At 47.0% G+C, this 112,489-nt stretch overlaps 16 protein-coding genes across 16 annotated transcripts; 9 read left to right on the top strand and 7 right to left on the bottom strand.

The window, feature by feature from the left end:
* Positions 1-2,514: 2,514 nt before the first annotated feature.
* On the bottom strand, positions 2,515-4,394 carry PtA15_2A181 (uncharacterized protein; the record flags this gene model as incomplete). The annotated part of the gene is made up of 6 exons (XM_053166175.1): positions 2,515-2,870; positions 2,933-2,986; positions 3,058-3,289; positions 3,347-3,756; positions 3,816-3,898; positions 3,970-4,394. The coding sequence occupies 6 exons, from the start codon at positions 4,392-4,394 to the stop codon at positions 2,515-2,517; spliced, it is 1,560 nt and encodes a 519-aa protein (XP_053017423.1).
* Positions 4,395-5,510: 1,116 nt separating this feature from the next.
* PtA15_2A180 (uncharacterized protein) lies at positions 5,511-6,744 on the top strand (the record flags this gene model as incomplete). The annotated part of the gene is made up of 3 exons (XM_053166174.1): positions 5,511-5,607; positions 6,169-6,666; positions 6,728-6,744. The coding sequence occupies 3 exons, from the start codon at positions 5,511-5,513 to the stop codon at positions 6,742-6,744; spliced, it is 612 nt and encodes a 203-aa protein (XP_053017422.1).
* A 24,363-nt stretch (positions 6,745-31,107) lies between these two features.
* On the bottom strand, positions 31,108-36,109 carry PtA15_2A179 (uncharacterized protein; the record flags this gene model as incomplete). Its single annotated transcript, XM_053166172.1, has 20 exons — positions 31,108-31,399; positions 31,480-31,644; positions 31,734-31,854; positions 31,942-31,976; positions 32,051-32,179; positions 32,263-32,537; positions 32,603-32,813; positions 32,911-33,388; positions 33,464-33,603; positions 33,671-34,066; positions 34,150-34,178; positions 34,255-34,470; positions 34,555-34,623; positions 34,725-34,807; positions 34,882-34,914; positions 34,976-35,090; positions 35,174-35,382; positions 35,447-35,572; positions 35,729-35,960; positions 36,056-36,109. The coding sequence occupies 20 exons, from the start codon at positions 36,107-36,109 to the stop codon at positions 31,108-31,110; spliced, it is 3,408 nt and encodes a 1,135-aa protein (XP_053017421.1).
* A 236-nt stretch (positions 36,110-36,345) lies between these two features.
* On the top strand, positions 36,346-37,702 carry PtA15_2A178 (uncharacterized protein; the record flags this gene model as incomplete). Its single annotated transcript, XM_053166171.1, has 7 exons — positions 36,346-36,363; positions 36,464-36,475; positions 36,570-36,656; positions 36,758-36,837; positions 36,981-37,014; positions 37,191-37,475; positions 37,568-37,702. 7 exons carry the CDS (start codon positions 36,346-36,348, stop codon positions 37,700-37,702), a joined length of 651 nt encoding a protein of 216 aa, XP_053017420.1.
* A 255-nt stretch (positions 37,703-37,957) lies between these two features.
* On the bottom strand, positions 37,958-38,245 carry PtA15_2A177 (uncharacterized protein; the record flags this gene model as incomplete). Its single annotated transcript, XM_053166170.1, has 2 exons — positions 37,958-38,011; positions 38,096-38,245. 2 exons carry the CDS (start codon positions 38,243-38,245, stop codon positions 37,958-37,960), a joined length of 204 nt encoding a protein of 67 aa, XP_053017419.1.
* A 103-nt stretch (positions 38,246-38,348) lies between these two features.
* PtA15_2A176 (uncharacterized protein) lies at positions 38,349-38,759 on the top strand (the record flags this gene model as incomplete). The annotated part of the gene is made up of 4 exons (XM_053166169.1): positions 38,349-38,351; positions 38,428-38,486; positions 38,567-38,607; positions 38,707-38,759. The coding sequence occupies 4 exons, from the start codon at positions 38,349-38,351 to the stop codon at positions 38,757-38,759; spliced, it is 156 nt and encodes a 51-aa protein (XP_053017418.1).
* A 2,984-nt stretch (positions 38,760-41,743) lies between these two features.
* PtA15_2A175 (uncharacterized protein) lies at positions 41,744-42,732 on the top strand (the record flags this gene model as incomplete). Its single annotated transcript, XM_053166168.1, has 5 exons — positions 41,744-41,746; positions 41,835-41,928; positions 42,104-42,150; positions 42,283-42,333; positions 42,487-42,732. 5 exons carry the CDS (start codon positions 41,744-41,746, stop codon positions 42,730-42,732), a joined length of 441 nt encoding a protein of 146 aa, XP_053017417.1.
* Positions 42,733-43,908: 1,176 nt separating this feature from the next.
* Positions 43,909-44,681, bottom strand: PtA15_2A174 (uncharacterized protein; the record flags this gene model as incomplete). The annotated part of the gene is made up of 6 exons (XM_053166167.1): positions 43,909-43,949; positions 44,020-44,071; positions 44,167-44,278; positions 44,356-44,381; positions 44,468-44,562; positions 44,669-44,681. The coding sequence occupies 6 exons, from the start codon at positions 44,679-44,681 to the stop codon at positions 43,909-43,911; spliced, it is 339 nt and encodes a 112-aa protein (XP_053017416.1).
* Positions 44,682-45,094: 413 nt separating this feature from the next.
* Positions 45,095-45,837, top strand: PtA15_2A173 (uncharacterized protein; the record flags this gene model as incomplete). The annotated part of the gene is made up of 5 exons (XM_053166166.1): positions 45,095-45,134; positions 45,240-45,250; positions 45,360-45,414; positions 45,515-45,628; positions 45,755-45,837. 5 exons carry the CDS (start codon positions 45,095-45,097, stop codon positions 45,835-45,837), a joined length of 303 nt encoding a protein of 100 aa, XP_053017415.1.
* Positions 45,838-52,493: 6,656 nt separating this feature from the next.
* On the bottom strand, positions 52,494-53,336 carry PtA15_2A172 (uncharacterized protein; the record flags this gene model as incomplete). The annotated part of the gene is made up of 1 exon (XM_053166165.1): positions 52,494-53,336. The coding sequence occupies one exon, from the start codon at positions 53,334-53,336 to the stop codon at positions 52,494-52,496; it is 843 nt and encodes a 280-aa protein (XP_053017414.1).
* A 4,522-nt stretch (positions 53,337-57,858) lies between these two features.
* PtA15_2A171 (uncharacterized protein) lies at positions 57,859-59,046 on the bottom strand (the record flags this gene model as incomplete). The annotated part of the gene is made up of 1 exon (XM_053166164.1): positions 57,859-59,046. One exon carries the CDS (start codon positions 59,044-59,046, stop codon positions 57,859-57,861), a length of 1,188 nt encoding a protein of 395 aa, XP_053017413.1.
* A 1,308-nt stretch (positions 59,047-60,354) lies between these two features.
* Positions 60,355-61,983, top strand: PtA15_2A170 (uncharacterized protein; the record flags this gene model as incomplete). The annotated part of the gene is made up of 9 exons (XM_053166163.1): positions 60,355-60,413; positions 60,482-60,575; positions 60,635-60,706; positions 60,776-61,043; positions 61,117-61,323; positions 61,391-61,458; positions 61,537-61,588; positions 61,672-61,823; positions 61,930-61,983. 9 exons carry the CDS (start codon positions 60,355-60,357, stop codon positions 61,981-61,983), a joined length of 1,026 nt encoding a protein of 341 aa, XP_053017412.1.
* Positions 61,984-68,694: 6,711 nt separating this feature from the next.
* On the bottom strand, positions 68,695-72,104 carry PtA15_2A169 (uncharacterized protein; the record flags this gene model as incomplete). Its single annotated transcript, XM_053166161.1, has 5 exons — positions 68,695-68,698; positions 70,824-71,102; positions 71,178-71,608; positions 71,672-71,860; positions 71,973-72,104. The coding sequence occupies 5 exons, from the start codon at positions 72,102-72,104 to the stop codon at positions 68,695-68,697; spliced, it is 1,035 nt and encodes a 344-aa protein (XP_053017411.1).
* A 4,990-nt stretch (positions 72,105-77,094) lies between these two features.
* PtA15_2A168 (uncharacterized protein) lies at positions 77,095-78,026 on the top strand (the record flags this gene model as incomplete). The annotated part of the gene is made up of 4 exons (XM_053166160.1): positions 77,095-77,199; positions 77,299-77,354; positions 77,425-77,476; positions 77,865-78,026. 4 exons carry the CDS (start codon positions 77,095-77,097, stop codon positions 78,024-78,026), a joined length of 375 nt encoding a protein of 124 aa, XP_053017410.1.
* Positions 78,027-78,100: 74 nt separating this feature from the next.
* On the top strand, positions 78,101-80,327 carry PtA15_2A167 (uncharacterized protein; the record flags this gene model as incomplete). Its single annotated transcript, XM_053166159.1, has 7 exons — positions 78,101-78,302; positions 78,386-78,882; positions 78,972-79,202; positions 79,279-79,543; positions 79,621-79,695; positions 79,763-79,852; positions 80,212-80,327. 7 exons carry the CDS (start codon positions 78,101-78,103, stop codon positions 80,325-80,327), a joined length of 1,476 nt encoding a protein of 491 aa, XP_053017409.1.
* A 2,057-nt stretch (positions 80,328-82,384) lies between these two features.
* Positions 82,385-82,803, top strand: PtA15_2A166 (uncharacterized protein; the record flags this gene model as incomplete). The annotated part of the gene is made up of 3 exons (XM_053166158.1): positions 82,385-82,390; positions 82,461-82,600; positions 82,671-82,803. The coding sequence occupies 3 exons, from the start codon at positions 82,385-82,387 to the stop codon at positions 82,801-82,803; spliced, it is 279 nt and encodes a 92-aa protein (XP_053017408.1).
* Between the last annotated feature and the right edge of the window lie 29,686 nt (positions 82,804-112,489).

The following is a 112,489-nucleotide window of genomic DNA, read 5'->3' as shown; positions in this document are numbered from 1 at the left end:
AACGATGGGGTTTTCACCAATCAGAACGAACCATGGGCAGTTGATCCAAATACTCAAAAGGGAATCAGGCTGCTGGCATCGCTCAATCGTGGTCTGGAGGAGCAGCGTCGTATTGGCTGGGAGGTACGACGAGCAATGAAATGGGCCATCCGGGAGCATGATGACTTGAAGAGTCTAATTTCTGAGTACTCCGGCCCAATCCAGCAAAATAACCGATTTGCTGTCCTAATCGAGCATCCTATCCTGCAGTCGCTGACACTGGAAAGGCGAATACTAGCTTGTAAGGCACTGGTCCATTCAAAATTTATCCGGATTTGTCGCCTACAGAGGTTGTGGAATGAACATTACCTTCAAGTTCTTGCTGATACCGCCAACCAACGAGATGACGATACTATCCGTAGCCAATGGTCAACACAAATGGCAACTGTTGCCATAGATGTTTCACAGATACCTGGCGACAATGAAAACTTACTGGCCGCTTTAGAGAGACGTCTTCCTGAACCAGTTCCTGAAGAGTTGCAGGGTGAGGATGATGATGATGATGATGACAATGAAGATGAAGCAAACAATGAAAACACATACCTCAATGATCTTGAAGAGATGGCAAATGAGACCATGATAGAAGAATTAGCCACACTAGATGATGTTTAAATAACTATTTATAATTATTTTTCTATTAATGTTCCTTTAACATTTATATGTTGTGTTTGTGTGATGTGACCTTGCCCACCAAATTAAACTCTCAAATCTTGGAAATCTATTTGAACAATATGAGACCAAAAAAGATAATTTCAACAAAATTTTCAATTGATATACATGCACAACAAAAATGTCTGTTCAGACAAATTCAAGTGCATTTTATTAAGGTACCATTTGGATGCACCGGTTATATGTGATAAATGGGCAAATTTATCACACACAAAGCAAAGATTGCCCCATCTCCAACAAAATTTCATAACCCCCGGGGGTCACATGTGATAAATATTTCCATTTATCATGTATAACAGAGCATCTTAATGGGGCCTAAATTATTTTGTGTGTTGGTTGAATGCAAGTTTGCTGTCATGTTATGATATACTAAATCCTAAGATATTAAGTTGTCAAACAAAACCGTTTATTATCAAACTTCTGTTAAATAAACATTTGATTCCTCAAGTTCAATTATTATCAACCTCAAGTTTAATAAACAACCATCATGTCAAAAAGTGAAATTTATTGTCAGCTTCACAAGTTTAGAACAAGTTAGCATTTAGTTCATTTCTATCTTGAGTTTTCCTTGAATATTTTTCCAACTTCAAAGTCAACAGTGTAGTTGTTAAACAGTCTTGACAGCCCAAAATTAGTTGGACTTCACTCAAAATTATTTCTTGATATTTTTTTGACTTCATTCCAAAGAATTATACAATTAATGGAAGTTGAGCATACATGGCTGAACTCAAACTGTTTCCAAGTTTTCAAAAGGGCAAGTCACCCCTATACTGACAAACATTTTTCATTTTCATCAATTCATTTTTATTAAACACATGATCAACCTGCAATAATCCAGTTCAACCACATATAAACATATGATTAAAGAAATAACAAAATAATGCAACAGTTTTCAATTTGACAGTCCCATTCAAAATCAATCCTCATGTTAACAAACAATTTCAAATTGTACATAAATTTGCTTTAAGTCATATTCAAATCACATGTTTTTAGGGCCATTTTGACTGACTACACATCAAATCTCAAGAAAAATAATACCAAGATCATTAAGACTCAAGCAAAATATTACCAAGATCAAGATTCCAAGAATCAGGAAAGTTTTCTTTCAATAGCCTGACTTTGTTGCAAATTTCTATCACCTCAGTGATTGTCCTAGTCTTGAATTTCTTGAAAATTTCTTGTCATTCTATGACTTCATTGAATATGGCTCTTGCATCTCCATCTCTGCATTGATTCAAGGTCATCAACCAGGAGCGGAAAAAATAAACCTTAATCAGAGTATAGGTGAGGAAACTCCATGGATCCAGTAAGAGAAAAATAGCATCAGTTGAGATTTCAATGGTGTTAAACACCAGAAAAAAAAGATGTCTTGTCTACAAGTGACATGAAAAAGTACAAAGGCCGCTTAGTACTTTGCTATGTCACTTGCAGATTTTTCCTGTTGAAAGTAGCAAAGCAAAATTTCTATCTTAGCTTGCTACTGAATAAAAAAGCGTAGCAGAATAATGCTAAATGATAGTACAATTATTATCATCAATTTTTTCCCCCTAAAAATTATGAGCAATACCAATCCTCAGCACACTTTTTGCACCACTTCTTGCTTGCTCTTCATCCCGATGTTGGTTAACTTCCAGACTCAATTCAATTTCTCAGGCATTTTGTGATCAAACTACTTCGGTAACAAAAAAAAACATGAGGCTCATATGGTATGAATTTATTGATTACAAGAACAACCAAAAAGTAGAGGTAGTAATAAAGAAGCAGGGGAACAGGAAGCGGTGGGAAAAAAGAAATGTAGGCTGGAAATCAGGCTGTAGTAGGATTGCTGTCCTCCCGAGCACTTGCAGTTTCACCTGCAGGGGGGTCAGATGGAGAAATATTTTTTGACAAATGACCACACGTTGGACATTTTTTGGTAGGGCCAGGACCCCAGCAAGGTTCTTCCTCGTCACCCGCCCTAGCAACCAGCCGAATCCTTTTCTCGCGAATTTCTCGCAAGAAAATGCGGACCTCAACAAGCTTTCGTCCACGTGTAGGGGTCTTGAGCCACTCTTCTCGGAAAGCAGGTCCAGCCGAGATTTGAAGCCGATACCCAGCTATCCATAGGTTGTGCTCTGTTTCAGTCCAGGGCCAATCAGTCAAGATACCACCTGTCTCGTGTTCTACACAGAATTTGACTTTGGTCAGTTTATCTGGCTAGCTTTCCCATAGCGAACTGACGTACCAGCAAATTTTGACATGGCACTGGTGAGCTGCGAGAGCAAGGACTTGAGAGAGTCTGCGGTGAGAACAGGCATTCAGTTCAACTGGACTCCAGGGGCGTCATGATTAAGGGGGAAGGCAGCTTACTCGGGTTCGACGATACCCTCCGAGCCGCAGCAACTTGGCTGATATTGACACCAGTTATGTAGGCTTGAAGCCTGGCTGGATAACGGTTTATACCATCATTGTCAGTGATGACTTTGTGTTCAGCGGCGGCACCAGGGGTAGTTCGAAAAAGCTGGAAACTGTGAGAACCCAAATGGTTGGACACAGCAAAGAACACCACCTTGCAGGAGCAGCTCTTTGCAACATTCAGGGCCTGAAAGAAGAAGTGTCAGAATGTTAGAGCCATGTCGATGGGATAAAGAAGTCTGACCTCCTTCAGCCACTTGTCCATTGCCTTGCCTGCTTGCTCCCACCAAATTCTGGGGCTAACTGTCCCTCGGGTGATGGCCAAATCGACAGGACGCTTCACGGTGGGCACAGAAGCCGGTTCAGTTTGGACAGGATCATCATCGTCGTCGCTAGAGTCATCCATTGCCAATTCTTCGGCAGTGAGGCCAGCTTCTCCTTGACGGACAGGTCGGCAGCGAGTTGACTCCTGAGGGCGTTGATCGCCCTGCGGTTGGACCAAAGGGTTGACCAAATCCTTGTCTAGGGTGTTACTGGCAGGCGAATCGGTCGGAACTGGTTCGGCCACAAGTGCTGCTTTTTCCTCGGGGGAAAGTTTATGATAGGCCTCGGAGAGTGCTTTCATGACAGTTTTGTCACTTACTCCGAGGCCACCTATTAAGATGGTTGGGCTCAATATAAACCTTCCGATTGATTTCCAAGCAAAAACGTACTCTGCTGAAATATTAACCGAGCCTGGTCAGTTTGGAGGAAACGGTTCCAACGATTGGCTTCCCTAAATGCCACACGTCTGCCCCTGTAGCTTCCACATAAAATATCAATGAGCATCAACATCAGCTCGAAAAAAGCATCAGAAAGTAAACTTACAAGGTGGAGTGCACCATTGATATTGACACCCCACGCTCAATTGCTTTGATTGCTAGCTGTATTTCTTGCTCAGCATAGAAATCAAGGAAGAACTGCTCGTCGGCGGCAGACATAGAATGCTTGGAATTTTCATGAGCCACTTTCCTTAGCTGGAAAATGGTCATCTTCAACAAATCCTCAAGCGGCTGGGGATAGCGAGGATTATCATCGTCTTCAGGCTTGGTGCGCATGCGCTTTCGGCTCTTTCTGGAAGAGGTTTCAGTGACAATAGCGAGGGGGCGGGAGCCCGAAACGGTAGACAAACGGTTGGGAGGAGGCATGTTGTTTGATTCGGACATTTGTTGAGAGTTTTGAGTGAAGGCTGCAGCAGAGAGTTCGAGGGCAGCCAAGTTGATGGTAGGGGCAAAGCCACTCTGTTGAACCATGGTTAGAGGACAACGAAATCACAAAAAGGACGAAGCGGGTGGAACAATTTGGTGAGGAATCAAGCAACAAGTCTAAGACAATGAAAACAAGACGAAGTTTGTTAGTAAAAATCAAAATTAGCTTGATACATAAAAACTCACAAGAACGCGAATGAGGAAAAAACCTAGCCCAAGAATGTGTCAATAAATTAAGCGAGCTATCTGGGGGCTTAGACGTTCTAGAGCAAAAACTCAGAGAGAAGTTGTTAGTGGTGACAAACACGAAAACTCAGCTAGATGAAAAAGGAGTGAGCATGTTAGAATGCTTAGGTAGTCATGAACCCTTGAAACACCAGCTGTAGAAGATGTTAACTCCAGCATAATGTCCCATCCAAGTTCTTATGTAGAACGGGATCACAATACTGAGGAAAAACATCTTCAAGACGCTGGTGGATCAAGGGTTTGAGAAAACTTGTGACGGGCCAATGGAGAATGATTTACTGACGAAGTGAAAACTTACAGTGAGGAGTGGAGAGCTGAATCGTTGGTGGAGTGCGCGATGAAAAAATTGAAATAATTATTCAATTGCGGAATGAAGAGTTTGATCTTCAATGAGTACGTGAGTTGTGGTCTTGATGGAGGCTGGTACCGGTCGTCCGTGGAGGTTGAGAGCGGCCAGGGGAAGATTGTGGTGACTAGTGAGGAAGTGGGATCGGTGCCGGTTTGGTTTTGGTCAGGCTGCCGGTTAGGGTTTTCCAAGTTGGATTTTACCGGGACATCGGGGGATCCGAGCCCCTCGAGTTGATCAGCGGGTGCTTAGATGAGCAGGTCTGAGGCCCCGCGCGAACTTGAGGTATGTACATGTGTAAGTCCCCCAGTTGTGTAGCATGGTCGCGGGAGGCTGAGCGAGGTCGAATTATGACTCTCGGGTCACCCATGTATTTGCAGTATGGAGGTGTCGGGGTAGCCAGATGCATATGCCATGTGGTGTACACAAAGGTCCTGTGCAACGGACCCTCACAAAGGACCACCACCTCACAACGCTTAAATACTGACCACCTCTGGCCCTCCCAGCCTCCAATCCTCCCTCCTTCCTTCAGGCGCTGCCTTCCCTCCTTCCAGGCCAACCACACCAACATGGAACCTGCCACTGCCTCCGACCCTACCAACCACACCGCCACACATTCCAACACCGAGAGCGACCCCAACTCCCGAGGTTCAACTCCACCTCCCAGTATGTCAAGTCTTACTGTCCCCAATCCTTATCTGTATCAATGCTGAATTCCTGCAACAGCCGAACAGGACCTCATACAAAACGTTCCCGGTCACCCATTTGCTGTACCTTCCTTTCAAGAGTTTGCGCTTCAGAGTGCTCCCTTGGCGCCCCCGGCCTCCTTGGATCCGCGAGAGGCCATTTTGCAAACCGAACTCCAGGAAATCACCGCAGAAGAGTTTGGCCGCAGCATCGAAGAGGCTCAACGATCCGCTCAAGCAATTCTTGCGCTCAAGCTACCCCGCAGCTGTAGACGAAAAGCTCAAGACCTAGTGTCTTCCATTACACAGAGCAAACGCAGTGAGTCACACCACTCCCTGCCTTTAACTTCTTTGCAACTCAGGGACTTACCCCTCAGCTCCGTCTCTACAGAGTGGAAGGAAACTGGCATTGTAGCGGATGATGAAGACATCAAAATTGCCCGACCGAGCAGCCCCTCACCAACCACATTGTCATGTGGGAAGCCGGCAAGGAAATGGACAACCCGTAGACCACAAACTAAAGCCAGCACGGTTAAGGCAGTCGATCTCCTCTCGAGTGCTCCAGCATCCTCCACCGCTGCTCCTGCACAGGGAAAAAGTGCTTCACCCACCAACCATGATAGACTCTCAGCGACTGGATCCCCGAAAGAACCAATTAACCCTTGGGAGGATGGGCCACAGGAGTTGACCGGCAAGAACTCCTCCGGCGGAGCAGCCAGCATGCACATTCCCCAAACCGACACCACCAGCCTGACCACACCCCTCGGAAACACAGACAAAACAGCGGGCCTTGATCTTCCAGCTCCAGGTGAGAGTCTTACAGACCCCACTATTGCTCCTGGCTCTACCACTGTGAAAATGACAAAGGACGCGGAACTAGCCCCTACAGGCCGTGATGTTGCCTCCAACTATTCACCTGATCCCGCTCACGAAAAAGACAAAGTCCCCGCAGAGCCCCTCACCTCTGGCAAACATCAAACCGAGCCGCAGATCAATTGTGATTCTCTCCCCTCGGCTCAAGCTAGCGGGGCGGCCAGTGGTCCACCCAATCCTTCAACCTTAAACACCAATCAGCAGCACACCCCCACATCTCATGCAAGTCCAGACACTCCGCTGAGTAAGCTTACGATCATCAAATCTGACTCGATCCGCATGAAAGTGATAGCTATCAGTCAAGCTTTTGCTGTCTCAAAGCCCACATGGTCAAAGTACGTGGCAACATGGGAGGCACTTGCTCCCTTGCTGCAAAACTGTGCCCGTGCTTGCTTGAATCCACCCCCTTCCCCCTCCTTGTTACGTTTACAACGTACCTCGTGCACCTACGCCTCATGGATCCAGACAATCAACTTGCTTGGTGAGTCCCTTGCCTGCCCCCTTCTGAAAGACCAATTACATCTACTAACAACCTAACACCCCTACAGCCAACGAATTCCTTAAACCGTCTGAGAACGAGCAATGGTATTTCCCAGACGTGGTTGACCTGCCGTTATTGACGAGTTTTGGTCAGAAGGACCCCAGCCTCCGACCCACCTCCTTCATACCCAAGACAACCAAAAGTGATCATCCAGAGTCCGCCATCGTTCGATGCCTTTACCGCTTGCATCACCCTCCCCAACACATTACTTCTGACTGGGCCAGGATTGTTGCCGCCTCCGTGGAACTAATGGCTGATAACCTCTTCAACCCACCAGCAGTCAGCTCCAATCCAATGGATGACCACTTCACCAGAGGTGTTCAAGCCCTGGTCTATCTCAAAGCCTTGAAGAACTCCTCATCCACCTTTGATCCTCCTTCCGACCAGAACGATCCTGCAGCCAAGCCAACCCAGCGCCTGCACTCAGTGGACGTCCTCCATGAATTCCGCAACGTGATTATAGATGTCTTCATGGGTTACATCATACTCCAAACCCATGCCCTCAGCGAGGCCCCGTTGACGGCAGCAACAAAAAAAAAAAACACCCGCGCAAATCGACCCCCTTCCAACGATCCAATCTCCACCGAGTCCAATATCCGGCAAGATCCTTTGACTGTCAGTAAATTGGCGGCGGACGCAACCGAAAGCCTGCAAAAGTATCAAAAAAAACAAAACTTTCAGCCACTCGTATACTTCATTCTTGGTGGAGTTCGTGGGCTCTTCATTACATCGAGGGACTACCGGGTTGCTGGCGTCACGACGTGCATGTCGTTCATTCAAGCAATCTCAATCATCAAGCAGCATTCCACAACACCACATACCTGCGAAGAGCCAACTTGGAGAAATCTTTTGGCACGCCTAGTCAAGATGTTCGCCCCCGTCTTCCAGTTGCCAGATGAGATCTGCTCTACGACCCTTGTCCAAGTCCCCACTCGCCTTGAGCTCGCCGAAGCGATCACAAATGACTTCCTTAGCCGATGGAATACTTTGAATCCCACTTCACCCTTCCTCATGCCACAGATCCCTCAGCAGATAACTGGTAATCAACCAGCTCCAGTTATGAACAGATAATAGGCATGTGTTACGATACAAAATTACGTTGCTGACGTTTTCAAATGGCCGAATGCTCAACCCGCTTGTAGTCTGCTCTTGTTTTTCTCGTTCAGCTTCAAGTAATGTTCAGACTCTTGATGACTGTTGTCACAGACGCCTACGTTTGTTGTACTCTGCTCCGTTCACCAAACTTCAAAGGTGATGTTGCCCAACATGCACACGTCCAGACGTTGATTGCACTTTCTCTCTCAACACTATTATCACACAGATTCACGTGGTGGCCGCGAGTAATGACTTGTGGCCACTAGCTCATGACAATTGGTTTATTATCTTGGGACATGAAAAACAAGCAGCGGTCAGATGAGTCGGAGCACGGGTGTACCCAGCCTGGCCGCGGATTTGAGTAGATCTCTTGTGTGATAGTTCCACATCCAAACAACACAAGTGGTGCAAGCTGCCAAAGTGGGGAGAACATAAAGCTACATTTAATTGCGGCTAACCTTCTTCTTTCTATGTTGTCTGGTTTGCGAAGATTGCTTCCAATCATTGACATGAAGGTCAAATCGCTTCCTTGGGTTTTCCCTCAATTGGTAGGTCGTCTTCTGCAATCTGTCAACCTTTTGAGCGCATTCGAGCTACAACAGAGGCATACAGAGTAAGACTTGGAAGACTGTTGAAACACTAAGTAAATAGACGTACACCCACGGCAAGAAATCCGTTTCCGCCACCTGAAGTCGCTTTGGCAACACCGCAAAACTTGATGGTATCCCCTCGACGAAGAGCTTGAAAACAATCGTGTGCTCCGAACCCTGCAGCAGAAAACTCGATGCGCCCAAGCTTAGCCTGGCCATCCCCAAATCAGTGAGCTGCCGTTACACATAAACACCCCACCGCGGAGCTTCAATACGACTGATTATCGTCCAGCAGTTCATGCAAAACACTGACCGTATTCATATCGGGATCAACAACTTCAACAGACCCCACACAGCCTATGATGGGGTTGGTGTGGACCTTGACAACATAAGCCGTCCCGAATGCGCGCGTATCTTTGAATTCCCGAGCAAGTGCCAATTGTCCCCGGTGAACCTGCCACTTGAACCGTTCGACAAGGATTGTCGGTGGACTTGAATCATGATGAACAATAAGTTGGCCGGTAAATACGACTTGGGTGCAGAAGTCGTATAATATGGCCGGGACGGGAGCGAAGGTGGACTTAAGCACAATGTCATACTCTTGGAAGGCTGATATCAAGACATGCGGAGTAATCTGATAAGACACTACACAAGACTTTATGTGGATTTCATCATTGATACCGTGGATATTTTCCGGACTGGTGTTAGACATATGGATGTTTCCAATAACCTCAATCATGATTCAGATTCAGACTTATCGCCGTTAAAGATTCCTACCAGTAGGGCAGATGAGGAGAACAAACACACAAGCCAAGTTTTGGGTTGATCAATACCCAGCTAGGCAGATACCTTGCTAGGTGTTTGCCCTACTGCTGCACCACGACAAAGGGAAGACCTTTGGCCCTCACCGGATGATGAAGTACGTCACTTCAGTTGGGCTCCCTTTATGGCTTTCAATCACTCCAGTCGGTCTTTAATTCCTTTTCACTCACAGCTGACGCCGGGCCCCACCTTACATGAAATGGTGTTGTTTGTGTTTGCATGAATTTGTTCAATATTTGTATTGACTGGCAGCCGTGTTGGACCCGCATTCTCTTCATCATAAAACAGTGATAGTAATCCTGCATGCATCTCGGCCCAAGACCTGCAAATCAGTAAATATACCTGTGTCCGCTGGACCATACCGCTGTTCTTCAGGGTGGTGGACATCTGTGCCTTCCCCCAGTTCGGACTGCCATGTTCTCACCACCTTGGGGATTTTTGCTCCTTGCAACTGAAGGGAAATAACACTCAACCAAACTGCACGAACACACTTGCCTCACATTTCACCCACAGGCAGCTGCAAGACCTGCCCCAGTGGGGAATAGGTCGGTACAATTCTGATTTCATTGGCTCATAAAAGGGGGCATAGACCACCAGCAGGAACTGTGGTAGCACATCATCTTGTTCTGTGCTGCCACTGCAAAGCTCCAGAGCCATGCCTAGGTCAACAATCCTATGGCAAGTATCAGTGGCCTTTTCTGGAAGAAAATCCCAGATTACTTTACCTTCTTTTTCCAAATAGTGACAACCTTTTCATAGGTCTCCCTCCACGCGCACACCCAGCTGTCAATGAGCTCCAAGAGATGTCCTCAGAACTGTTGCGACTGCACTTCACAAAGTTGCTCCAATCGTTGTCAATAACCAGCAACCAAGGTTTCACCGGTGGCCCATTTTCTGTGCGCCGCAGGTGAATCAGGGGAGCTTTCAGGGGCGGGATGGCCCACACGTGCACATTTTGATCATTGTTGATGCGGAATGTCTGACAACAAACCAGCCCCGCCAGATAAGACCGCATCTCTGGGCTAGTTGATGACATGCCGTCCCACCCTGATCAAATCAATCATGATCGCCACTTGTCAGATCAGTTTAAATCTCTCGCTGACAGCTTCTCTTGATCAATTCGGCCTTACTTTAAATGGTGTGCATCAATCTTGCAGAGTACCGGTTGAAGGCAAGTCTGGGTATTATATGGAAAATGACCATTTCTTGTGGAGATGTGATGTGTAATAGGATAGAAAAAACATGGATTCAGTGAGTGGAATTCATGCAGATATCTGCCAAAGCATATAAAATGACCCAGAGACAGAGGTATTAACCGCATTCCTTGTCATTGATGAGCTGTAGGCCATACATCTACAGAGTGACTTCCCTTCACAGCGGAAGAAATTCTAGACCATCACAACAAAACCATTGCCTCAAAGTTTTTGGCCCTCTGGGCTACTATGTCATAAGGGGACACAGTCTGGTGCGGCTATTTTTGTTTTCATCATGCGGGAAAAGAGCCCCCGAGGTGTAGGAGTCCCTCTGCTGTACCGCTGCATATGTTGGTGAAAGTACCTCAGAGACCACATGGGTCAGTCAGAGCCAAGCAATGGCACTGGCAGGAGGGGTGGATGTCAAGTTGTGTCTCCCTCAGGACTGCCCATAATTGTTTTGTTCCACTAGTATCTGAACTATGCTCTGTTAATTGGGAAAAAAGTAGTTGGATTGAGAAAGATCAAGCCTCAAATATAGGGGGAAAACTGAAATTGATATCCTGGGTGATACCAGCTAACCAGAGGTGCAGAGGAGATAAAATCATAGGGTTAGTGTAGTGTATTGCTGGTTTCATGAGGGGGCCTGCTTCATCTGTTCCAGTGCAACATGATATGCGGGATGATCATCGAGGGCACTGTGAGGTCATTACTCTGCTCCCCAGCTGGATGATACATACGCAGGGTTTCAATGTTGCATGAACCAGCAGACTTGACTAGAATCTCTCAAAACTTGATGAATTCAATCTTCCACATCGCAATGAAGAAATTAGGACCAGTTAACAAAGATGAAACTGCAAACATGTTTTCTCATTGTGAGACAAGATTTGAAGAGTTTGGTTTTGACAAGCAGAAATAGGACCACATTGAAACCTTGAGTGGCTTTCACATAGGATGAGAATCAGCGAGCAAGGCAGATCAAGTCGTTCATGTGTATATCCACAGGCCAACAACATCACTGATGGGCATTTTGTATTCACTGGGGAATTCCCTGGCTCTCCACTGGGCAATTGATGAATATCAATCATGATGCATCATTTCCTCATTTCAATTGGCATTCATGGCAACCTCTGCAAACAGACACTTAAGCAAACAGAAAAGCACAAGATGCCTTCTGGAATACTCCTGTCTTGGACTTCCTCAGCCATTTAGGGTCTACTGCCTTCGATGGGATCTGGATGTTGCAATGAAAACCAAGGATGGATGAAACACTTCAAACCATCCAGATGTTGGTCATCTTGTGCAATGGGTTGTAGTATCTTGGCTACATGGACCTCCATCCACTATGACTTTTGATGAGCTGAGCATTTGTACTCACACTAGGTGTACTTACCTAGAGTGAGTGAGTTTTGTCTGGTAAATGAAGCTAAAAACAATTGGGCATGATGTTATCCCAAGTTTGCCCAACAAGGGACCTCATTAATAGATAAATTGGGTAGCATCATGACCAAATTCCGCAATGGCTAGGACCCTCTTGCTCAACAACCTCTTTCTGGAATATGTAGTATGTGTGGGTCCTTCTCCTGAAGCAATGGTACATGAGCAGCAGGTACAATCACCCGACACAGATGCCCCAAAGGATAAGTTTTGATAGTGGTTGAAAGATGTACTTAACCCTGTCAGTGGCTGTTCTTAACCCACCAAATCAAACCAAAGTTATAGATAAGTTTTGTCTGACTTCAGAATGACTATATGTTGGGGTAAAGTTGAGTTAAACATGGGGAAGAGCCCCGTTATGGCAGACTTCCCAAAACAAGTTACCTTCTGGCACTCTCTGGAGAGTGCCACAGATTCCCCCCTGGTGATCTCAGGCGTAATGTTTGAAGGTTTCAATAGCTGGCCAAATGTCATCTTCTCTTCTTTGGCGGGCGCCAGGTCTGGGCGTCTGGACAGCGCGTCCGGTTTAGTTTCCTGCCGGCCCGGCAAGAAAATTATTTCAAAATTGAAGTTCCCCAGTGTCTCCGCCCACCTTGCTTGCCTCCTGGTGAGGCTCTTGCTGGTCATAAAGCTCTCTAAGTTTCTGTGGTTGGTGTACACAATGGCCTTCAAGCGGTTTGGGTTGCCCTTGAGGTAATGGCGCCACTCTTTAAACGCCGCAACTATTGCCAAAAGTTCTTTATCAAACATTTTGTAGTTTTGTTTGGCTTGGATCAGTGATCTTGATAGGTACACCACTGGGTGGAGCTCATTATCCTTTGCGCATAATTGGGAAAGGACCGCGCCTGATGCAAAATCTGAGCAGTCACACTCTAAGAGGAACGGGCGGTATGGGTTGGCTATTTTCAGGACAGGTGCTGAGGTGAACAATGACTTCAGGGCTTCAAATGCTTTGTTGCATTGCTTGTCCCAAACAAAACAAGTGTTGGATTTGGTCAGGTTGTGGAGTGGCCTAGTTGTGCGCAAGAAGTGGCTAATAAACCGCCTATAGAAATTAGAAAATCCGATGAATCACTGTGATTCAGTCACATTGGTTGGAGCTGGCCAATCCGCCACCGCTTCAACCTTTGCCGGGTCCATCCGCACTCAGTTGCACAAGATCATTAGCCCAAGGTATTTGAATTCAGCTTTTGAGAACTTGCATTTCTCCGGCTTAAGCCAAAGCTGGTGTTTGCTTAGTATTTCTAGGATTTCATACACTGCCTCTTTGTGGTCTGTAACGTGTTGCGTGTAGATCATAATGTTGTCTAGATACGCCGCGGCATCCTTACCAATCCTTCCCAGTAATATATCCTGTATAAAGAATTGGAAGACTCCTGGGGCCCCCGTTGGACCAAAGTCAGGGGTGCGAATTTCCCCGCCCAGCATACAAATGCCAATTTCTCTTTGTCACCCTCCGCCACTCTGAGATTGCCGTACGCGTTTTGTAAATCCAGTTTGGTGAACGTGTTGGCGTCAAGCAAGCTGTCCACGAGATCCATTGTGAGCGGGAGCGGATATTTGTTCTTCACCGTGACCGCATTTAGCCTCCAGTAGTCAAAGCAGGGCTGTAAATTGCCATCCTTCTTCCCTGTGAAGAGGACAGGGGCCGCCCACAGAGAGGTGGTCCTGCGTATCGTCCCATGCTCCAGCCCTTCTTTGATCAATGTATCCAGGGCTTCATTTTCTGCCGGAGATAGTGGGATTATCCGGCTCGCGTGGGGAATTGCGCCGGGTAACAGATTGACAGGCGTTGCGCCTCTGTTTTCCTGAACATTCCAAGGTGGTGATGGTATTGTAGCGGTACTAGCTTTTCAACCAACTTCTTTGGCTCGTCTTGCTTTGCCTGTGCTGCCAGTTGGGCCGACGTGCTCCACGACGCCTTTGCCGCATCAATGGTTGTGGCCTTTCAAGTTCCAAAGGGTGTGCCCGCTTTCCAGTTGCTCTTATGGACACTTGGTGAATGGGGGGGATTCCGGACTCACATTGCGGGGGTGTTAACGCACCTCCTCGTCATTTAACCTTTCTTGCCTCCCTACGGGCTCCTCCCCGTCGGTGGAGGTTTTTTTTGGTATAGACAAAGCCACACAAGCGGCTGCAACGATTTCCTTCAATACGTCCCTGGCGCGTGGTATGCTCGGGTCCTGTGGAATGTGTTCTGAGGGACATGTCCCTAGCCAACTCGGATAAGAATGGGTGGTGGACTCACATCGCGGGGGTGTTATCCCGCCTAGGGCGGGCACCCCCTCATCACTTTGCCTCGCATGCCTCCCTACGGGCTCCTCCCCGTCGCTGGAGGTTTTTTTCGGATTGGACGAAGCCGTCTGAGCGGCCGCGATGGTACCCTGTTGGGTGCTCTCGACGTCCTCTTGAGTCTCGGAGGCCTGATTCTTCGTTGCTGGTCCCGGGGGTTGTTCTAGAAAATGAATCCGCTTGCCAGTTTCTCTTAACTGGGTTGCTGGTTGGAGATTATCAATGGACTCACATCGCGGGGGTGTTATTCCGCACCAAGTGGGCACCCCATCGTCAATTCTCCTCGCTTACCTCGCTCCGGGCTCCTCCCCGTCCTGCAAGGTTGTTGGCGGAGGTGACGACGCTGCTTCGACAGCGGCGATTCTCGTCTGGTACGGTATCAGCTGCCGTTTGCGCCAATCTATGCGGTGGCCGTGTTTCTTGATCCAGGGCATACCCAGGATCCCGTCGTATGCATCCTTGAGTCGTGTGATGAAGAATGTGGTCGGGTTTGTGTCTGTGTCGAGTATTAGCTGGACCTCTTTCAAAGATTGGCTCTTGAAGCCATCGAAACCGGAGATAGTCCGCCCGACCAATGAATGAATCAGGCACAGGTCCATTTTGGTGGCGAAATGCTCACTCAGCACATCGTGAGTGGCTCCTGAGTCTATCAGGAATTTGGCAATCAGGGGGGTTGTGGCTTGGGGTTTCTGTAATGTAGAAAAGGACAGGCTAGCAAACAGCCTCGGATCCATTGCATTGGTGTTGACAATAATACAAGATCCAACTTTAGTAACTACAGTATCCCTACTGCTTGGGGGAGGCACAACCTTCACTCCCGAGCAGCGCCATTTTTTGACTCCTCCGCTCTTCCCGCGCCACCACTCGTCCCTGTGCTTGTGGTCAACCGGCGAACCTCCTCCTCCAACTCTGCGATTTGTGTCGCCGCCTTCCCTTTCTTCGGACATCCCCGCGCAATGTGGCCCTTCTCACCGCAAAAGAAGCATAATCCGGCCCACATCATGTCAGCCTTCTCCGTGGTCAAGAGCGTCCCTCGCATTGCTGAAAGATCCATGGTGTTTGGATCCACCGTAGGCGTGGAATCGGTGGAGCACGGGTTGGCGCCGTTAATTTTGTTGTCGATCTTCAGTGCGAGGTTGCACAGGTCCGTGAGTGCGGTGAATTTTACTCTTGCGAGCACTAAGGCCAAACGGATGTCTCTCTTGAGCCCTTGGTGGTACTGGCTCATTAGGGTCGTCGCTTCCCATCCCGTATTGGTGGCATGTTGGTTGAACTGGAATGTGTAATGTGCCACTGATTTTGTTTGTTTCAGCTGTTGGATTGCCTTCTCACCTCTAGATTTGCGTTTGGTGTTGTAGTACATCATTTGGAATGCCGTCAAGAATTTGAGATACATCACCAGCTGTCCGGCAAATAGCTTAGCCGTGTAAGGTTGGGCTCATTCGCTAGCTTGTCCTGTCAGGTAGGAGATGGAGAAGATGACCTTGCTTTGGTCGTCGGGGAACATCCTGGGGTTGGATAGCACGTACAGCCCAATCTGCGTAACATAGACCTCTGCCTTTGCGCCCCGGGTGCCGTCGTACTTATCCGGGAGTCCGATTTTGGGGCCTTTTACGGTGGCGTCTGCTAGTAGTTGGTCTGGTACAATGGGCACAACAGCGGGTAAAATGGGCACAACAGAGGATGCGACCATACCCACACGGGCTGCTGCTAGGTCAGCTTTGGCTCTTTGAAGGTGTCCTTGTTCTTCTTGCACGGCGGCTAGGAGTTTGTCCACCCTCGCGCGTAATGATGTTGCATTGTCAGCCATCTGGTGTTGGTTGTTTCAGGTTGTTTTTTGGGCAGTTGATGTGCAGTCTGGTTTCTGGAGGTTCTAGTTGGGTTCTGCTTGTTCGGTTGATTCTGTGTTCTGGGTTGGTTTCTTTTTCTTCTTGAGCCTTGTTCCCCGTGTTGAGATCTAGCAATATGTTAGAGTTGGTCTGTCGGGGTAAGGAGGCAATCTGGAACCTCTGGTCTGGATCTTCAAGCTATGAGATAGAGTGCTAGATGGGGAAAGATAACACCAGGGGATATTTTGACGCACTCTCCAGTGGCAGAGAGTGCCATACTGTACCCTTTTTCCGTAACTGTGCTGGATGCCTTTGATGAAAGTAGTGTAAGAATTAATGAACAATTCTGGAACTAATCCACAAATGATCTGAAACTGATCCTGGATTCATGCATAAACCATCCAGAAGTCATGCAGAAGTCAACTGGAACACAACTGGAATGCAGTTGAAACCACTACAACGCAATGGCCACAATCAAAGAATAATTCAATTTGAAGTGTTTGGTAATTAAGATGAATTATTGGGTTTCAATTCATATTATTTATATGCGCATGAAGGTGGTAATTGTTTTCACTTTGCTAATTTAACTGTCATGTGCACGTGTGCAAGTTTGTTACAAATTGCAGGTTGGGCCTCCCGCAGATCAACAACATGTACATCCCTGTTAGAATGATGTGAAAGGCCCATCTGAATTTGCATATTTCCCTAAAGAAGGCCGGTATCATCTAGAATTGAGCCAAAAAAGGATGGAAGTAGGGTGAAAATATGAGTCAAGTCAAGCTTGGAGGTGTGTGGTCCCAGATTTCAGATAGACATCCTGGATTCTTAAAATATACAAGCTTGTGAGTTGTTTTCCAATGTCTCCATGCACATGCATGTGAGTTTTTTTCCACTTTGCCAATGTCACCTTCGTGTACGCGCGTACATTAGAGTGACAGATCACTGGAGGCGCCTTTCACAGCTTCATTACAAGTAAAAACTGGTCAGAAAGCCATGAAAGCCCCCACAGGTCACATTTACGTTGTTTGGAACCCCTTTGACATAGAGAAATTGATCAACAGAAATTCACCATAAATGAGTAATAATTGGGCATTGATTAACTATGATTTAATGAAAGATTTTAATTAAATTATACTTAGAAAATTAAATGGTTCCATACAACATTGCACAAGGTCCTGTGATAATTCCACATCACTTCTGACACACTTCCCACTGACTTCTGAAAAATTTTCAATCATTTCCTAATCCACATCTGACTCAGATCAGACCCAGAACAACATAAAATTAGACTCTGGCACTCTCTGGAGAGTGCGTCAAAGTCTCCCCTGGTGTAAGTGATCTTTCCCCAGCTCTCCCTTGTGGTTTGGGATGCGTGACATGTATGTACAACTGAGAGACATGTCTGTGGGGAGCAACACAGCGCGCAAGCGCAGCTCATAACAGAAGAATCCTAGATCTCCAGCCTCTCAAACCATGAGTGTGCAGTGAAAAACTCCAAATAACTAAGAGTGTTTATTTTAATCAGACTGTGTAACTAGAAGTATGTACAATATTCTATGAAATAAACTAAAACTGAGAAATAAAGAAATATACCCGTGTTATAAAGCTAAGCGCAAACCAAAGGCGGCAGCTGATGAAACTATGTCTTGACGCAGATAACGTTGCTCAACTGACACCAAGTGAGGGATAACTCAGGTCAAAAGACCATACCAAGTAAGAACAAAACCTTAGAGAGAAACTAAAGAGAGGAATCAAACTGGGAGAAAGTGATAACATCACAATCTCACCCTCTGTCTCGCAGATCCGAAATTGGATTGTTTTCTTTTCTTACAATCTATCTTAACCAGTAGAGAGCGGCTCTATTCCTGCTCTTAACACACTTACCAATATGTTTTCCAACTCTTTGGGAGGTATTGGTGTGGACAGTCTGGTCATCTTTGACTATTTTGTCTAGGAACAAAAACGATAGTGCGTTAGCTTCTATCTTTCTTACTTCATCTTAGAGACTCAGCCGCCTACCTTGGGCGCTGGCTGAGATTCTTTTGACTAGCGGTTTTTGGCCGGGATTTTCCACGTGCCTGATCTTGCTGGCGGATGTTGGATCTGCTTACATCAATAAGATGATTTTAGTTTCACAACATCACTTTGCAGACTTTGGACTGCAGAAATGGTTTGCATTTGCTTACCAAGTTCCGCAGCTGGGGTAGCTCCCAACTTCTCACTCAATTTATGAGTTCGACGTCGCTTGCCTAGACTGGAATTCTCACAGCCTTCCGTGCTTTGAGTCGCAAGATGCGAAGCAGCCTCCAAGACTTGGATGACCGCCAGTTTGAAGAGAGATTTCTTGATGGTTGTCCTCCCAGTGGGTTTTGTCAGAAAGTCCGCTGAGTTTTCAGTGGTTTTCACATATAGGACTTTGTTTAGATTGACCGCAATCAACTCCCGGACAAAATGCAACCTGAATGACATATGTTTTGTGCGGAACCCGTTTTGTGACACTTTACTTTTGGCAAGATCCAGGGCACCTCGTTGTCTATATAAACTTTGATGTTCTTGAGGTCAGGAAAGATAAGAGTTTTGTTGGCTAGGTTTGCTATCCACGCTAGGTCACAACCAAGATCGGAGAAAGCCTTATATTCCGCCTCCGTTGTTGACAGAGAGACGGTTGTTTGCTTTGTGGATTTTCAGTTGATCAGGTGACTACTGGATTGAACAACATATCCAGTAGTTGATCTTCTGGTGTCGGGACAGTTTGCCCAGTTGGAGTCAACGAATGCTTGAACGGTTGCATTTTCTTGTTTTAAATTTGTCAAGCCTATTTCCTTGGTGCCCTTCAGATATTGGAAGACTTGTACCGCCGCATGGTAGTGCTTCATTCCAGGTGATTCAAGGTATTGCAACAGTGTGCTTACAGCATACGCAATATCCGGTTGAGTCAGAATACTGAGATAGTTTAGTGATCCAACCAGTGCTCAATAGTTCACTCCTGTCTCCTGAAACGCCTTCATCTCTGCTTGTGTTGCTTTCTTCAGATATTCACGAGGGTTTAGAGGACAAGATGCAACATGCAGGCCTTCCAGATCAAATTCCTTTAGTTTTTGGTCAATGTACTGTGTTTGGTTTATCTGAAGCCCGTTGTCAAATCTGTCTAAGTTCATACCAAGCAAGAATTCGGCTTGGCCCATGTATTTTACCTCAAATTCGCGCTCCATTTCCATTCAAAAGACTTCAGGTTTCTCACTTATTATCACAAGATCGTCCACATGAGCAAATATCCAAGTGGCAGGCCTGTTGCAAGCTTTGGTTCGCCAGAACCCGCACGGGTCGGAAATCGCTGCTTGAAAACCAAGAGTGAATAGGTAAGAAGAGAGCTGCTTATACCAGAAAAGCGGTGCCTGTTTAAGTCCATAGATGGCTTTCTTCAATTCCAGTACCAAACTTTCCGGACACTCCAGCCCTGGCGGAGGTAACAGTGTTACCTTGTCCTCAAGAGGACAGGTCAGAAAAGTGCTTCTCACATCAAGCTGATGTATTTTAAAACCGTGATTGACCGCAAAGGAGAGTATAAAGAACCCAAGGGAGGCGGGTTTGCCCGTTGGAGCGTATTTTGCTTCAAAGTTGAGACCATGGGTCTGCTTGAATCCTTGGGCACAGATCCGTGCTTTAAACTCGATAACCTGATTTTCAGAGCCAAGTTTCTTGCGGTAAGCCCAAGTCAACAGTATTGGGTAGCTGGTTGCAATGCGCATTTGCACTATCCATACTTGGTGCTTGTTCATGTTGTTTATTTCCTTCAACTCCGCCTCCTTCCAGGTTGAGTTTTCGGCACACAACATTGCCTGTTTGTGATTTTTGGGTTCAATGGAGACGGAGACTGTGAATGCTTGTTTTTGTTCCCGTTTTCCTTCAACTATGTTTTGCTGATTGATTGCGCCAATGATTGCTTTTGCTGGTGTCGCCAAATCCGAGTTGTCTTCTGACTCGCCTTCATCATCCGGCTTGGTGGTGTGTTTTGCTGCTTGCAGGTTGGTCAGCACGGCTTCAAGCTCAGCACCTTCTTGAATCTTGAGATCATCCACTGTGAGAATGAAAGCTGGTTAGTTGGTGAAGAAAGTCCGCTAACCGCCTCCTTCAAGAATATTGATGTCCGGGCTGTGTGATTGTCGGTAACTCGGCTCCGCGCTGCTACTTTCCGCTAGCCTTCAGCGCTCCTCTACTGAGCCTGATCTATAGCGTAATAATCCGCAAGTGAATGAAGCCCCGCACTTTGTAAGCACAAAATCCGCAAGTAACTCTTGAATAAGGATAAGAACACAGATTATCTTCTTAATAACTCTAGTACGTCCGTAGTTGTAAGTACAATGATGAGTCAATCCGTCAGATGATCCCTCCCGGATAATATGGGAAGAAGAAGAAGAAAGTCCCCCCTCCCCCGTCCTTCCCTCCACGCACATTGCCGTTCCCACCCAATCCCGCACGTCTGACACTTTCCCGCACTAGTCCGCCCGCTATCCCGCTCGTCACTTTCCCAGACTCCGCTCCTCTCCGACGCTTGCCCTCCCACCGTCCTCTGTCTAGCCCCTGTCAGTTGTTCTCTCGCCACCGCCTTCACCCCGGTTCCACCCGCTCGGGCTGTCATGGCTCACCCGCTAACGCGCCGCTGCTACCAGTCCACGTGTGTAGTCCCGCCGCAGTCCAGCCCTGTCTTTTTCCGCTCCAATCCAAATATCCAATCCAAAATCTGCAATCCGCAATCCGTGCATTCCGGTCCGCGCGTGACTTTTCCGTAAGCTTTCTTAGTGTGCTTTCCTGACCTCATCCTCAGTGCTTATGTCACCGGAATGCACTCTGCCTGAGCGGCTTTGTACATTCCCCGCCCGCGCTATCCCCCGTGGACATTCTACCGCGCTTGCCTATATAAATCACCACACTGCGCTGACATTCTTGTCGATCTCCTCCTCAGTTTGATAGGGCATGTCAGCATCAGAGTTGAACAACGGCAGTCTTTCTCCATCTGAAAAGTTGACGCTCCTTCTCAGTGCTGCACACTCCGGAAATGTTTGCTCATCAAAATGTGCATGTTTGACTGTCAATATTTGCTTGTCCTCGAGTCAACAGACTTTGTACAACAAGTAATTGTTTTCATACCCAATCAAGATGCCTTCCCAGGAGATTGGCCCGAATTTCTCCGTCTGGTGTTGCTTTGGTTTCACAATCCACACTCAACAACCAAACGGCCTGAAGAAATTCATGTTTGGAGAGATCTTGAAGAGCAGTTACACTGGTGACTTCTTGCTTTTCAACAGGGATGGTAAGCAGTTGGTGGTTGCTGTTGCTGTCTTAACCGCTTCTGCCCACCACTCCGGGGCCAGGTTTGACTGTAGGATCATGCACCTTGTCATCTCAATTATAGTCCTGTTTGCCCTTTCCGCCTATCCATTGTTTTGCGGTGTGTACGGCGGCAAGACATTGTGTTGAATTCCAGCCTTTCTCAGCAGTTCGCTCAGGAGATTGTTGCAGACTTCACCTCTGCCATCTGTAATTAGCTTCTTCATCGTCGCGCCGGTTTGCTTCTCGAACAGGGTCCTAAAGTTCTTGACTGCGTCCGCCGCTTGGCTCTTCTCTTTCAAGATGGTAGTATGAATGTACCTGGTAAATTGATCTACCAGCGTCAAGAAGTAACGCGCGCCGCCATTTGTTGAAGGCGAGATTGGTCCCACAAGTTCCCCATGTACAACTTCCAAAGGTCCAGATATCAAATTGAAGTGACTCTTGCAGGGCTGTCTTGTGATTTTTCCTAACATGCAGGCGTCACATGCGTGCGTCTTTGTAAGGTTAAGATTTTTCGGAACCGCCACCAATATTCTTGCCGCGCTGGCATGTCCAAGTTGGTTATGCCATTTGACAAAGTCCGATGTGGCCTGCGCTGTAGTTGTAATCAAGCTTGTTGCAAGATTGCAAGGATTTAGTACTCCCTTAATTTCAAGTAGGTCGTTACTAGTATCCACCCCAAATGCTTGTCCATCATCAATTTTCACCGCAAAGCCTTCCGTCCCTAGTTGAATAAGCACTTTTGACTTCATAAGCTGCACTAAAGAGACCAGGTTTCTTGTTAGGTGTGGTACGTAGAGTGCATTGCGCAACGTTAGACAACCACCGTTTCCCAGCGGGAGCGTTGTGTCTCCTCAAGCTGCAGAAACCAGTTCGCCAGAGCCGCTACCTGTTACGATGTTGATTGAGACTCGACTGGTTTGCTTGAAGTAGCCAAGTGATGTGAGCATGTGATTACTTGCCCCGGAGTCAAGAATAGTGGTTTGAGATCCCGATCCATTCACAGATGAAAGATAACTGAACAAAGGGCGTATGTTTTCAGAGGATGTGGACTCGGTAGGTTTTTCCACGGTTGTGTGATGAAACAATCCCTTCCTCTTTACTTGCTCCTTGCCCTCTTTTTGCTTTTCAAGATGTTCTTGGTACTTCTCGGGATGCAACGTCCAGCAATTCTCTTTGGTGTGATTCGCCTCCAGATTATGCTTCTTGCCAGGACAAGTGATGGGTGTATAGAGGCGACTTTTCTTCAGACCAACGTCAGCAATCAGAGCTGTAGAAGTTGCGCTTGCTAATGGTGCTTCTGTTGCTTTCCTTTTGTTGGTTTGTTCAAAACGGCCAACCTCTTGCAGGCAATTGATTACGTGCTTTGGCTTACCCAGCATGAGCAAGTTCAGATCCCCAAAAAGACTTTGCATCAAAAAGGGCCATTTCTTTGTGATCCTACTGATTATGCTGCAGCATATCACAAAATCGGGAACTATCATGCCAAGGGAGTCAAACTTTGCCAGGCACTCTTCAATGCCGCCAATATACGCCGCCATGTCTTTGTTAAACTGGGTGTCTTCCCATCTTGCCCATACTTCATAGCTTGCGGGGATTGAGTCAGACGCATAGACGGATTTGAACATTTGCCACAACTTGTAAGGATTTTTTGAGTTGTCCTTCTTGACTATTGTGTTAAAAACTCTGTCCGTAAGATTTGCGCACAGAAGGTTGGCGGCTTTCTGGGCTTTTTCTCTGGATCTTTGAGACATGTCCGGCAGCGGTGGGTTATTGATGAAGTTCTCCAGATCAAATTCAGCTAGAACCATTCTGATCTTTTTCTCCCAGATTTCAAAGTTCTCTCGGGTGAACTTTGGAACTTTCATTGTGGGCTTTCCACCGATTGAAAAATAGCTAGAGTCACTCTCATAGTTGGCCATGATGTATTCCTGCTCCTGTTCTTTGTGTTCTAAGGTTGTGTTCAAAGCTTGAGACTGTAAATCTGAAAAACTCCAAAGAACTAAGAGTGTTTATTTTAATCAGACTGTGTAACTAGAACTTGAGTATGTACAATATTCTATGAAATAAACTAAAAATGAGAAATAAAGAAATATAACTAAGAGCAGGAATAGAGCCGCTCTCTACTGGTTAAGATAGATTGTAAGAAAAGAAAACAATCCAATTTTGGATCTGCAAGACAGAGGGTGAGATCGTGATGTTAGCATTTTCTCCCAGTTTGATTCCTCTCTTTAGTTTCTCTCTAAGTTTTTGTTCTTACTTGGTATGGTCTTTTGACCTGAGTTATCCCTCACTTGGCATCGGCAAAACGGCAAAGCAGTTGAGAAACGTTATCTGCGTCAAGACATAGTTTCATCAGCTGCCGCCCCTCCCTACAGCTCAAAAATTATCCTCCCTTTCATGCCCAAGCCGCTTGTCTTCTTTCATCAATGAGAAATCAAAATTAAAAAGAAATTCATCCTATTTTGGCTCTGCATTCTGTCCCCAGGTAGCATCAAAAAACACCATGGGAAAAATCTTACCCTCTCACTTTATTCTCTGCATCCACCAATGCCTGGCCACTGCCTCTGGAAATTTTGTGTTGAACTTGGCAAATAGGTTTCCGCAGTTCTTCAGGTTCACCTCTGGTTCCCATGAGTTCTCTGCCAGTCCAAATCTGTTCCAACTTAAAAGGTGTCAAAGGTTCCACCCTCTTTGAAAACAATCCAGAATGACATCCACTTTCCCCTTGTCTCTGCTTTCTACTGTGACCTGATCTGGGGTCGGCTGGTGCTACTCTGTGATTTCATATGTGTTTTCAAAGTACCAAGACATGGAAAAATGGGTGTAATCCCTGCATGGAGAGCAGAAGGGTCACTTTGTAAGTGGATGTGGAAATTATGCTAGCTATTGCAAATGGTCCTATCCACTGGTGTTCCAGCTTGCGGTGGGGCAGGATGTTAAAATATTGTGTCTTTCCATCCAAAATTTGTTACCAATGTTCCATTCCAGTGTGTACCTCATTTTCCTGTTGAATTGGCTTTTCATTGCCTCCTTCGCCGCTTCAAGATGGTGTTTGAGCTCCACCTGTACCTCTTCAAGCTGTTGGAGTTTCTCCACAACTGCTGATACACACTGCTTCATCAAAGGAATTTTGCTATACAACATTTAACCAGTAATTTGTCTTGAATGGGGATACTCTGGTTCAAGGGTGGTTGTTTTTGTTGTATGCAAACTCCGCCTTTGCAAGAATTGGTTACCAATTTTCCTGTTGGTAGGACACAAATTGGCAGAGGTACTTCTACTCTGCGTTGTTTGAAACTTCTGACTTTCCATTGTTTCTGGAGTGGTACAATGTTGAGGGGTGGAGTCATATTCCTAAGCAGTTGTCCAATTTGTTGGTGATGTGGGAAATTAACATGCTTCCACAGTCAGAGACAATAGTCTTGGGGTGCCAATAAGTTTCCAAGCATGTGCTGCCATCAATTCCGCCAGTTGCTCTGCATTCATGGACTTCCTGCAGGGGATTAAATGTTCCATCTTTTTCAGGCAGTCAAAAGATGTCAACAGGGAGATCAGTGATCAAATCATAGCTGATTTCTTTCCATGGTCCCATTGGAATCAGCAAAGGCTCCAGGTTTCCTAATTTTCTTTGCATGGATGATTTGACCCGCTGGAAAGAGTTACATCCTTCCAACACCGCAACAGCTACGCTAAGCTACAAAAAGCGTCATTATAGCGTAGCATAGCAATGCCCCGCTATTCCCATAGACGGATAGCAAAAGTGTAGAGGTGTTGTCTCTACTATTAGTGGTAGCGTAGCGACATTCACGCTATGATAAATTGAAACTCCATGTAGCGGAGCAATTTTTTTGTGCTATTGCTACGAAATAGAAAATCTTTAGCGCAGTAGCACACCAATGCGCTATTCTCCGCTGTTAGTGGGGAAATTCCGCTATACCACTATCAGCGTCTGAAAAGCGCATCATGGGTGTGCGGCGCAGTCTCACCAATCTATGCGTGATTGTGCATAAGTTGCACAAACCTTTATTGGTGCCCAGAATGGGCCCTGACCTCTTTGTAGCTCCAGCTTCTAGAATCATACTTTTCCATAGAATCCATAAAATGGCAGCCACAAACTGTGATTCAACTCCAGACAACATTCCAGTCATCTCAAACCCTGATATCATCCCTCGCAAGGGACTAACTTGCTTGTGCAAGTAGCTCTGCTTGTGTCAAGCAAACTTTCTTGGCAGCCTTGGACATCTGCATGTCAGCCAGGAGCTCTCTTGCCCATTGAACAATTGAAAGGTGCATCAGTTTGCACCTCTGGATCTGTAATGGTGTCAATGCTGCAGGTGACTTTCAAGATTTCCAAGCATTTTTGGATGCGGCTGCTGAAAATCCTAAGTTCAAATCTGAACAAAAGAAATGAGAATTAGTACATACTCCTTCCCCTGCAACATACACAATATGAATACATGAGTTGTTGATCCCACTGCAGCCAACAATTTTATAGCAAAAAGCGCACTAGCGCTATGGTTTTGCTTTTCAGCGGCACAAAGCCGCTAAATAGCCGTTGAAAGCGTGCAGCGTATTTTCCGCTAAAAATAGTGCGCTATTATCATCTGGGTTACCTCCCCCCATTCCTGAACAGAAAAGTGAAGCGGGATGGCCGCTTCTTGCAGCGTAGCAAAGCTGACCTGATATTTGCTACGCTGACGCTTCGCGTAGCGTAGCTGTTGCGGTGTTGATCCTTCTACATACTGATTGACAAATTCTTTCTGTCTTTCCCACAAAAAGCTTTGCTGGACAAGGGTGTTAGAATTCCTCCATGCCCAGTAGAGGTCTTATTTCTGTTGTTTTTCTTTTCCTTTCCAGAGAGTTCCATAGCTAACCAGGCCCCTTGCCATAGCTGTATTTCTTCTTCTCCCTCATGAAAAACACCCTTACTCAGTTCCAGGCCTAGATCAGACAGACCTGCTCTTTGAGACTTCTGATCTTTTGTTCTGATTCCCTGCGCATCTTGTGCTCTTGACTTCTTCAGACCTTCTCTTGCCTCATCCTTGACATTGAGTCACCTTTTCTTTCAAAGGGCAAGTGCGTGGGATTGGACTGGTTGGCTGCAATGGTGAAACATTACAATACGGGACTGGTATTGGCCAATACTACGTATAGTATTGGTTTTTTGATACATCATAATTCAATACCATGTATTGTATTGAAAAAAAGACATGATACGGTGGTATTGTGTCTAAAAAAACAACACCTTTTCTGGGCAATTGGCGCTCAATCCAATGGCCCCTCCCAGCAATACGCTTGTATTGTATCAGAATGTATTGGCAATGAGATACCATGGATTGTATTGGTTTGGTGACTTGATCCAATACCAATACAGTGTATTGGACCCAAAGAAAAACCAATACTAATAAATACCAATACATGTACTGTACCGTTTCACCGTTTCTGGCTGGCTGTTTTGGTGTCATGTTGGCTTTTTATAACTTACTTCCCCAAGGCTGTGTATGCTGACACCAAACAAGGGTGGGAAGTTATGTTTTCAATTTATCCATTAATTTTATCTGTAAGTTATATTTTGGTGGCCTATATCTTTGTTTATTGGCAATTCAAATAAAACAAAGCTTTATGTGTTTATAATGAATCATTTTTTCAACTTTGGAGACATAGGCTTTACCTCTGTAAAAAATTATCCCTGAAAGAAACCTGAAATTAGTTATCCAAGCAAATAGTTACGGATAACTGAAGTTTTGGCCTAGATTTAATGGTGAAGAATTGACATGAGCTGCACACATGCCACACCTAGGCCAAGCAGGGGACATGTTGTAGTTAGCGCATGTCACAGCTCTCCCTCTTAAGGAGAAGCAGAGGAGAGATCCACAAACTCTCCTCATCTAGCAATAAACATACTTTGCCAGAAGAACCGCCAAACAGACCTTCCTCCCCTACTGAGACCATAACAAAAAGTAGCCGGTGAGCCAATATGTGAATAAAATGAATATATGTTAGGAGGACTATCAAGAAACACAAAGATACAACTCTAAAGCTTTTTACAGTCAGTTGCAGACAGATTTTCATCTGGATAACTGCACACCCTTATAATCTGTCCCTTGCTGTACAAGATTCTGTCCACCTCTTTGTATCTGCTAAGGATGCCAATTGGGCCAGGTGTCCAGGAGGCCACCCAAACCCGGGCAGGTTTGGGCCAGACACAGACACCACTTTTGTAGATTATTTTAATATTGGCCTGGCCCATTAAAGTCAGTAAACAGTGTGGGTGGCCATGAGATGCCCAGTGGGCACCTGCAGGCCTTGGCTATCCTATCCAGGGGTAAGCAGATGGGTCAGCCTAAATGCACCCCAAACATTTACTTCATGTACACCAAAAAGGGGTACTGCTGAAATGTACCTCAAACCACTTGGGGTGTACTTTTGCGCACCCCTGTGAAGATGGGGTACAGCACCTCATACCCAATGTAATTTGGGGTGAGCCACAGGGTACCCCAAAGCCGGTGAAATCTATGGTGTACACAGCCACAACACTCCATCATACTGGGGTGCAAACCCCCAGTACTCCAATATGTCACCCTGTGAAAGGGGTGAGCAACTCAACACCCCAGAACCCACCCGCCTGACTACACATCAGTCATTGAGGGGAGTGGCAAACCTCAATGATCATCACACAATGACCAACACCGGTCATCAAGGGTGCTACTCCCCTTGATTACCAGCACAATTGTTCATTGAGGGGAGTAGCACCTCCCCTCAATGGCCATCACAGACCAGTCATTGAGGGCGGTTCTACTCTCCTTGATGACCGGCACAGATTGGTCCTTGAGAGGAATAGCACTTCCCATCAATGACCGGCACAGATTGGTCATCAAGGGGAGTAGCACCTCCCCACGATGGCCGGCACAGATTGGTCATCGAGGGGAGGAATTGATGACCAATCTGTGCCGGTCATTGATGTGAGGTGCTATTCCTCTGGATGACCAACACAATTGGTCATTGACGGGAGTAGCACCTCCCCTCAATGACCAACACAGACCAGTAATCAAGGGGGGTGCTACACTCCCTCCCCTCGATGGCTGGCACAGATTGGTCATTGATTCCTCCCCTCAATGACCAATCTGTGCCGGCCATTGAGGGGAGGTGCTACTCCCCTCGATGAACGATTGTGCCGGTCATTGAGGGGAGTAGCACCCTTGATGACCGGTCTGTATTGGTCATTGAGGGGAGGTGCTACTCCCCTCAATGAACAATTGTGCCGGTCATTGATGGGAGTAGCACCCTTGATGACCGGTCTGTGTTGGTCATTGAGGGGTGCTACTCCCCTTGATGACAGCTGTGTGCAGGTCTAACAAGCCAGGCGGGTGGGTGGGGGAGTAACTTGCCTTGATGGGGTGCGCTACTTATGTACACCATTTCATTTGGTGTACAATAGATTTCACCCCAAAAATTGAAGCAGTCTGGGGGTTTTAACACCTGCACCCCAATGTTTTTGGGGTAAGCAGGTCTGCGCACCAATAAATTGTGGTACTCCAGAAGTGCACAACAGTAATATTGGGGTGCACATGTGGGTACACCAAAATGTTGGTGTACATGAAGTAAATTTTTGGGGTGCATTTAGACTGACCCTAAGCAGATACCAGATAGTACAAATGTGGATGACAACAAGCTAGATATTGACAATTCAAGAAGGCAAACACTCTTTTCCACTGTCCAAAAATGAGTCCTAGATGTTTGCTAAAGCCCAGAAATTCAAAGATCTTGCCTATTTTCACTTCATTGACCTTGGCCCATGGGCCATCTTGGGTGGCCTGTACATGGGCTAACCGACTAGCCTGGCCGGGCGCCACTGAGAAGCCCGTGTCTGCAATGAGGCAGACACAGGTTTGGGTTGGACACCAAATTCAGGTTATTTTGCCTGGCCTGGCCTGTCTGATTATGGCATCCTTAGTATCCGCCGTTTTTTCCTGCCAGTGTATTCAAAAAACAAAGCCATTTGGTCAGTTAAGGGTCAAGCAGAGTCATTTACTTGATCTTGGAAATGATTTCCACATCCAAAATGGCCAAACCCTCCTCCTCCTCCTCCGCCTCTTCCACTCAAATCCCAAGCTCATCAACCTCAAACCAGTACTCCGCTTGTTCCAAATCAATTGAATTGTCTTCAAACCAGGTTTTGAACTACCCCACTTCTGCAAATGTCTGTTCCGTGTTGCTGCTCCGTTTTAAAAGTTTTAATGTTAGCTTTTCACCAAGTATGTGGGTAAGGTCCATCCTGTGGGATAGTGCATCAGGTTTGGTGGCCTAGGGCCAAAGGCCGGAATTCTATATAAAAGAATGATATTTCAGTATGTGTTGTTATAAGCAGGGAAAAGGGGAAGCTTACACTAAAAGAAAAACTCTAGAAACTGCCAGCAGTTGACAGGCAGCATACTCCAGTGTCACTGCCATTTTAACTCCACATAATTACATCATGCCCTTTCATGCACAGTTACTGTGCAGTGTGCAGTGACTGTGCATTTGACCTTGGTTGAAATAACCTTTGAGAAAGGCTTGAGTATCACATCAAGCTTCCTTTGAGCTTCTGCATCTCAACTGCTAGCATTTTCTAGAGTTTTTCTTGCAGCGTCAAACTGTAGCCCAGCTTTGGGAAGAAAGGAAACGATATGAGTAAACTCTACTATGTATAAACATGAGTACATCTGTTTCTAGTGCATTCAGTTTGGGTAAGGGTGAAAGCCTGGTGAAAACCTTACACTGACAGTTGGGTTAATTTAGGATTTAGAGAGGCATCTGGAGCTCTCTAAATCCCCATAGGAAGTCCTCCACTTATGTTGATAGTTTTTTGAAAAAAAAGATAGGCAAGAACCTGAAGGTAAACTCCTTTCAGATGTTGAGGGTGCTTCATGATGTTGAAGTAAAAAAGCAACAAAATATCAAGAAAACCTCAATCTTCTCAGGCCACCTCCGACTTTACCCGCAAGCCTCTTTCGGAGACGCTTGTCGAGAGGCTCAGTTAAGCTTGCCATCAAATTGTTCCGAGACAATTGTATCAGTCCAAGAATGTGACAGTTTGTGAAGGACCGAGAGAGCACCGGGTAGATTGATCCGGAGGGAGTGAGGCAGTGGGTGGGGTGATGTGAGAGCTTCATGGGGTGGAGTTTCTTGTGGTACGTGATTTTGGAGGTGTTTTCAGCACCCGTTTTTGAAAAAGCGCACAAATGAAAACAGGTGAAAATTGATTTTGAAAATCGGGCCCGCGGTGGTACAGGCCCTTAATCTGTTCCGAAGATGTAGAAACTAAGAACGACGCAATTCATTTCATGATCAAAATCAGGAAAGACTACTGGGAGCTGGAGCTGTGGAGTAAACAAGGTAAATAAATCGGAGATTGACGTAAGCTACTTGGGTAAGTATGAATAAATGAAGCAGCGTTAATAACTTGAAGAGTGAGAACATGTGAAAGAAATATAATCAGTTACGAAAGTTAAACTTTTGAATGCCACTTAGGACACGGTCGAGTGTGTTTAAGTTTTCCTTGACAGAAGCGGGATCAGCAAAGCCGCCTTTCTTGACCAAATTGATCAGGAATGCGGTGTCAGCTTGTAAGACTAGGTTGAGTCGATGGTCAGACTGTTTAGTCGAAAGCTGTCGGTTCTTGGTTTCTTTTTCAAACTCTTCACTGATTGAGATTGCCCGTTGGACGATCTTGCTTGGAATCCCTGCCATCTTGGCTACATGCGGTCCATAGGAACGCGGCGAGACACTGGATAATTTGAACCAAATTAAGGAGAGAAAATTTATTTAGACTCTAGACGACCGTTGATATAAGTCCAGCGAACTTACCCGGAAGCGAGCTTGTACAGAAACACCACTTCTCGAGTTACTTCATCAACATTGGTGAGCATGTACTTAGTGGCGACATTGGCATGTGCTTGGAAGTCTTCTGTAAGTGCTGAATAATGAGTAGCAAAGAAGCCCAGACAGTTTGAATGGGTCGCCAGTCGATGCCTTCAGAAACCATTCACAGAATCAATAACACATCAACATAAGTCTCACACCAAAGGGATTGATCAAGTTGATGTGGGTCGCAGCCTTACAACACGGCGAACGCAATCGCATGTCCATCAAAGGTGCTGGTACCTCGACCGAGTTCATCAAGGATTACCAGGGATTTCGAAGTCGCCTCCTTAAGGATTTTACAAGCATCATCCATCTCGACTGAACACAAATTTGGCAAATGTAAACTTTGAGTGCTATTTTGACTTATAGATAGATGAATGCAATATGAAGGCTATGCGTTCTCACCCTTAAATGTACTAGCATGTGCGAAAATGTGATCACTGATCGTTTTCGTTCACAAGTCAGATTAGCCTAGTTATCAAAACAAATCAAAGTAATAATTGGATCAACAAACCTGGCACCCATACGAGTACAGATACGGTCGACCGGAGAAATGATCGCGCTTTCCGCAGGAACATAGCACCCGATCTGTGCCAAGATAGTGGCAACACACGTCATTCTAAGCAATGTTGATTTCCCGGCCCTGAAGCGCAAAAGAGAAGCAAGATTCGCATGAGCGATTTGTCGACCACGCTTAGCTGGAGACGACGACAGATGCTGAAGTACATATTAGGACCGGTGAGGAGGATCATCCGACATTCATCTCCGCCCACCGAGACATCGTTCGAGATGAAGTCGCTGTCGTCTCGACCAACAGTGCATGGGTGTCGGAGCGTGACAAACTTGACCATTGCCTCAGCCGAGTCAACAATCTGCGGCCGACAGGTCGTTTCGCCCAGTGCAATCGAGGCTTTCGCCAGGGAGAGCACGCAATCTAATTGCGCAATCGACTTGACCACTTGCAGCCAGGTCAGATAATCCTCATCAAACGCCAGAAAAACCTGAATAGATTGGAAAAAGTCAGTCTGGTGAATGCTCAGATCATAGATGCGTTAAGTCAGGTCACCTTTAAATGGAAATCCTTGAGTGCACATGACTTCTTCTCGCGTGCTTGTTTCAGCTTTTTGACAAGTTGGGCAGATTGTGGGCTATAGTAACGCGCGCAATCTTTGGTTCCTGACATTTTAGTCCAGTTCGACGGCGGCTTGACTTTAACGCTGACCTGAATTTGATAAATATCTTTGATTCCGATATCTTTGTAAACCACATCTTCAGTTCTGATGTTCCATAAAATGTTAAAAATTACGCTCTCAGTCAGCTGACGATAAGATGAGAGTGAGTCAAATTGAATCAATTGTCAGCTTGAGCGCTTACTTGAGCAACTTTTTAGCCGCCTTTAATTCAGCCTTGAGCGCCTTCTCCGCCTCTCTTTCTTCCTCTAAAGCCATATCGTAAGACTCATCTTTTCCTTCAAGAGGTAAAAGTTCTCGACGATCATCGTTTAGGGTAAACATGTCTTCAAGGTTCTGGAGTAGCTTCTCAACATCTGGGAGCGAGTCCAGTAACTCTTGAAGTAAGATGGCTGGTGTCTCATCGATGAGCTGGCGAAGCTCTTGAGTGGTTTTGTAAATCTTTTTGAACGCTTCCAGTACCTTGAGGAAGTTGGGTACGGTACATGCACCCGCGTGAACTCGGCTGATCAATCGTTCCAAGTCCGGCAGGCCCGAAAGAGCACTAAACGTTTTCTCAAAGGAGGGGTGGCTCATGAGGAAGTCTACCGCGTCCAGTCGAGCTCGAATCGCATCAGCGTCCTGCAAAGGAGAGCAGAGCCAATGTCTAAAAAGTCGTTTGCCTAGCAGGTTTGATGGCAAATAAGATAAGTCTTGAGATCATGTTAATGCTATTGATCGTGGGAAATTCAAATCACCAAACGAGGTAACACAGCGGTTTAATAATTTCAAGAGTCGACTCTCTTCGCTTCCATCGCTTTGAAGGAGCTCAAGATCAGAAATGGTCTTGCCGTCCAGATGCATGGTCTTACTGCAGCGAAAAGCATCCATCACCTTGCTAGAGGGAAACAAATCAGCTCTACGGAACAAAGAAAGAGCCAAGCGATTACAAGATCCCTACTTACACATTCTTACAAGTGAGCAGATCCTTGTCGAGGTTCAGTTGCTTGAGGTACCACAACAGCCCACCCAGAGCTTGCATGGTTTCCACTTTGCTATTGAAAGATTTAAAGACTTCAGGGATCTGACCTCCGGACTCTTGGAAGAGCTCCGTCAATCTGCAAACACATTCTTCGGGCTCCAAAAATTCGTCGCTTTTGAGAGCGGTCCAAGTACAATCGGAAGATGCTGTATTCCGCAGGACTCGCAAGGTGGCCGGCGATAGACCAGATTTTTCATGCAGAATCTCCTTGGGTTTGAACCGACTCATGATGGTCTCGAGATGTGTCCTGTTTGCAGAGTCTTCAAAATGTGTCAAGTTAAATTCCGCTGTGGCAGCGTCCATGATTATTACACCAAAGCTTATTGTTGAGTTAATAAAAATTCGGTGAGAGCGTGTTAGTGTTCAGATTCTCGAACATAATTTGAAATATGATTGCCTTACACAGGAAAATCCGAAGAGTTGTAGTTTTCCTGGATATTACAAAGTTAGCCTCAGCATGATGTCACTGACACATATTAGAGACTGGATTGAGGAAATGAGCCATACCTTGATGGCTAATAAGCAAGTAGCTGCATCGTCGGTCAATATACTACCGTCGACGATTGTGCCCGAAGTGACGACACTCCTCAACTCCCTTCTGACGATTTCCTTGCCTGATCCCTTTTGTTGTGGTGGTGGCTTAGCATACTTTGAGGCAGGCAGGCTACCTTTATTCCTCATTTCGGCACCCAGGGCGGTCTCACACTGATCGACTTTTCCGACCTGTAACACAACCGCAATGATTGGATGCAGATTTTTCATGTGATTAGCGCTGAATACATCAGGAGTCTCTAAACGTCAGATTACCTTGTAGCCTTTGGCAAGAAATTTTGCAATCCAAAAATCCACCGAACTTTCGGGTACCCCAACCATAGACTACGCGTGAAAGGAGTGATTATCGCAATTGTCATGTTAGTTGGGTTAGGTCCCGGATGTCCATTATTTGGCGAGAAAGGAGTGAAAATGTAGCGCATCACCATTTTGACACGCTTGGTTATCTTCAGATCAAATTCCTGATGTCCAATCAAAGCGTCTCCTTCGTAAAGCTCGGAAAATTTGCCTAATAATGTTTTCATCCAAATTAAAATCAGCGTGATTCCACCTTGAAAGCTACACAATGGGATGTATGCTCGCCTTTTTGGAAAAATAAGACTGTATCAAAGTGATCTGATGGGAATAACATGGTCAAGAACATGTTCAAGAATTAGATTTTAAAGAGTTAGCGCACTTCGTTTGATTTCCCAAAACTGGACCTCGAACGGAGTCATAGAAGCCCAATCTTTTTTCGAAATGTGCAATGTTCTGGGATCATATTCTGGAGATCCCATCGGGTTTCCATCGGCCTGGCATGAGTGCAGAGGAGTCGGTTGAGGAGCTGACTAATTGTAGAGCTAGAAAGGGCAGTCATTTCGTCCTGGCTTCTTACATCTTTTATATCACGGAGAAAAGCCCAGGGTCCTTGTTTCCAGGGAGCTTCGGCACCACCAGCTGCTTTGTCAGGATTGGTTGCAGATTGTCCGGACTTCAATTTGGTAGACGACGATGATTTGGTAGACTTGGTGGCCAAAAGCTTGGACTTGGGTTTGAAGCCAGGATTATCATCCTCATCCTCGAGGTCATCATCATCAGCTTCACCTGAATTATATAAACAAAAGTAAGTGACTAGAACCCTACGTGCAGATTCAGGTTGGTCACTTACTGGGACCAGCAGTACTCGCGTGACTAGAGAATCCGTCCCCAGCACTTTTGGGAGTAGAGGCGCCAGAAGCCGATGACGCACATGAATAGCGTGCCTTCTTGCTTGCGGGCAGCCGAGATCGCGATGCTTGAGGTTACGAAAAATGCATTTGTTTATGCGTATAGAAAGTACCAAATCAAAGCAAGAAACATAGTTCAACACATTGATCCACAGGCAGAAACCGTAGAGAAAACAAGGAAAAGTAGGAAATTTGGGCCTGAGGTAAAAATAACAACAACTAACCTGGAGGCTCCTCATCCTCGCTCGAGCTACCAGCCACTACGACACTTTTACGCTTGCCCCGGGCGGCAGTACGAGACCTTTCGACTATCCCTTCATCTTCATCTTCATCCATATCATCATTCGACTGTGCTAGGGGTTTTGTGTCCGGATCACTACTAAGGTTGTTGGCTCGTGAATCGGAGGACAGGGCTGTTGTGCTCTTCTTGACTGGAGCCGATTTTTGGAAAAAGCCCTTCTCAAGCAGAAAATCTCCGAATCAGTTCTTGACCGGTTAAATGAGTTCTCCCGCCACAAAAGACAAGCTTATGTATCTCATCGTGTGCTTACACCAAGGGTGGATTGTTTCAGTTTGCTTGACGCTTTCGAGGTTGAGCCGCTCATCGTCAATCGAATTCTTGTTGACCAACTCTCTGAAGGGATCTCTGCAGCTTCAATGTGTGCAAGTAGCGTGTCAGGTCAACAAGACACGGGGCCCTGCCCCCCGTGACCCGGTCCGTCACGATGACTGGAGTTGAGCTGACCTCGAGCAGCTTCACATCACCCATCAACGCCACCCACTCCAACTCGGCCAACGACATCCTCATACCAGCTTTCACGCTTTCGCAGCTTCCTCAATCATGGCCACATGGGATTACGTCAGTACTCTCCAGCTCCACCCGCCAATAATCAGCTCACATCTTGTTTTTCCCCTTATTGGCCGTGTCACACTCAATTGGATTCTTGGAAAACTTATAGGTCATGAAATTTGTAAGCAACCTCCGCATAGCACGATTGAATGAAAGTAGCCAGATCTCTGATCCAAAGTGTTCTTCAACAAAACACGATTATATGGACTATGAAGGTGGTAGTCGGAGATTCGAGTACAGGCAAATCTTCGCTATTGGTTCAACTGACTGATAAACGGTTTTTAGGTCAATCAGATCCAACCGTTTGAGTTAACGTTCTCAACCTACCTTATCTCATCAAAACTCACACAACTGACAAGAATTTCTCATTACAAACCAATAAACAAAAATGCAACTGGAATAGATTGGTGTAGAGTTTGGCGCATCATTAATCTCCCTGCCGAACGGAAAAACTATCAAGGCTCAAGTTTGGGATACCGCCGGGTATGTGTTTCGACTCTTACTAATTAATCACCGCTTATGCTGAGACTTCTTTCTATTCAATTCCGCTGCCAATCATGATTTGATGGCATTCGCTTCAATCTTGTGCACGATCACTTACGGTGTATCCTGTTGCTCTCTTGAAGACAGGAAAGCTTCCGATCAATCACTCGGTCATATGTGGGTGCGCTTTTACCAAACTCCGCTAGTCTTGACCTGTCCAAATTTTGTCCCTAAAACATGCTGACTGATCAGATTGCTCCGCTTCAGGTGTTTAATTTGGCAATATCAGTATCAGATTCAAGTCCAGCTGGCAAACGGGATTTTAACTTCCGGAAACATTGATCGATTGATAGTACCGCGGAGCAGCCGGAGCCCTACTAGTGTTCGACACAACCCATCGGCAATCGTTTCTCAACCTCTCACAGTGGCACGAGGATCTGAAGTCATACGGAGACCCGGATCTAACGGTGGTTGTTGTCGGAAATAAATCGGATCTGTGTCCCTCGACGGGCGATGATTCTGGCCACCCTCCAGCAGCATCTCGACAAGTCACTCATGATGAAGCTTTGAGTTGGGCCCACGAAAGAGGACTCGAATATATCGAAACGAGTGCGAAAACCGGTGCAAACGTCGAAGAAGTTGAGCATCTCTGCATCTTCCGGACTTGATCTTCTAACATCGCCAAACACTGAAGTTATCTACACATGTTTTTTTCTGGTGATCAAAATAGGCCTTTGCTAAGGTTGCCCGAAAGATTTATGAGTCTGGACGATTGGATCTCCAGAACCGCTCGAATCAACAACGGCCTGGAACCAGTTTTCCCCTCCCTAATAATAGCCACAATCAAAAGCGGTGTTGTGGATAGGGTTGACAGCGCTCTTGAGCAGGTGCGCGTCTAGGGGTGGCTGCTCAGCAGCCTTGCTGGCCTCCGGCGAGTTGGGCAGTGCCTCAAAATTCTTTCAGCCTCAAACTATTTTGATATCACATAAATTTGCAACATAAATCAATTCGAGGATTCTTCATGACACAATAGAGAGCAGAGAAAAAGGGGGATTGAACACCGTCTGGGCCAGATGATAATAGGGTCAGCAGGTTGAGGAGGGTTGATGGAAGCGGGCTTCTAGTTCCAGGCGATCTCCGGGTTCTGGTCGAGGCCGCTTGGTAGGAGGAGTGCCTAGAGAAAGTCTTGGCCATTGAGCTGAGTACAACCAGCAGCCGGAGATAAGCAAAGAGGGTGGTGGCGATGGCCGAGGAGGACGAGCGCGGTGGCGGTGGGGACGAAAGCTGGAGGATGAGATCGAGCGTTTGGAGCGGCAGAAGGCGGGCAGCGGTTGGACCCCGAAAACTTGCCCGCGCTCAAGTTTTGCACCCGCGCCGCGCGGTGATTTACTTCTGGCTCGGTGCGCATGACGCCGGCAAAACCTGACCTTGACATTCCAGCTGAGGGCACCTGAGTCCCTGGCAAGTCCAACTCGAGTAGGCCAGCACATATTTAACATTCACCCTGCAGCATGGTAAGTTCACACCCGCTCGTCCTAGCACTGCCCAATTCAGCTAACCAACGTCCTTTATTTGACTCTTTCCTTTTAGTCATCGAACAAGACATTCCGCGTCAAACGATGCCTTGCTAAGGCCCAGGTCCAAAACAGGTCAGCTCTCACTCCACCTTCATCAACACGTTTTCCACCAGAGTCCAACTAATCAAACTTCCTTTTGCCTTACTCTCAAGACCTATCCCTCAATGGTGCCGATTGAAAACCGACGCTAAGAGTGGGCTCGCGATCTTCACTTTCTGCCTCAAACTCTCTGACTCGCTTCACTCTACAAATCGTTAAGGATGTTGATGGCGATCCTTTCTTCTGCTTCCAGTCACCTACAACGCCAAGCGCAGACACTGGCGCCGAACAAAACTCAACCTTTAAGCCCCCCTCATTCGAGCCCGATTCTTCTCAGCATACCCGAGTTAGCATGTTGGCGAGAGAATGAAGCCGATTTTTGTCCCCACCCGTCGAATTCCCGAGGGTTATGAATGGCTTTGAACCCAATTAATGATCCATTTTTACTAGCACTTCCATATTGGACGCAGTACTGAGAGCGACTGCACCGCGGACGCTAAAATCGGGCAGGCAAAACTCGCGGATGCAGCCTCTGCTACCAGCTTTGCCTCCCCGAGCTGCTGTGCCATTGGTAGACATCGAGGCTCCAAGAGTAGCAACCCACTCGCTCCCGAGCTTCAGCCCGAGGTGGATAGCGCGTCAAATGCATCCCCCGGTCGAAGGTCGTTTCGGCGAGCGGGGCGCTAAACCCAAGACTGGGCCGATATGGGATAGCGACCCGGTTTAGCGCCCGCGGTGGAGTTGCTCTGAGCCAAAACAGTTGGCCGCACAGGATATCGCGTGAATTGTTGCAGTGCCCTGTTGAGAGGATTTACAAGAATGGCATGTAGATAAACGTATTTAAGAATCTAACAGTCATCAAGGGCCTTTGAGTGTCTCTCTGCTTTTGTCAGCATCCGGTCAAATTCAAATACTGTGGTAGCAGGCACATTCACTTCAAAGTGCTGTGGCAGCAATCACATTCATGGCGCTTGCAACATTGTACTGGCAATTGGAATGGTCATGGGACTAGGCACGTGTACTTGTAGCACTCCCATCAGACAGTCCGACTGTTATCAACAGACTCACGATCAACGCGAAAAAAAAGAATAGACGTCGAATGAAATAATTGAAATATGGTACTAGGTACTGGTAGTGAACAGGAACGAGTGAAATGGAAGTTGCACTGTGGAACCAAGTCTTCTCACAAGTTGACTAGAAACTTGGAAGCTGTCTCCGATTAACAAGTCCCGAGAGAAGTATCAGAATCAAATGGCATAAGAGATTATCAAAAGCTGGCTAAGTGCGGGAGAAAGATTGAGAAGGGAGCGGGGACTTCCGCGGTCAAGCGGCCGCCCAAGCTCACAAGTTTATGGCGGGCCTGAGCTGATCAATAAAATGAAGGACCAACTCCAGGCTGCCCGCTTCGCTAGGATGTTCAATTGTCCGCAATAAACAGAGTGTGCGGCTTCCCGCCACCATGGTGCCGGGCAATCAAACAACCCAGCGAGGTGTGTGTGCAGCCTGGAGTGGGTTCTTCACTTTATCGACCGTCTCAGGCACGCCAAATCTCGGGAACCGAAGGCCGCTGGCGCGTGTTGAGGTACACACTGCTTTATCAATCAGGGGCGGGTGCTTCCACGGTGAAGCGGCCACCCATGCTCACAAGATTACGGCGGGCCTGAGTTGATCGATAAAATGAAGGACCAACTCTAGGCTGCCCGCTTCGCTGGGATGTTCAATCGTCCGCAAAAAAAAGTGTGCGTCTTCCCGTCACCATGGTGCCGGTCAATCAAACAACCCAACGAGGTGTGTGTGCAGCCTGGAGGGGGTTCTTCACTTCATCGACCAACTCAGGCATATCAAATCTCGGGAACCGAAGGCCGCTTGCGGGTGTTGAAGTGCACACTGCTTTCTCAATCTTTCTAATCCAGTTAAGCGGCTTTTCAGCAAGTACCGAGCAGATGGGATGTTAGCCCTGTCTGAGGGTTTGTGTCTTGAGAAATCAAAAATGTAGTCAAGCATTACCTGTTCTGACTGAAGTTTGGCCATGTTGCGATCTGAATGTCGTTGAATCTCCAGGTGCTTCCTTCAAGGATCCTAGCCAGGTACAATGCATGCACTGTTGAACTCCAAAACGCGAGTGAGCTGACCGCGGTAAAAAAATCGCAAGCTAGCTTAAAGGAAAGGGGAGAGGGGGGGTAAGGGCTAGGTCTGTGTCGGGATGAAAAACTTGTGCAAAGAATTTGGCCATAGAGGCAATAGTTTGTGGCTCGAATGTGTTTGAAGGAACAAGAGCCGCGTGTGAGCTGAGCGAGAAACTGTGGTGGAAGACAAGGAGAGGGTGAGGAGATGGATTGGAGGGACGGGTAGCCCTGGGGCAGAATGAGAGGGCCTTATATATTGATCAGGGGCCGCTGGGCTCAGCTGCTGCATCGATGTAGGCTAGTGCAAGACTCATGGGAACAAAAGGTTCTACAAGATCCACGAGAAAAGAGAAGGATGCTATGCCATACGGCCGATAATAGTAGGACAAGAGTAGGCAAGATGGCCGCGATAAGAAGGAGAGATGTAAGGACGCAGACCATCTGCGGTCTGTATCCGTCGGGATAGATACAATCAGATAATAGAGGGAAAACAGATACGAAGGTATTTTTAACAGGACAAGCCGAGAGCGGCAATGAAAGAGAATGGGCTGATAGCCTATTCCGGCGTATAGAGGGCCACAGAACCGGGACATCAGATTCACAGCACCCCAAATCACCCTGCAAGAGGCAGCTTTGCTTCTTCCTCAGATGAAACCGTCCTCTACACGCCATAAAAAGTACACCGAAAGTCACACGGAAGCCCTACCATGCTTAGGAGGAGCCTTTTCCCTAAACCAGAGACTGAGTTCTCCAGATGCAACCTTTCTATATCGCGTCATTAATTTATACCGCTGGGCCGACCTCTTGAGAGGTAACCATTCTTGGATTGTTTCCTTATCTTGTGCGCACCGCCGCGCTGGACGAGTCCTCATCCGAACAGCCTCCACCATACGAAATAGGAATCTTGCCGATGGCAATTGATTCAAGCTCTTCCCGCTTCGCAGCAGCTGCGTCAGCGTGGCAACGCGCCGGATGTTCGCAGAGCGCACGCATTTATCCACATGTTGGGGCGCGGGGGTCCGCCCCCGGACCCCGCTCCCATTCGAGATGGTTATGTAAGCTGGGGGATTCAACCACCCAAAGTTCACACGACAGACATCGGGAAATCGAAGGGAAATCAAACACGGCGGACCATTTGACGAATTAAATAACTAATCCAACCTAATGGTCAGTCCATGTCCTCTTCAAGCGCTTGCTGAAAGGCGTAATTTCTGACAAACATAAACGATCGCATCTCCTCCGATTCGTCATACAGCTTCCGCTTGCACTACTACATGGCGCCCAAGGAAAACCTATGCTGGTCGAGCTAAAAAACGGAGAAACCTTTAATGGACATCTAATTCAATGTGGTCAGTTCGTTGCACCCACGATTATTTTCTATCCATATTGTTATTCGGATATTTTGGTTCATGCCACTAACTAGTTGACGTTCCTTTGCCATGAATCAATAATTGGCTCGGTTACGTGGGGTAACGCGTTTCGGATTTTTTCTTTTTTGATGTCAAATCGACGTGTCGGGTCTAGATAACTTCATGAATCTGACAATGAGGGAGGTCTATCAAACAAGTGCAGTCAGTTATGTTCATATTGACTTCTTTTATTTATTCTTCGGCATCTGCTGGAGGCAAAAACACTAAACTTCTCCACGTGATTTCTAACCGATTAATGGCTGGTTTTTTTTATCAATGTTGGTCGATTATCAGAATGGTGAACAGTTTTGGAAGCTGCCAGAATGCTATATTCGAGGAAATACGGTAAGCTATTTTTCGATGGCCCTGTTTTTTTTAAAAGAAACAAAATAATTTTACTTTCGTCCATGATTCCTCTTCTCTCCGTTCGAAAATGAATTCGAGTGACATGGAACTCAGTCTTTCTTTCTTTATATAAAATAACATTGAACCTGACAGATAAAGTATATTCGAGTGACAGATAATGTGATCGATCAAGTGAAACAGCAAGAAGATGCATATAGACAACAAAACCGAACGTCAAGAGGGGGTAATCAGACTAACGAGCGTGGTGGCAGGGGTGGCTCGGGTGGTCGAGGTTTCTCAAATTCTAACAGAGGTGGTCCTGGCACGAATCGAGGCGGCGGTAGGGGAAATTCAGATCGCGGAAGGGGTAGGGGTTCAGATAGAGGTCGCGGTCGATGATGTTCTCAGACTCTTGGAGTGCATTAATCTGTTGATTCTTAAACTAGTGGCCAATGCAGCTTGCCGTTGTATTCTCAAGGTCAAGCTTGACGGCACTTGACCCCAGCTCAAGGTCAACCCACCCAGCCCTGCTCAGCTAGCTTCCTGGGTTCGGGCCAAAAAAATACACGATTTCCTTTGGTTTGGGAGCAAGTAATGTAGGCCCTATTCGGCACCGTCATAGATGGGTGCACTAGTGATGAAATGAAAATATGAACTCTTCAAAATAGCATTTGATTACTTAAAATTGAATCATCAATATCGTGATCAAAATTGATGTGCCTTGTCATCTTCAGTACCCCAAAAGATACATATCACACTTTACATTGGTCAAGACTGAAAATCATAATATTGCTATTAGTATTATGGCGCTGAAGATGGCCAAACCAATTTGATCTGATGACAATGTTGATCATATCAGCTGTTCACTTTGCTCATAATGAAAGCAGGATGCTTGTTTTGTGGAATGGATTTGCTTTTGTTTAATGAATTGCGCATAATCAAACTGACACCTAGAAATAATACTGACACTGCCAAATGGGGCCCTAGTCATAACAACCTCTTCTGAAAGACTCGTGGAGCAATGTCGGGGAGTTTCTGTTTATTCAACTGATCCTCACCAAGAAATCAAATGCATGACAATCTAATGCATGACTTGAGCTTCAATATCTGCTCCAGTTGTTGGAGTAGGCTTTTCCAGCTCCAGGTCAAATAAGTCATCAGCTGTAACTCTGGTCAGGAAAACCAGCCTGGTTGAAAACAGCGGCCGGAACCGGCGCAGAAGTGGGCAAAATTTGCTGGGTAACGAATGGACTGGAAAGCATTGGCAAACAAGTTGATTCCGTTCCGGCGCGCAAGGCATCTAGTCTTATCGAAGCAGATATGGGGCAAAGCCATTGTTGGTAAAATTAAGTCTGAGTGGGGATGTTTTCAATTTTTAATTATCCTGAAGCCCGATAGCAAGCTCAAGTCTAGGACAACAAAAGGGGGGAAGGAAAAGGTGTTTCGCGGTGAGGGGGAGAAACAAGAAACAAGACACAATGAACTAAAAGAATGCTACAGTGAAGCAGCGAGTCGTAAGCACTGAATGTTGTCTTGACCAACGATTCAGCGTGTCTATGCTTGATGAAGAACTTATTAGCAGGTGGCTTTCTTCAGGTAAGCAACGATGTTGGCACCTATTGATGATGAAAGGTATGTCAGACGCGTGGTCGTCCGTTACTCGCTGGAGAGGAACCGGTGACTTACGTTCTTTCTCCTTCTTCAAGCCAGCGAAAGCCATCTTGGTTCCAGGAATGTACTATGGTGATGGAAAAGGTTAAAATACTCAATACATTGAGAGTCCAGCGCTGCAAGGATCGTACAATAGATGTTTGACTTGAGAAGTCAGCTTACCTTCTTGGGGTCGATCAGGTACTCCATAAGAGTCTCTTCGGACCATGTGATACCTTTCTTTATGTTGGCTTCGGTGTAATTGTAACCGGGGGCTTGTCCGGTCTTACGGCCACTGTTAACAATGGAGCAGTGGGTGAGAAGCCATCCCCTAGAGCGACAGATGGGACAAGGTAGAAAGTAATGACTCACAAAAGACCATGCAGGTTGGGTCCGACCTGGTTTGGTGGGAATAGTGGCGAAGTAAGGTGAAGGGTCAGCAGGGGCGGTAAATTGAAAAGATGATTGAGTCTTGCGGACTGACTTTGTGGGGTGCGCATTCGTCAACTGTGTGGCATGTTGCACAACGTTGGTTGAATAGTTTGGCACCAATGGCTGCGTCGCCTTCGGCTCCAGAATCTTCGTGGGTGCAGATGGGAAGATGATATGATCAGCGAGAAGCAGCCTGAGCGGACAAATACAAGTCGAGAGATAAGATTCGATGGCGAGAAAACAGTTTACTGACCTTTCTTGCCCATGGTAGAGTGTTTGGTGTTTGGAGGGCGATGCTAGGGCTTATCAGGATGGTGGTTGAAGGGAGGGGGGTGGGAGGGAGGGACGAATCAGAAGGCTTCCAATCCGGGATATCTGGTTGTGGGTCTCTTCAGCTCGGGGGAGGGCCTCGGACGTCGGAAGAAAGCGGGTTTCACCGGGGTCCGGGTCGATGAGTCAGCACGGGAAAGGCAATCCACAATGGAGGCCTGGAAATCGCTGACCCGGCCCGCTCCGGCAATCGAGGCGGCCGGGGCGGGTTTCGACCCGAATTGTGGACCCGAGCGCGGCCCGTCACTATCTCACTGGTCGCTCCAGTCAGTGCATGAATCCACCGACAAGGAACAACATCAACATCTATCGAAAGCTTCATCGAATCAACTAACCTGAACAAGCAACAATGATCCCCTCAAACGTAAATCACTCGGGAATGCCAACAGGTTCGTCATCACATCAAAGCTGGAATTGTCACCCTAACAATACCGAGGCTTACACCCTGCGCAAACATCCATCTGAATACTGAATCACCTGCCGGTTCCTTCTAGGCAAGAAATATGTAGGTTATCTTCACTCTTGTTTATTTCTCACTAGTAATTGGGCGAGAGGATAAATAAGTCAACTAACTGCCGCCTCCCAACACAACGATTGCGATGTAACACAAACAGATGGGATGGTGGGGAAACATGGGAGGTCCCAAGCAGAAAGGGATTGTAGAATACTGTACGTACCGGGCTCCCCTGGTCCATCGCTTTGCCGTCTCCTTCGGGGTGAGGGGAGATAGACTGAGACTGCGACTGAACATTTCTGGAACCCATCCCAGCCCTATCACCTTACCGTCAAAGCCCGATGAAAAACGCCTTCCAAGGCTATCTGTTCCAGGGCTACCGGAGATTGGCTGCCCAAGTGCCCTACTGGATCGTCCCTTTTGGTATCGGTAAGCTGCCCGCTTTTTTTTTCTAGTCTCACGATGTTGCAGACACGAAACCCCGATTTGTATTTGTTTGGAAGACGCTTGACTGAAGAATAATTTGCTTCGGCCCTCCATCTGGTCCATTGATAGGTTACGGAGTCATTAAATGGGCCGACGCCGATAACCACTTCAGGAACACCAAAGCCGGCCATGCTGCGGGCAAATTCGCATAGATCGATCTCAATTTGAACTCAAACAAGCTCTCCTACCTTTTATATGGCACGCACGGCGTGAGGAGATCAAGATTTCCTCACAATTTGGCTGTTCTTTGACTTTGATGCAATGTACATAGCACCTCATCCTCAGCAGTGCCCAAAATTCAACATCACGGAAATTTCGTCTGCCGTGTTGCGTGAACTGACCTTAGCATAAGTCCCTCCGGCAAAGCTTCAGGCGAGGAGTGACCTGCTCAGATCTACTTCTTGCCTATCGTTTACAAAAACAAAATGAAACATACATCATGACAATAGCTGTCTCGTCAGTATTATCTCAATGTGTGTTTCTAGCAAGCCCCACTGTGGCTAACAATGAACATTCACACAGAACAGGAAATGTAAACCAGGACAAAAGAAATGCGCAACTGAAGAAATTTGGGCCCTGAGCAGTCAAAAAGAATGCCCACAGAACCTCACGTGCCCCACCACAGGCATAGATGCAGAGACAATGCGTCAGAAAGCCAATTATGATTCTGTAACTCGGATCATTGAAGTAGGAGTGTTCAGTAATCGTTTATGACTATGTAACGGTGAAGTTTTCATACTTAGTGCACGTAATAACATCTCCAAGATCATACAACTTCAGCCACTTGTGATTTGTAAGACCCTGACAGACAAATAGGTTCCAATCAAGGTCAAATCAAGATTTCTGAACCAACAGCACAAAACACATTGCGGGTTTGGGTCCCTGGCATTGCTGGATGGGAGGAGTCCCTCCTGGTCAATATGATTGTATACAGTCTCTACAACAGGGAGAGATTTCACCAGGGCAACAAGGTTGTACAATCTGCTTGAGCCTTGCCTACTGGGGGCACAAAGGGACTGCTACGCTAACATTAGTGCTGGCGTAGTATAGTGTCAGCTTTTTTATGCAACACTACGGTGGTGCTATTGTTAGCAGCCAGATTTTCCCGCTAACACTACTCAAAAAGAAAAAAATGGGCAAAGTAAGTGCTGGCAGTTGTTTTTTGACAGGTTCTGGCACCGCAATTTACTATAGATAGCATTAGCATAGAAAAAAGCTGCACTAACTGTTAGAGTAGCATTTGTCTATGCTAATGCTGCATGCACCAGGAAAAATCAATTGTCACCAGACATCAGGTGACATCAAGCAACAATGGGTGTCACTTTTTTCCAGCTCTGGAACTACCACAACTAGGCTACAATGGCCCCTTTGTTTCCTACAGGGGGCTGTACATGCGGCCAACTGTGCAGCTGGTGGGTAGCTCAGTGGACTTAGGCTGATATCACCTGTAGTCCAGTGACAATTTATTTTTCCTGGTGATGAGAACAAAACTGGGCAGAAATAGACCAGTTTTGTCCCTGCGCAACTACATACAGGAATGAAACTGGGGAGAAATGACAGCCCAGTTTGGTTCCTGTAGTAACGCAAGTACAGGGAAAAACTAGCTTCTGGTGTCTGCCCGGTTCCTCCTGCCCTAGCGTAGCGGGGATTTCATTCCAGTAGTACACTACTGGGAGGGAAAAAATCTGCTAGTGGCCAACCTGCTATGTTAACCGTTCACCGCAAAAGAAATGAGGGGGCTAGTTGTCAGGTGAAGTGAAGTTAATTCCAGCCTTTATTCCAACCTTATTCCCAGGAAATAATTGTTGAAACCCCCTGATGATTACAAAGGGGCCATTGTTATTCAAGGGTGTATTGTTGGAGTACCACTGGACTTTCAACACATGTTACTGCATGTCACCTGACACCTATTCACATAACTTGTTTCATGGTGGTTATTGCAGGAATTTCTTTTCTGTGATAACACATTTTTTAGTGTTAGCACAGAAACAAAAACCTACAATACAGCTTATTTTTAGCGCAGTGAAATCCCGCTAACACTGCAGATCACTGGCCAAAAAAAATGCCGCTATGCTAATGCGTAGTGCTCAAATAGCGTAGTGTAGAGGCCCATCATTGCCTCCAGGTTGATGAGGCTACATAAACTTGCTGGCCAGGCAACATTCCTCCCAGCTGACAAGGCTGCACACGCTTGATGCCCAGTGGACATTGCACTTAGCATCAGATCCAACAGTTTTCTGTAAGACATAGCTATCAGAGACATCCACAATCCAAATGAAGATCAGTGCCAGTGACATACTTATTTTCCTTCTTCTTTTCTTTGCATGAGGGAGAGGAAATGATAGATTTTTTTTTGGATTTTGTATAGAAGTTTATTGATGAGATTTGAATTATGTCTGTCTGGATCTTCTAAAAGGTAGTTTTGATTTATACTCAACAGCAATTAAGGGCAGGTGGTCAAAGGAATCTATGTAACCAGTAAAGATTTCACTGATGAAGTACTTGAAACTAGGTAGTAATTGCCCTGGCTTATTGTGAGTGAAAACTAAATTTGCTAGTGAAGGTCTTGAGAAACTAATCCATTTTGCTATGATGGTCCAATAAAACCCAGGAAGGTTGTAGATTATAGCTAAATTTACTCTGTATAATACAAACCAGCCCTTTCGAAATGTATCTTTTGCAATGTGTAGATTTGGAATAAGGCCCTGGACGTACTCGAAAAACTGCTGACCAGCTTCTTGCCTTTGTGATTCCAATGTAGTCACACCTTGAGCTGGAATGAGTGTGTTGATCAAATCTACGTGAAACAAGTAGATAGGTAGTGTCTTCAGGATGCATTGCAATTATTTCAGTAAGTATGATGCCTGTGTGCAAGAGTATTTGCTTTTGATTCTTTCTTTAAGATCAAGTATAGAATCTTTGAACACAGAGATGACAGGATCTGTGTAGAGTACATACAATTTGAGCTTGCTTGTGTTGGCTTCACGTTTGAATCGTGACAAAGCACGCTGCCTTCTTTTTTTTTGCACTTGGGAATACTGTTCCTGTGTAAAATCTAGTAGCTTGGCCATACCAAATCAATGAAGGTGGTGTTTGCTTCTTTTTTTCTGCACCACTTGAGAAAGAAACTGGGAAATTTGATCCTCCTTTATTGTAAGAATCTGGTATTCGTCTTCATGTTCATTATTGATTAATCTGGACCCGTCGGTTTGCTTGATACTTCGGATTGCTTCGCAGATAATTCGTCTTTCACTTTCCGCTGGCCGCTCGCAGTCGACAATTTCAAAAGGACTGAAGTTTTTCTTTCTTTTTCTTCCTGAGTTTTGAAGTTTGTTCAGGTTGTTTGGCTGCTCTTGTTGAACAAGTGGTGGATGCGTGTTGGCACCATCGGGAATGGGAGGGGTTCCAATTTCCGGCCCTGGGCTATCGTCAAAGTAGATGTTATCTTGAAACCAATCCAATTCAGGTGACAAACGCGAGGCAATATCATGAGAAATGGGTCCCAATTCCGGCCGTGAACTATGGACAACATCCAGAGGATGTGAGTCCATTTCAGACCGCTGAGGCATATCAACATCATGAGGAATGGTATGAGATTCAACCTTTGGCTTGTGGTCTAACGTTTCCATATAACCAACAAAGATTTAGCCAATGAAGTACTTGAAACTAAGTAGTAATTCTCCTGGCTTATCCCGAATGAAAACTAAAGGTGCTAATAAAGGTCTTGAGAAACTAATCCATTTTGCTATGATAGTCCAATAAAAGGCAGGAATGTTGGAAGTTGTACCTACATCCATTCTGTATAAGACTAGTGTGCCCTTTCGATGTTTATCTTTTCCCATGAGTGGATTTGCAATAAGGCCTTGGACGTAATTGAAAAACTGCTGACCAGCTGCTTGCCTTAGTGATTTCAATGTCGTCACACCTTGAGCTGGAATGAGTGTGTTAATCAAATCTACATGAAACAAGTAGATAGGTAGGGTCTTCAGTATGCGTTCCAATTAAGGTTCTGATCCGGTGCCCCGGGTTCGGGTATTGCCTTCCCAAGATCCGAACCCGGCGTATCCGGACCCGACACCGGGTACCCGGCGGATATCCCCAAAAATTGTGATTTCGAGGCTCTGAGGTATGTTTGGTGGGAATCTGAGCTCTTCTGCGTGAATTAACGCTTGACCATTGCTTCCACGACCCAGAAATGGCCCCCAAACGCGCCGCTAGTGACTCTGCACCCATTGAGATCGATTCAGCCTCGGAAGACGAACCAACAACGCGGCCAGTTGATGCTGAACCCAAAGCTTCCGGCAAGAAAAGCTGGGTTTGGCAATATTTCAAGACGACTACCACGAACGATGTGTCTTTCAACGTGTGCCAGGTCAACAAGACTCCCGGAGGTAGAGACTTATGCCTTAAAAAGCTTGCCGTCAACAGGAAGGGATCAACCAAAAGTATGATCAATCACTTGGACCGCTGCCATAAAATACACGAAGGAAAATTGGATACCGGTGCAATCACGAAGTTCTTGAAAAAAGGGAAATTACCAACGAAACTCAACCGCGACTCCTTGACTGCCACAGTTGCCCGCTTTTTCATCAACTGTAACATTCCTTATATTGTTATCGAAGACAAGGAATTTCGCGAGCTCCTTCGACTCTGCAACCCAGAAACAAAAAATCTTATTTGTACTGCAGACACATTGGCTTCGTTCATTCAGCTAACCTTTCAACAGGGACAACAAGTCCTCTGCAAACAGCTCCGCGGAATCAAGTCCCAAATCAGCCTAACCTGCGACACCTGGACGTCCCCTAGCAACCAATCAATCCTAGGAGTAACAGCACACTGGATTGACAAGAATTTTTCTCTTCGGTCGATTGTCTTAGCTGCTCGGATTGTTGATGGAACTCACGCTGGAGTTAATCTAGGAAAGCACTTAATAGAGGTGCTGAAGTCTTTTGACATTACCAATAAGGTATTCTGTATCACAGCCAACAATGCGACAAACAACAGCACAATGAGCTCCTATATATTGACTCAAATTCAGTTCAATAGTCAAAATTGTATGCTTGGTTGTATGGCGCATGTGATCAACCTCGCCGCGCAAGCAGGAATAAAATCTCTCTCCCAACCACCGCCACCACCACCCGAAGTTCCGCAGGGACTATCAAGCATCCTCAATGATGAACCAGTGGCAGATCCGATAGAATTCAAAAGCGTTGTTTCTCGAATCAGCAGCCTCACAACCTTCTTAAAGCGCTCCCCTCAAAAAAAAGCTGCATTCTTAGACATCACTATTCGCTTGATGGGGAAAAAATTATCGATGATTGATGATGTAGCGACCCGATGGAATTCGACGTTTCACATGCTCAGGAGGGCATATAGTCTTCGAGCTTGTATTGCGGAATTTTGCGAAGCCCACAACTTGAGTGAGAAGTACGACCTTACACCAGGGGAATGGGATAAAGTCAAGCTACTCTGTAATTTCTTGGAGCCTCTTGAAGAAGCAACAGATACAATCTCGCCCGAAAAAACTCCGACTTTGGTCCTTGCAGCACCGGTATACATTTGTTTGATGGAAAAGCTTACAGAGGTACGACTCTTTTCAATCTCGTCTAAGCTTGTATCAGTATTAATAATCATTGTACTTGTCAAACTTTTCCTAACGTATAGGCTTCTAAGAAATATGGCGCTCAGGGACTGATTCCGGCCGCACAAGATATGCTCGACAAGCTGAAGGGATATTTCAATTCAGCAATCAACAAACCTGTTTATCTATGCTCAACTTTGCTTGACCCACGCATCAAGATGGACATCCTTTCTCCAGAAGTCCTTGCAATGATGACTCGCAGCAGGAAATCAATTATTGACGACTTTCGGAGTGAAGCCAAGAAGTACATGAATAACAGATACAACAAAGACCACATAACAGACGAACCTTCCGAAACAGCGCCTAAGAACACATTGAAGTCTAGCCTTTTCAAAAAAAAGAAACGAAAGATGTTGTCGCTGGATGAAGAGGTCGATTACTATCTGAGCTCTGAATGCGAAGAGGAATCTTGCGATCCTCTAGTCTTCTGGAAAACGCACTCCGAACAGTTTCCAACCCTTGCGACAATGGCTCGAACATACCTCTCGGTACCTGCATCCAGTGCTCCAACCGAGAGAGCTTTCTCTGCCGGTCGATACATCCAGGACTATACACGAAATCGGATGAAAGTCGAAACTCTTGAGTCCCTGATCTGTCTAAAAGACTGGCTAGCTGAAGCCATCATCAATGTCGATACCATCAAATTACCAACTTTGTAGCTTTTTTTCTTTCATATATCAGTTGTCTTTGCAAACAAAGTAGTCAAAAAGTCCTCTCTTTTGAGAGGTTCCGCTGCCATGTTGCAGCAGAGGATTGAAGGCGAACAATGTCTCTCCTCTGCCCCTCTCCTAAGTATACAGAAATACCCGACCGGATACCGGGTATCTCTGGACCCATCCCGTGACCCGACCCGACCCGGTATCCGGTCGGGTATCACCGGATCATCGGGGTCCGGATCGGAACCTTAGTTCCAATTCTTTCAGTAGTTGATTTGCCTGTGGTGGAGAGTATTTCCTCCCGATTCTTTCTTTAAGATCAAGTATAGAATCTTCGAACACCGAGATGACAGGATCAGTGTAGAGCAACTTCAAATTTAGCCTGTCCTTCTTGGCCGAGTCAATAAATTGTGACACAGCACGTCGCCTTCTTTTCTCTTGCACTCGCGCATACTGTTCCTGTGGAACGTCAAGTAGCCTGGCCAAGCCAAATCGATGAAGAAGGTATTGGTTATTTTTTTTTCTGTACCACTTGAGAAATAAAGTGGAAGGTTTGATCCTCGCTTATCTTAAGAATCTTGTATTCGTCTTCCCGCTCGTCATTAACTAACTTGCCTCCGTTGGTTTGCTTCATACTTCGGATCGCTTCAAAGATCACTCTTCTTTCGCTTTCTGGTGGCCGCTCATAGCTGACAATTTCAAAAGGAAGCTCATCATCATCGCTGTCGGTTTCCATACTTTCTCTTCCTGGGATTTCAAGTTTATTCAGTTCGTTTGGCCGGTCGTGTTGAACAAGTGGTGTATGCGGGTTGATCCCATCGGGAATGGAATGAGTTTCAATTTCCGGCCATGGGCTATCGTCAAAATAGATGTTATCTTGAAGCCAAGCCAATTCAGGAGGCGTGCGCGAGGCAATTTCATGAGAAATGGGATCCAATTCCGGCCGTGGACTATCCAGAAGATTTTGACGGGAGTCCGTTTCAGACCGCGGACGCGCATCAATATCATGGGGAACGGGATGAGAATCACTTTCTGGCCGCTGACTATGCGATCCCGGCCATGGACCACTGACGAAATGAAGTTGATTTCGATCGAAATCAGATTCACGCAAATCGATGTCAGGGTCGATGGGATGTGAATCCGGCAATGGAAGAGTGACGAAATCGAGGACATCTTGCGGGGAGTCCGATTCTTGCATAGTTTGAGCCCACGGCAGCCATGTGTTGGCAGAGTCCGGAGCAGACGTACATTGTACATTCTTCAAAGACAAGCAGGTTAGCCAGACGAGCATCCAAAAGGGAACTCTGGAGGTGGTAGAGCATTTGAAAGAGCAAGGGCTTGGTGCCGGAGCCATGCTCGAGTCGTTACCACTTATAGTTGCTCGAATAATTGTTTATAATTTCCGAGCCAGATGATGGTGAACAGCGCCAGACGGCCTTGACCTACTTGAGCTCCAAGAAAGAGTTCTGAAACCTCATGCAAACAGGTTTTGGAGCGGCGCCTCCAGCCGGGCGAAATAAACGCTCGTGAAACAGTAGCACCAAACACATCGCGGGACTGGGCCCCCCTCTAGGACCGGGAGTGATTTTACCCGTTCAACGTCTCGTCCAATTGGAATGAGTCCCTCCTGGGCACGAAGCGCCCGCCTCCGTTCGAAGGAGGGACTGATAAAGGAATGTATGTAATTTCTTGGCTTGAGAGGTATGCAGAAGTCTGAAGTACATATCTTTGCCAAAACTCATCCAAAAAACTTTGTAGACTATCTAATGAGTAGCCTGCAAGGAGCTCAGCTACATTATAGAATTTTGCTGTTATTTTTAAGCAACTTGTTATCACCAAACAACCCAAGGAATTGGAGTCTCAGTCTTTTTCCACGCGGCGGCATGCATTTTGTGGCCCCGCGCGGTCAGAAAAAATCGCTAAATGGTGGACTTGGGACACCCATTTTAGAGGTAAGGTGCAGAGTGATGGTCCCCACAATTGGTGAGAGGGAAAGGCAAGATGAAGGCAGTTGCTCTCATCTTTTCCATGCCACTCTACCTAGTGTGGTTAAAAATTTGTTCAATTTTTCATTTACCCGCGGTACCCGCAAAAAGTACCGCCGGTACCCGCCCGCGGGTGTCTGAATATCATGAAAAACACTTCGGGTACCCGGACACGCGGCGGGTACCCGGGTCCACCTGGCAATCTCTGACAAAAATTAACAGTTTAACATTAAGCGGACCGCCGCGCCCACCATCAAGAAAAATGGCAGCATTTCCCCCCTCCCCTACCCAAAAAATCAATTTCAGGCCCCAATGCACCTGGATCGCTTGGCTCTTTAAGCAATTGGCGCCGAGCAAGAGCCAAGCGATGACCTGATCCTGTCTGCAGGCCGTGTTCTTTTATACTGTGGCCCTCCCCCCATTGTCTTCATACACAAAGCGGCTAAAACATATGACAAATTTGTTATTCTTTCCTTTTGCAACCTTTCAAGTAATGCCATGTCCACGTTGCATTCCATTTTTGTCGTGTGGAAGCTGTCGAAGATTGCCACCAACGTTTCCTGGTCGACATCTTGCCAATACTTCCTCAATGTCCTCAACCGGGAGATATTCGCATTTCACTGCATTTATTGATCCCCGTTCCCCTCCCCCCCAAAAATGGGAAACTCTGCATTCCATTTTCGTCGTGTGGAAGCTGTCGAAGACTGCCACCAACGTTGCCTGGTCAACATCTTGCCAATACTTCCTCAATGTCCTCAACCGGGAGATATTCACATTTCACTGCATTTATCGATCCCCGTTCCCCTCCCCCCCAAAAATGGGAAACTCAGGTCGCTTCTGAAAAACGTTGATGTGAGCGCGTTTCTGGTATTTGATCTTCCTCCGAGGCCTCCTGAGAAATCACTGTCATCACCCGATATCGCCTTGCCCTTTTGCGGTCCGTCAACCGTTTCCGCGCTCATGACTATCCCCCCCCGGAGAAACTCCCCCCCCCCTCCAACATAAATAATGTCTTGCCATGTTTCTTTCCTTTTCCCCTCTCACTACCATCACCCCATATTGCCTTGCCCTTTTGCAGTCCGATGTTTCTCAATGACCATTAATAAGAGCCAAGGTCAAACTTTGAATAATGTAGTCGTCCTACTGAAGTCTCAAGTTTTTGCACATGGTCAGTTATATGTAGCTTTGTCAAGGGTGACATGCCCAGAAAATTTGGCAGTTTTCCAGATTGGGTCGTCTATGGACCTATTGAATGTGGTTGATAAATTTGTGCTGCGTTAGATTTTGTGTAGTTTATTCATAAGTCTTGGTCCAATTGTGGTGGGAGTTATAATTGTGGTATAAGTGCACAAGTTGTATACTGTTTTTCCGTAGCATTTATACATTGTTGACGGAAATGATAACATCTTTCACAGGGCGGCGAAGCCGCCCTTAAACCCTAGTACATGTAATGAGCGCCCCTTCAGGGGCAAGTACTGTGAGCACTGCAAGCAAGCATTTTGTGGATTCATTGCAAGATCCAAATTTAAATCAGTGGCCCAACCCAGGAGCCATTCAAAATGAACCATGAACCCCACCTTGTCTGGGCCTACTTTGAATGTACTTTGAAGTACCTTCAAAGCTCCTTTGAATGTTTGAAAACCAGTAGGAGTGCATTTGAAGTCAGCTATCAAAGAAACTTTGAAGGCCAAATAAATACTTCAAATTATCTTTGAAAGAACTTTGAATGCCCTTTGGAGTTTCCCTTTGCCCCCAAAGGGCATTCAAATCTCCTTTGAAATCCCACTTTGGAGGGACTTCAATTTGCTGTGGACCAAGGTACGCAATGTCCCCTCCTGCTGGCAGGAGCTTTGAAAGAGCTCAAAATATTCTTTGGATATCCTTTGAAGTTTTGCGTCCACTGTGTAACAAACCCTTGATCAATCCACAACCCTTGTTTGAAACCGTATCATCAGCCGCAATTTCAGGAGATGTGGATCTCGCCGGCCTACCTCTTGCAAAGAAGACAGAGACGACGCCGCAGGAGCCGCAGGACAGCATCAGGATCAAAATTGCTCAGAAAATGATGGTATCCTCCTTGGATCAGGATTGAAATTGCATGAGGAATGTTGTCCAACCTCAGGCAGAACTTGAACTATGATAGTCTGAGATGAGCAGTGTGTGCCTGACCCTTGTGTCTGCCGCACGTCCGCTGCTATGACAACAACTAGCACCAAAAACAACAAGAACAACAAACACAACAAACATGCAACATTCCGCAACCAAAAAATAGCCAGACTCCCAAAGAGGAGGTAATACACAGAACACAGCAAAGAAAATCAACAAGTGGAGTGAGAGAGGAAAAGGGAAACAGAACCAGAAAGAAAGAACCAATGAAAACATAAACCAAAGAATGTGAGGAAACTGAACATGAGTTGGCGGAGGCAGAGTCCAAACCTTGAATATCTTGGTAGAGCTTGAGATCCTGAGTCTAAAAGGTCTTGAGAGTGGGTCCGCTAGTCCTGCGCTAAATCATGCATTCTGCCGCATGTACCAGTCTGAACACCACAGTGTAGAAAAAAAAACACTAACTGTTAGCATAGCTTTTGTATATGCTAATGCTGCCTTTGGACAAAAATGGGCAGAAGCAGCCCAGTTTTATTTACGTGCAACTACAGGGATAAAACTGGGCAGAAATGACAGCCCAGTTTGGTTCCTGTAGTCACACAAGTACAGGGGAAAAACTAGCCGCTTGTTTCTGCCCAATTTCTCCCACCCTAGTGTAGCAAGATTTGATTCTGCTATCTTGCTGATTATTTGACTACTTAGCTTTAGCAGTACCATTTTTTCTTTCAATATTTAAATTTTTAGATTGAGTGGTAATTTTTTTTCTTTTACAACCTGAAAGCGCATGTAGAGCAGCAGCGCTACACTTGAAATTGTGAATGCCCATTTAGCACAGCTGGGCTGCTGCGGTGCCACTGTTTTATGGCTTCAAAGCGCATGTAGCACAGTGGGGCTACTGCAGTGCTACACTTTCATAGCTTAAAAGTGTCATAATTAATTCTGTTTATATGCAGTCTTTCACCTCAGAAAACTGAGTTTGACCCTGATAAAATGACAAGCAATGTAAAAAACATATAAGACTTGATCCCAGGATACATGTCAAAAACACAAACTTTGGTAACCGTACAGTGAATTGAGCACCCTAAAAAGCCACAGTGCACTTCCCTTGATTGGTAAAAAGCATCACTGATGAATTTTGAGGACATGGGTTTGAATCCCACAGTGCACAACTTCCATTTTTGGTTTCTGACAAAAAGCACATTTGGTGCACAGATAGTACAAATAAAGTGTTTTTGTGCTGCACTATTTTGAGTCAAAACTGAGAAAGAGCGCCTGTGAGCTACATTTCCTGTAGCGTAGCAGGTTATGGCTATGCTACAAGTTTTTTGGAGGACCCGCTGTGCTGCGCTTAAACGAGCGCTTTATGTAGCGCAGTGTAGCCTTTCACCATTGGGAATGGGATCAGTGCCAGTGACATACTTATGTTCCTTCTTCTTTTCTTTGCATGAGGAGGGAAAGGAAAGGAGAGAAAGAAAATTTTAGTCTTGAAGTTTATTGATGAGATTATGTTCAATTATGTCTGCCTGGATTTTCTAAAGGGATTTTTGATGGAAAATCAATGGCAATTAAGGGCAGGTGGTCAAAGGACTCTATATAACTAGCAAATAATTCATTGATGAAGTACTTGAAACTAGGTAGTAATTCTCCAGGCTTATTGTGAGTAAAAACCAAATTTGCTAGTGAAGGTCTTGAGAAACTAATCCATTTTGCTATGATGGTCCAATAAAACCCAGGAATGTTGGAGGCTGTAGCTAAATTTACTTTGTATAATACAAACCAGCCCTTTCAAAATGTATCTTTTGCGGTGTGTAGATTTGCAATAAGGCCCTGGATGTACTTGAAAAACTGCTGACCAGCTTCTTGCCTTTGTGATTCCAATGTAGTCACACCTTGAGCTGGAATGAGTGTGTTGATCAAATCTACGTGAAACAAGTAGATAGGTAGTGTCTTCAGGATGCATTGCAATTCTTTCAGTAAGTATGATGCCTGTGTGCGAGAGTATTTGCTTTTGATTCTTTCTTTAAGATCAAGTATAGAATCTTTGAACACAGAGATGACAGGATCTGTGTAGAGTACATACAATTTTAGCTTTCTTGTGTTGGCTTCACGTTTGAATCGTAACAAAGCACACTGCCTTCTTTTTTGTTGCACTTGGGAATACTGTTCCTGTGTAACATCTAGTAGGTTGGCCAAACCAAATCGATGAAGGTTGTATTTGTTTCTTTTTTTCTGTACCACTTGAGAAAGAAAGCGGTAAATCTGATCCTCCTTTATCGTAAGAATCTTGTATTCGTCTTCCCGTTCGTCACTGATTAATCTGCACCCATTGATTTGCTTGATACTTCGGATTGCTTCACAGATAATCTGTCTTTCACTTTTGGCTGGCCGCCCGCAGTTGACGATTTCAAAAGGAATCTCAGCATCATCCCTGGAGGGTTCCTTTCTTTTTCTTCCTGAGTTTTGAAGTTCGTTTGGGGAGTATGGCTGCTCTTGTTGAACAGAGGGTGAATGCGGGTTGATACCATCGGGAATGGGATGAGTTTCGATCTCCGGCCATGGGCTATCGTCAAAGTAGATGTTATCTTGAAGACAAGCCAATTCAGGCGGCGTGCGCGAGGCAATCTCATGAGAAATGGGATCCAATTCCGGCCGTGGACTATCCAGAAGATTTTGATGGGAGTCCGTTTCAGACCGCGGACGCGTATCAAAATGCTGGGGAACGGGGACGAGAATCACTTTCTGGCCGTTGACTATGCCACCCCGGCCATGGACCACTGACGAAATGAAGTTGGTTGTGATCGAAATCAGGTCCCTGCGATCGACGCAAATCCGTGTCATGGGCGATGGGACGCGAATCCGGCAACAGACGAGTGGCGAAGTCGAGGGCCTCGTGCGGGGCGTCCGATTCTTGCATGGTTTGAGCCCACGGCAGCCATGTGTGGGCAGAGTCCGGAGCAGACGTACAGTGTACATTCTTCAAAGACAAGCAGGCTAGCCAGACGAGCATCCAAACGGGCACTCTGGAGGTCGCAGAGCATTTGGAAGAGACAGGGCTTGGTGCCGGAGCCATGCTCGCGTCGTTCCCACTTCTAGTTGGTCGGATAATGGCGTGTAATGTCCGATCGAGATGATGGCGAACAGCTCCAGACGGCCTTCACCTGCTTGGGCTCCAAGAAATGGTTTCTGAAACCTCCTGCAAACAGGTCCTGGCGCGGCGCCTCCAGCCGGGCGAAATAAACGCTCGTGAAACAGTAGCGCCAAACACATCGCGGGACTGGGTGCCCCATCTAGGACCGGGAGTGATTTTACCCGTTCAACGTCTCATGAGTGCTTCCTGGTTGGTGAGGCTGTAGACGCTCTTTGGCCGGGGTGGATCCCTCCCGGCTCCCGAGCGTGTGCAGGCACATTGACTGGGAGCCATTGCCGAACTTAACACAACTCCCTCCCCGCGAGCAGTACCCTCCCTCTCCTTCGGAGACGCTTCGCGCCCCCTTGAAGGGGCTTAGTTAAGCTCAGCCATTGCCCCCAGCGCCATCACGGTCTATGTACGAGAGCTCGCGAGGCCGCCAAAGTCTTGCGCGCGGGCCGGGAGCAGTCCCGCCCGATCGACAAGATATACACCGGCGGGGCTGGAGGACAGACAGGGCAAACCCCGGGGGGCAACTCGAGTCCCCTCCTGTGCGTTCGTATGTCTTACGCATATTCAACTGTGTGCTTGAGGCTTGCCGATTACTTTATAGCCAGTGCGCAACGACTGGCGGCGGGTTTTCTAATGCAGTATATTACGCCGCCAAGACTATGACGGCAGGCGGACCACGCCATCAGCTACGCCAACCACGGAGCTACAATATTGGCATGGCGGCCCACGGCTGGCAGAGGGATAGTGGGAAGAAGATTGGTGTGTTTATCGTGGTTGAGGGTATCCGAAACAGGTTTCGGGTGGTGTCGGCGGGCTGGGAGTGAATCCGGGCGGAGATTCGCTCGGATTTCAACTGGTGGTCATCGGGGAGGGGATGATGGGAGTGTCGTCCTGGCGGCTGGGCTCGCCATTTCCTCCCGCCTGCGACTGAACGGGCGTACAGTCAATGACGTATCCACAGGCCTGAGCAACGCTGTGATGTCATCCGAACGCCGTGGCCATACGCTTCATCCTTCTTCGCTTATAAGCCCACCCCCAGCCCTCCTGACCACTCCCCACCACACTCCCAACACACACAAACTCAGAACCATCTTCCCCATCCACACACACACACACACACACACACACATCTTCCTCCGATCATGTCGTCTCCTCTCCACCGCGTCAAGCAGCAAGTCGCCATCATCGGATCCGGGAACTGGTCAGTCGACCCACTCTCTCTCCAGGCGATCGGCAGCCACGCTCACCAGTCTCTTTTGTATTCCTCAGGGGATCTGCGATCGCCAAGTTGGCCGCCGAAAATGCTGCCCGACACAGCGACTACTTCGAAAAGGAGGTGCCCATGTGGGTGTACGAGGAGCAGGTATGCCGTGTCTAAACCGCTGCATAGTAGACCCCTGCTCACTGCTGCGTTGCTTCAAGGTTAACGGCAAGAACCTCACCAGCATCATCAACGAAGACCACGAAAACGTCAAGTACTTGCCGGGCGTACAAGTTGAGCATCCCCAGTGCCCCGCGGTTTCCCGAAGTGACTGATCCTGAAGGCTGTCCGTCTCTGCACAGCTGCCGTCGAATCTGAAGGCGATCCCGTCGCTGACGGCCGCATGCCGCTCGGCCACCATGCTGGTCTTCTGTCTCCCGCACCAGTTCATCCCCAACATCTGTCGCCAGCTCAAGGAGGCCAATGTGATCGGCGCGGGGGCGTTTGCGATCTCGTTGACGAAGGGGGTCGATGTCGCTGGCGACAGGATCAAGATCATTGCCGACGTGATCGAGGAGGAGCTCGGGATCAGCTGTGCTGCGCTCAGCGGGGCCAACATCGCCAACGAAGGTCCGTCCACTCATCATCACTCTGACTTCCATCATCGGGAAACCTTCTCTCACCCTCTGTCTCTCTCTTACAGTTGCACTCAACAAGTTCTCCGAAACCACGATCGGCTATCGCGTCAAGCAGGAAGGCGAGCTCTGGCAGAAGCTCTTCCACACCGCCAACTTCCACGTCCAGATCATCGAGGACCGCGCCGGCGTCTCGCTCTGCGGCGCGCTCAAGAACGTCGTCGCCGTCGCCGCCGGGTTCTGCGACGGCCTGGGCTGGGGCAACAACGCCAAAGGTCTCTCTCCTTTCCCCTCTTCCAACCCCGCATCAAGCACTGACCCCCCTTGCTGTGCTCGACGCAGCGGCGATCATGCGCATCGGTCTGCTCGAGATGAAGAGCTTCAGCATGGAGTTCTTCTCCGGCGTTAAGGTCCGTCCATCCCTCTCTCATCCCCGAAAGATCTCACACAAAAAAGCGTCCCGCTCACAATGCGATGTCTCCCAACAGACGGAAACCTTTGTCCAAGAGTCCGCCGGCATTGCCGACCTGATCACCACCTGTACGTCTCCCCATCGCAAAGAGATCGCCCCCTTCTCAGTGATTGATATGTGTTGCGCATTGTGCCACGATGTGCGGGTGCAGGTTTCGGCGGCCGGAACCGCTTGTGTGCGGAGGCGTACGTGAAGACCGGCAAGCCGTTTTCGCAGCTCGAGACCGAGCTGCTCGGCGGCCAGAAGCTGCAGGGCGTCGCGACCGCCCAAGAGCTCAACACGTTCCTAAAGGCCAAGGGCCGCGTCGAGGGCTACCCCCTGTTCGGCGTCGTCGTACGTCCCTCTTCCACCCCCCATCATCCCACTCGCTCGTCGCTGATCGCTGTCGTTTTGTTCCCCACATCCGCAGTACAAGATCGCGTTCGAGAACCTCGACCCCGCTAAGATGACCGCCCATCTCTGAACGAGCGCGGGTGTCGGACAGCGCGCTGGATTGTAGACTCGCGAACACCGGTAGACATAGACTAAAAGAAAACAAAAACCCCCGAGTAGAAGAAAGACCCTTAATCGTTAGACGCTTCAAGTTTCCGATCTGTGTTCCCTTCCTTAACATATCAAAGCACCCGCCTCCTTTTCCTCCTTCCCCATAATAATCATTGCTAGACTCCGTCCCCCTAGACTCCTGATCTTCCGTCATCGTCGTCGTAGTAGTAGTAGTCGCAACAAGAATCTCTCTCTCTCCCCATGTACGCCCCTCAAGATAGATTTCTCTCCCTCTATGTTCGCGCTTGACCCGCACTCCTTTCCTGATGTACGTAGTTGAACATGCATGCAGCAGCCTCTCCTTGTCTACCCAAGTGTGTCGTCCTTGTTCCTGTCGGCTCCTGCAGGAGCACTTGGCCCGGGCGGCTGGCTCGAAGCCCAGGGCCTGCTCGTGAGAGACCCGTCTTGACGCACCTTTGGAGTGCGGGTCCCGGGCGCTGGCTGGATGGCCCCGCCGCGTTGCCTTCTGTCTCCCGCTGCGTCCGCTCTATCTTCTGCGCAAGCAGTCGGCCGGGAACGTACGATCCACATCTCCCGGAAGGGCGGCTAAGTATCTAGTCCAAACAGGCTTGCATGATCATCGCAGGGTTTGGTGGTCTAGTAGTATGATTCACCCTTAGGGCCTCCTTCGTGGCTGGGCTGGGTGAGGTCCCGGGTTCAATTCCCGGCCAGACCCCTGTTTTCCAGTCCAGGGCGGAGATCTTGGGTGATCTACATAGTCTTTTTTTTTTTTTTTTTTTGTGCTTATTGATTTGACATTGCGCACTTTAGTGAATGCTAATAATGGGGGGGTTCAAAGTTGACTCCTGCACTGTTTCAGGAGCTAAATTCAGGAAAAAAAAGTCCCAGCCAAAAATCTCCAGAACTTTCTGCAACTTTGAATCCCCATTTTGTGGGATTCAATTCAGGACCCACACAAGCAGGAAAAAAGGTAAGTCCAAAACTTGCCCATCTCACCAATGGCTGGCCCAGAGTCCAGACCGGCCATCAATTGCATTGGATGGCCAGTCAACACTGTCCATTTGTACATAAACCCCACTTGATGACCCGGTTGGGTCGTCAATTCACAAGTGGCTAACCAATAATCCACCACTCAATGACCTGACCCGGTCATCAAGTGCTGGATGGCCCGGTCACCCAGTCTTTGGTTTAATACAGACTCCACTCGATGACCGGGTTGATCATCGAGTGGAGTGTGTACCATCCACTCGATTGCCCGGTCACCCGGTCATCGAGTGGAGCGTGTACCAACCACTCGACGACCGGGTGACCGGGCCAACGAGTGGAGTGTGTACCATCCACTCGATGACCGGGTGACCGGGCCATCGAGTGGAGTGTGTACACACTCCACTCGTTGGCCCGGTCACCCGGTCGTCGAGCGGATACACACCCAACTCGATGGCCCGGGCACCCGGTCAACAACTCCACTCGATGACCGGGTGACCGGGCCATCGAGTGGAGTGTGTACCATCCATTCGATGACCGGGTGACCGGGCCATCGAGCGGATACATACCCAACTCGATGACCGGGTGACCGGGCCATCGAGTTGGGTGTGTATCCGCTCGATGGCCCGGTCATCCGGTCATCAAGTGGAGTCTGTATCCACAGGTATCCACTCGATGACCGGGTGACCGGGCCATCGAGTTGGGTGTGTATCCGCTCGATGGCCCGGTCATCCGGTACCGGACTGGGTCATCAAGTGGATACACACCCACTTGATGATTGACTCGGTCATCGAGTGGATACCCACTTCACTTGATGGCCGAGCCTATTGTTGAGTGGAGCGGGTGTCCACTCGCTGACCGGGTCCGGCCATCGAGTGGAGAGTAACCACTCGATGACCCGGTCGGGTCATCGGGTCATTGAGTGGTGGGGATTGGTTAAAGTGAGCTGTGGTCATTGAGTGGGGTGTACGTGGGAGTATTCTGTGGACTGCATCTGTTATTGACTTGATGACCGGTCAGTTGAGGCCATGGATCTGATGAGGTGTGTCCAAAAGAGATTTTTCTCTATTGGAGGCCATGGATTTGTGTTTCCTGATTCAGGAAGGCCCTTTCTGCATCCCCTCCTCGTGAAGGAAATCAGGTTTGCAGGAAGGAATTCAGGTCCATTTTTTTCCTGAATTTTGGTCCTGAAACAGTGCAGGAGTCAACTTTGAACCCCCCCAATGTAGATACATGCGATGATGTTTAAATAGAAGGGGGTTACTGGATGACTTCCCGTGGGCTAAAAATTCAGATCTGTCAGGCCAGGTTAAACCTTACTGGCTGGTGAGAACTTGATCTCAATCACTTTTCACCAGCAAGTAAGGTTTAGATCTGTGAAATTTTAGTCTGTAAGGGGGGCGTAGATCCTACGGGAAGTCTTCCACTAAACGTACCTGGGTATTTCCGCGTTTGTACCCGGTTTTTGCGTACCCCCTTTTCCGCGTACGTACCCGGTTTTTTTCTGTTCATTTCTATGCAACGCAAATAGGCTTAAAATTTATCTAAAATCCTGAAAAGAATTATGACACATTCAAAATTCCAAAAAAGCAACTTTAAATGATTTAATTAATTTTTTGCATACCCCCTTTTCCCCAGTGTGTACTAAGGGAATATCTTTTTTGTTACATGTACCAGGGTTCCAAAAAATTGAGGGAAAATTGAAACATGCATTAGAAGCTTCCTTTGAAATTTTTGAGAGAAAAAAATAGGTACGTGGCGGGTACGTGGTGTGCTTAGTAGAAAAATGACTGCTACATGTATAACTTTTTTGTTACACATTTAAAGAGTCTAAAAATTTCAAAAATGTTTCTATGGTGTATATTCTGTGCTCCATTAAATTTATAGCAATGGGGTAAACACCAAACATGAGATATAGGGGGGCCGGGCAGCCTTAATAGGAACAATCTGCCTAATTATTGAACATTTTTTTTGATAAATTTCCCAGAAGTCTAGAGACTTAAGGGGTTACATAATGATGCATATTCTATGTGCTCTGAAACTCTTGGCAATATTGGTACCTCAGAACATGAAATATAAGGGGTGTGTGGTAGTCATATTGCCTTACTGCGCACCCCTTATGTCTGATGTTCTGAGGTACCAATGTTGCCAAAAGTTTCAGAGCGCAGAGAATATGCATCATTCTATAACCCCTGCATTCCTTAGACTTCTGGGAAATTTATCAAAAAAGATATTCAATAATTAGGCAGATTGTTCCTATTAAGGCTGCCCGGCCCCCCTATATCTCATGTTTGGTGTTTACCCCATTGCTATAAATTTAACGGCCCACAGAATATACATCATAGAAACATTTCTGAAATTTTTAGACTCTTTAAATGTGTAAGAAAAAAGTTATACATGTAGCAGTCATTTTTCTACTAAGCACACCACGTACCCGCCACGTACCTATTTTTTTCTCTCAAAAATTTCAAAGGAAGCTTCTAATGCATGTTTAAATGTTCCCTCAATTTTTTGGAACCCTGGTACATGTAACAAAAAAGATATTCCCTTAGTACACACTTGGGAAAAGGGGGTATGCAAAAAATTAATTAAATCATTTAAAGTTGCTTTTTTGGAATTTTGAATGTATCATAATTCTTTTCAGGATTTTAGACGAATTTTAAGCCTATTTGCGTTGCGTAGAAATGAGTAGAAAAAAACCGGGCACGCACGCGGAAAAGGGGGTACGCAAAAACCGGGTACAAACGCGGAAAAAGCGGGTGCGTTTAGTAACCCCCTAAATAGAATACATGTGAGAATAAAACTAGTTATTTTTAACGTTGATTGTGATGAATAATCCGAGTGGTTTATGAGGGAAAAGGAAAAGAAGAAAAAGAACTGAAAAAAAGCGCCCAAAGAAAATGATAAAATTGAAAGTCCATCTCTTTTGACGAGTCTGAAACTTCACAAGAGCCAAATCCGACTAACTTTAGTCACGACTGCGGCCCAGACAGTTACGTGATATGTGGTTGCTCAAGCCACATACCCTAGAGGTTAAAGCGGGCAGAAAGTTAGCCAAAACCGACCCCCGCTAGGATCCAGCCCAACCTCTCCCACCGAATCCAAGTTTATTAAAGACACAGATTTCCCAGAACCCTAAAAAAAAAAATCAAGGGTTCCCCCTGTAAACACACAAAATGGAAGAAAAAAATCTAGGGTTTCCCCATTGTACAAAAAACCAATGCAAAATCCACAAATTTTCCTCAATCAATATGAATCAAAAAAAAAAAACTGTAGCACTCTAAATTGTCAACCTAGCCTTCCAACATCAGCAGTGCTGTGCGCCCAGGCTCAACCTCCAGCCCGCGTCAAGCGCGCGGGTCAAAAAGGTTGGACGTGAAGGCCCCCGGCCCGCAGCAAAGGCTGCAGACCCGTGGGGGGCCTACTCTTTCCCCCTCAGACTGCGCACGCGCAACAGCGGAGGGGTTGAGGGCAAAGGTTAGCTGGAAGTGCAGCATCCTCGACTGCCCTGGGGGGATGATGGACCACCAATTGAAGCTATTTATACCCTTGCCCCAGCTCTGTCTGGCCACGAATCATCCATCCATTACTTGCAGCGCCGTGGCAATACATTGAAGCCACGGTACCCTAGCCACATGGCAACCACTACGCGATTTCATTTGATCCCGTTGCCTTGCAAATCCGCCCCCCAACACGCCTTCCTTCCCACCCAACTGAGGGAGTTGCCACCGAGTCAGGAAACTCAGGGCAGATGTCAACGTCATAACTTTATTGCGTACTCCTAAGTCCCATCCCAAATGACTTATCCAGGCCCAAATATTTACAGCTTGGTATGTATTTGTAACCAGTCCAATATTCCCTGGCTTTCTGGCTGGGGTTCGCCGTACCATGCTGGCATTGCATCTGCCTTCGTCTTGATGAGGCCCTCACGGCCATTCGTTTTATCTTGGCATGGTAGGTGACCGGACTGCAAGGGGAGGTCCCCAAGGTCCAAGCACGCGAGCATACTGAGCTGGGCCAGACCGGGGGGTCCACCGTGTTTCATTTGAGAGAAGATTGCAGGAGCAGTGGCGAACAATCATGAAATCAGCGCTGCGCAGTTTTGACGATTTTCCAGACAGAATTCTCCCAGTGGATGCTTCTCCACAACGCAAATGTGGATCAGTTTATCAAGGAGTATAAGTTCTTCACCGGTTTCAGATGTAATTTTATTGCAAGGCAGAATGCCTGCAGGTCAAGGAAGATGTTGTCTTGGTGGTCGGCAACTCAGCATTCAGAGAAAATGTGCGAGTCACATCTTAAAATTTAATCTAGAGTCTCAATGAATTGGTCATCAAGAGACCAAGGACGCCTCCAAAGCTAGGCCCCTGCTCCAATTTTATCAGCAGCCGTTAGCAGGAGCGGCAAGACACACGACGAGACCGGAATATCCAAGTCCCTATAAGACGAGCGAGTTCGGAAGGACAGAGGCCCACCTCCAAGGGGCAGCAATTATGTTCCAAGCCGGGTCACGCCAGTGGGATCGTAAGATGGTCACAGCGCGTCCGGCGGCAGTTTGAGAAGAGCACCAATGACGGAGCGCAACTCAACTGAAATTGAGCATTTCCAAGCCGGCTACAAATGGCAATTCTCCACCTTCCGCCACTGCCCCCGCTCCCGCCGCCGCCGCCCCACCCACCTCTAAGAGTGATACTTCTCCATTGTCTCCCATTCTGTCGTCATTCCGTAAGGAAGGCAGTTTGTTTGCTGCGCTTGCTAAGACTGCCGCCGCCAATGCGACTGCTACCCCTGCATACATCAGGACCTCAATCTTGGGGAAAGGAAGAACAATCTAGCAATTCCATGGACCAGCAACCCAGGACTATCGTGCAACAAGTCAAGGGACTCGAAATCAAAGACAAGTAAAAAAATGATGGCCAGTTGATTAAGGTCTTGCATGTCTTGACCAGCCGACTTGAAAACCATCCAATCCCAAGCAGACAAAACAAGGTATTGGGAGAGGGGGACATCCTCAAAAAGAGACCCCAGGAAGCATTTTGAAACCTAAACATATATCATTGTTGCAGCAGCGCGCAGAGATCATTTTGTTATCCAAGCTTTGTTGTTTTTTCCCCTTGATTTTCTTGAGTTATTTATTTGTGAAAGGATATCAAGAAGGCACTAGAAGTAGACCAAGTCAAAGAAAAAAATTCTACGGCTTGTATTCTCTTTTCTTTCTTTCAGTTTTCCTGCTTGGTTTCTTTTTTCTTTTTGCTCATGATGACTAAAAATAAGACAAGAGTGATTTCTATTCCTTTGATAATGCCCCTTTTCTCCTTCTTTGGTCTCCTATGATGTTACACTTCCTCTCTCTCTCTGTGTCGTGCCTTTTGCCTCATCTCTTTACTCTTTCATTCTTTTGTATACTATTAATCCTCTGAAGGTATTATTATTTGGGTAGTTTTAAGATTCAACAGGTAATTCACAAAAAGAACTTGCTGTGGAATGATAGAAATAACAAATTCAACTGCCTTTGAAATTTGAGTTGGAGATGCAGCAAGCATAGAGGATAAATTGTGGCTTGGGAAGATTTTGCAAAGGTGATTGAACTGTTGGGGATTGAAGGTTTAGACCTGTTAGTACAGCTTAGCTGCCAGCTATTAATGCTAAAAGCAAAAGTCAAATCCTCAATATTGGGCAAGGGAAATTATCTGTGTCATTGAAATCAGTCCTGGGTGAACATTGATGAAGGCCTTAAGAGTCTCCAATATGATAAGTGGTAGTTTATGTATTTTTGAAAAAAGAAGATTATACTGGAAAATTTGCACAGGTGCTTAACCCTGAGAATATTGGACTGTTGAATATTTGTAATGCAGATTTCAATTTTTCTTCACTGCAGTCATTTTGGTGTGGTGGCACCTGGAAGATATTTTGTGTAATGTGAGGAGAGAGCCCTGAGATTGCAGCGGCAAAGCCGCAATGAACTCTAGTACATGCTTAAATCAAACAAAAATAAGTAAGTGCTAATGATCTCTTCTCTCTTTAACAATAATAATAAGATTTAAAAATGGTGAAACTAATAACTCTTCTTATCCTTCTTCTAAATAGGATTTGATATTCCTAAAACGTCTTGTATCGATGATAAATTTTGAAAGACAATTGAAAGTCAATGGATTATTGAGTAAGTTTTTCAGCGAATTCGGATTGACTTTGATTTTATTTGATATTAAATTTGATCTAAATTTTCTTCTTTGTTTGTGGTATTTTTTACAGTCAATAAGGAAGTGTTTGACGGTTTCCGGTTTCTGACAAAAATCACAATCCGGAGAATCAAGTTTGTCGATGTGGAAAAGAAAATCGTTTAACGGAGAATGCCCCAATCAAAGTTGATAAATTGTCGAACTCAGCCCTCTCTCAAGCCAACTTAACAATTCGAATATCTTCATTGGTATGTTGGTTAATTGAACTAGAGGCCAAGGCGGCTTTGCCGCTGCAGATTTCAGGTTCAGTCCTATAGTCTTGTGCTTAATCTCCCTGCAAGTATGTGGTGTGAAGTTCACACCACATACTTGGCCCATGCAGCCCCCAAATCTCTCAGACTTCCCACTCTTAATCTCCCTTGAGACACCTCCCCTGAGTTTCCCTCCCTGGGGAGGACCACCCACCTGAATCAAGTTCAATAAAAATCAACATTTTTTTCTACACCTCTTTATAGATTGGTCTTGAACTTCCTACTATCATCAACTCTCTGATTTAGGATTGCTTGTGACCTAGCTATTCATGGCATGAGGGAATATGAGGGCTCAATTATGTGTTGGTAGCTTAGTTTCCTTAGGTGCTACAATAAGTTTATTGCAACTTCACATGGATTTGAGCTGGTTCCTTGAAAATTAATGCTTGATCCCAAGGACCATGCTCTTGAGGAAGTGCTTTCAAATTAAACAACACAGAAGTTATTTAACCACCAAAGAGCCTACCTCCATACAATTTGTTTGTAATTCACATGCTATTGGCTCAAATTTATATGCAAACATAGCCAGTTTGGATACCAAACTATGTTTGGAGATGATACTTTTGTGCTTGGTCTTGAGCCTTGATGGATGCTGTCCTCAAGAAGTTAAGTGCAAGCTGACATGTATGTTGTTAAATTGCATAAAATGATTGTACAGCTTTCATGACTAATCTGGAATTAATGGGCCTGTAGGTACAAGCATTGGCAGCGGCAGAGGCGACCAAGTCGTTTCGAGCCGTTTGATGCTCCACATGAAGAGGTGGTTTGGCTGAATGAGGATGTTGAGTCTGCGGGAGCGGACCATGAGGTACGCGGACGTGAGGTCGAGCTGGCAATGTTTCATGACGTGTGCGATGACAATGGAGGCGCTGCGACTGACGCCGACAAGGCAATGCACGAGCACCTTTGCCCCGGCAACGCGACAGGCCTCGGTGAACGCCATGGCGCGCTCGATGTGCGGCCGGATCGAGTCCATCCGGTCGTCCGCCACGCCCTTCATGTCCAACATCTCCATAGGTCCGCTCTTCCATTCGTGCCACAGCGAGTTCACGACACGCGGCGTCGGCTGCGAACGGCGCCCCAAAGCGGCCGTTCTGTTGGTGCTGGTGGTGTGGGGCGACCAGCGCGGACTCGCCCATCGAGACCACATGGGTGATCCCCAACGCATTCGATGCATGGTTCAGGTTGCCCAGATAGACGAAGGGCAGGATGCGCGAGGGGAAGTGGCCGTCGAAGCGGGGGTCGTAGAACCAGGGATGGTGTGCCCGGGTCGTCCGCGGGGGGGAGGGCGTCGGGGCGGAGGGGAGGGGTGGGTGGCGGCGGACTTGGCGCTGTGGACGGAGGAGACGCCGAAGGAGACGCATCCGCGCAGGAACGAGCTGCGGCTTGGCTCATCGACCGCCATCCGGTGCATCTGCTGCGCCTTGCGTTGCTCGTGCAGCTCCTGCTCAATCCGGCTCTCCACCCGGCGCAACAGCTGGACGTCCGCGGGATAGACAAAGAACGAGCGGTTCTGGTCGTTCTGCAGATGCAGATAGGCGTCGGGAAGGGTGTATCCCAGGTCGTACATGATGTACGACGGCGCAAAGAGGGACGTCTCTGTACTCAAAGTAGAGACAAGATTAAAAAAAATGAGCTTTTTTTGGATGATGCGCTGGAGAGGAGAGGATAGAACGTACTATCCATCGTGACAGTGAATCAACACTTTTCGGCCAGCCCTGCCTTTGCCGGGTTTCGCGATCTTCTTGACCCATGTGCACAGGTCAACCAAGTAGCGCACAAGCTTATTGCGGGACATGGCCCCTGAGCAGCTTTGGCCGGTGCTCGGGACTTCCATGTGGATGATCTCGGCAAGCTCGGCAGAGAGGCTGCTGTTCTTGGCGCGTTGCTTGATGCTGTCGAGATAGTTTTGGTTGAGATGGAATTCGAGCGACGAGGTGATCACGGCCTGGTCGTGCGCTTCCACACACACATTGTACGGCGCATTTCCATACTCGTCTGTCATGGCGAAGTGGGAGGTCACCATTGGTGGGCGCTCATCGAACGCAGCGCGCTGACGTGAGGACGATAGATCCTCTTTGGTAAGCGGGACATCTGCAGAATTGCCGAGCTGTTGCGACAATGTTATCAGAAATTGATCTAGGAAGGAAGAAAGAAGAAAGGATGGACGCACCCAAACGTTCTGGGCAATCTCCGAGGCTCTCGTTAAAGCCGCCATCTCTTCTCGCTCGCGCTCCAAGAAGTCGATCTTGTTGCGACGATAGCCCCAGCCGTCGACGGCGACAACATGGCTGAACTGGCGTTCAAAGACCTCGAAGGGATCAGAGGCGCGGCCACTTGGTTGGGGAGACTGGGAGGAGGACTCGGTAGTAGTGGTGTTGGTGGTGGTTCAGGTGGTAGAGCAAGGGGCAGGCTCGGAGTTGGCCAAGACAATGGTAAAGGCCTCTGTAGCGCAGGAAGTACCGCGCATGGACACTTGCAGAAGTAGGAGGCTTGAGGAGTGCCGGGTATAAGTGGAGCCAGGGAAAGACAAGGGACTCTTCAACCCGGGAGACCAAGGTCATGTACGTGTCGTGGATCTCAGCGAATTCGGTGGAGCTGATCATCTGGATGGTCTGTTGAGGGGTTTGGATGGATGAGAGCAGGGGTAAGTGTTTCACATTGAGCTGGAAACCTGGTTGTTGGCATGGTTCTCAATGGTGAGCCCAGCACCATCGGATCCCGGGCTTCCCAGAGCCGCGGTAGATTGTGGCTGGGGTGAAGTGTATTTAAGGGTGCTTGTTGGTAGGAGTCCTAGTTTGCCGAGTATCTCGCAACGGTCGGGAGGCTTGCGGTGGCAGTCTTGGTGTTTTCTTGCGATGGGTGACGGTCAGGAAAGAGAAGTGAGGGTGGAGGGTGCGCCTATAAATAGAGCGGCCTCTGGCAAAGTGGAATCACCAGTCGACTCGCTGTGCTGCACTTCCAGCCAGTGAGTTGACTCAAGCCCCTCCGCTGCTGCGTTTGCACAGTTTGAGGGTGAAAGGTGATGACCCCCCTTTGCAACTTGCCTTAAATGCGGCGCGCTGGGGGTCATCTGCCCAATACTTGCACCCTCTCTAGAAGAGGATGGGTATTGGGCTGGGTGTTTTTTTGGGCTGTTTTTTATTTTTATTTTTTATTTTTTATTATTTTGTAGGGGAAACCCTTGATTTTTGTTTTTGTGATTGTCTGTCTTTAATAAACTCAGATTTGATTACGTATAATTGGTGATTTCTTCTTTTCAAAAGCGAATCTTGATCTTATCAATTGCTGAATATTAGATAGTGATCTTGTCTGTCGTTCGAGAGTGAACAATCGGTTTTCACCAATCACTTCTTTGGCAAGTCGATCCACTTCTTCATTTTCCGGAATTCCAGCATGAGCTGGACACCATAACAGCGAAATCAAAAACCCATATAGCAACAATTCCTCCATTTTATCAAAGATCTGAACAAAAACCTGTTGATTAGAAAATGGTCGAGGCGGTTTGGCAATGACTTGAAGAACGGCTTGATTATTGGAAAATATATTGATCTGATTCGAAAAAGGTAACTTGTTTCTCAGAAACTTGTCTTTGATGATATTGAGACCAATGTTGACCGCTTGAACTTCTGCTTCAAATGCTGATGCTTTGTTAGCGTCATTGATTCAACAGGCGAACGATACCGAATTATTGAGTAAAGCCGCCAAAGCTGAACCCTTTCCAGGAATACTAGAACCATCAGTGAAAAGAAGAGATTCATTTTTATTTTTTTTATTCGAAATCTGGTTAGTAACTATATCTTTAGCAACATTTTTTTTAATATTAAAATTTTGAACTTTGATATAGAAATTAGACCACGGAGGAACAATGTGCTGTTGAATTGTTTCGATGGACTGAAAATTGTATTTGGGAATAAGATGATTGTCGAGAATGTTATGGATGGAGGATTGGTGAGTCAATGGTCAAGAATTAAGTTCATTGTTGATTAACTGTTTGATTGGGTGACTGTCGGGTGCTGTTAATTTTTTACAAATATACAGATGGCTTTTTCTTTTTAATATATCAAAAAAAGGTATCAGTGGTGAGTCCCTTAGAAGAAAATTACACAGAGTCGTCTTAAAAACACCAAGTACAATTCTAACAGCTTGATTATAGATTTTACTAATAACATTTTTAACAGCCGACTCATTTCTCTTAGAAGCCCACACACAACTGCCATATAGGACTCTTGAACGAAGAACACTAATAATCAAATTTTTGGATTGCTGTAAGCCCAATCCGTACGAACATCAAGAAATTCTGATAAGTTGATTTGCCGTATTGATGCCGCACTTCTTGACTTTTTGAAGATGAAGAGTGAAAGATAGCCGAGGATCAAGGATGATACCAAGGTATTTAACTGAATCCGACTTGTTCATGCTGACATCGCCCAGGCAAAGTGGGCGCACATCAACCGACTTATGAGTAAAAATCATAAAATTTGCTTTTTTCTTATCAAAGATTGCGTTGTGCTTCTTTCCCCACGCAAGTGACCGGTTTCCTTCACTTTCAAGCGAAGAGATGGCGCTTTCAAGTCGTTTATTGGCCACGAAGTGAGTGACATCATTGATAAATCCTAGAGAAATTTTATCTTGATTCAAACTAAGAGAAGAATTTATTAGTAGTTTTGAATTATATATTATGTACAGAATGGGCGACAGCGGGGAGCCTTGCGGAAGACCGCAACTCAAATGAAAAGACGGGGACAAATAGTCATCCATGCAAAGAGAAGTGGTACGTTCTGACAGCAAGGAGTGAACGATTGCTGATAGATATGGGGGAATATCAAGCTGGGTTAGAGTGTTGATTAATTGGTTTTTAATAACCAAAGGGTAAGCCGACTTGACATCGAGAAAAAGAGCTGAAACCACTTTATTCTCACACCATTTTTGACAAATCCAGGATGACAAAAAGATATTAGCATCATCAGTACAACGATTTGCACGACCACCAAAATGGCCATGTGCTAAAACACCATTGTTTTCAGCCCAATAAGTAATTCTTTTTGTCAAAAGAGATTTGAATACTTTTCCTAAGCATGACAATAATGCTATTGGACGATAGGACCCCGGAAGAGCGTAAGACTCTTTATTGGCTTTTTGAATAATAACCGTAACAGCGTGTCTCCAATATTTAGGAAAATATCCTAATTGAAGACACGCCGAGAAGAGTTTAGTGAGTACAGGGTTGATAAGATCTTTACTCCAAAAAAGAACTTCGTTAGCTATATCATCATGACCTCTAGCTTTTTTTTTGGTAATTTAGAGAGAATATTATCCACTTCAAGATGGGATATAGTCGGAAAAACAAATGAATTCGGAAACGAAAAGGGCGGAATATCATTCAGATCGCAATCAATGGGTACTTCCGAAGTCCCTTTAAAAAGGAGTCAAGCTTGCTCTTCTTTATTTGAGGTGAGTTCATCGTTTTCGTTGAGTAGTGGTGCAACACTTCCATTGCTACAGGGTTTAGTGAATTTATAAGCTTTAAAAATTTGGTGATCTTTACTTTCAGCCAAAAATTTTCTCCAGTGATTACGCTTGAGTTCAAATACTTTGTCCTTGAAAATTTTTTGCCAGTAGTGATAACAGTTGCAAGCTTGAACCGAGTGCGCAACTAACATCCATTTCCGAGCTCGATTTCTGTTTTGGACAATTGGCGAGAGGATTTTCTTGTCCCACCAGGGTTTAACCTTGTCGTTGTTGTTGTTGACTAATTTTTTTTGACAATCAACCGAGTTTTGAAATGCAATGGTTAGTTCTTTAGTAAATTCATCAACGTCAGCGTTATTAGAAAGAGGAAGGTTATTAATCCGAGCAACACTTCTAGACAACACATCACAAAACTTCTTGACATCTAGATTTTTAATATCCACCAAAAAACGTGTAGTTGGGATAACATGTGGGTTAAAATTAAGATGAAGAACAATGGCTTGATGATCCGAACCATAATTAGAAGAAGAGGTACAACAAGAGTGGACAAATTTCATCGCTCGAAAATTACCCCAAGTAAGGTCAATAACAGTCGGACTTGTCCTTCTGTTGATAAAAGTCAGTGATCCTTTTTCCAAAATGATTTTAAAACCATTGCGGCCACAGGTTTTGATTAAGTCCTTAGACTGACGATGGGAATGATGATAATTAGATGGGTTCCAGAGACGATGATGTAAATTCAAGTCCATAAAAAGAAAAGTGGGAACTTGGCGGTCATTGTGTGTACCAAGCCAATCAGTAAGTTGTTGAATGCCTTCAAAAGTTTTCGGGGGATTATACAGATTGATAAGACAAATTTTTTGAACTCTTTCATGAACAATATCCAGATCAACTGCCGAAAGAATACAAGAACCATCCCGAATTGGATGAATCTTGTCAGAGGTAAAAGATTTTTTAAAGAAGAAAAAAACGCGATGTTTATTGCTGTACTCTGACGGTGAATGATTGGAATCAAGCACACAATTCCAATTTTTATAATGTGGTAGTTTGAATGTATGAGGATTGATCCAGGGCTCTTGGAGAACCAGTATCAAGAGTTGATCATCAGAGTTAAGCGCATTGGAAGTAATGTCAAAAGAATTATGACAATTGAGTTGGAGAATACTAAACCCCAACGAGTCCAATCTATTGTTGGAAGAAGATTCATTAAGAGGAGAAAAGGGGAAAATTTGTTGATCATTAAGATGAGAACAAGGATTTGAAGATAATGAGTTGTAACTACTCATCCGAGTTTATTAAAGCCTCTGAATCACAAAACAAAACTTCAAAGGTTTCCCCTACAAATCTCCAAAAATCACAAAAAAAAATGAAGGGTTTCCCCTCTACAACTTCCAGAAAAAGACATGAAGGGTTTTCCCTCTACAAATGCCAAAATCAACAAAAAACACAATTTTACACCAACCTGCAACCAGCCACCTAACATCAGCAAGCTGATGCACCGTGGCCCACTGTCCATCCCTTTCTAGCAGGGTTAAAAAACAGTGAGAGGATGACCCCCAGCGCGCCGCATTTAAGGCATTATGCAAAGGGGGGCCAACGAGTTTAACCCCTCAAACTGCGCAAGTGCAACAGCGGAGGGGGTGAGGACAAACCGCACGCTGGAAGTACAGCGGCAGAGGACGCCTGGGGGATTATCAGAACACAAGAGCACCCCCCCCTTTTATACACCATCAGCCAGCAGTGCCAAGCTTGCCTCAAGCCTTCCCCTTGGATCCCCCCGCATGTATCCTCGACAACAACACCTCCGCCACGCCGCTGCTGTACACATTTTTGACCAGCAAGGCATTAGCTACATCTCAGATCTTCTGGCCATCCTGGTCAACACATCTGATGTGCGCTACTGGAAGCCAAAATGAACGGCCTGACTACTTGCGCATCTTGCTCGAGTGCGGCCTGGCGGTCATCCGGATCCCAATCGCCGAGGGGTTTGCGCCCCAGAAGGGGATCAAGGAGGTCAACGAGGTGCTCGACCAGGTCATCCAGTCCTACACCGCCCAAGGCATTGGCGTCCTCTGCCACTGTAGGGGCGGAGTAGGCAGGGCCGGCTTGGTGGCCTGCTGCTGCATGCTCAAGATCGGCCTGATCAACAGACCCAGCCTGATCTCCGACCCCTCCAACCACGCCCCCTCGGCCGACTACCCCCACCACCAAGCCAACCATCAGACCATCGCCTCCTTTAACTTCCAGGACCAGTTCCACTTCCACCACCACCAACCTCACCTCCCTGACATCTTCTCCTTCGTCGACGGTACCCGCTTGGCCCCCAAGACCTCCGTCCTCGGCCAGGTCGAGAAAGTCATCGAAGTCATCCGCAGACGACAAAGGTCCGCTCTTTTTTCTCTCTGCAGATCCTGAACCTTCTGCTGATCATCCCTCTCGCTTCCTTATCCGCAGCCCAAAAGCTATCGAAACCCCCCAACGGGTTCATTTCATCATCCAATACGCCGTGGTCCTTGCTGCGGTCACTCGCGCCGAGGAGGTCACCGGCGGGTAGAAGTCTGACAATGTTGAATCGAAGTGGCTCGGGGGGCTTGGCTTCGGCCTGTCACCCTACACACCCGGGCGAATCGGGAAGACCCCCTGCGCCCACCTGACGCAGGAGTCATACATGCGCCAGGTGGGCGTTACAGGACGCCAGCGTGACGAGGAGTCACGCTGGCGCCACCGTGATACACCTCGGTCCGCCCGAGCCTAGGAGGCGTCAGGACGAGCGCGAGCCTGGCTGGTCCCGATGCAGGCGTGAGCTGGGCGCCTCAGCGGATCGCCAGCCATGCGTCACGGTTGAACAGGCGTCAGGCTGTGGCGCGAGCCGGGGTCGCCTCCCTTTGGCACAGGTCATCCGGGCGCCGGGGGGGACCTATGGCCAGCAGGCGTTGGCATGTTGCCCGCCCGCCTGGTTCACCGATTGGGCGCCTCGAGGTGGCGTGAGGCCGGGGTGCTCGTGGGGGGGCGCCTTCGGGCCGGACGAGGGGCGACATGATGCTGGATCGGCATGATCTCCTCATATGTATGCCCCTCCCACCAGCCCACCCGTCATCGTTTCAGATGAAGGGGCCCTCAAACGTGCAACATGCACAACACTGGGTCGGGTCACACCCCTGCCCCGCCCCCAAGACCGCACTTGGGTCGGTCACCACGATTCCCGCCCGCAAGTCTTACCAACCAGCACAACATTCCACCATTCCAGCACGTCCTAAGGTTCACGCCGTCCCGTCCGAACGTTCACGCAAACTCGACTTTCGACCACGCAAAGGCCATGGATCCCCGCGACGGTAGGTTTGCATGCAACGCCCCCCGCTCTGCGGGATCTTGACAGAAATTGTGCTGAATTTATCTTTTTGTCCCCCTCCTTTAGAGTTCACCTACGAGGAAGGTACCTATTACTGCAAGGTATGCAGTTTGGCGAGGGGGACAAAGGACTGGCGCCGCCATATCCGCACCAATGTACATAAACAGAATGTTGAGCAACACCAAGCTATGAGCAGGGCAAGATCACCCATCCCCATCGCCGCCGCGCCGGCACCGCGCGCGCAGGAAGATACCTATGCACACCCGGATCATCTTGGTGCACTGGAGTGCACTGATCTCATCGAGCAAACCCCCGTCTCAGCGCCTGGGGTCGACGGTTTGATTGCGGGCCTGACCGCGAGCCATGCCCAAAAGCGCTTGGAGGCGAACACCAATCAAGCACAACTTGTCCAAGACCCGCGCAGCTCTCTTGAGAAGGACCTCTTGCTGATTGCGGCTCACAAGGGCAATCACATCCCGGATGATGAGCGGCCGATAGTGCGCACCGATAAGAGGTCCAACAAGGTCAACATGAGTGCGTGGTTTCCATTCAAGAGCAAGCTGGTCAGTGTGTCTCAGGTGTACCATGGGCTCCCTTCTTATCATACTAGCTCCGTCTCTTATCATACTAACTACATCACAATGGGATTCAGGACCTGGTGGCTTCCCTCTTAATTGGCCATACACGCTCAATGCTGTCAAGATCGCTCTACAAACGTATCAGTGCACTCTGGGAGGTGTGTGGACTCAAACTACTGCGATGGGCTGCTGTCCGGGAGTCACGCAAGAGGATTCGTGATTTACTCGGGAACAAGGTTCAATCATATGTTTCAGTTTTTGATACTCCATGCTACGCACTGAGTAGCCAGAAAATCATCAGCCAGGTATGTGATATATCAACCTACATTCATGGTAGATTTGGTACAAACATTTGTCTGATAAAAAGTTGGCTCTTCTCAGGAATTGGCCAATCCACTAGTGGCCAGACATATGGAGTATTATCCAGAGTCAACAGATGGATTGATAATAACCAAGTTCTCCCAATCTGGGAAGTGGCTGACTGGCATGTCCCAAGATCACAGGCCTCAAATGTGCCGATTCAAAGATAAGGATTTCTACATATTTGAGCCAGTGGAGCTGCAATCAAAACAGCTGGTAATCCCAATTTTTTTCTTTACTCAAGCCGGGGTCTTACATGCTAGGTGCTGGGATGTTGCAAGGGATGGTGTGGGATTCCTCACAGTGGATAATATTCAGACTGATATCCTCAAGATTGAACTGCCTTTTGGCCTCCATTTTCAGCGGTCAAAGAGAAGATGAAGCAATTGGAAGCAGAAAAGTCTACAAGCATGTGTAGTCCTATCTTAGGGCTGAAAGGTAATTCTGTTTGCCTCATGTCTAATCATGCCTTTGGTTTCACTGATGCAGTGGGATCCCAATTTAGATTTTGACGGGGTACACAACACTCCGGTCCTTGTGCAAATCTGGGGTCGCTGTCATACCATCCTACGTGGTGTGATCAATCAGGGGACTTGTCAGGGGAAGTGGGCCTCTGAACTTGTGCGAGTCCTGGGGCCCGCCCGCTGGCCGGGCCGGGCCCCACAACCCCGGGGCCTGCCCGCTCTGGCAGGGCCTCGCGGGCGCGACCGCGCGCCCCAGGCCGCCCACAGGCCGCCCAGGCGCGGGGACAACCTACCCCAGCCGCAGCATGGTGGCTACACGGCAGTTGCACAGATTAAGGTTTCGCCCGTCAAAGCTGCCGTCAAAGACAAAACACCCGCCTGATTGACCGCCCACCTGTTGGCCTCCGGTCAGCCGGCAAAATGACCACCAAACTACCAACCAACCCGCCGGATTTTGCAGTCAGGTAAGTAACCCGTAACTTTACCCCAGTCGAATGGCCGGCAAAATTACCTGACCAACGATCCGCCGCCGGCCACAGCGTCAACATGCAGTCGACATTCACTAACGGCCTGCAGATCGGCAACGATGGGCAAGCAACACTTTGACAACTCCTCCCGTTTGCTATGTAACCCCCAAAAAAAAGGGCAGAGGGGGCCAAGACAAAGTCCGCCCATCAGAGGGACACGTCACCCTTGGCCCTCACCCATCCACCCGCCTCATTTTTTCTAAGTCCGCTCATCAGATCACCGCCACCCTCCATCTCCCCCACCCTCACCAACCCACATACGTGTCCCTCTGTGCCTGCCTCCTCCTTGCCCGGCCCACACCCCATCCACAGCACGCCCACCTCCACATTGCATCCTCCATCGAGCTCCGCACCTCGCTTGGCTCCATCGGCCCGAGTCAGCCTGTCAAGGTTCCCTGTAAGCCATCTTGGGGTCTTTCCTCTTGCCGTCTTGCCGGCCATCTTTGATCACCCGCCTTGATGAGCTCATGGCTGACTCGAGCTCCATATTGTCTTTCATTTTGCTGGCATGGGCGAATTGAATGCGCGTCTTGGGCTCGCTGACTTCGGCATGCTCTTGGATCCAATGTGGGAACGCCAAACAACCCTCAAAGGTCAGACTACGGATGACTTGAATGACGATAACTTCTGGCACGGATTAGGCAAATCAATTTAAAACTTTGGACTGGGTGGGATTGCTGGTGCCTGTAAGCTACATTCCGACAGCGTCGTATCGGCCGAAACCATTAGATCGACGGCTAATCTTGCACGCTCCCTTACCGGCTGTACATTTCTGACGTCTTATAAAACTCATTGTCTGTATAAGTAGGAGCCACGACTGTGTATCCAATCGACCTCGTGAAGACTCGTATGCAAAACCAGCGTATTAAAATCGTCGGAGAACTTCTTTACAAGAACAGCATGGATTGTGTCAAGAAAGTATTCAAAAATGAGGGCTTTACCGGCTTTTACCGAGGTCTACCGCCGCAATTAAAAACTGTAAAATTCAATAAAAACAAAAACAAAAAAGTGCCCAGGTGGCCGTAAAACCAAAGTGAGCGTGTCTTGTGAGTTGACCCGAGTATGTCTGCCAAAAGGGATCGGAGAGCTGTGAGCAGCAGTGGATCTGGAAGTGAGCGTGGTTTTGGGCTCGGGGTGATGTGATTAGCCGGCAATTGTGGTCGAACAGTGAGCAAACGGCCCTGATCAATTTTGTAGGGGGGCTCGGGTTCGACGGCAAATTGCCGCTGGGGTCGAGCCACCCTTACTTTTGCCAGCTGCTTGCCCAATTGCGCATTGGCGGGGGTGCCGCCAAGTTCGGCGGTCCGCTTGACGGTTGACCGGAGGCCGGCATGTGAACGGTCATGAATGGCTGGGGCGCGTCCGTCAAACTGACGGCCGAACTTTGGGCGCTTCGGCGGCGATGTGCAACTGCCGTGTAGGTCTGCTCCCCCAAGTCATGCAGTTAGGGCAAGACTCCCGCGCCCTCATATGGCCGACCGGATCCGCCAAGAAATCCCACGCTCCCCCAACAGCCATCACAAGGCTCCAAACCGCCGAACCTCCCGTCCCCCAGCCGATTCACCCTTCCCCTGCCCCGCATGTCCTTTGACGGCACCACCGCGACTCCCTCAAGCCGCCGCCGGTCCGGATCCGCAGACAAAGACGGTAAGCTGCTCCCATGCCCCTGCGCCAGCTACCCCCCACCCCCACCCCCCCCCCCCCCCCCCCCTTTCTGAGCATGTTCCCCCCTCCCCCCCCTCCATTTCTCAACCGATCTGCCCTCCAGACGAGCCCCGTCGCCCCGCCCAAAGACCACGGCACAATGGATCCCCCGCCCCGCCTCAGCCCCCATTCAACCCATTCCTACATATGAACCCCACCGACCGCGAGGGTCCCTGCGAGGCACCAGATGGGCTCCCAGATGACCCCGTCGTCTTGTCACCGACACAACAGCTGTACGCCGATTTCCAACTTCCCCCCGCAATTCATTGAAGAAGATAGGTTGGCGCTCAGCCACGTCCACACCGAGGTGAGGAGGCAGGTGAAGAATGTTCGGCACATAGTCCGCAACCATGCCCTTACGGGTGTTGTGCTCGGTCATGCGCACAATGTCCTCCCGGTCATTCCAACCCTCGACATGTATGCTCGGGACCTATGGAAGTACCTCATGGGCGCCAGTGCTTGATTATCCGACGGCCAAGTAGACGCGGCTTTGGCCCGAGCGCCTCAGCTGAAGGCCCGCTTCGCTTATATCCGGCTGGCCACCATGGCCAACCACTTCGATCTGGCCGCACAATCAATCTCCCACTGGGACCAGATCGATGGCCAACTTCAAGCCAACCGCCCGCGCAGTGAAGACTGGAACAATGCGTCAGTCGCCTCTCATGCCCCCCTGTCCCGCATCCCCCCAAATCCCCGCTGACCCCTATGTACGTTGCAGGTGGACGCTCCTGGTCGTCCAGAAGGACCATCTCCTTTTTGGCATGTCCCCGCTCCTGGCGGACCTCGATCGAGACAACTGCACCTGCCCCACCGACGACGAGGTCACGATCCAGTTGGGAATGATGACATGATTCCCCTCCAGACCTCTGATTACCCCCGATATGCCCCCTATTCCACCGTTTCCCTCCTCCCCCCCCTCCACCTTGTAACTACATACACAGTGATCAAGGAAATTCAGGCATCCAGCCAACTTACCCACCATGACTTCCCCAAAGCCCTCTGAGGCCTATGAGCCCCCTGAGCATCCCCGTGAGACCCCAATGAGGCGTGATGGGACCCCTGCTGGTGGCCAAGCCGCCGCTCGGAGCTATCCTCGCCCCGCCTCTCCCATCGCCTGCGGGTTTCAGGGTCCGCGTGCATCGAGCCGCGGCATGAGAGCCCTGCCCATCGTCCCATCTGCGGGTGCGGATGACGGCTCCCCGGCGGACAATTAGTCGCCCACCTAGTCGCCAGCCGAGGGCAAGCGATCGTACCTCTACGCGTCCTCACCGTCGTCACCAACGAGCCAAGCCAGCCGGAGCCCTCGGCGCCTGCCAAGCACCCAGCCCGACAACCTAGGGGACGGCAAATTTCGCTCGCCTATGCGGCATGCCATCCCCCCCGAAGGCGTTGGGCTGAGAGCCCACCAGGCGACCTGATGACCCCCACAAGGCCATCGCATGTCATCAGGGAGCAGTCCTCATGACCGCCATGGCCCCCGCGAGCAGGACGCCAGGCAGGGCGCCAGGGGCCTGGCGTTTTGACCCCAGACTCAGATGAGGCGCCACCCCCCCCCTGGGCGTCCCCGAGGCGCCCATCTGGGGGCGTTTACGGGGCGCCTATGTCCGACGCCGGGCCGGCATTCCGGGTAACCGCGCCACGTGGGCGCGATTCACTTGCGGGGCCACGGTGGCGCCAGCAGGGACGATCGGGGGGCGCCCCAATCGTCCCGATGTGTACTCGCCATTGATGGGGGTCGGCAGTTGGCCCAGCCCCTGGATGTCAGGCTTGTACGGCGGCTGCTCCGCCTACAGCTTCTTGGGCCCCTTCTACAACGGCATGCTCTTCGCCAAGGCCGCCGACTCGGCTACCAGCGTCAGCCAACGCGCCATCTCGCTCGACTCCGACCTGCTCTTCCGCAGGGCTAACGATGAGCAAGTCTCCTGCAAGAGCAACACCGGCGAGACTCACAGTTTCTCGACACAGGATTGCCTTGGGTATGTATGCTTCACTCTATTGATCGTTCATCAGCGCTCCATCCTTGATCCGCAAACAGCTAATCAACACTCTAAATGTTCTTAGTGCCGCTCGCCAATTTGCTGAGAAGAGCCTTTCCAAGGCTTCTGTTGGTGCCTGCACATTGACTCTTGTCAGCCCCAAAGACCGGGTGCTAGCCAAAGATGTGTAAGTATCCGATCTCGCCCCAACTTTCCAATCCGGTTGTCCGTTTCTTACCTTTTTACCCGGCTGATGATGTTTTCCTTGCACTTGAATCATTCAGCTCTTTGGCTGCATTGGAGAAGGCAACATGCAGCATGTTGAAGGCTTGCGCGGACTCGTCCACAGTAAGCAGCACCCACCCTCTTTTCCAGACATCTTCCTCTGCTGAAAGAAAGATTGGTTGCCTCATTAGCATGAACAGGCCCACCCTACTGCTGACAAGGAAGTCGACCACAAACAGGTTGCAATGCTGCTGTCCAGGACTGCATGAGTGGACCATCAACTATGTATCATGACTCACTCGTGCCTTCAACAATTTTACTCTACCATTCTATGTTTGTATCTCTGCCGCACTTGTATCTTGTATCTATACATCAAGCTTGTCAAATTACTTGCTCTGAAGATTTACCAATAAAAACACATGCATTTATAACTAAAACGCTCAGCATCATCTTAACCTTCTTCAAGGTTTTCATTCCCTCAGAAACCAGGGTTAAAATATAAAACAGGAAATTGCTTAAGATGTGTTCTACCAGTTAATGAACTCAGAATTATAGAAGGTAGCGATATAAGTATCTACACTTGATACGACTTGAGCACCGACGACACACTAACCTTTTAGAAGGTAGCGATATAAGTATCTACACTTGATACGACTTGAGCACCAACGACACACTAACCTTTTAGAAGGTAGTGATATAAGTATCTACACTTGATACGACTTGAGCACCGACGACACACTAACCTGATTGTAGCGATGAGTGTTAGTGTTGTAGCTGTTGAGAACTATGAGTTGATTAAGGAAAAGAGCCAATACATAATTGGAGCGGACATTTAAAGGATCAACTAGGTTTCGGAACAACTGCGGCACAACTGGTAAGAGTAACAAAGCGTAAAAATGGAAAGGACCCCGGACGACTACTGTAAGTTCAATACCCCCCCTTGTTTTCAGTTTTCAGCTTTGAAGTCACGAAGTTGATATCCGAGGTAGCGAAGGAACATTTGATGACAACAATTAGACAGGGATTTGGTGAACCCGTCTGATTGATTTTCATTTGTTGAGATGTAATTGATTTCAACTAAGTTATTGTCGACAGCCTCGCGAATGAAGTGGAATTTAACGTCAATGTGTTTAGAGCGCTGTTGAAACAAAGGATTTCTCGCCAAAGCAATGGCGCCTTGGTTGTCGCAAAATATAGGGATTGGATAAATTGGTAGGTCGAGGGAAGTGAGAAGCGTGCGCATCGAGATTGCTTCTTGGACACCGTCGTACAAAGATTTGTACTCGGCTTCAGTTGTTGAAGAAGCCACCGATGGTTGCTTTTTAGCTCGCCAGGAAATAATTGAATTACCCCAGCGGACGAGGTAGGCGGAATAAGAACGACGAGTATCAGGACAGTTTGCACAATCAGAGTCAACATAAATCACAACTCGATTTTCATTACCGCCGATGTTAAGAGAGAAGTCAATGGTTTTGGAGAGATATCAAAGCAAGTGTAAGAAAGCATGCCAGTGAACAATGCCGGGGTTTTCTAAGTGTTGAGAGAGCTGAGATACAGCAAAGGTGATATCGGGCCTGGTAGCGACTGCAGCCCAGTTAACTAAACCGACCGCTCGCCGATAGCTGATGTTGAGCTTTTTGAAAACTTCGATTTCTTCAGGAGTTGCACGAACCAATGTGATATTTGGCACCATCGGGGTTAGAACCGGACGACAGTTTGTCATGTCAAATTCGGAAAGAATTTCGGAAATGTAATTTTCTTGAGATAGCTCCAGATGATTGTCTGCCCAAGAAATCTTCATGCCAAGCAAAGAATTAATGGGGCCTAAGTCTTCCATTAAGAATTTGCTGTTAATGAAGTTTTTGAAACACGCCACATCCTCAGAGACAACAACAAGATCGTCCACGTAAACATGCACCATACAGACCCAGTCTGGATCAGCCGATCTGAACAAGCATGGATTGTTTGGGGAAGGGAAAAAATTGACTGATTCGAAAAATGCCGAAAGTTCTCAATACCAAACCCAAGGGGCTTGCTTCAAACCGTAAATCAATTTTATAAGGCGAAGACAGGTCCCTGGAGGTGCTTCTAAACCTTGAGGAATTCGAAGAAATACAGTTTCGTCCAATGTGCCGTTTAAGAATGCGTTCTTGACGTCCATCTGATGGATGTCCATGCCGTTGTTCATGCCATACGCCAAAACCGACTGAAGAGCCGGAAGGCGACCAGTCGGAGCAAAAGTTTTGTCGTAATCAATACCGTCTTGTTGCGCACTGCCTTGCGCACAAAGTCTCGCCTTGAATTTAACAAATTGACCTGCCGCGTTGGTTTTGATGCGAAACACCCACACTGTGCCAAGTAGAACATGATCGGACGGAATTGGAACAATTTCCCAAACGTTCAAGCGATCCATTGCCCTAAGTTCGACGGAGATAGCGTCCAGCCAGTTCTGAGCTTCAGTCGAGTTTATCGCGGCTTTGTACGTTTTAGGTACCAAGTTAGCCTCCGCTATAGACAAAAAACACAAGCTTTGGTTGAAGAACGGCACAAACCAAGGCTCAGTGGTGAGCTGTCTGTTGACCAGATGAGCTCGTCGCTTTGTCGTCAGAATATTGGCCGGGTCAGTTGGATCCAAGGAAATATTTTTCGGAGCCGGCTGATCCGCAGGAACGTAATGCCAACTGGGTTTTGCACCCGTTGAAACTTTTGAATTTGAAGGGGGTTGGGGAAGATTTGTCGACGGAGACAAAGAAGGTGGTGGATGAGGGATAGTTGTGGAAGCGGAAGGAACAAGAGTGGAAGGGGATATCACTGCCGAATCTTGATCTTGCGAGACAAGAGGCGCTTCAGATGACGTCATTGAGTTATCTGATGACGTCAGTTGGTGATTATAAGGCGAAACAAGATGATTGACGTCATATGAGTCTTGAAGCTCGTCCAAACTTTCTTGTAATTCAGGATAGGCAAGATCTTCCGGGGAGATTCCTGGAAAACATGACTCATCAAAGATGACGTCATGACTGTACTCAACCCGGGAGTCTGTCGTAAGTATTCTCCAGTTAGGAATACCCAGCCTATACCCTAGTAAAACCCCTGCTCTCGAAGTATCACCGAATTTTCCCTTCCTTCGCTCTTTAGGAATGTTAATGAATGCTTGGCAGCCAAACACACGAAGCCGACCTAGGTTAAAAACGTGTCCGAACCACACTTCATGAGGAGATTTCCAGCCGATCTTCTTAGTTGGAGTGATATTCTCATAGAAAATTGCTGTGCTAACAGCCTCTCCCCAAAGATTTGTCGGAAGATTTGCTTGCTTAAGAAGTGCTCGCGCTTTCTTGCTTGTCGTCCGATTTCCACGCTCAGCAATTGAATTCTGCTGCGGCGTATAAGGTGCCGTGATGTGGTGAATGATGCCTTGATCCTTCAAGTAGGTGTCAAATTCTCCTGAGCAAAACTCGCCCCCACCATCGGTGACCAGATTGATGAGTTTTTGTGAATGAAAAGTAGTTACTTCATTTACATATTCCTTAAATTTTTCAAGTGCTTGATTTTTGTGAGTTAAGATAAAAACATGTTTGTACGCTGAGAAGGAGTCCGTAATTTTGAAGTAATAAGATGCTTTGCCAACAGTCGAGGGAGTAATTTTCCCGCTAAGATCCATGTATACATAGTCTAGAATACAGGTTGGTTTTGGGAGACTACCAGAAAATGGTTGTCGATGTGATTTTGATAAACTACACGCTTCACAGTCTATGGTGGAGTAGCTACAGTTAAAAATTTTAGCTAGTGCTTCTCGGCTAGGGTGTCCCGCTCGCCTATGAAGCAATCGAGGATCAATGCTTTGTTCGGCTAGAGAATTCGAAGATGTAGACGAACCTTGCACCACAAGCAATGATACAGTCGTGGAACTTGATGGCTGAATAGCAGCCACTTGAAAGACAAAGATGTTGCTTTGAATCTGCGCATCGAAGAGAATGACGTTCTTCACAGAATCCTTGACAAAGTATTTTGAACCGTCACGACGAATCAAATCGCAGTTGCTGCCGGAGAGTCGAGCAAGACTCAAAAGAGCATGAGTCAAACCGGGTACGTGTAAAGCTTTTACCGTAAAAAGTTTGCCGTTGTCGCTTTTGATTTTGATTAAACCGCGACCTTTGACCGGCAAAGATTGACCACTAGCTACATTGACCGTTGAATCGAAGCTTTCATATTCGGAAAAATATCGACGATCGGAAAACATATGATCTGAGCAACAGCTGTCGAGAAAGATCAACACGTTGTTTTGAACGACTGCCAATGCTCGCGGATCCGATACACAAACATAAACACCACTAATGTCTTCGGAGGTTACAGCGTTAGCTTTCTTTGCTTTCGCCAAGAGTTGACGCTTTTTGTAAGCTTCTGGCGCCTTGTTGGGATAAAGCTTATAGCAATTCGCTTTTGAGTGTCGAGCATTCTCATTGTGACACCCGTCCTGACAGTTGATGGTTCCAGTTTTTAAAGCAGCTTCAGATTTAATGGTAACTGAATCCGAGTCAGTAGAAGTGTTGACGTTACTCAAACTTAAAGATTTAGAGTTGAGATATTGTTTAACTGTGTCGATATCGATTGGACTCTTATTTAAGAGAAGATCTTTAGTACTCTCGAGCTTGGGAGGAAGAAGATTGACGAGGTACTCCGCTGGAAGATGTTCATCAAGAGTACGTTTTTCCAATTTGACAATTTGAATGCCAACCGAACGAATATGAGAAAGCCCCAAATCGATATCGGTAAGGAATTTTTCCAAAGATGAGGTATACCTGATCTTAAGGAAATCTTGATAAACCACCGATTGATTCTGAGCAGATGCCGATTGAAAATGCGCAATCAAAGCTTTCCAAATCAGATGAGGTTCCTTTTTGTTTTCTTTGGTGATAAACTTAGCGTAGTTTTCTACTCCTAAGTTTCGTCCTAGAATACCAGCCGCGACTCCCTTTTGAAGTTTAAGAGTAGCCTTGGCAATAGGATCCCTCTCGGTGGTGACCAAGTCAGATAATAAGTGATCATCAACACCCTTCTCCAAGCAAAACGAGAACATGACGTTACGCCAGTCATTGAACGTAGTTCTTGTGAGAAGAGGTAGGCGATGAATCGCTTTATTGGTCATTGCGTATACAAAGAAAGAGTTTGATGAGGTTGCAGATTTAAGCACCCACTGGGCTCATAACCTAATGAACTCAGACTTTTAGAAGGTAGTGATATAAGTATCTACACTTGATACGACTTGAGCACCGACGACACACTAACCTTTTAGAAGGTAGCGATATAAGTATCTACACTTGATATGACTTGAGCACCGACGACACACTAACCTGATCGTAGCGATGAGTGTTAGTGTTGTAGCTGTTGAGAACTATGAGTTGATTTGCATTACTCTTACACACCTTTTAGAAGGTAGCGATATAAGTATCTACACTTGATACGACTTGAGCACCAACGACACACTAACCTAAACAATGAGAAGAGTTGTTAAGAAAAGGGATACAATGAAGTGAGATATCCTAATGAGTAACAGACCTGATCGTAGCGATGAGTGTTAGTGTTGTAGCTGTTGAGAACTATGAGTTGATTAAGGAAAAGAGCCGATACATAATTGGAGCGGACATTTAAAGGATCAACTAGGTTTCGGAACAACTGCGGCACAACTGGTAAGAGTAACAAAGCGTAAAAATGGAAAGGACCCCGGACGACTACTGTAAGTTCAATACCAGTAAGACTATCATAAATTGAGAAGCCAATGGCACCGTTGGAACCTGCAGTATTTTTTACGTAACACACAAACTTGAAATGTGCATAAACCCCCACCGAACCAAAAGTAAAAGCTGTGGGACCCAACCAAGTGTGCAAAGAACCCAAAAAAGCCAGTATTGGCATTAACAACAGAGGCTGACCTACCACCCTGCCACACACAGTCGACAAACCAAACAAAGTCATCAAAGTCCTGGCAACATATGATAAAATAAAATAAAATAACATAGTCAGCTAATGGTAAACTTGAGGAATAAAAGAGTACCCTTGACAACAGCAGTTACAGGTTGGTTTCTTCAAATACAGCCTGAAACACATTGTAAGGTATTGTGAAGTACTGTAGAATTGATGATTTTTTTATTTTATAACAGGAGAAAAAATGAATTATAAGTGATATGCTGCAGAATTAGAAGGAAAATGACTGCTAACATGTATAAACAATGTTTCACACACCCAAACAGTCCAAAAATTTCAGTAATTCTTCAATGTTGCAAATTATTTGGGCTGTTAAACTATTGGCAATGATGTTTTTTCACCAGGGGATGAAATTTAAGGGACGGGCAGAGGGCTCATTGGGAAAATGACTGCCAACTGGATAAATTTTTGCATAAAAAAGCAAGTGAGATGGGGAAAATTTTTATCAATTGTGCTGATTCAAGAGGTATTATTGATTTTCCAGTGGTTTTGCCAATTGGATACCGGTGCAGCAAGAAAACCATTTTTCTGGAGCTCTGCAGCGGCGCAGCCGCCTTGGCCTCTAGTTGATTTATAATATTACGGCAAAAATTCTTAGTTTTGAGCAGACACTTAAGGCTCAATGGGGAATGATAAAAGCAAAGGTTATCTTCATCAAACTCAGATGAAGAATTGTTCTTTTTCTCATATTGAATGCATTTAACGCATTTATTGTTGCCGATGTCCGACGGACAATCTTTGGAATTGTGGGCGTTGTGAGAACTCCTTTGGGATTGGGTTGGCAGTCCTTTGAGGGGGAAATAACAATATGATATTCCAGCTAAGTAATACTACTGTTACGGGTGGTTTGAAAGACCTGCCCCTCTATTATACTACAGAATTCTGACAACAAATTTATTTATTGTTGTGGCGTGACTTTTATGACGGAGAAAACTTGTATGTAGTAGTCTCTATCAGACCTAGATCAGTTTTAACAAGTACAAGATGCGTATACAACTTCTATATGGCGAGATGGGCAAAGAATATAATCAAGTGATAATATGTTTTGTTGGGTTTTTAATGGTTTCAGCAGAGGGAAATGATGATGGAGTGTGGTATGAGATTTCTATGTTAATGTATGATGACTGTGTCTTCCGTGATGATGGAAAAATGATGACTGGTGACCACTGAGCTGGGGTGCCTGGGTGATGATGGAAAAATGGTGGTAGGAGGGCCTCCTTATATATTCTTTTCTGAGTTATTTTTGCTGGTGAGGGCTGCACTCAAGGCATTTCTGCTGGTGGTGACCCTGTGGATTGCACTGCCTTCTGCAAGGGGTGCATAACTTAAACTGATGTTCCGCATGACAATGTGTGATTTGTACTTTTTAAGGCAAAGGCCACCTAGGTTGGTTGCACTGCCAAAGTGGAGGCTTTCTGACCACATGCATCGATGTAAGGTCCGCGCAAATCTGTTGAGTTGTTGAGTGGAGGCCTAGTCGCTGCAGTTTCCAACGTGCAGGTTGCGTGAGGTGATCTGTAGCTAATAGTGGAGGCCTGCCTAACTAGTAAACTAAAAGAGCTAGCTGGGTAGTTGAAGTGAGTGACTAGGGTTAAGTTTGCATGTAGAATCTATTTCTCTAATAATATTCTATCATATGCTAGTATTGTAGGCTGTGAGTTGAGGTTTTGGCAGTTTTGTTGCACGCAACAGATCTGGATCACCACAGCGTCACCACAATGTTTACATAACGGACTGTTTTTGCAAAACTGAGCCGTATGACCGACTTCCAAACACTGGAAGCATTGAATCGGGGATTTTTTGTAATGGGCACCGGTGAGGGGTAAGTGATTAAAAAACAGACTACCTTTTTTGATCTTACGAGCAAGCTCTTTTTCAAAGAAATTGACAATAATGGATCCATGAGACTTTTTATTGGCTTGGGGGTTACCCAACCATTGAGCACTGTGAATGTGGTCTGGGTGGATTAAATCTTCTTTCCAAAGATCCGCCAAAGTGGACTTATTAGACGGAGTAAAAGAAATCGGAACCAAATGAAGGATAACCGGAAAAGTTGACGCCAGCGTGATAAGATCAGGATCGCACAAATGCGTCCATTCATGCTTATGCTCCAAGAGCCAATTCGCCATGAAACGTGTCTTGGTAAAAAATTTAAAGTCACCCGAAGGTAACCGGGCGACACCTTTAGTGGTAATAGGGGACCCATCATCTGTTTTTGCCTCAATCTCTTCCAAAACTCTGTTAACTTTCATAGAAATCTCCGGTGGAGACATCTGGAAAAACGGACGCAATTCGGGCACCGTCTTGCAAATAATAAAAAAAGCAGGTTTAAACTCATTAAGCACCCTGTTTGACGGAGGGGGCCAGGCTACATGGGCCCAAAAGGTCTGTGGGGTATACTTGTTTGTGACCGAAGCCCAAGAGGGGTCTTTTCTTGGTTCAGCATGAACCACTGAGCTTATAGATCTCTCAAGGGAGTCTAATCGAGTAGTGATCCTCTCTACCATTGAGAGGGTTTGAACGCTAGTGATCTTTTCAATAGCTAGAAGAGGTGATAAGGTTTTAACCTTATCCGCATTTATGAATATACTCCCATCAGGATTGGGTTTAGCAAAGATCTCAGCAATCACTGTGGTGATCCAGATCTGTTGCGTGCAACAAAACTGTCAAAACCTTAACTTACAGCCTACAATACTAGCATATGATAGAATATTATTAGAGAAATAGATTCTACATACAAACTTAACCCTAGTCACTCACTTCAACTACCCAGCTAGCTCTTTTAGTTTAGAAGTTAGTTACAATTATAGGTTTAGTACAGGCCATACCCAGGTGGAAAGTCATATAAATAATAAAAGGCATGCATATATAGAAGAGTATAGTTAGATTTACTAGTTAGGCAGGCCTCCACTATTAGCTACAGATCACCTCACGCAACCTGCACGTTGGAAACTGCAGCGACTAGGCCTCCACTCAACAACTCAACAGATTTGCGCGGACCTTACATCGATGCATGTGGTCAGAAAGCCTCCACTTTGGCAGTGCAACCAACCTAGGTGGCCTTTGCCTTAAAAAGTACAAATCACACATTGTCATGCGGAACATCAGTTTAAGTTATGCACCCCTTGCAGAAGGCAGTGCAATCCACAGGGTCACCACCAGCAGAAATGCCTTGAGTGCAGCCCTCACCAGCAAAAATAACTCAGAAAAGAATATATAAGGAGGCCCTCCTCCCACCATTTTTCCATCATCACCCAGGCACCCCAGCTCAGTGGTCACCAGTCATCATTTTTCCATCATCACGGAAGACACAGTTCTCATACATTAACATAGAAATCTCATACCACACTCCATCATCACTTCCCTCTGCTGACACCATTAAAAACCCAACAAAACATATTCTCACTTGATTATATTCTTTGCCCATCTTGCCATATAGAGGTTGTATACGCATCTTGTACTTGTTAAAACTGATCTAGGTCTGATAGAGACTACTACATACAAGTTTTCTCCGTCATAAAAGTCACGCCACAACAGTAAATAAATTTGTTGTCAGAATTCTGTAGTATAATAGAGGGGCAGGTCTTTCAAACCACCCGTAACAGTAGTATCACTTAGCTGGAATATCATATTGTTATTTCCCCCTCAAAGGACTGCCAACCCATCCCAAAGGAGTTCTCACATTGCTGCGAGAAACCCTCTGTTGGGATTAGCAGGATTATGGCGGGACTGGGTAAGGGGAGGGTTAAGAGAAAAATCTGACTGGGTTGGGGTCTGGGAGCGATCACCAGAATGGTCAACAGAACGGTCAACAGTCCTATTCATAGAGGAGCCGGACGACTCAATGTCCTCCATCTCAATGTTCTTGGACCATCCGTCCTTATCAGGCCAAGAGTCCCCACGACTCTTAGGCGGCATATTGTGGGTCATACCACCCAAGTAGGGTTGGAACCTAGTGGTTCTTTTGGAAGGGGGCTTGGAAAACTCAATTTTAAACTTTTCGGAAAGAAGAAAGGGTAAACAGGGAAAGGGATAGAAGATCTGCAAAGGCGGATAAACGGGGAGAAGATAAGAAGATACTTTGGTTGATACTTATTGATTTTTAGGATTTTGAAGGTGGATGGTTTTTGAGGGTGGTCGGTTTTTGGTGGTTGATGTTGAGTTTTTTCCGGGCCCCTTGATCTACATGGTTGTCCCTGTGAGTTCCGGTGGCGCGAGGTTGTTTTTGCGGCGTGGGGGGCGCCTCGGGCTGGCTTGTGTCTCCTGCCTCTGGGCCCTTCAAAGGTGCACAAGAAGGTCCTGCTTTTTGGTCGTGAGATTGCGGTGACTATGGCCTTTGATTGTCCCCATTCTTGCTGTATGATCCGGAGGAAGTGCAGTACGTTGAAAAACCTCTGTAAGTGCATAAACTGGCAGATCTTAAAGAGGCGCGAGTATGTAAGTACAAGAGAAAAGAGAATAATCGATAGATTGCATAAAAGGGGACTAGAAATACAAGGTTATTTATAGTCTGCATTATGTAACTAGATAATGACATGCGATAGCTGAGAGATGTTGCGTCAAGACCATAGTGTATGTCAGTCATGACATAACTGTAAGTTCTGTCCGCAACCACGTTGAATTTTTTTAAAATCTACCCCCCATGTTGTGAGGGACAAGGGATGAAAACCCAAGTTCACTGCTGACAGGCAAGTGACACTTTGGGAGTGAGAAAATGTTGTTCTGATTCACTGAGGATCAAACTCCAGGCGCCAATCTAGTGTAGACTAAATACAAGATTGGCCGTGTTTGGTTGAAGCATACAATGTACTGAATATAAGCATATATGTATCTCAACACACCCCCTTGCTGAAACAAAACTAAACTAATTGAAATATCTAAACCACTTTGAGTTGAAGTTAAAGAATATTTCCTATGGGGGACAGAAAGAGAAAGAAAAATTTAAAGTAATCGGGCCAGAGATCCATTGACGGTGGAAGACAGGGAGATATCATAACAATAAGTATACCTAACGCCGCCAGAGAGGAATTGATCTTCAGGATTAGCCGGAGTTGCCGTTCCTACAAAGGTAATTGTCTTCTACTTTGGAGTTCATCCCCACACGACGTCGATTTCCGCATCGAAGTCGTCATCTTCTTCATCTTCCTCGCCGCTAGGACCACCGCCTCCGAGGGATACCGTTGACACCGCACCGGCACGAGTTTCGAATCGGGTCTGTTGTTTGTCCTTGGCTGGAGGATTTGGACAGGCTGAGGAATGGTGACCTATCTGGTGACATTTCCAGCAACCTTGTTTCTTTTTCCTGGTGACAGCCGGGGATGCGAACGCCTCCGGAGGGTGATCAAACGACACGCTCATCGATACTTCGTGCGCTTCGAGCAATCCAATGGCATCGTCGAGGGATATTTCAACAGGCGAGTAGACAAGGTGGTCACGGATTGGCTTCCATGAGTCGTCCAGTCCGCGGAGCAGACGATCGCAGATCTGCTGATCCGCCGGAGCTAGTTTAACCGACTTGAGGTTGGAGGCTGAGTTTTTGATCCGAGCAATCCAGGTAGCAATTGGTTTGTTCGGATCGTGACGAGCAGTCCAAAACGCATCCTTGAGCATCATCCTCCTCGCTCGGGTGTTCTTTTCGTAGGCATCGCAGATTGTCTTGAAGAGAACGCTCACGGGCTTGAGCTCCTTGAATCTTATCGCCAAATCAACCGACAGAGTCATCTTCAGGGTGGCTCGAGCCACTTCAGATAGGTGATCCCAGTCCGTGGCGGACTCATCCGCGTAGTAAAGTCGTTGAGAGCCTTGTGCAATTGGTTTTGACGCCGAGTCCTTGTAGTCGGTCTCCGGACGGAGCAGCTTACCCACGACGATATCATGGACTCCGACTATTGCAAAAAGTTCTTCAAGCCGAGTTCGCCAGGCTGGGAAGCCAACCGAATTTCCATCGAGAACAGGAACATTTCCGATGAGAGCTGCTGGATTTTGCATGGATCGAGGAGGCATGTTGTTGAGTACGAGTTCGAGGCCAAGGGAGTCCGACTTTCTGAGTTCCAAGGACGATTGAGATTGAAGCCAAGGATGATAGTAAGTTCAATATCGAGGGCAACCGAGATTTTGATGTCGCAAGCAGGGTGAGCGAATGGGTCTCATAACCTGTTGTGAGGTACAAGGGATGAAAACCAAAGTTCACTGCTGACAGGCAAGTGACACTTTGGGAGTGAGAAAATGTTGTTCTGATTCACTGAGGATCAAACTCCAGGCGCCAATCTAGTGTAGACTAAATACAAGATTGGCCGTGTTTGGTTGAAGCATACAATGTACTGAATATAAGCATATATGTATCTCAACACCCCACACCCCCAAATCCTAAACACACCCTCGCCCCTGACAGGACTTCTTTTTCCCCATGCCCACTGGCGATCCCCCCCCCCCGGCATCCGCTCTGAATCAGGCCAGGCCCTCTCGGGCTCGATTCACAATCCTCGAGACGCGCATGTCGCCAACAACGCGTCGCCCGATATTGTCATGGCCTCTGCCTCCGAACCGCGCCGTCTTCTCGAAGCTCGTCTACCAGCACCTCCTGTGACTCAAGCGACCGACTCTACGCCGGCCTCATGCCTTCGATCCCTCCTGGCCCGCCCAGAAAACCGAACTCAAGATAGGAAAATCGTTTTAGACACGAGTTTCATGACCCTGTTGCTTCAGCTACTGGACAGCAAGGCCGAGCAGAAACGCATGGTCCAACTAGCTATGGATGAGATGCGCCAGACCATGCAGGAGATGCAACGCGCGTTGGCGGATCTTCGCGAGCTACCGGGACGCGTAACAACCATTGAGGCGGGACAATTGCCGCGTAAACAACCCGCCCTGGTCAAGTCCTACGCGACAACTGCAGCCAAACCGAAAGCCCCACCCCCCCCTCCGTCCAAGGCCGAGATGGTCGCGGCCCGCCCCGGTCTCACCATCATCCACGCGCGATCCGGGACCGCCCCGCTGAAGGAAGTTGGTGCGGAAATAACGGTCAGGAAGGTCAACGAGGTTCTTGAAAAAATGAATGCAACGGTCCAGGGCGAGAAGGTCTTGGTTAAGGCGGTCCGATTCCTCCCATCTGGTGATGTATTGTTCTACTCCAAAAACCGCAAGCAGAAAGAATGGCTCAATCAGAACAAACACGAATGGAGCAAACAGGTGCACCCCGACCTTGAGGCTTTGCCGAGTACATATTCCGTTCTCGCTCATGGCATCCCCCGAACTCTCAACATTGACACATCAACCGTCAAAATCTCCATTGCGTCGGACAACGGTTTCTTGGTGGACAAGATCTTCAGGATGCGGTGGTTAGGAGGGTCCAGGGACCCGTCAGACCCTCGCCAAGCTGGTACAGTCGTTCTGTCCCTTACAGACCCGTCGATTGCTGATCTCCTGGTTAAACAGAGAGGCCTTTTCTTGAATGGGTGCTTCCACAGAGTAGAGAGTTTCAAGAAAATCCCACCGCAATGCTTCAAATGCTTGCAAATGGGCCACTTCGGGAAGTGGTGCCGAGCGGAGCCAAAGTGCAGCAAGTGTGGCGAAAAGCACGAAACTCATGACTGTCAGGACGCGACAACTCTGGCGGGGAAGATTTGTGTGATCTGTAGAGACGCTGGGAAGGGGAAAGGTGTATGGGAAACCCACACACATTTTGATAAGGCGTGTGAGGTCAAACGGGCATGGCTACTTTCTAAAAATCATCTCCAACATGAATAATATAAACCCTACACTAACACAAATTTGTCCTAGTAACCTCGTTGTAGACACTCCTCTTCCTGTTTCAAGCAATGCAGTCTTTTTGCCCTCACTTATTGTGCAGTTGAACTGCCACAATAGTCGAGCAACAACCTATAGTATCCTCGATTCCGAGCCGGACTCTGTGATTTCTCTCATCTTATAAGAACCCTGGATAAATCCGCTAACTTGTTTGCCCCCCAACCATGAAGCTTGGTGGACGTTTTACAGCCCGGAACACCAGCCTGCGGACCTCAAGGACAAGCATCGGGTTGTTTCCTACATCCGAAAATCCATCGCCTCCCAGGACATCAAAGTCCTGGGCGGCAACAGTAAGTTTTTGCTCTCTCTGGAGATTATTTTGCTGACCAGGACCCGGTTACGGGTCCTTAATGTTTACAACCCCCCAGGCACAACCGCAGGCGTGGACCAACTTCGGACATGGCTAAACGTGTTCAACGACCGGCGGGTCGCGTCGGTGATTGGTATGGACTCCAACCTCCACCACCGACTCTGGAACCTGCCGGGATACCCCCACATCCACAAAGAGGCTAAGTCTCTTGTCTCGATTTGTGGAAAGCACGGCTACAGGCTAGTTTCTGAAAAGGACACGCCTACTTTTCTTTCTAGCCGCGGGTCGAAGACGACTATCGACCTCACTTGGGGGAACTACCGCGCCTCTCAACTGATTCACAGCTTGGTCACCTCGTCGGACAACCACGGATCGGACCACCAGAAGCTCGTCACAGCCATATGGCGGTCACCCCCGGGACCGTCCTACCGATGGGTGGCCCCCAAGCCGGCTGACTTGGACCGGGCAGAGCTCCGTAAGGCGGTTAAGTCCGGGCTCAATCAGCTGAGCGATTGATCACCTACCCTGGACATTGACGAGGTGGAAAAGCAGTTGACAGATTGCCTTTTTGAAGCTTGGCAGAAACAGGGAAGGCGTACAAAAATCGACCACAGCAAGGCCAAGAAGTGGTGGGACAGGGACAAATTAGGCCCCCTCGTCAAAGCAAGGAATAAGTGCCGCCGGCTTGTGATCATGAGCCCCACACAGGAAAATGCTGACCGGTACTCCTATTGGAACAGCAGATTCCGCGAAGAGGTCAACGCCCTCAAACAGCAGCACTGGAGGGACTTCCTGGCCTCCACGGACGCGACGACGGTCTTCCAGGCCTTCCAGTTCACCAAGCCCAGGAGTGGTGGGGGAGTGCTCCCGCTGCGAGGTCTGGACGGCTCCATCACGTCAAACAAGGAGGAACAGGCGAAGCTCCTGTTCGCTGGGACGTCGGTTGTCGACAGTTTTTGCGACCTGTCGGATATCCCCCCGTTGGAGACGTCCACTTTTGTGGTCTACCCCCCTGTCTCTCAAGAGGAGGTGCTGGTCATATTGGGTAGACTTGCTAAGAAGAAGGCCTCGGGCCCGGATCGGATCCCAAATGAAGTCCTCACGACTGTTAAAACTGAGCTGGCTGACACCCTCGCATCCTTGTTCAACAGGTGCATAAGGGAGGACCGCTTCCCCAAAGCATGGCGCACTGCCACCACCGTGATCATACAAAAGTTTGGTAAACCGGACTACACAAATCCAGGGGCGTACCGCCCTATTGCCCTCCTCAACACCCTTAGCAAAGTCTTTGAGACTGTTATTGCTGACCGCATCACTTTCTGGGCAGAATCGAAGGGAATCATCCCAGACGGGCACTCAGGGGGGCGCAGGGGTAAGGGCTGCGAGGACGCACTGATGGCGCTCACGATGTGGGTTAAAAGAAAGTGGAGAGAGGGAAAGGCGGTCACCGGTCTTTTCCTTGACGTTAAGTCAGCTTACCCCTCAGTGAATCCTCACCGGCTTGTCCACTCGCTTCGACGGAAGGGGTGTCCAACTTACCTATGGAAAGTCATCGGCCGCTTTTTGGAAGGGCGGCGCACCAGGTTGCGTCTGGTGGACTATGAATCAGCTGAGTTTGCCCTAGAGAGGGGCCTCCCACAGGGCTCGCCCTTATCGGTGATCTTGTATATCCTCTACAACTCGGACTTGCTGATCAACAGTTTTGACTTTGATAGAGATGAAGTTTCCCTAGGCTTCATCGACGATGTGGTCCACCTCACGGCAGGGAAGATCATTGAGCAGGCTAAGTGTCGACTGGCCCGATTGGGCGAGGGATTGCTACAGTGGGGCAAGACCCACGGTGCCATCTTTGATAGCAGGAAGGCCCAATACATGGTGTTCACACATTCGAAAGCGGCTAAGTCTCATTTCACTTTTGACGGCCAGCGACTGGAGCCACAGCGTGAAGTAAAGTGGCTAGGGCTGTGGATAGACGAGAAGCTTACGTTCACCAAACAGGTCGCTCAGGTTAGGAAAAAGGCCGACGACACTTTGGGCCAACTTCTCAAGATAGGCAGTTCGGCTTGGGGGGTCAGGGAACAGGAGCGTGGGCTCCTGATCTCTGCGGTGCTGGTCCCCAGGGTCCTCTACGGGGTTCAGGTGTGGTACACAAACCAGAACAAACAGAAGGTGGCGGCATTATTGGATCTGATCGAGCACTCAGCTGCCCGCTTCGCGCTGGGGGCCTTGAAGTCCACCCCGGTCAAGTACTTAGACAAGTATCGACCTTTCCGAAGCATCAAAAAAACTGCCGCAAACAGGATAACAAACGTTTTTGTCACAAAGCTGACCAGAATCACCCACAGGGCGTCGGAGATTGAACGGCAAATCCGGACAGAGTTTCTGTGGGCGGCTAAACCCTTCCCCAGCCCAGTTCACTCCTCACTCAACCGGGAGGAACTGGAGGAGGTGGCAGCGAGGGAGCTAGAGACGGTGAACTTCATCCTCGACGACTATCCTCCCTGGAAATCGGGGAGGAAGATCGAATTGGACGCGAACAGAAGCACCAAGCAGGAGGCTAAGAAAACTATAGTATCTTTTCTCAAAAGCATCGACCCGGTGACCGATCTGGTAATATTCACTGATGGCTCTGATCACCCCGAGGAGGGACTGGGAGCGGCGGCCGTCTCTAGGGATGGTGCTGTGTCCAGGCTCGCCTTTTTGGGACCTCCAGGCACGGCATCGAATTTTGAGTGCGAATTGGTTGGCATTCGGCTCGGACTGGAATTGGGGAGCGAGGCCCGGTTGCCCAGCACTGGAGCCAGAATCATCTTGCTGACGGACAGCCAGGCGGCGATAGAGAGGCTAGGAAACCCCAGAGCTCCCAAGCCGGGCCAGTATTTGCTCTCTCAGATACGGAAAGCCGCTGACGGAATCCCTTCATCCACACAGATATTGGTCCGGTGGTGCCCTGGGCACGTCGGGATCGACGGCAATAAGCTGGCAGACAAGAAGGCGGCCGAGGCGCGCAACCCTTCTCTGCGGGACGCGTCTATCAGAGGTAGCGTCACGGCAGTGAAGGCCAGGCTTATTCAAAAGGAAAGGCTGTGGAAAGGGTCGCCACGGGCGGCTTTTCCGGTCCAAGCGGCTTTCCATCAGCTAAGATCAGGTCATGTGCCATTAAACTCCTTTCAATTTAAGAGCAGAAGGGCGCCATACCCTATTTGCATGACATGTGGCGTACCCGAATCAGTTGATCATTATTTGGTTTCTTGCTCCAGGTTCCGCGAGGCTAGGACAACAGCAAGGCGGCTCCTCCTCGAGGAGAGAATCACCGAGATAACAACCAGGACGCTCCTCAACAACTTCAGGGCTTTCCGGGCCACGGAAGGCTTCATCCGAGATTCGGCTAGGCTCCCGCAGTTCCGGCGGGACGGAGATGCCGAAGGAACCCATCAATAGCCCTCATCCGACTTCAAACAGGATCACCGCCGGAACTCTCTCCCCTTTTCTTTTTTCTTTCTCCTCATTTTCCCACTCTTTTCCTTCTTCTCCTTTTTCTCTTTCTTTCTTATCTCTTGTTACCGTCATGTATGATGTCCAGAATCTCTGTTATCCCTCCTCCCTTCCATTTACAATTGGGTTGCTATTACGTTGTACGTGTGGTAGAAGCTTTTGTCTGTTAGGTGCATATGCATAGTGCGCAATGTCAAATCAAATCTGCACTTAAAAAAAAAAAAAAAAAGACATAACTGTAGTGAGACGTAACGCTTTACGTAATCAAGCTACAACACCCCCCCACTCAACAAGACACCTAAGATCACAAGTTGCTGATTGTGATGGACAAGAGGAGGAAGATTTTTTGTGAAAACATCGGCGCAACGGTGGGCCAGCTACGCTAACCGTAGCGTTAGCGTAGTGGAATTCCGCTAACTTTTAGCGTAGCGTTAGCGGAATTGCGCCTTCTCTGCGCTAACGCTACGCGCAAAGGGTGCGCAGCTAATTTAGCTGTTAGCGTAGCGTTAGCGCAGATGCGCGCAATTGCGCTAACGCTACACACGCAGGGCGCAAAAGAGCGCGCGCTACGGTGCGCCACAGTGCTTTTAGCTGAAAAAAAAACCTTTTTTTCCGCTAAAAGCGCTGTAGCGCAGCGTAGCGTAGCGTAGTGACTGTAACGGCGCGCTAACACTAACAAACAATTGGCGCGCTGTTAGCGCCGCTGAAACGTAGCGCAGCGTAGCGGCGCAAAAGAGCGCGCGCTACGGTGCGCCACAGTGCTTTTAGCTGAAAAAAAAACCTTTTTTTCCGCTAAAAGCGCTGTAGCGCAGCGTAGCGTAGCGTAGTGACTGTAACGGCGCGCTAACACTAACAAACAATTGGCGCGCTGTTAGCGCCGCTGAAACGTAGCGCAGCGTAGCGGCGCTAACAGCGCGCTAACGCTACTCAAAATGGGCGGGCGCTTTTTTCCGCTACGCTAAACGCTAAGTGGCCCTGTAGCGTAGTGTAGCGTAGCGGCCCACCGTTGATTGGCGAACTGATTTTTTGTCAAAACCCATGAGGCCAAATTTTTTTTCTCGAAGAATGCCTGATTTGTGATGTAAAATTCTCAGTTGGTATGCCTTGTTTGTTTGTTTGACGCGTCATTGGAACAAATTTTGACCGCCGCAGTATTATTGCAGTAAATATAACCTGTGAACCATTTATCACATAGATCGTACAGTAAGTTTCTGACCCAGAGCAATTGCTTAGTGCAGTGGCCTAGCGCCATATATTCTGCATGAGCCGTGGATGATGCAACAGTAGCTAGCCTTTTCGATACCCAAGAAATAGGACAGCCATGGTAGAAAAGGATCATTCCATAAGTTGAACGGGAAAACTCACCCCCCCAGTTTGCATCAGTAAAGCCGCAAAGGGTCGGTGCTTCTTTCCGGGGATGAATCTGGAGACGGAGAGATTTTGTCGCCGCCAAATAACCCAGTGGTGTTTCAGCCATTTCCAGTGCTCTAGAAAAGGACACTGAGAAAATCGTGCCAGAAAATTAACCGCAAAATAGATGTCAGGCCGTGTGCCAAGCGCAACATAGCTCAGAGCACCCAGTATGGATAGATATAACGTTGGCTTGACTCCCTTACCCGCATGGGTCGTCAGTAGATTTCCGGTTGGTAAGGGCGTTTGGCTGCTGGAAGAACCGTCCCAGTGGTTGGACAGGATCCTTGCGATTAGTTTTGGCTGCGACAGACAAAAACCACTTGAGTCCCCGGTAATTGCCAGCCCCACCATATCAGTAAGGTCCTTTGTCCACTTGATTTTAATGTTAGCTGACAAATCCCGTTCCAATTGCTCAAGCGCCGCAGAGTCAGATGCTGTCACAATACCATTGTCCACGTGAATCCAAATACAGGTGTTTCCCCCGGCTTTTTTTAAGATATAGAGGCTGCTATCATACTGCAAGGCCTTGTAACCCAAATTTGCCAAAGTCCCAGAGAGATGCTGCCACCAGCAACGTGCCGCCTGCTTTGTACCGTAGAGGGCTTTCTTTAAAAGGCAGGCATAGCCTTCTTCCACCGTCAAACCTTCCGGGGGCAAAACCCAAAGCTCCTTGTCTATGGGAGAGTTAAGATACGCCGCAACGAAGTCAAAGGAGTGAACGGGCCAATGATTAACTGCCGCAATTACCAGGAGTATTCTCATGGAGACAAACGTAGCAGTAGGGGCAAAAGTCTCATTGAATTGCAGCCCTGCAATTTGGGAATACCCACGTGCAACGTAACAGGCCTTAAAGCGCTCAACTTCGCCCGACACGTTTGTCTTTTTTGCAAAAACCCATTTCGCCGTCATACCCGGGAGGTACCTTCGCCACTTCCCACACGCCAAGAGTCTCCAAATTCACAATTTCTTCCTTGACCGCCGCCAACCATGCATCCTTTTCATCCAATTTCATCGCTTGTTTGAAAGTATTCGGCACACCTGCAGCACAAACTTTCGGCACAAAAGAAGCCACCGTATCCACCATTTCATCTTGTTCACGTACCACCATTTCGTCCCTAAAATCGCCCAATTGAAGATCTGTCATATTTGCAAGCGACACAACCGGTTGAGGAAGAGCAGGATTAGGAGCTGGTGATTTGTGGTTGAGAAAACTGGCAACGGCGGAGGATATGAAAGAGTTTGTCAATGGTACCCAGAACCACCAGCCTTTTGATTCCGGGAGGTATGAAATCACCCTAGCCGCCACAGCTCGTTCATCCAGCTTTTTCCGTTTTTCCGCGGGTATATGGACATAGGCTAGATCCCCAAATACTCAAGCCGTGTCCAAACTGGGTTTTTGACCAAAAAATTTCTCAAAAGGGGTAATCGGTCCACTAGCGCCGTTGGGAATTCGATTGAGAAGGTGACAGGCCCATGTGAAGGAAAAGGACCAGAAGGATTTACCCAAGTTACTACCGACTAGGAGAGTTCTGCCCATATCCTGGAGGGTCCGGTTGAAACGCTTGATTGTTCCATTTTGATAGTGATGATAGGCAATAGCACGTTCCGTCCGGATACCGTTGTCTGTCAGGAATTTAGCCAAGGTAGCATTGTTGAATTCCCCCCCATTGTCCAAGCGAAGCATTTTTAAACGTTTGCAGGTCTGCCTTTCCAATCTGATAATAGTCGCTATGAGATTCGCAGTTGCTTCAGATTTTAAATTCAAGATTTTTATTTCACTGTACCCGGATCCAATATCCCGAATCGTAAGAATATACTTTCCTCCGCCAATTGCAGTCACTTCAAATGGTCCTATTAGATCTACAGTCCATGCGTCCATGGGTGAGAAAGTCCGCCGTTTGGAAGAAAGAGTGTTATGATCAAAACTTTTCAAAATCTTACAGGTCAAGCAATGAATGACTCCTGCCGGCAGGGAGGAAGGTAAACCAAGGGCTACATCCGTCTTGATCATTCGACGGATCATCCAAAGACTTACATGGCCCATCTTCTGATGAAGGTTGAGGAGAAAGCGTTCATCTGCTGTTAAGGGTCTTGGTAGGGGATCATTTGGCACAGTATCTGTCACAGTAAAAACGAATGGTTCTGTATTTTGAGTAGCAACAGCACGCGCGGACACAGTCGTACAAGGCACCAGAGAGTGGGGAACACCAGTAACAGGGGAAAAAGAACGGAGAGCGGGAACAGTATATACATGAAGTGGGGGAGGAAAAAGCCATTTATGGGTCGAGGGATTGAGAACACACTTAGCCCAAAAGGAAGATTGAGAAAAATTTTAAAAGAATCGTCTTTGCAAGAGTGCCTGCTCCGAAACCAAATTACTTCGCCGGCACTATACGCCACCCGAGAGATACCCGTAAGCAACTCTCTCCTGCGAATTCACTCGCAAATACAAACTACATTACTGACTTCTCCGTACTTCGCAGCTGAAACAGAACCAGCTCCCGCCGAGAACCTAGCAGACATCGACGTCAGCGACTCTGAACCAGAAGTTGAAAGTTAGTCCATTTTTACCAAAAAACAAACTAAACCTTTTTTTAAAAAAAAAAAAAAAACACTAATAAATGTCTACCCGTTCTTCCAGACCTGACCTCAAAGGACCCCTTGCCACTCCAAATAGAGTCAGCCGCAAAGGGTCCGCCATCGGAGGATCTGTTGTTGGAGGATCCGGCGGACTTCGAGGTCCCGCTTTGGTTCAAGAAGAACACGGACCCAGCTCCGAGCACCTCGAAAGCCAAAACTTTGGTAAAAACTCCCAAAGAGCTGGAGGAAGAGCAGGTCAAGATGATCCAGAACTTGGTGTACGTTGTGGAGTTCTAGCGCGTACTCGGGGTCAAGACACTAGGAATAAGGCCTCAAGATCATCAAGACCTTCAATACCCGGCGGGCGGCGCGAGGAACATCCTCAAGATCTTTCCAGGCTCCTGTTCTCATTTCTCTCTCTCTCTTTTCCTTCCTCTCTTTCCCTTTTTCTTTTCTTTTCTTCTTGTTGGTTGTTTTGTCTTTGATTCCTCTTTCTTTTATTATTTCTTTACATATGTTTTTCTTTTTTTACTTTTCTTCCTTGCGCGCGTTGGTTGGTTGAGTTGGTGGAGGGTTGGTTTGGTTTTGTTTGTTTCCTCAACCCCTGTTGCTGTTTCGTCTCTGTGGTTGTTCTTTTTCTTCCTTTGCTCATCTTAGTTGTAGGGGCGCGGCGGGCACGAGGGCTCGTCGCGCGGCATGTCGCGGGCCTGAATCCAAGTTCAGCCGAACTTGGAGGAGGGATCCGCATGGTATTCTGGTCGGCCCCATAAGGAACAAGATATCATCACGTTTTCTGAGCTTATTGATCCGGATCGTGTCGATCCATCCCCGCATCTACTTCTGAGTTTGAGTACCCAAGCTTCCTGAGTTCATTTCTTTAGAGCACTATCCGAGTTTCCGACAACCGCGCCAGCTTTCCCTCTGTGTTTCTGTTCAGAGTTTTTTTTTTTTTCCATCCAACCAAACCGCCGAGGGTATTCCATCCCCTCGTTCCCTCTCAAATAAATCCCCCCCCCACCGCTATCACATCTTTCAACCCGTACCAATACTTCTCGCAGGACCACCGACGAGGGCAGCACTCAGCACCATCCCCTCAACCGACTGCCACGGCTCAGACCCGACAGGAGTCCATAACGTCCACCGAGCCAACTGGAGAAAATGCATCTCTCTCCAGGCTCAAGGATCTCCGGAGGAGCTCAAAGCCGCTCTACGCGGAGCTCAAGAGAGCCAAAAAGCGGCTCAGAAGTTTCTCTCTCGAAAGGAGTTAGAGTCCTTTGTGGAGGGTTGGAACCCCTGGACGGTGAAGAAGCAGATCGCCCCTCCAGCGAGGACTTTGAAAAAACAAAAAGCTCCTCCAACCAATCAAACCAACCAGCTCCGCAGAGACCATGCCAGATGGGCTCAAGTCATGAAGGCAGCAAACACCTTGGAACAAGCCTACAACCAGATGTAGTTGATAGAGATTTTATTTTTCATATGTTTGATAACTTGTATGGAAACTTGTCTACATTACATAGTAACTCTAGTAACCAATATAAGTATACAAACAAGAAAATTGTGGAATGTCATACTTCTATTATCAACACTCTTGAATCTGCTGTGAGTCGTGCAATAGAAATGTCTCAAGAACATTTTGTTATAATACCTGAATTTCGGCAAGACATTGGAGAAATTAAGAGTAAAACAAGTGAGATAACAAAAAGACTTGAGAATATGGCTGGCACAAATCAAAGTCTACAAGACAAACTTACGGATATTGACATTGATATGGCAGACTTTAAAAGCCAAATGTTGTCTACTTTGAAAACTGAGGTTATCAAAGAAAACAGAGAGCGTGAAGACCATCAATCCGCCCAGTTACAAATTTTGATAGACTTAGTGAGTCATCAGGAGGATAACATGAAAGAGATGGTAAATAAAATCAACATCTCCACGGCGGAGCAAATCAGCTCTCTGAAACAAGAGATAAAAACTCTTAAACAAAATGTAGCAGGAATACAGACTCCCCCGCACCTGAGTCATAACCCCGAAGCTTCTCAGACGGAAGAAGTTAGGTTTAACAACCCTTTACTAAATAACAGGAACAGAGTGTTTCAACATCAAGAAAGGTCCCTACCTCCCAAAGAAGAGGAACCAACTAGGTTGCCACGCCCAAATGTGGTAAGTGATTCCCCAGCTTACCAGGAACAACCACAACAGACTACTTCTTTCCTGAATAGTCTAGACCCAGTCACCAAATGCAAACTGATGCCACCAATGAAAGAATGGCCTAAATTCTCTGGAGAAGGAGAATACAATCATATCTACTTCATAGACTACGTAGATCATCTCCTTGAGTGCTACGAAGCTACAGATGAAGTAGTAACTTGCAGATTGCCAAGGTTATTTGAAGGCGTAGCTTTAGACTGGTTCGTCAGAAAAAAGAAATCTGTCGGAAAAGTAAGCTGGGAAGTGTGGAAAAAATTGATCCATAAACAGTTTGGTACAGATGTCTGGGAGGATAAAATGCTAGCCGCATATGAGAATGATTTCTTTGATCCTACTAAAGATGATCCGTACAAATGGTGTCTGAGTCAGAAGAAAAGGATTGATTGTATCTATAACCAACCAGCTCAGAAATTTGTAACTAAGAAAATCTTGAAAAAGTGCCCTAATTACTTAGAACATGATGTAATGTGCAGGTTGAAAGATGCAGATGTAGACTTGTCTGAATTAGTAGCCACTATAGAAATAATTATTGTGGCCAAGAAATTAGACAGGAAACCCAAGACGTATGAAGAAAGGCGTAATCTAGCTCCTAGAGAAAACACGGCTGTGGAAAGAAAGAATGCAGAAATGCCTGCTAGAAAACCAACTAGTATTGAGTGTTACAATTGTGGAGAGAAGGGCCATAAGAGACCTGATTGCCCTAAACCCCATAAACGCATCAACAATATAGAAGTAGAGTCAGATGAAGATGAACTATCTGATACGGGCTCCCAATTTGACATTGTCAGTATGGAACCTGAAATTGGAGACTGCTTGGGTGAACCAGAAATCAATGCCAAATGCAACGTAATACAAGCTGATCTAGGTGATCCATTGCATATCACGGTAATCCAAGGAGATTCCAATCTGCCACAGAAATGGAACTCTTCACTGGGAGTTGGGCACGTATCAGATGCCAAACTAATGACAAATAAGCCAGAGGAAGGCATGAGTTATACTCTGGGAAAAACTAGCTATACAACAGTTATCTTTGATGGGAGAGAAGTCAGAGCTCTTTTAGACATTGGAGCATTTTGTTCTTGTACTAGCACCAATTTACTAGACTCTTGTTACCCGGACTGGAAGAATAACCTTCTCCCCACGCCCAAAGCTAAATTTAGCAGTTGTAACTCAGCCCTTAGACCAATAGGGATAGTTAAGTTACCTCTTATTTTCCCGCACACAAAAGGTTCTTTAAGATTACACATGGAATTTGTAGTTCTAGAAGATGCTGTGTGTGATTATCTTATCATAGGAAATGATGCATTCTGCTTGTATGGAATAGATGTAATTCAAAGCAAAAGTAGATACTACACAATAGGTGATGATTGGAAACGAAAGTTTGAGATATGTAATATCAGCTTTCAGAACCCTTCGGAGAAAACCTGTGAGAATAAAGAACTGACCAAGTTCAGTCAAGATTATATGTCTCAAGCTTCTATTAGTAGTAATTTAACCGCAGAACAACAATCAGATGTGTTGAAAGTATGCTTTGAGCACGAAGAAGCCTTTCGCACAAAGGAGGAACCTATAGGGAATATCTCAGGACACAATATTGAAATAGAACTCACGTGTCAGCCCCCCTACCCTCCTGCATTAAGGAGAGCTGCCTATCCTTCCAGCCCTAAGTCTAGGGAAGCATTAGAGATCCACATCAAAGAACTATTAGAACTTAAGGTTTTAAGGAAAGTAGGCCATAACAAACAAGTGGAAATAACTACGCCCGTAATTATAGCCTGGCATAATGATAAATCCCGCATGGTAGGAGATTTTAGAGCCCTTAATAATTACACAAAGGCAGACAATTATCCTATTCCAAGGATAGATCATTCACTACACAATTTGGCGAAAGCTAAATATAGATCACTACAATGGATGTTCTTAAAGGGTTCCATCAAATACCCATTAAAGAAGAGAGCAGAAAATTTATGAGAATAATCTGTCATCTAGGAGTCTACAAATATTTAATTATGCCATTTGGCATAAAAAATGCTCCGTTGCACTTTCAGCGTATGATGGACACGATATTTGGGTCCTTTATTAGACAAAGTTGGATGATGATATACATAGATGACATTATCATATATTCTACAAACTGGGAGGATCATTTAGAAAAAATAAGATTGGTCCTCCGTACAGCTATCACAGCAGGTTTGAAAATGTCAATCAAGAAATGTAACTTTGGTTTTCAAGAGCTCAAGGCTTTAGGTCATATAGTCTCCGGATTATCTCTAGCCATAGATCAAAACAGAGTTGCCGCAGTTCTGCTTAAACCTATGCCGCAGACAATAACTGAAATGCAGTCATTTTTGGGATTTTGCAGTTATTACAGACAACATATCCCTAAATTTGCAAACATCTCAAAAAGTTTATAGGAGTTATGTAGCAAAGATGTCTTCTTTGAGATGACGTACGGGAGAGTAGAGCAATACGAGCAACTGAAAAGGCTTATTACTACAGCTCCCGTACTAGCACAACCAGATTACTCTTTGCCATTTATACTATACATAGATGCTTGCTTTGAAGGCATAGGAGCAGCTTTGCATCAGGAATTCATAATTGATGGTATTCCTGTAGAAAAACCTGTGTTGTTTATTTCTTGACAAGTCCGTAAGACAGAAATGAGAAATGGAGCCAGTCAAATGGAATGCTTATGTCTTGTATGGGCTCTAGAGAAACTACATTATTGCCTGGAAGGTTGTAAGATCATTGTAGTTACGGATTGTATAGCAGTAAGGACTTTAATGAACATGAAGACGCCCAACCGTCACATGCTCAGATGGCAGATTGCTATACAACAATACAGAGGACATATGACCATTATCCATAGAGCAGGAGCTAATCATACTAATGCAATGGACTAAGTAGATGGGCCTTGCCTAATACTCCAGGCAATCCTGCCTATGATCCAGAGGATGAGGACGTATTCCCTATTTTGGGAATTCACATATGTGACATTGATGACGCATTCTTTGAAGAATTCAGAATCAGCTATAGTGAAGATTTAGAACTTCTCAAGTTAATCAATATTCTGGATAATGAAAACAGTGCTCCGGAATTGATTGCTAGCTTACCGGAATACCTATTGACCCCATACAAGAAAGGACAGTTTACTCTGTTAGATGGCATATTATACTTTAGGCATAGACATTCAAGTGTGATAGTCCTGAGTAAAGCGAATCACATTAAAAATATGTTGTATGAATGCCACAACAATGCTGGCGCAGGTCACTTCTCCGAAGATAGAACCTTGGAGAGGATTAAACAGACAGCCTGGTGGGTTGATTTGAAAAATCAAACTAAGGTCTATGTTAAATCCTGTGAAACATGCCAGAAAGCCAACAAACAGACTGGAAAAAGATTTGGACTATTGCAGACCATAGCAGAGCCCAAAACTAGGTGGTAAATCATTAACATGGACTTTGTGACAGGATTACCACCGGGAGGAGCCTTCTCTTATAACTCAGTGCTAGTAGTGGTAGATAGATTTTCCAAGAGAGCTAGGTTTATTCCGCATCACAAAGATGAAACAGCTATGGAAGTAGCTATGCTATTCTGGAACAGGATCATGGCTGATGTGGGTATCCCCAAAATAATTATCAGTGACAGGGACCCAAAATTTACATCTGAATTTTGGAGAAATCTACATGATATGTTGGGTACCAAATTAGCCTTCTCAACCGCGTATCACCCGCAGACTGATGGCCTAGCAGAAAGAATGATCCAGACACTAGAAGATCTTCTACAAAGGTTTTGCGCCTTTGGGCTAGAATTTAAAAACAGTGATGGGTATACACATGACTGGGTTAATTTACTCCCTGCCCTGGAGATGGCTTATAATAGTAGTAAGCACTCTACTACTAAAGAAGCGCCATATATCCTAGAAAGGGGTTGGACTCCCAGACTACCTAAGGACACTCTTAACAACAAATTGCCACTGGCGCACCCTACAGCCTTAGACTTTAAGCAAATGTTAGAGGCCGCAAATAAACATGCTGCTAAATGTGTACAAGAAGCGGCTGAGTACAGTAAGATGCGCTGGGACAAGAGTCATAAAGAACCAGAATTCTACATAGGAGAAAAAGTACTTCTATCTACTGTGAATTTCAACAACTTGGGAGGTTGTAAGAAACTTAAACCTGCCTTTGTAGGACCCTTTGTGATTGAGAACTTACACGGTAAAAATGCGGTAGAAGTAATTCTCATGGAAGAATTTAGTAGAAAACACCCAGTGTTTCCAGTAAGCCTGATAAAAAGATATGTTCCAAGAGAAAACAAACCAACTTCCAAACCCGTACCCGTACCAATAGAAGAACCATCTCCTAAAGAGCAACTTAAAGTACATAAAATCCTTAAAGATAAAAAAGAGAGGGTTTTAGGTAAAGACAATAGGTTGTACCTTGTAAGATATAGAAACCAATCAGCAGATAAAGATGAATGGCTACCGGAAAATAATATCCCGGATGGAGCAATTCACCTACGCAATTACAGAGTTTCTAAGCG

Source organism: Puccinia triticina, chromosome 2A (genome assembly GCF_026914185.1).
Source record: "Puccinia triticina chromosome 2A, complete sequence".
Taxonomy (NCBI): Eukaryota; Fungi; Basidiomycota; class Pucciniomycetes; order Pucciniales; family Pucciniaceae; genus Puccinia; species Puccinia triticina.
Note: the sequence above shows the minus strand (reverse complement) of the source record. Positions and strands in the feature narration are given on the sequence as shown.